The sequence below is a fragment of the Dendropsophus ebraccatus genome, chromosome 6 (genome assembly GCF_027789765.1).
Source record: "Dendropsophus ebraccatus isolate aDenEbr1 chromosome 6, aDenEbr1.pat, whole genome shotgun sequence".
NCBI classification, from domain to species: Eukaryota; Metazoa; Chordata; class Amphibia; order Anura; family Hylidae; genus Dendropsophus; species Dendropsophus ebraccatus.
Genome location: NC_091459.1, coordinates 131,289,755 through 131,433,933, shown reverse-complemented (window position 1 = coordinate 131,433,933; position 144,179 = coordinate 131,289,755). Strand labels below are relative to the sequence as shown.

Genomic DNA, 144,179 nt, shown 5'->3' with positions numbered 1-144,179 from the left:
ATAACTTTTGGGGGGGCAATACAATACTTAAATAAAAATATTCTCCGGACTTCTCTTTTAAGGTGGACCCAACCCTAACCACCATTCTATCTAGTTCCCTATGTAACAAAATTATATTTCCCTTCATCTCTTGTATTCACACAATCACCACACATCACGATGTCCCTTTCAAGTAGATCTCAGATACATATCGGAGATACGACAACATAGTGCTACCATTGATATCCCGCACAATGCATAAGACTGAGAAATAAGTGGCATATGCCAACCCACCCCCCCAAACCACTCGCAAGTCTGAAATACCACCAATTAATGGCGGCCATGCGGAGACGACTATTCTAGGATAAATAATGGGGCCTTTAACTGGAAGTGGTGGCCGACCAATTATACTTATTTATACCCGAGGAATGCTGCTCCATTTACACGGCATAAGCCGCACATTAATAATGGTGGAGAATTTCCGAATGTAGCTATTTCTGTCATTCCACGGAACGCACATGGGGGGGGGGGATACTAGTACAGAGGGAAGAAAGGAGAAGCAAGAAACAAACAGATCAAAAAGTTCTTTTTATTTTTGTGTTGAGGAATAATAATAACTAAACATCTGTTGTGCCCGCTCCCATCTGTTGCTGTATGGACGCCTTCTTTTCACATGCGCTGGAAGCTATTAGAAAATACCAGGATGAAGGGCTGATTAAAGCTCCGGAGAACAAGGACTGTGTGTCTTAAAGGCCCATTGAACTGGCAGCCCCGCTAATAAAAGGCATTTTGTGGTTAGAAGCGGTTACGCAATGAAAGTTAAGCATCTTCTATACTGTCGGAAACAAACAAAAAAAAAAAAAAAGTTTGAATGTATGAATAGAAAGATGATGGATGGGAAGTGGCGAGGTTATCTGCAGATTAGATTATCAGTCCTCCACAACTAACGTCTTCAAACGGTTGACAAAAGACCCTTATCGACTAACGGTTAAGAATGACAGCAGACCCTTATTGTCTATAGCAGGGGGTAGGGAACCTTGGCTCTCCAGCTGTTGCAAAACTCCAATCCCATCATGCCTGGACAGCCGAAGGCTGATGGGAGTTGTAGTTTTGCAACAGCTGGAGAGCCAAGGTTCCCTACCCCTGGTCTATAATCATCCACACTTGTGGTTCAATAGATATAAGAAATTGCAAAGACCCCAATGTAGTATTCGGAGAGAGAGGGATCGGTTCTTGGATTTAGGGTCCTATTCCACGGGCTCGAAAAATGTAAACAAGCGCTGATCTGCTAGATTAGCGCTTGTTTACTGGGCCTATTACACGGCCCGATAATTGTTTAGCGAGGGCTGCAGGGACATTGTTACCGATGTCCTTGCAGCCCTTGTTTAAACACCATACTTTACCTAACCATGTTGCAGGTCTTCTCCTGCGCTCCTTCTTCCTCCCGGTCTCGCGCACAGCAGCAGCTTCGGAGCGGCCTGTCTGAGCCAAGAGACCGCTCAGCCAATCACTGGCCACGGCGGTCCTAGCCAGTGATTGGCTGAGCGGTCTGTCTGCTAAGACAGGCCGCTCCGAAGCTGCTGCTGCTGCGCGCGAGACCGGGAGGAAGAAGGAGCGCAGGAGAAGCCCTGCAACATGGTTAGGTAAAGCATGGTGCTTGTGACATTGTCAGTCGCCCATCACACATCACTATTCCACGCAGCAATGTGCGGTCGGTGCCCGATGATTTTAGGTTTGAACCTAAATAAACGATCAGCCAATGACACGATCATTAACAGATCGTTGTCTCTATTCCACGGAGCGGTAATCGGGCAAATCGGGCGATTATCACTCCGTGGAATAGGCCCCTATTACACGGAACGATTTTCGTGCGAAAAATCGCCACATCGTTCAAATTTAAACGATGATCATTCTGTGTAATTGCAGGCACCGATTGAAAAATTGTTTGTATGTCGTTGATCGTTGATTTAGATCTGAACCTAAAATTATCGTTAGTCGTTCGCTGTATTTCCATGTTCGTTCGCTCAAGTTCCGCATTTGTTCACTAATCGTTCAGTGTAATTGCACATTGTTCATTGTTTTGCTGGGATCAGAAGGAATAAACGATCATAGTAACGATCATAACTAACAATTATTGTTCTGTGTAATATGGTGAACGATTTCAGGTTAACGATAAACAATCTTGTTTGCGATCGTTTATCGTTAGTCGTTAATCATTAAAAATCGCTCAGTGGATGGGGTGGCATTATCAATCACTGTTGAAGTTCTGTGCACATGCCATCACCAACATACCTGTACATATACATGTATGTCCATTTGTAGGAAGGGGTTAAAGGGGTACTCCAGTGTGTGTGTGTGGGGGGGGGTTAATTCTTTCAAATCAACTGGTGTCAGAAAGTGTCAGAGATTTCTAATTTACTTCGATTAAATCTACAGTCATCCAGTACTTATCAGCTGCTGTATGTCCTGCAGAAAGTGATGTATTCTCTCCAGTCTGACACAGTGCTCTCTGCTGCCACCTCTGTCCATGTCAGGAACTGTCAAGAGCAGGAGAGGTTTTCTATGGGGATTTGCTACTGCTTTGGATAGTTCCTGCAGTGGACACAGGTGGCAGCAGAGAGCACTGTGTCAGACTGGAGAGAATACACCACTTCCTGCAGGACATACAGCAGCTGATAAAGACTGGAAGACTGACTGCAGATTTTTTAATAGAAGCAAATTACATATATCTGACAAGTGAAAGACTTTTTTTTCCCACTGGAGTACCCCTTTAAAAGAATTATTTGGGCTCATAGCGTTCCATGTGTAGACAGTTAACACCATGAATTATTGTGCTGAACAAATAATAAATAAATGTACAATTTAGGTTTTTCCTGTAAAGCTGGTCACAAAAGTGTCATCTGAATACTGGTACAAACAACAGCTTTCTCTTCTGATCCTCTATGCCAGACGTGTCAAACTCAGGCCCTCCAGCTGTTTTAAAACTACAATTCCCATCATGCCTGGACAGCCAAAGCTAAAGCTTTGGCTGTCCAGGCATGATGGGACTTGTAGTTTTGCAACAGCTGGAGGGCCTGAGTTTGACATCCCTGCTCTATGTACATGCATGCCCTACTCAGCTAAGTGTGCATAGAGTGTCCTGAACAGAGAGAGGGGAGATTCCATCCCATGCCAGATTTTTTCCCTATTTATGATGACCTCCCCTGATATCAGATGTTGGAGAGAGGATCATAAGACATGTTGGGTTTTAACAACCTAATTCTTCTCTGCACAACGTACATTAGATGGTCAGTCGGTTCCACCAAAATTATTGGTTTTGGCTGAAACATCTGTAATGTGCATGGCCAGCCTTAGTATAGTACAATGGCTTTCCTGCTGCCACTGCCTCTCCCTATGAAGTGCCATTGTATGCAAATGGAGGAACCTGATGAAGACCCAGTGTGGAGTAGAAACACGTCGGGCATCATTACTATAGAATAAAGAAGATACCATTTACCAGTAGTCTTCAGTTTGTCATTCTGGGCGCTAAGGAGCAGCATTAATGATAGTTTATTTTAATTTTTTTTTCTCACAGTCGTATGTCAGTTCTTTTTCATTACCATTAAAAGAGCACTCCGACATCAAGTAAGAAAAAATAAAAATATAGCGTTGCCTAGTGTTGTGATTTTTGGTCTACGTCATATTTGCACTAAATCTTTTTGTTCTTTTGCTTCCGACCACTTTTTTTAAAAATTGGGCTAAAATTGGACAGCGCCACCAATGGTCATTTTAAATATTACATCAGAAACTTCATCAGCTTCATATCTAATCTATTTTCGCCCTTAGAATGGAGATATATTTAGCTGTTCTTGCGGATCCCGAGGTACGCGGTGCGTTTCTTTTCACACGTCTTTTGGTTGATGCTTTTACTTTGACATCATTTTCCAGGCAGACAGCTTTCCGATGTTTTCTCCATCTTCTATCTTCTTCTCGGTATTTTGCTAGCAGATGCCCACACGGCGATACAATCATTTTAACTTCTCTGAAAATTGCCATTTCCATGCACAATTTCACAGGACACGGGTTTTTCAGCATACATTTTCCAGGATGATGGTGATTTTGTTCTGTTTCGGAGCTTTTCATTGTCGAGAGACTTTTGCTCGCTATCCATTGCACATACATTAACAAAATCCCTTGTTGAGAACATTTTACTCGTGCTCTTATCAGGCAGCAAAACATCTCTATATATACTGTATAAATCTATGTGCATGTTAGACAGTTGGACTAATAGGATACAGTGCAGCCGATAGTAATGATACAGTATAATACCATTCACTATTATCAGAACGTTTCCATATGAATTCAAATGGGATCAGGACAGTAATTTAGTATATTATGTAACGCTTCTTTCTTCAAACATCAGGTCTGCTCCCTCTATTTCTAAACTAATCATTCCCTCTAAAATGCAGCTTATTGGTGGCTTTACACGGAACGATTTATCGTTCGAATTTGCACGATAACGATCGAATTGGAACGATAATCGTACGTGTAAACGCAGCGAACGATCAAGCGACGAGCGAGAAATCGTTCATTTTGATCTTTAAACATGTTCTCCGATCATCGTTGATCGTTCGCAAAAACTTCGCAGATCGTTCAGTGTAAACAGTCTTTCAACGATTTCACCAATGTAGGAGATAGGCTCAAACGATCGCAAAACGATTTTTCCGTACTATGTATCGTTCCGTCTAAACACTGATCGTTATAAAAAATACATTGTTCATTCAAAATCGTTAATCGTGCGATCGGGCGAATTATCGCTCCGTGTAAAACCACCATAAGTCTGTCTCAAAATCAGATCACTGAGGGATCAGGTTACAGCTGCCCAACAAAAATTTATGGAGAGGGAAGGTAGAAGAGAAAGCTGGATAGAGACGTAGATCTGACAGGAGTTTGTGGTGAATGTTATATCTTACCCCAGGGCTTAAAGAGGACCTGTCACCCCCTGTGCCGGGGTGACAGGCTCCCGTCCCCCTGTTAGATCCCCCTATACTTACGTGATCCCGCTGGGTCCCGCTTCCTGATGCGGTCGGGTCCCGGGGATATCAGCGCCCGAAGCCCGGCGCACGCTGAGAGATGAGTCCGATGCCCATAGAGAATGACGGAGCATCGGACTCCCCATTCATTCTCTATGGGCGTCTGACTCTGCTGTCAGCGCGCGCGCCGGGCTTCGGGAGCTGATATCTCCGGGACCCGACCGCATCAGGAAGCGGGACCCGGCGGGATCACGTAAGTATAAGGGGATCTAACAGGGGGTCGGGAGCCTGTCACCCCGGCACGGGGGGTGACAGGTGTCCTTTAAGACACAGCTTATACTGCTAACTACTGCTCTATAATGTCCATCATGTTGCTGCTGCTGCTTCCTAAATGGCAGGCCCCATTTAAATTAGCTACATTCTTTACGGGATTGTGGAGATATGACCCCCAACAAATACTACAATGTCTCCCCCCGCATGTAGTTCAGTGCATGGACCATTGGCCAGTGTGGGGGCTGCCCCGGCATGAAGCACCGGGGGCAGGCCTATCGCTCGCCCCCCCATTGTGACAGTCTCCCCTCCCCTCTGTGCTCCATTACAATCAAGCCGTGTCATAGAAGGGTGGTTTGGGTTTTTTTTTGTCACAACCTGCCCCCAGTGTTTCATGCCAGTTCGGTGCTCGGTAATAGACTGGCGCCATGCGTGGGAACTGGGTGGGGGTTCACAAAAGCACTGCGACACCGGCATCCCCGAACTGGTGCCGATGCATATATGTAAAAAACTAAAGCAATCTATCTGGTGCTACATTCGCTTTAAAAACTATTTTCCAAAATATATTCATACATTTGCAGTACTGCTGTAAGGTCAATGCCAACATGGCAGCCAGGTGGCATTCCATGATTATGAGCTGTCTGTAATTGATGGGAGTTGCAGTTTTGCAGCAGCTGGAAAGCAGCATGATGGGGATCTGAGATCTAACAGGTTATATAGCTGAGCCCAGATCTACAACACCCAGCCATTATGATCAATGTCAGCTATATGTAACTGATACTGAGTGACTGAAACCAGTGCAGCACTGCAGAGTATGTTGTCGCTATGTTTTATAAAAAAAAAAAATTCGGGAAAAAAAAACCTTCTGAAATAGCAAACTACAAAGTACCGTCAAATTAATTTCCCCGCAGAACTTTAAAAGCCTTGTATTTTGGTGCCAGATTCTGTCAGATGCCGGCACTCAAGGAAACATGAAAACAGAACGCAGGCGGGGATGGAGAGATGTACAAATCAGATTCCTTTTGATTCCCTTCTTTTTTTTTTTTAACTCAGCGGAACTTATCTGATAAACCGCTGCTAACGCCGCAGAGAGATAAGAGAGAAACCCGTCGGCAGATAAAACTCAATCTCTCGGCTTCTGGGCTTAATCTTGTTTGAATCTATAACGGAATGTAAACGGCTTTTATGAGGATTAATTGAAATATCGCTCTTATTTTTACCTCAATTATAGGACACATGACCCGGGAGTATATCCGTTCTGTTAGCCTACGCTTAGTGAGAGAAAAATCAGTAAGTGACCTCTGCAAATTGATCACGATAGTTATTGATCACGCGTGGAAACGTGACTTTGTTTCTCGATTTACTAATGCCTGTAAGCCCGGACACAGACCTAGAGACATGCCCCCTGTCCATCCTGCACTGACCTGTGGTTATGAATACGATGAACCTTGTCCAATGGGTCATACACCGTGCATACAGTATATGTGACCTCACCAATTATTCTGCACAATAATAATAGGGCTATTATAATGCACTTGATCGGTAAGCTTCTCATCACCATAGAACGTGCTACCCCCACAGGTCGTATTTTAATGGGGGTCACCTCACAATGACAACCTCTATCTATATGCCGTAATATGGAAGTTATATTAAAAGAAATGGACGGCTTACATGGTACATTTTCTGCAGCTAATCACCAGGGGTTAGAGAAGCCGTGCCGGCTTATAAGACAGCTACTTTGAGGGTGTCTTCTAGGGATGGATACATGGCAGTAGCAGGGAAATGTAAAGTTCCTTTTAAATGGGCAGATACTTTACCCAATACGAAAACCAACCTAGCAGATCGGCGCTCAGGATAGGGGAAAAGTAGGAGATCGCAGGGGTCCGACCTCTGTCCCTCCATAGATCATCATATCGGGCCCCGCCGGCTCTATAAATTCTTATGGAGCAGATAGAAAACGCCAACTACAGCGCTCTTCCGGTGTACTTGGCTCTTTCCACCAGCTCCGTAGGAATAAATAGAGCTGGCAGGGCCCGATATAGAGATCGGCAGGGGGTTTAGAGGTCGGACCCCCGCAATCTCCTAGTGATTTTTCCTGAACAACCTCTTTAAAGGGGTTATCCAGTGCTACAAAAACATGGCCACTTTCTTCCAGAGACAGCCCCACTCTTGTCTCCAGTTCATGTGCGGTTTGCAGTTAAGCACAATTCACTTCAATGGAACTGAGCAGCAAAACCCCGCCCAAGTTGGAGACAAGAGTGGGGTTGTCTCTGGAAGAAAGTGGCCATGTTTTTGTAGTGCAGAATAACCCCTTAAAGGAGCTTTTTTCAGGGCTCAATGACTGTGCGGCCATAAAAGATCACTGGATCATTTGGGTGGGTCATCACTTGCATAAGATGTTCGATTGAGCAATGATTTTTTTCAGTTATTGCTCGTTGATCAGCTGATCGCTGGGTCCTTTACATGCTCTGTCGGCCAATAATGTAAGAGGCCCTCTACACTGTATAAGAGCGAGCCCTTTGTAGTTTATCACTCATGGAAGTTAGGCCAAATGGGAACAAAGTGTAAAGTGGAAGATGGAAGATCCATGGAAGATGTATGGAGACCTTAATAGTGTCAGCAGTTTGGAACATAAATTGCAGCTGACAGATTCCTTTTAAGTGACAAAGACATGGAGAGAGGAATGCTACAGAAGATGGCAAACCAAAAGGTCCTTGTACTTTTAATCCAGGGTTTTGTGGGCCCTCAGGCAACAGAGCCTCAGCGGGCCCCTCATCCATCCACTATGCACAATCACTCAAGACACCACTAACATACACAAACACACATTACTGACACTGACTGACACACAGCACTTAGGGCCCTATTCCACTGGACGATTATCGTTCGCATAATCGTTAACGATTAACTATCTCAAACGACCACTATTGCGAAAGACCTGAAAACGTTCACTCATTTCCATGGAACGGTAATCGTTACTTATGATCGTAATTGCGATCGTTTTTTCTTCAATATTTATTCGCTATTGCGTTCGTATCTATTGCGAACGACCGAACGATGTCTTATTCAATGCGAACGTTTTGCGAACGAGCAACGATAAAAATAGGTTCAGGTGTTATAAAGCGATCAACGATTTCTCGTTCGGTTGTTAATCGTTAACTGCATTTCAACCAAACGATTATCGTTTAGATTCGAACGATTTAACGATAATCTGAACGATAATCGTCTGGTGGAATAGGGCCCTTACAGCTCAGCCTTCTCCCTTTTCCTCTCTGTTGGGCTGCTTTCCACACTGCAAGGTTGAGGACCTTTGGGTCATGTGATTAGGTCCTTCACTCTTTTCTCTCTCTCTGTGCAGGTCCTGCTCCATCTCCTGTGTCTTCTGAACTTAAGCCCCCTCACCCTGCACCACAGCGAGCGGGCTGAATATTAGAACACCGGGCCCCTCTCCCTCTCTGGGCCCCGGCACCTGCCCGGGATGACAGCCCTGCTTTTAATCAAAAGAAGGTCATGGGCCGAGTGGTGTGTGTTTGGGGTGGTGGTGGTGAGGGGGGGGGGGTACTTGAAGCCCAGAAGCATAAACCCCAGTAGGGTAGATCCCATCTGCCCCTCCAGCTTCCTCTTTCTCCTCCTATTGTTTCCTCTGCATTGCATCAGGCCTCTATAGTCAGAAACAAGCTGCAAACAATACAATCTATTTGCTGCAATACTCGCAGCTTTCTTGTCTCTTAATTAAATGACACGGCCATCTTGCCCGGATTTGCGCATTGTTCCCGTAGATGGCCGGGAGCCGTGCGGCCCGCGTAGCGCTGATTAATAGACTGTGTCATTCTGTTACCGGTCGCCTCGTGCACCGTCCTCTCATGCAATCGTCACATAGCTGAGCGCTCCGCTTATCTGAGAGGAACAAGGACGACATACACCCAGGCCGCATGCTGCCAACTTAATAAATTATTGATGACCCTGGTGACAAAGGGCTACAGGAGGCTGACATTTGCAGTTCCGGCTGTCACTTCTCGCTGATATCAGAGATAATTCTGCAATATAGCATGACCTTTTACTTTGACAGGCCGGATCCTTACAACAGACCTCTTTGATTTTATTAAAGAACAACAAGCTATAGAAGGGGGAGCATGGGCGGTGATGTCACCTGTGGTTATTACAGGAGACGGTTCAGGAGTCCTTAGATGTGGATAATATTCACCCTCTATATTAACAATAGGAGATTCATGTTGATTTGCGTATATGTAATAGCCTGTTTTGTATATACAGGTATATAGCAGGGATGGGGAACCTTCGTCCCTTCAGCTACGATTCCCATCATGCCTGGACAGCCTTTAGCTTAAAGGGGTATTCCACTCGAACATCCTTCCATACTTATTATTATCTATTCAGTTTCCTTCCCCCAGTTCTGAGCTGCTGCTTTCTGCTGAAGACACAAAAAACTGTATGTTAGTTTTTTTCTCCATCTCCCCTCCTCCTCCCTCTCCCTTCCAAGACGGCTGATGTAAACAATTCATCTGCTGTATCTGCAACATTGTAGCTACTTTGTAATGCTGGGAGGGTTAATCTGAGGTCATGTTGCTGATGAACTCTCTGTGATTATCCCTTCTTACATTGAAAAGTTACAGATAGGGAATTGTTTACATGAGCCAACTTGGAAGGGGTGGGGGATGGGGGGAGAAAAGCTCACTCACAGATTTTTATATCTTCAGCAGAAAGCGGCAGCTCAGAACTGGGGGATATAGACCGAACAGATAATAACGGAAGGAATTGTTAGTCTCAGCATGAGTACAACATATCAAAGGTAATGTTTGAGTGGAATACCCCTTTAAATTCCTATTATGGTCTTGGTCACATGGTATAAAGTTTAAATAGAAGGCACTTAGCCGGCACTTCTCCTGGGCCTACTGTATCTAGCTGTTGGTTCGGGTCTGCATATCCAGACTGAGAGTGATTAAAACTTTTTATGTTTCTACGAGATATCGAAAGATTTTTTTTTATCTATTTCTAATGGAAATGCCCATGTAACTTATAAAACTTTAAACAATAGATAATTTTCTGGTAACATTTTTACTAAATAAATAAATAATTTTATTTCGACAAACACCTGATGAAAAACCTCATACTTCGGTCCAGTGGCACTTTTCTCTTTAAGGTGACACTGGCAGAGCCAAATGGGGGCTATAGTGGGGCAATTGGGAGAGATAGATGTGGAGGCGACAGCTGCCCTATGTCCATGATGAGGAATGTATGTCTGCCGCATTGGAATGTCTCCTCCGATACAAGAGAGAGCGGTAATAACGGCCATTGAGATGGATCGCTGTGACATGTGCTCTCTGGCAGCCGTCCTATGAATTTATCACCACTGCAATGATTTGTGTCTAGAAGAACAGATGTTTTTCGTCCATCCCTAAAGACTTCTATCACAATATGTGCAGTATGCTACAGATAAAGATAAAGCAGGGACCCAGAGAGAATCTCCCTTAAAGGGGTTATCCGGGTAACAAAAACAATATTCTAAACAGTCCCCCTCCCCAATACCACCCTGTGTCTAATATACGTGTATAACATCTTGCATCCTCTTCCTGTTTTTTTTTTCTCATTTTTATCCGCTCTGGATGTCTAAACTCCTCTACTCTGGGTCCACTCTGACAATGCTCAGCTTCTCCCCCCCCCCCTCCCTTTGTAGTCACAGGTGATGCGATCTCCTCTCTGGGGGCCGGGTTAGCTGTCTATTGATTTGGTAATCCGACCCCCAGGAGACATTATCTGCTTCATCTCCATGCACCTGTGCTGCTTCCATAGAATTACATGTGTCCCTGAGCCTTGGTTTCTGTTATATGAAGCGTTATAGTTCTATCTCTGCTTGCTGTCAGTGAATGCAGGCAAATGCACGTGTCTTTGTGTCACAGCTCTGGATATTGTGTTATAGATGTTCTTAGAGTCTGGATAACTAGAATGGTTCATTCACAGTCAGCAAGCAGAGATCTAAACCTACACTACACCCCCCGGTAAACAGATGCCTGTTATGTAGCACATAGCTACACCATGCGCACGTCAGCTCTGCTACACAATGCGCACGTCAGCTCTGCTACACCATGCGCACGTCAGCTCTGCTACACCATGCATGCTTCAGCTCTGCTACGCCATCAGCTAGTATGGAATACATATTGGGGTAAAGTGATACCAAATCATTGAAAATAACAGTTCTGTGTTTAGCGTGCAATAGTAATGACAGCAGTGGGCAGGAAAGAAAGCTAAGAGGGAGAGTACGCAAACAGACCAATTAGGGAGATGCATGATGGGAAATGGCCAGCGCCATCTTGGATATAGATCAGCTTTTAGAAAAACTTGTAACTCAGGAACTGCAGCAGCTACAAAGACAGGAGATGGCTCAAAATACTCGGGGGGGCTTAGTGAGTAAGACCAGCTAGCATTTAATTTTTGTGCTCTTAGATGGGTAACCCCTTATGGGGCTTCCCATTATTGGATCATGTAGGGTATATATTACATAAGACCACTGGTTGACATATTCCCTGCAGTCTATATCATTTCGCTGCTCCGGTTCAGATCCAGTCTTCTGGAGATTGGCAAAAGGAAGAAAGTAACAAAACCTGTACTGGAGCCTGATCTATTCTCCTTCACCAGGAAAAGCTCATCATTTCTTTGGTCTCCCCATCATATAGAGACAAAATGATGTCATAGTATAGAGTTAATAAAGGCAGTAAGGTCACAGTACAGGTATAATGCACTAAAACATAGTAATATGTTTAGTGATGTCACAGCACAGAAATAACAGCGATATTATAATACAAGGGTTACTGAACAGTGATGTCACAGCACAGAAATAACAGCGATATTATAATACAAGGGTTACTGAACAGTGATATCACAGCACAGAAATAACAGCGATATTATAATACAAGGGTTACTGAACAGTGATGTCACAGCACAGAAATAACAGCGATATTATAATACAAGGGTTACTGAACAGTGATGTCACAGTACAGGAATAGCAGTGATGTCACAGTACAGGAATAGCAGTGAATTTTTTCACTCTATACACTGTGACAAAATAGCATAGAAAATATAATGCTCTCTGCTTCCTCTTCGTTACTTGCCAGGCCATAAGGAAGCAGGGAGCAGCATAGACTGGGAGTGGTGGGGGATCAGGGCAGGTGAGTATGCCCTGTATGTACCCTGACTCATTTGTTCAAAAATGTCAATGCTGGAATATCCCTTTAAGAAATGAGTCAGTACACAATTTTGGACCTAAAACGATATGATTATAAAAGATGAGCATTAAGGGAACCTTATAGCGGCCTGTTGTTAGAGACCTGGGGGGAGATTTATCAAATATGGTGTAAAGTGAGTTGCCCCTAGCAACCAATCAGATTCCACCTTTCATTCCTCACAGACTCTTTGGAAAATGAAAGGTGGAATCTGATTGGTTGCTAGGGGCAACTGAGCCAGTTTCACTTTACATCATGTTCGATAAATCTCCCCCCTGCTGTCTTATAACTGTGCAGATCAGCTCCATTTATCAGTGAAATATGATGGAAATGCAGAGTCTCGTCCTTCATTTTACAGCTATATTAACCAGGGCCGCTCGTCCACCATCATACGCCTCATCCTGATGAGTGTAAAATTACTCTGTCAGACATTGGCAGCTGTATGTAAATCTGGGTCCTCGTCAACAAAAGATGGGGGCTGCAATGTGCTGCGGAGAGGCGGCGCCGCCATTAATTATCATGGAGCAGTTTGTCTCTTTCATAGATTGACTTAATTGTACTTGATAAATTACGTGACGAGGACCGGGCCGCACTCCGTGTCACCGCCTCAGTGGCGCTTATTTTTATAACTGTAGTTAATGGGACTTTCTTGTGTTCTTCTGCACCTGTCACTCGTACAGTACATGCAAAACACCATTAAATCCTATTCAGATGGGATGAGTAATACGTCGCTGCACAGCCCTATATTAGAGCTACTATGTAAGTGCTGGAAAATATATTCCACCTGCTAAGACTTTACTGTAATATTCTTATACACACACCTGTTCGGGGGTAGTTTGATGGACGTGGCACAATTTCTTCCAGTCTCTTCTTATTTCTCATTTGTCTTAAATCTTCCTTGGAAATAAAAAACAACTAAGACTTCTTAAAGTGGTACTCCAGCGAAAATCTTTTTCTTTTAAATCAACTGGTGTCAAAAAGTTATATAGATTTGTAATTTACTTGTATTAAAAAATCTTAAGTCTTCTAGTACTTATCAGCTGCTGTATGTCCTGCAGGAAGTGGTGTATTCTTTCTAGTCTGACACAGTGCTCTCTGCTGACACCTTTTTCCATGTCAGGAACTGTGCAGAGCAGGAGAAGTTTTCTATGGGGATTTGCTCCTGCTCTGGACAGTTCCTGACATGGACAGAGATAACAGCAGAGAGCACTGTGTTAGACAAGAAAGAATACACCACTTCCTGCAGGACATACAGCAGCTAATAAGTATGGAAAGACTTGAGATTTGTAAATAGAAGTAAATTACAAATCTATATAACTTTCTGAAACCAGTTGATTTGAAAGAAAAAGATTTTCGCTAGCGTACCCCTTTGAATAGTGTGTGCCAGCCACAGATGCAGTGTCCTACTGCGTGTTAAAAGGCTATTATATTGGCTGTAGGGTATCGTATTATGGTTTTATTGCACATGATGGTATTGTGTTTCCGTGTTTTTTATAGCTATGCACATTGTTGTATTATGCTGTGTTGTATTATGTTGTGTTATGCTTGGTACTGGTGTTGTATTGTGCTGGTTTAGAGTATTAGTATACATTGCCCCATAGAGTAACATGGATCCAACACCGAATGGGCAGGATCATCCAGAGCGCAGGAAAAACACATACGTTAAAAAGATTAATTCCATGATCTGCAATGTGTTTCAGGGTTGGTGTGACCCCTTCTTTGATGCCGGGAGAAGGGGTCAGACCGACCCTGCAGTTTGCTTTTATGTACAGATATAACTGACAACCAATGAGAGGATAGTGGAGAGATACTTTTCAGACTTTTTAAGAGACTAGAGTAGACAACACAATTTATCCTTTAGTTCTACACATTCATTTAAGGCTTCATTGTGACAATATACAGACAACTCTTGGTTTGTATAATGCCAAGATACTTCCTTACTGTAAAGAGAATTGTCATTAAGCCAGAGGAAGGGACAAAAAAAATAAAAAAAAATAACGCATACTCATCTGCCCCATTCCCCTGCCACTGCAGTTCTGCCAAATCCCAGTCCCAGCTTCTTGCCTTCTGTGATGTCGAGACCCTGCGGGAAGACCCCACTGTAACAATCACTGACTGAGGCCGGTCAATGTTACAGGGATTGTCTACATTTCCTACATGGCTCCCCCCTCACAGGAAGCAAGAAGAGACTGAGAGCACCAGGGACTGCAGTGGTGGGGGAATGGGGCAGATGAGTATGCTTTATTTTTAATTTTGTCAGTACTCCACAGATTCAGATACTTTTCAAACCATTCACTAGATATCAGTGCTATGTCAGTTCAGGTCAGGTGGGGACGATTGAGGCCATAATATAGACATAAAATATTTAAATTTAGGCTATGTTCACACTACGTAAAAGTACGGCCGTTGTTGCCATCGGCAACAACAGCCGTACTTTATGCAGCGTGAAACATTGCCTATTCCTCTATGGGATCCCGGCCAGAGCGTATACACATCGTATACGCTGCGGACGGGATCCCATGCCGGGCCGTAAGGAACTGACATGTCAGTTTTCTGAGTTCTGATGCGGGCGCGCGCTGATGCGCCCGCATCAGAACACTACGGCCATAAAGATATTAGCAGAGACCGGCCGTTCCGTGACCCAGCCGGGTCACGGAACGGCCGGTCTCTTACAAAGTGTGAACATAGCCTTAAAGTGAAACTGGCTCAGTTGCCCCTAGCAACCAATCAGATTCCATCTTTCATTTTCCAAAGAGTCTGTGAGGAATGAAAAGTGGAATCTGATTGGTTGCTAGGGGCAACTGAGCCAGTTTCACTTTACACCATGTTTAATTAATCTCCCCCTGTGTGAATTCAGCCTTATAGCCAATATTTCGTCCCTTATCGAGGTTGTCACCCAGCTGCTACAGACCCGGAATGGAATAGGCATTACTGTATACAATGGAATGTATACAATGTGCTCTTTGCTGCCTCTCCGTTCGGTTTGTATAAGTGTCAGTCTTCTTTGTAGTTGCGGTATTCTAGTCAGGAGGCTTGGCAACTGTTTTCAGTAAAGCATGTGGTTACCATCAGTGAGGAATGCCGCGTCCACCGCCGCCGTAATCTAGGAGGATTAGCTTTTTATGTCTGCCACTTTTACCTTGCCATCCTTACCTTAGCTAGCAGCATGTTTGATGATCCTTCCTTTGTTTCTAGGGGCCCGGAAAACAGCTATGAATAAAGGGATTAAGCTTCAAAATATTAAAGTCTTTCTATTCTTTTTTTTTATTTTTTTTTTATTTTGAAAAGCTGAAAATCTGTTAATTTCATGCAGCATTTGTACCGGTCTGTTGTATATTGGGTTGTGTTTAGAAATTAGCACTTTGAAGGAGCCGGATCTACAGTCAGACATCTAAAAATGTTTGATCCACTTTCCCTATGAAGAGAAAGTGTGAAATTGTGTTCTGAGGCGAAAAATAAAAAAAACATAACTTCTTGTGCGTGTTATAAAAAAAAGTATAAAATGTAAGAAATAAGTTGCTTGAAAATTGCAACATATTCATGCAAACTGTTATAAATTATATAGCTTAAAGTGTTCTTGTCTTTTAAAGCGGAACTGCAGCAGATTTTTGGGTGGATAAACTAAGTGCATGGTTGTCTAGGGCTTCTCAGTCTGATTTTACACATATTTCACTTTTATAGATTGAGCTTTCTAGTGCTGAGATAGTTCTTTTTAGTCTTAGAGCTAGCTCCAAAAGCCCGGGGGGGTGTTCCCTCAAAATGCTAAAGCCCAGTTATTTACATCTTACCGCTTGCCAGCAATCAGTGGTGTAGCTACCATAGAGGCAGGGTAGGCAGTTGCTATGGGGCCCGTACAGGAGGGGGGCCCAGGGGAGAAGGTAAGACCGTGTGTCCTTCTGCTTAACCCTTTTTGTATTGCAGTGTGTAAGTGACCCAATGTTTACTTACATGCTGCAACACAAGAAAAGGGTTAACAAGCAGAAGGCAGAGATCTCTGCTTCACTGCACTGGTAACCTCTGACCTCTGTTCTCCAGCTGTGCAATCAAGTAGGAAAATGTGCAGGGGTCAGGGGTTATCAGTGCACCAGCAGTAAAGCATATATATATATATATATATATATATATATATATATATATATACGATACTTGATGGACATGTGTCTTTTTTCAACCGTATTAACTATATATATATATATATATATATATATATATATATATATATATATATGCGCAGGGCTTTGTGTTGTGCGTAGGGGAGGGGGCCCCTGTGCACTAGTCTCACTTCTATCAACCTGTCCACTAGATTTTACTTCATCTTAGAGCTGAGCCTCTCCCAGCAGCCTCAATAACTGGGCTTTTAACAATTCAGAAAAGCCTTAGAGGCAGCCAGGAGAAGCCCAGAGAACCAGGTCATGTAGTTGAAAATGAAGCCTAGTTGATGTCAGTGAAGCAGCTGTGCTGGGATTTACATAGCTGGGCTTTTGCATCCAGAGTGAGCACCCCCTAAGCTTTTGGAGCTCATTTCCATAATAAAAATAGATGGCTACCTCAGCACTGGAGGGCTCAATCTGTAAAAGTAAGGTAAGCATGAAATCAGAATGAGAAGCCCTATACATCCATAACTCTGATTTTTGATAGAAAGGGAAATAATTCTTCTCATTTCCTGGGAAAAACTACTATCCTTCCCCAGTACATCATATGTTATAAGACATCAGTAAGAACCACTAAATATAGTGTAAGAACAACAACATCATTTATGTCCAGGAAATCTCAATACCTTTGAGCAGACTGTAGAAAGCAGTTAAGGACATCCTGATAAATGCTGCACATATCTGGATTCTGCCTGTCTGGATTCCATCCTCTGGACGCCACTTGGCAATATAAAAAGGAAATCCCTGTATTGATATTTTCTGCTTCACACATTGTGTTCAGTGAACTAAAAATACTGGATCTCCAGATGGTATCTGAACTCTGCCCCGGGTCTGATAGCAGAACATCTATCAAAGCAAGGCCTCTTTGTGAAGGTGTTTTCCCATCAGCAATCTAAGTTAATGGGTGCCCCATCAATCACGAGATGAGGGGATTCCTGTGTCCTCTGTCTGAACAGAGCAGTGGTCAGGTATGGATGCTGCCGCTTCATTTAAAATGTCCCTGTTACTTTAAAAAATAACTTTTGACATGACTTAGAGTCAAAAGTTTTTGATCTGGATGTTTAAACACCCGTAAAAAGTAAATTACAAATCTACATAACTCTATATATATATATATATATATATATATATATATATATTTTCCTGGAGTACCCCTTTAAAAGGTATTCCACTCTTTCATATTTGGCTGCCCATTGTGAGACTAACAATTTCTTCTATACTTGTTATTATCTATTCAGTCTCCTTCCCCCAATGCTTTCTGCTACAGACACAAAAATCTGTGAGTGAGCCTATCTCTTTGTCTCCCCCTCCTCCCCCCTCCCTTCTGAGACGGCTGATGTAAACAAGTTCCTGGCAGGCTTTATCTGCAACATTTTAGCTTCTTTGTAATGCTGGGAGGATTAATATTAGTGAGTTCATCAGAAACTTGACCTCAGGTTAACCCTCCCAGCATTACAAAGAAGCTACAATGTAGAAACATAGAAGATTGTCGGCAGAGAAAGACCACTGGGTCCATCTAGTCTGCCCTTTTAGTATTTCCCTTCCTATTATCCTATTACAGATATATATGTATACACCAGGCAGGTTTAGGTTCTGTTATTGTAGATTTACCAACCACATCTGCTGGATTTTTGTGCCAAGCATCTACTACTCTTTTAGTAATGTCATATTTTCTCACATTGCTTCTGTTCTTTCCCCCAACTGACGTCTCACTGTGTCCTCTTGTTCTTGAGTTCAGTTTTTTACTAAAAACACTTCCCTCCTGAACCTTATTTAGTCCTTTAACATACTTAAAGGTTTCAATCATGTCCTCCCTTTCCCTTCTTTCCTCCGGAAGAGATGTTGCAGATAAAGCCAGCCAGAGACTTGTTTATATCAGGAGGAGGAGACAGAGAGATAAGCTCACAGGCAGATTTTTGTGTCTTCAGTAGAAAGCAGCAGAACTGGGGGAAGGAGACTGATTAGATAATAACAAGTATGGAAGGAATTGTTAGTCTCACTATGGGCAGCAACATATCAAAAGTTATGTTTGAGTGGAATACCCCTTTAAGAACAAATCCGGGTGAAAAGGAAGAGCAATAGATGATGTAACAACTCAATAACATAAAAACACCACGTCAGACCAATTGGAATGATACAAAGTTTGTAGACTATCCTGTCTATAATAACCCATTTGGCAGCAGATAATCCGCCATCTGTTGCTTTTTCCGTATTATAAGGTACATTACAGTTTTTTCCCCTGTACATCTGCAATGTAACCTTCTGCAGCTGGATGCTGCAAATCTGTTATCTGTGTCTATGATTTCCCGCAGACGTCTGATGGTCAGGAAGCGTATACTGTATCGGGTTAACTGTCTCTGCACCCAAAAAGAAGTTCTTATCCATGAAGAAAGATATAACGAAAGGCCACATGATATTGTGCTTCAAATATTTTAGCATATCTGAATATTCGGGATAAACTGCTGTGTAGGTGTTTGAGGAATAGCAGGATTTCTGATCATTGTATAAGATGCATATGGCATTTTTCATCAGTTTTCTCCTCCTCTAAGTTTTAGTTGTCCCTAATCTAGTGGGTGTAGACTAATTTCTATCCTGCTCTTCTGTGTCTGTATCCACACCCTAAGAAAGTTCAGCATTATGAAGAACATTATAGAGCAGTACTGAGTAGTGTAGACTGTAAATCCTGTTCTGTGCTGAGATATAACACTCACTATAGGCTGCTGGAGCCATTTTTATACATCTCTCTCCAGCCTCTCTTCTTTCTCCCCTTCTCCTCTTATACTGACAGAAGTAACAGATCATCATAGCTAGGGCTGCCACTAGGGGGAGCTCACTGCATACAGATTTCTTACAGCTGCCACAAAAGGGGTCTTCCTATCTGTATGCTCTCACCAAACCAAATATGTGACTTCTCACTTGTAGGAACACCCATGAAACCACCCCTCCTCCTATACCTCACCCCTCATTCATTACAATGATGAAGCAATGCAGTAGTAAGTGCAGGGAAAAAAATATAGTAAAAGTATTTAAAAGTGTATATTGGTAATTTGTATAACTTTTGGGGGGCAATACAATACTTTAATAAAAATATTTACCGGACTTCTCCTTTAACATACAACAAGAACAAAGTAACATAGACATAAAGTAAATAGGTGACAGACTGGCGAAGAGAGAGAGGGGAGGACCCTGCAAAGGGTATACAAGGGAAGGGGGAAAAGAGGCGGCAGGGAAAGCAGCCATGGCGGAAGGTTATATGGTGACTTCGCCAAAGAATAATGTCATGAGATGGATGTCATTTCTATTTCGATGCCGTCCTGCTGGGGGAAATCTCTAACAACTAACTGTATTGTATAATAAAAGACGACATCATCCCTGATACCATTCCATGTATTCTGTTTCATCCACTGGTGAACAATCCGAATCCTCCATCTACCTGCAGCTACTCAGTCATAAGACACATAGCACAGGCTGCCCATAGGAAGCATAGCACAGGCTGCCCATACGAAGCATAGCACAGGCTGCCCATAGGAAACATATCACAGACTACCCATAGGAAGCATAGCACAGGCTGCCCATAGGAAGCATAGCACAGGCTGCCCATAGGAAGCATAGCACAGACCGCCCATAGGAAGCATAGCACAGGCTGCCCATAAGAAAACATATCACAGACTACCCATAGGAAGCATAGCACAGGCTGCCCATAGGAAGCATAGCACAGGCTGCCCATAGGGAGCATAGTACCTGCTGCCCATAGGAAGCATAGCACATGCTGCCCATAGGAAGCATAGCACAGGCTGCCCATAGGAAACAGCACAGACTGCCCATAGGAAGCATAGCATAGCCTGCCCATTGGAAACATAGCACAGGCTGCCCATTGGAAACATAGCACATGCTGCCCATTAGAAACATAGCACAGGCTGCCCAAAGGAAACATAGCACAGACCGCCCATAGGATGCATAGCACAGACTGCCCATAGGAAGCATAGCACAGGCTGCCCATAGGGAGCATAGTACCTGCTGCCCATAGGAAGCATAGCACAGGCTGCCCATAGGAAGCAGAGCACAGGCTGCCCATAGGAAGCATAGCACAGACTGCCCATAGGAAGCATAGCATAGCATAGCATAGCCTGCCCATTGGAAACATAGCACAGGCTGCCCATAGGAAACATAGCACAGACTGCCCATAGGAAGCATAGCACATGCTGCCCATAGGAAGCATTGCACAGGCTGATCACAGGAAGCATAGTGCAGGCTGCCCATAGGAAACATAGCACAGACTGCCCATAGGAAGCATAGCACAGACTGCCCATAGGAAGCATAGTACAGGCTGCCCATAGGAAGCATAGCACAGACTGCCCATAGGAAGCATAGCACAGGCTGCCCATAGGAAACATAGCACAGACTGCCCATAGGAAGCATAGCACAGACTGCCCATAGGAAGCATAGCACAGGCTGCCCATAGGAAGCATAGCACAGGCTGCCCATAGGGAGCATAGCACCTGCTGCATATAGGGAGCATAGCACCTGCTGCCCATAGGAAACATAGCACAGGCTGCCCATAGGAAACATAGCACAGGCCGCCCATAGGAAGCATAGCACCTGCTGCCCATAGGAAGCATAGCACAGGCTGCCCATAGGAAACATAGCACAGGCTGCCCATAGGATGCATAGCACAGGCTGCCCATAGGAAGCATAGCACAGGCTGCCTATAGGAAACATAGCACAGACTGCCCATAGGAAGCATAGCATAGCCTGCCCATTGGAAACATAGCACAGGCTGCCCATAGGAAGCATAGCACAGGCTGCCCATAGGAAGCATAGCACAGGCTGCCCATAGGAAGCAGGGCCGGATTAAAGGGAGGGCACCCAGGGCATGTGCCCCAGGGCCTCCACCACTTGGGGGCCCCCACCAGCCTGAACCTGGAAGTAGGGTTCTGGGTTCAGGCTGGTTGATCTATAACAACCCCCAGCAGAACGCAAACGGTGGGGCCATGGTGCTGGTGGTCAGGTAGGGGCCGGGAGGGGGCAGAATTAACAATCGTGGCGCCCCGCATCCATGCTGTGCCACACAGGAAAGCCCCAGAGATTATAGCTCCCTCACCTGCTTCTCCAGGATATTGCTGAACTTGTCCCTCCAAAAGAAACTTGCTCTAATGCTTTTAGAGGGACAAGTTCAGCCACATCCAGGAGAAGCACATGCAGGAGCTCTGATCTCTGGGGCTCTCCTGTGTGGCAAAGCAGCGCTTATCTTCTGCAGGCTCCGCAATGAAATCATTTCGATGAGGGGTATGTGCTCAACAGGTTGGTGGAGGGAAAAAATGGAGGACCCCCAACAAAATTGTCGCCCAGGGCCTCCACCAACCTTAATCCGGCCCTGATAGGAAGCATAGCACAGGCTGCCCATAGGAAGCATAGCACATGCTGCCCATAGGAAACATAGCACAGGCTGCCCATAGGAAGCATAGCACAGGCTGCCCATAGGAAGCATAGCACAGGCTGCCCATAGGAAGCATAGCACAGGCTGCCCATAGGAAGCATAGCACAGGCTGCCCATAGGAAACATATCACAGACTACCCATAGGAAACATAGTACAGGCTGCCCATAGGAAGCATAGCACAGACTGCCCATAGGAAGCATAGCATAGCCTGCCCATTGGAAACATAGCACAGGCTGCCCATAGGAAGCATAGCACAGGCTGCCCATAGGAAGCATAGCACAGGCTGCCCATAGGAAGCATAGCACAGGCTACCCATAGGAAGCATAGCACAGACCGCCCATAGGAAGCATAGCATAGCCTGCCCATTGGAAACATAGCACAGGCTGCCCATAGGAAGCATAGCACAGGCTGCCCATACGAAGCATAGCACAGGCTGCCCATAGGAAGCATAGCACAGGCTGCCCATAGGAAGCATAGCACAGGCTGCCCATTGGAAACATAGCACAGGCTGCCCATAGGAAGCATAGTACAGGCTGCCCATTGCTGTGGGGGTGCAGTACTTTCTTGTCAGTCAATGGGTTGTTAGGGAGCTCCGCCATTGTCTGACAGAGCAGGAATTGTATGAGTTATGGTGTAGTATAGGACTACATTATGAAGACCTGTCAGCAGAACCTCTATAGGGTTAATAGTGAGATCTGTAAGTTGGAGTTTTATATGAAGCAGCAGCTGACAATGCTCAGAGATGAGAGAGACGAATGTGGGAAGCTACAGCCTGTATTCTGAGGCCTGCCATTGTGTGATATATAATAATATATGTGTGATATACCATGTACAGTATGGCGGGAAGGGATGCTGGAGAGTGGCTAAAGCTGCAAAAGTCTATAGAAGTCCAATGCATTGGTTATATGGGACCACAGAGTACCATAGAGCTGAGGGGAGTATATACTCAGTATATACACAATGCATTCATAAGTGACGGACTAAGGGATTCCTCACTATTAGAGCAGTAATGGAGTATAAAGAGATTATAGGATAAGTATCTGAGAAGCTCGTGACTGTAAAACTGCAAAGAAGCGGGTACAAGAGATAATGTACAGAGAGTTATAATATTCAAGAGATAATATACAGAGACAATGGACAGAGATATTATCAGGGGATATGATAGACTCTACAGAACACCTGGAGGTATTAATATACATGTGATGTAATGATGATATGTGTGATGTAATGATATGTGTGATGTAATACTATATGTGTGATGTAATAATATGTGTAATGTAATGATGATATGTGTGATGTAATAATATATGTGTGATGTAATGATGATGTGTGATGTAATAATATATGTGTGATGTAATAATATATGTGTGTGTGATGTAATGATATGTGTGATGCAATGATGATATGTGTGTGATGTAATGATGATATGTGTGATGTAATGATGATATGTGTGTGATGTAATGATGATATGTGTGATGTAATGATGATATTTGTATAATGTAATGATATGTGTGATGTAATAATATGTGTGATGTAATGATGATATGTGTAATGATATAATATATGTGTGATTATTGTATAATAGAGAAGTTAAGTTTATTGGGAAAAAAACTGTACAAGGGTGTCGGGGCTCTAGGACCATGTTGGGCGCCTCTAGCCTGTATACAAGATGTGGTTAGGGATGGAGGATACAGGTTCTGCATGGCTTCCTGCACCACATTCACCCACGGACGTTGTAGCCAATCTGTAGATCCTGTACACTTGTAGGTTGTTGAAGCTAAATGATGGGCATGAAAGCTGGATTGATGATAAATCTGGTGACCATCCAAGTAATTGTTACAATATCACTACTAGGGGTGACTAACTGTCCTATGTGATTGCCTCCCAACATCATCACACCAGCAGGGGGCAGTGTGTCCTCCAGATCATCACAACAGCAGAAGGCAGTCTGTCTGTGTACTCCTGATCATCCCACCAGCAGGGGGCAGTGTGTCCTCCACATCATCACACCAGCAGGGGGCAGTGTGTCCTCCACATCATCACACCAGCAGGGGGCAGTGTGTCCTCCACATCATCACACCAGCAGGGGGCAGTGTGCCCTCCACATCATCACACCAGCAGGGGGCTCAGCACAGGCAGGACTGAAGTATCTACTATAGCTCAATATTTTAAGGGCCCTATTAAATCGTTAATCTTACCGCTTAATGCTGGCTACTATGAAATGACAAACGTGAATCTGTTTGTGTGTCGCTGATCGCACCTGGTTTCTCGTTCATGACACCAGTGAAACCTAGGAGCCAGGATGTCAATGGCTGGACACGTAATGGGCTCCAAGACATCAAAGTGCCCTCTGCCAAGTGCCTGGAATGGTCCGAGCAGAGATAGGGGGGTAATGAAGGGGCCGCCTGGGCCTGGATGATGGACAAGGAAATTGTGGGAGCTGCTGGTACTTGTCACAGACCAAACAACCTCTTTACTGGTGGTGTGTTCGGGCCTCCTCAGGCTCCTCTAACTTATCAGCCCAAGAACAGGTGACATTCAGCACGGCCGCCACATCAGACAGGGACCGACCCTCTCTATGTCACCAGTTCACAGCTGTCATCTAATCTGTGAGACATGTCGGCATATTAATAAAGAAAAAAAATTACGTAATATTAGAAGCGTCATTGACTTACAATGAAACGTTGTACATTCACAATGACTAATATTATGGTTGTTTACAGGCAAAGTTTCTCTCAATGAAGGAAATTTACGGTAATGATAAGGAAATCTGATGCCATTAGATTACTCATCTCTGCCCTAACACGACAGTTCTTCTCAGATTTACAAAATTGCACAATAAAAAATATTGATGACTAATCTGTAATAGTACAGGTAGATTCTTGTCCTTAGCCGGACTTCTCTGGCTGTAATTCCTCAACCCACCAGCTGGTGTCCCCATGAACATCTATATTATTCTCTTCTTCACACGCTAGGTTGTATGTGTTGCATCTTCTTTGTATGAAACACATGAAATATTGCAGTTGCAGAGGCATTCACATTGCGTTCTTAGGGGTGTAGAACGAACAAAACTTTTGACCCCCGTCAATAATAAAGGTTTTAATATTGGTTGATATCTATGGAGGGATAGATAGATAGATAGATAGGAGATAGATAGATAGATAGATAGATAGATAGATAGATAATAGGAGATAGATAGATAGATAGATAGATAGATAGATAGATAGATAGATAGATAGATAGATAGGAGATAGATAGATAATAGATAGATAGGTAGGAGATAGATAGATAGATAGATAGATAGATAGATAGATAGATAGATAGATAGGAGATAGATAGACAGACAGACAGACAGACAGACAGACAGATAGATAGATAGATAGATAGGAGATAGATAGATAGATAGGAGATAGATAGACAGACAGACAGACAGACAGACAGACAGACAGACAGACAGATAGATAGATAGATAGATAGATAGATAGATAGATAGGAGATAGATAGGAGATAGATAGATAGATAGATAGATAGATAGATAGATAGGAGATAGATAGATAGATAGATAGATAGGAGATAGATAGAATATGAAGGATAAGCTGGGAATATGATAAGATGGAAAACTACATGTTACCGTGCTCATGTTTGCATTCCATATCTTCTATCTGCTGCTCTATATCCATGATGTACGTATAGATGTATATGAAGGTATACACTATCTTGCCTTCCCTGCTTTCCCTGGCACTGCCTCCTGCCCCCTAATCCTGAGAGTAATCCTAATATTTTTCCTGTTTCCCCCGTCCTGTTCTTATTATATTCCAATGTTATCCCCATTCCTAAACAATGACTCGCAGACATTATAAGTATCTGAGCGGTGCCTGGAGATCCACTTTACAGAGCGCTGCATTGGTTTCCCCTATACGTGTTTTATAGCGGCAGTTTAGTGTTCTGTCAATAACCACTGACAGCTGAGCGTCTAGACTACTGCGGCTGAATTATTACACTCAGCCCATTGGGTAGAGAAAAGGACAAAATTGCCGTCAACTGCAGATCTGCAGATGGTGTAGAGTGTGGGATAAATATAGTACTTAGAGTAGGATGACTACTGTTAGCAATCACTACTTGAATATATGGATTTTTGTCAACGTAGGTGCCAAGGATGAGCTGACTATTTGGGGGTTAGTGCAGCGCCTGAGCGCCAGCAGCAATTCAATCAGTTACAGCAATCAGGGAAATTCAGCATGTGACGGTGCACAGACCCCCTTACTATGTAATATGTGAAGTATGTATGTATGCTCTTTTTCACCTCCCATTTTCTATTTCCAATATATCATAGCTGAAAAGGGGCAATAAAAAGTTCTGCAAAGTACTTGTCGCACAAAAAACAAGCCCCCATATGTCTCTGTTAACTTATCCAACAAAGAACGAGCCCTCACATGGGTCTTGTGCATGTGGTGCTGAAGATGAAGGTAAGTCTCTTACCTTCATCTTTGACATTGTTTCCATGTATTTGGTTGGTTATCCTCAGACTTATTAAGCAGTGTAGCGCACTGGGGGTGGGGCTACTGCCCCCAGAGTTCCTTTCTGCCCTCCCCACTCTCTTAGGGCACACACGTTCATTCTTTGAATGGACGACGGAGTCTATGGAGTCTATGACGTGGGCAGAGACGTGCGCGCTCTCATCAGTCCGCTGGCAGGTGCGAGCTGCGAAATGCGTGATGGGCTATCCGTTGCCATTCCGTGTGCACGTACCCTTACTATTTAGCCCCACCCCCAGTGCTCTAAACTGCCCAATTAGCCTAAGAATAAACCTGCTAAATACATAGACACTGTGCTGAGGATGAAGGTAAGAAAAAGTTTAGCAACAAATGAACCCTCATACAGTTATGGAGGAAAAGTTCAACTTCTCTGAAAAAAAAAAAAAAAACCTTCATATGGCCCTCATAAAAAACAAACAAAAAAAAAAACTTGTCTATCAAAAAACAAGCCTTAAAGCGAATGTACCATCAGGTACATTCGCTTTAAGCAGCGCACATGAATAGAACAGCACCGACACGGGGAAAACGGTGCTGCGGTCCTTTTGTCTGTTACACCACCACCCGGGCTGGTTTGCAATTTCTCTGCCCAAGCCTCCAGCTTCTCCAAATCCCTCCAAAAATGGGGATTCTACTCTCTATCCCCTCTACAAGGTCATTAATAAGCATATTAAAAAGAAGTGGACCCAACACTGACCCCTGCAGTACCCCACAAATAACTGTTACCCAATCTAAGTATATTCCATCAATAACCATGCTCTGTTTCTTATCACTCAGCCAGTTACCCATTTACACATTCTTTCCCCTAGCCCCAGCATCCTCATTTTATAGACCAGCCTTTCATGTGGCACAGTACTGGGGACTACAACCTTCAGCATTCCCGCCAGCTCTTCCTCCATTTGTGCTCACCTGGACTGGGTTGCAGGATTTGTGGCCGGCCCATCATGTATACTGTAGTATTGGGAGACACACCTGTCATCCAAACAGGCATTCAGTCGACAGCTGTCTCGTCTATACGTATGCGTATACTCTGTAAGTTGTGATTTTTGCCCCATTTTGCATAAAGTCATAGTAATAACAGTCATTTTGCATAGTCTCTGATGTGGAAAAAAAAAAGAAGAAAGGGCGGAGGCGAAACCTCCTGAAACTGAGCCACCTATGACACGTCCGGTAAACTCGGCTAGAACAAAGCAGATAACACAATACACGTATTATTCCTATAGACGAGATGTATGCACTTTGACAAATTTCTTCTATAAACACAGCGGCCGTCACTCGGCACCGATACGAAGACCGACGGCGATGAGAAAGCCGCGCTTTGTTCTCCAGCGGTTAAAGGCCCTGGCAGATCAAGGGTTCTAAGGGGATTAGTATCGCCAAATGAACTGAAGGAAACTCCGCTCTCTCCTCTGTGTGCTCCTGGGCATTAAATTGGATTTCTCTCCATCTTCAGTGTCTGTACGGCCTCGGCCTGGCTCTCTGCAGGACCAGCATCCCGCTCCGCTCCCCAGTGCATGTCATGGAAAACAATATGCAAACAACACTATAGGTTATACCAGCTTTTCTATCAGGGTTATGGAAAATGTAGTCCCCCGGGCCTGTAATATGTTTGGGAAGCTGCTTAGCAGTGGAAGCTTAGGGGGGCGCAATATATATCCAGGTGGGTGACATGTAACAGTGTCAGTGTCTGGCTCCACCGTTTTTTTGCAGGTTATACCACCCTCTTGTGCTCCTTTTAAGGGTGGGTTCACACGTACCGGAATCGCAACGAATTTCACATTCCGTTGTGAGTATGTAAACCCCCGTCCCCCTTAATCCACCGCGGTCCGGTGAATACTTTACCCATCGGCACCCCGGCCTGCTTCTGTGGCTCCTGGCGTCTTCTTCAGCCAATCTGTGGTTGCGGTGGGACAGCGCACTGAGTGGGACGTCAGGGAGCCACAAAAGCAGGCCGGAGCGTGGAGCGGTAAAGTATTCACCCGGGCGCGGTGGGTTAAGGGGGATGGCGCTTTGCATACCCCCAATAGAGTTCTGCTGCGAGCCTGTATAATTAAACTGACAGTACTGAGATGCACAGTGAAACCCGTTGTGTTTCCGGTACATGTGAACCCAACCTGAAGGAGAAGTCCGGACATTTTTAAATTCCAGCAGCCGACAAGGTCAGGGGGGAATTTGATAACCAGTATGTACTTACCTCTCCCCGTGCCCGAGGTGAGCAGGACCGGCCTCGGGATCCCTACCAGAAGGCATATTCCCTAAGTTGTGAAGACGTCATGACGCGGGGGAAAATGCCTATGCCGGCTGATGGACTGGCTGCTCAGCCAATCAGTGAGTGGAGCAGCGTCCCACCCCAGTCATTGACACAGTCCATCAGCTGGATCGTGATGTGTGCAGTGCCAGAGCCCGGAACAGGTCCCAAAGCTGGTTCCATCGCTCACCGCATGCACGGGGACAGGTAGGTTCATACCCCTGATCAAATTCCCCCCTGCCGGCTGCCGGATTTTTAAAATGGCTGGACTTCTCCTTTAACTGTATCAGTATCCTAAGGATGTTGATACAATTGAATATAATGGAGGCAACCTGAAACGTGTATGACCTATGAGACACAACACAGTGATGTCATTGTGCATGACAACCTGAACTGCTTCATTTATTGTGGGAATAAGTTTAGGTGAGTATTCATTTTATTCTCGTATGCATGCAGAAATATATATATATATATATATATATATATATATATATATATATATGTGTGTGTATATATATATATATATATATATATATATGTATATATATATATATATATAGATATATAGATATAGATATACAGTGGTGCCTTGGATTATGAGCATGATTCGTTCCGGGACCGTGCTTGTAATCCAAATCCACTCTTAAACCAAAGCAAATTTTCCTATAAGAAATCATTGATATTCAAACAATTGGTTCCACACCCCAAAAAGAATGATTTATTATTCTGAATAACATGTAAAATAGATGAAACAAACATTCAGAAACATCAGAATTATGATATTATAAGTTACTGTACAGTAATGGAGAGGAAGGGAAACACAAGGGATGACAGAGACTGCAGGGAGCATGAAGGAATGAGCAGGGCAGATGTGGGCACATACATGCAGCGCTCTCTGTCCAGGGAGAGAGGGGTGACAGCTATGGAGAGATTACCTCCACAGTCCTGTCCCCTGATGCAAGCCCCAGCCTGATGTGGATCTGCTATGATTTGGAAGGTGAGGGAGTCTTTCTGGGTCACAGTACAGTGCTGTAGATCCCGCCATGCAGACCATGCCCCTCCTCCACTCGCGCTCCCACCCAGCACAGGGAGCTCTTAAACCAAAGCAATGCTCTTAAACCAAGTCATAATTTTGAAAAACTGTGAGCTCTTCAACCAAAACGCTCTTAAACCAAGTTACTCTTAAACCAAGGTACCACTGTATAGATATATATGTACTGTGCACCTATATCACTGCATAACTAAAGAGCTATACTATTCAGGTCAATGGGAGACCACAGGGTCTACATTTAGAAGGAGAAGCTTTGTACAATCCTTACACAGAGGACACAGACTGAACCTTCAGCCCATTAGGAAGTGTTTAACATTGTGTATTGAAGGAAGAAAATCCCAGCGTCACCACAATTTCTGCAAATCGCCCAGCGCAGGTATTTACCCTATTTCCTAGCAGCAATCACGGGGACATTCAAGTAAGAAGGCGACATTTATTCTGCCGGCGACATCACAGGACGGAGTGCACTGCGCTAAATCAGGACAAAGAGAAAACCTACAATTACATATAATGACACAGTCACCTGGTGGAGCAGGATTACACAGCACCTCACACCCTGCTAGTTGAAAGAAAAAAAATAAATAAATAAAAAAAAAAATATATATATATATATATATATACATAACTTATTTTTTAATAAACAATAATTTTTGTTTTACAGATAAATCTGCATAAATTGGGGCATACTTCTTGCAGAACAGCGTGCCAGACAACAGATGACATAAGGCCGCCATTACCAGCTTTTTTCACAGTTTTTTTTAATCCTTTTTGGCGTTTTTGTTCTCTATAGAGCTACACTGGAAAGCAATAAAAAAAATATATATATATTAATGTAATAAAACACCATAAAAACTGCTTGACCTTTGTGTTATGGAAAGCAACAGAGTCAGTGACGGACGCCTCGGGGTATGTTCACACAGGATTTCTTGCAGAAATTTCTGTATCTGAAAATCAGTTCCGTACATGTGATGGGGAACAAGTCTGTAGCAGCACGAAAGTCACAAGTATTTCTGCAACTTAATCTGCTGTGTCTGGGTATTCACTACGAATCACACAGTACGGTTATGTTCACACATAGGATTTCCATCAATCCATATTCTCCATTAATCTCTATGGGACTGACAAACAGCAGTCCCCTAGACTTGACTGAGCAACAGCATGCATGCCTGACTTGGGCTCCTCTGATAAGTAAGTGACAGCCTGATGATTGTCAATTGAAGCTCTTTTTTTTTTCTTTCAAATCCACTGTTATGCTGCGTTTACACGGTGCGATATCGTGTAAATCGTGTATAATCGTTCGTATAAACGCAGCAAACGATCAAGCGGCGAGCGAGAAATCGTTCATTTGATCTTTAAACATGTTCTCAAATCGTCGTTGGTTGTTCGCAAAAAATTTGCATATCGTTCCGTGTAAACAGTCGTTCACCGATTTAACCAATGTGTGAGATAGGCTTAAGCAATCACAAAACGATTTTTGTGTACGATATATCTTTCCGTTGATCGTTATAAAAAAAAATCGTTACTTCAAAATCGTTAATCGTACGATCGGGCGAATTATGGCTCCGTGTAAACCCAGCATTATATAGATTTATAATTGACTTCTATTTAAAATCTCTAGTACTTAGCAGCTGCTGTATGTCCTGCAGGAAGTGGTGTATTCTTCTCAGTCTGACACAGTGCTTTTTGATGCCGCTACTGTCCGTGTCAGGAACTGTAAATCCCCATAGAGTTACAGTTCCTGACATGGACAGAGGCGGCAGCAGAGAGCACTTTGTCAGACTGAAAAGAATACACCACTTCCTGCAGGACATACAGCAGCTGATACGTACTGGGAGACTGGAGACTTTTATATAGAAGTCAATTACAAATCTATATAAACTTTCTGTCACCGGTTGATTTGAAAGAAGAAGAGCTTTACTGGATAAACCCTAAGTTAAAAGAAAATTGTATATGGGGTGTCCCTTTAAACTGGGGCTAAAATCAGTTATTTATCTATGTATTTATTTATTTGTTGTTTTATTTATGTTTATCTTGTTGGAAGTCACAGCACAACAATAACAAGAAATAACAACAATGAAAGAAGAATAGATGACTTCCCTGTGTGTTGCTGCAGGGTACAGGGCTCTATAGGGTTAATAGAAATCAGTGCCGTAAAGTGGCGCGGGCGGCTGACGCCAAGCATAGAATCAGCGCGCGGCCGGAGAGTGTATGTAAATGAGGCGAGTAGTAGGAGCAGGCGCGGTGCATGCTGGGCTGTGATCATGGTGGTGTACGGACAGGAAGGAGGCTGGGAAGCAGCCGGGAGCAGACACAGATCCCCGTAGATCTGCGTGAGGACACCAGCGGGGATGGCTGCTCGGCGGTGAGCGGGAGAAGGAGGACGGGCTGACCGGGGAGGAGACGCCACTAGCCGGGCTCTCCCTACCGCACTTTGTAAGCAGAGTGCGCTCCAGGTGCGGATCGCACAGGTCCCCGGTCCAGCGTCTCCCCGCGGTGGGCTCAGCGACCTGGCCGCCCTGGGAGATGGTGACATATGACGTGGGGTGGAAGGACCATGGTTGAGAGGACCAGCAAGTTCTTGCTGATCTTGGTGGGCTCTGTGTTCTTCATGGTGATCCTCTACCAGTATGTGGGGCCAGGGCTGAGTCTGGGACCCCCGAGCAGATACTACCAGGAGGACCTGGACCTCTTCCCCACCCCGGACCCCCACTACATTAAGAAGTACTTCTTCCCTGTCCGGGATCTGGATCGCTCCTTGACCTTCGATATGAAAGGGGACGATGTCATTGTCTTTCTGCACATCCAGAAGACTGGGGGCACCACCTTTGGCCGTCACTTGGTGCAGAACGTGAGGCTGGAGGTGCCCTGCGACTGCAGACCCGGCCAGAAGAAGTGTACCTGCTACCGGCCCAACAGGAAGGAGACCTGGTTGTTTTCCCGATTCTCCACTGGTTGGAGCTGTGGACTTCACGCCGACTGGACGGAGCTCACCAACTGCGTGCCGGGGGTGCTGGACAAGAGGGAGACCTCCATGAAGAACAGGAGGTGGGTGACCGCACTGGCCGCTGTAGTCCTATGGGCGACTTATTTGGAGGGTTCACGATATCCTTAATATTTAGTAGAAGGTCTCGTTTCGTAACCGTTCCGTCATCTCGCCGTGGGTTGTCAGATTCACGCCTGTAAATTGAGATGACTAAATTGATTCGGCGTGAATCAGAACGCGTGAATTTCACAAAAAAAAGTGAACTTTCCGTGATTCATTTCGGATTCTCTACGCCCCCGCCCTGATACACTAAGTAGCCTGGAGGTAAGGGGTGATGCTGTGTGCGTTGTAGCAAACAATTACTACCTTAGTGTTCTGTACAGGAGCAGGGACTTCTGCCTAGGTGACCCTGCTCCTGTATGCTATGCAGCCAGAAGGTAAGTGATGATGCTAGGATGTATACAGCATCACCACTTATCTCCTTATTTATAGGATCAGGGACATTTTTTAAGTCAGAAGTCCCTGCTCCTGTACAGTACACTGAGCAACCTACCCATGTAGTCAGTGGAAGCTACAGTGCATACAGCATCACCACTTAGGGATGACCAAATCTAAGCTATTCGTCTCCAGTCCGATCTGGAACATCTTATCCAGATTGACTCAGATTCTAAATTGGAAGTGTCCCCAATTACCTGCACAAAGTATGTACAGGAGCAGGGACACCTATCATAGGCAGGAGTGCCTGCTCCTGTACTGTACACTGAGCAACCTAGTGAGTGGAAGCTACGATGCATATAGCATCACCCCTTACCTTTTACGTTTCTTAGTGTACAGGAGCAGGGACACCTATCATCATCAGAAGTCCCTTCTCCTGTACAGTACACTAGACACCCTGCTTGGCTAATGTCCTGATTGTTAGCTGTGATGTATACAGGAGCCATGCAGGGTGCTTAGTGTAGCATACAGGAACAGGGACTTATGACTTTGATAGGTGACCCTGCTCCTGTATACTAAGTAACCTAAAAGTGGTGATGCTGTATGTATTGCAGTTTCCACTTGCTACATGCGCTAGGTTGCTTAGTGTTTTTGTACAGGAGCGGGCACACCTGCCTTTAATAGGTGTCCTTGCTCCTGTATGCTAAGTAACCTAAAAATAAGGGGTGATTCTGTATACAGGAACGGGGACTTATGACTTTGATAGGTGACCCTGCTCCTGTATACTAAGTAACCTAAAAATAAGGGGTGATTCTGTATACAGGAACGGGGACTTATGACTTTGATAGGTGACCCTGCTCCTGTATACTAAGTAACCTAAAAATAAGGGTGATTCTGTATACAGGAACAGGGACTTATGACTTTGATGGTGACCCTGCTCCTGTATACTAAGTAACCTAAAAATAAGGGGTGATTCTGTATACAGGAACGGGGACTTATGACTTTGATAGGTGACCCTGCTCCTGTATACTAAGTAACCTAAAAATAAGGGGTGATTCTGTATACAGGGACTTATGACTTTAATAGGTGACCCTGCTCCTGTATACTAAGTAACCTAAAAATGGTGATGCTGTATGTATTGCAGCTTTCACTCACTACATGGGCTAGATTGCTTAGTGTACCGCACAGGAGCGGGCACACCTGCCTTCGATAGGTGTCCCTGCTCCTGTACACACTTTGTGAAGGTAATTGGGGACATTTCCAGTTCAGGATTTGCCGGATCGGACCCGAAAGTAATAGCTTAGATTGTCAGGAATGTTTGTTCACATAGCGCCAACATATTCCGCGGCGCTGTAGCGCGATCATCAGCTCCTGCATGTAAATGACCTTTTGGTTCGTTCCCTCATTCATCATTATAGATCCAGTCTGAGACTTGTAGTTCTGCGGCTGTTGTGTAGCTTTTACGTTTTCCATATACGTTATGGGGGGATTGTGGTGTGGTCATGCATTGCACTGTAGACAGGAAACAAACACTAAACACAGCGGGAAGCCAACCTAACCCTGCGCTTCTTACTATGTCCCAGTCCTATAGTTACTGTTTATTAGTATACATATGGCCGCCATACACGTTTTTACGCTTTTTAACCATGTGTGCGCTGGGGAACTGTTTCGGAATATTGTTGACAGGGGGGGGGCTAGAGGTTACACAAGAGGCGTAGTTGAGACGTCTTGTCTTGTTCTGTATGTGATCTTTGATTACTTATGTGCAATAATCCCCCCCCCCCCCCAACCATTGCAAAACTACAACTCCCAGCATGCCCGGACAGCCGTTGGCTGTCCGGGCATGCTGGGAATTGTAGTTTTGCGCCGGATCAGAGACCACTGAAGAGTTGGCCATATTTTCCGCTTTCTTGATCTCCCTACTATGTGCACATTCCTTACCTAGAAATATTTGTGTATCGGGCTCGGGCTGAGGTATTCCTATGCCCCCCTCCGGAGGTCACAAGAAAAATGACCCTTCCTTCCTCGCATGCTCCTGGCTTTGAACGTGCTGAAGGAAAATAGGCTGGACCCCATGTGCTGAAATCTATCCGAGCCATGAGCTCACTTCTCCCCTCTAGCAGGGTAAACTGTTAATTCCTGGCCGCTTCTCTCTAGGGTTAGGCTGTCCATTAGCTTATACTGCAGCAGGAGATGATAGGAGGGGTATGCTATAGAGTAGAAGCAGCAATTCATCAGTCTACTCATTGCTGCTTTCTTATGTTCGAGCCCGTGATGGTGCCATAACTCTATGCGTCAACCTCCTGCAGTGTATAGGATCAGCTTGCTTGGACCATAATAATAGTTATTATTGCTTTTATTTTATTTTATTTTTTTTAACCCTGATTCCGCAGCACTCTACATAGTTTGTCAGATTTTGGTCCCTGTCCCTATGAGGGTTACTATGGACCTATCTGTATGTTTTGAGTGTGGGAGGAAGTCGGAGGAAACTCATACAAACACGGAGAGAACATACAAACTCTTTGCAGATGTTGCCCTTGGTGGGATTTGAACCCAGGACCCCAGCTAGCTTGTTATGGGCTGCCCTATACCTGCCATTGTTTCAAAGTCTAAGGGTCCTATTCCACAGGTTGATGGGGGGGGGGGGGGGGACTGATCAATAATCTAAATGAGCTCTGATCTGCTAGATCGGCGTTCGTTTACTGGGCCTATTCCACGGCCCGATTATCGTTTATTGAGGACTGCAGGGACATTGTTACCTATGCCCTTCTTTTAAAAACCATACTTACCTAAACATGTTGCAGGTCTTCTGTGCTCCTTCTTCCTCCCGGTCTCGCGCACAGCAACAGCTTCGGTGCGGCCTGTCTGAGCTGTCAGACCACTCAGCCAATCACTGGCCATGGCGGTCCTGGCCAGTGATTGGCTGAGCAGTCTGTCAGCTAAGACAGGCTGCACCGAAGCTGCTGCGCTTGGGACCGGGAGGAAGAAGGAGCACAGGAGAAGACCTGCAACATGCGTAGGTAAGCATGGTGCTTGTGAGATGGTGCCGTGCTGCTCCAGAACGACCGACTAAGTTCAAAGGACAAACCGACCACCGAGCCTAGCAAAGAGCTTCACTTCTACTGTAACCCCACCTAGATCCTACTACAACCCTGCTGCCTCTACCATCCCATGTAACCCTGTCCCCACCATATGGGCAGCTTCTGCCCTCGCCTTCCTTCCTTTGTAGATGGTAACCCTCACGGGCAGGGTCTCCACTCTACCAGTCTATCCTCTTCTTGTAACCTCTTCTTCCTCTCGCCCTGGAACTAATGGAGCTTAGAGATAAATAATAAGAATTTCGGATTATCTGGGACAAATTGTCTTCCACGAAATGAAACCTTCATTGATTTCCATAGAAAGTTCTCCGCTGATGAGAGGGGAAAAAAAAAAATCTTATTAAAGGAAAAGCTTTTAAAGTAAGAGCCCATAAATAATGACTGTAATGCTTCACCTCTAATGAGAGCCGGACAGAGCGGCCGGGGGAGGGGAGGTCGCGTGTGATCGGCGCTTGGACAGACACTCGGCGTAGTTTTAATATTGTGCAAAACTTGTAACTAGAGATGAGCGAACCGGGTTCGGGTTCGAGTTCATCCAAACCCGAACGATCGGCATTTGATTAGCGGTGGCTGCTGAACTTGGATAAAGCTCTAAGGTTGTCTGGAAAACATGGATACAGCCAATGACTATATCCATGATTTCCACATAGCCTTAGGGCTTTATCCAACTTCAGCAGCCACCGCTAATCAAATACCGAAAGTTCGAGTTCGGATAGACTCGAGCATGCTCCAGGTTCGCTCATCTCTGCTTGTGACCAATTTAGGTTAAAATTGGGGTGTATAAAATGTTTTGCACTATATAGGGGGAATAAGTGGCCTGTAGTTCGGGGACCGCAGCTTTGGACTTTATCATTTGGAAAGTTGCCTACCTCCAAGTACATTAACACCTTCATTGACATAAATGGAGTACTGTTTCTTGGTATAAAGTCACGTTTTTTTTTTAATCCTGCATAACCCCTTTAAATGGGTACTGTCCCTTTAAAAATGTTTATACATGTGTACCCTAAAACTTTATCTGTAAGGTGCAGGTTTATCAAACATGGAGTAAAGAGAAACTGGCTCAGTTGCCCCTAGCAACCAATCAGATTCCACCTTTCATTCCTCACAGATTCTATGGAAAATGAAAGGTGGAATCTGATTGGTTGCTAGGGGCAACTGAGCCAGTTTCACTTTACACCATGTTTGAAAAGTCTCCCCCTAAATGTTCAGGCCCCACCAATCGCCCCCTATTGTCAGGACAATGAGTGTTCCTAGCCAAGTGCTGATGGTTGCACGTTTGCGGTCGGGTCATGTTGGCTTCACTTGCTGCATTTTCCGTCTCCATGCAGGAGAAAGCTTTGGCTGCCCAGGCATGATGGGAGTTGTAGTGTCATAATGGCTGGTGGGGCGCTGTTACCTCATGCTCTAAGACAGGGATGGGGAACCTTCGGCCCTCCAGCTGTTGCAAAACTACAACTCCCATCATGCCTGGACAGCCTTTGGCTGTCCAGGCATGATGGGATTTGTAGTTTTGCAACAGCTGGAGGGCCGAAGGTTCCCTGCCCCTGTACTGACATATCTTAAAGTGACAGGAACACCTTTTTTTTTTTTTTTTTTTTTCCCTTCCTCCTTTAAAGCATACAATCCTGTGCTATTCTTTCCAGCATAAAAAGGTATACAGTCATAAACCTGTCAAGCGGACGTGCTATGGGCTTGTTACAGGATACGGCTGTATACATTCTCCTTGTTTTTCTTCTAGCATATGGGCGGGTCAGATGTCACATTTAGGAAGCCATACCTGTATCATCACGCTCTCATCTGTTTTGGTGAATTAGCTGCAGTAAGAAGCGTATCCATTTGTTGTATCTTATATGGTGGGTGGCTGGATGTAGTCCTCTCCTTAAAGGGGTATTCTCATGATGGCAATGTTTATCAGATCTGGTCCCGCTCTTTTTAAAAGTGTTCCTGTCACTTTAAAAGAGGTAATTGAGGCTTGTTACTCTTGTCTGAACAATTCTCCAACATAAGTGGTGTCTGCGTCTAGCTGTAAACATGGCAAATGGGTTAAAGGGGTGCTCCAGCTTAAAGAAAAAAACATTCGAATTAACTGGTGTCAGTAAGTTATATATAATTTTTGTAATTTACTTCTATTTAAAAATCTTAAGTCTTCCCATACTCATCAGCTGCTGTATGTTCTGCAGGAAGTGGTGTATTCTCTCCAGTCTGACACAGTGCTCTCTGCTGCCACCTCTGTCCATGTCAGGAACTGTCCAGAGCAGTAGGGGTTTTCTATGAGGATTTGCTGCTGTTCTGGACAGTTCCTGACATGGACAGAGGTGGCAGCAGAGAGCACTGTGTCAGACTGGAAAGAATACACCACTTCATGCAGGACATACAGCAGCTGATGAGTATGGGAAGACTTGAGATTTTTAAATAGAATTAAATTACAAAATTATATAACCCATTTAAGGGCTGATGAGGGTGTACCAGATGATACTGATGTCAGAAGACGCCACATGCCTGATAGGTGTAATGGTGTTTACCTATAAATAAGGCTTCTGCATTTGGGGTCTGGGGGGTTGCTTGTGTTCCCATTGTGATAGGAGGCCCTGGAGCTGGTGGTGGGGAGGTGTCGGCCTCCGCTATTCACTTGTAAACTTTCTAATTAATTAGAATGTGAACTTCTCCTAATTAAAATGTAACAATAAACAAACATCTGTTCAAGGTGACGGATCCCTAAGAACGGCCTCATGTTTACATAGCAAGGAGACAAATGCAAAGTCTACACAATGGGGCGGGAACTTATAGGACAATAAAGATGCCCAGATACCTTCAACAGTGGAAGGTCAAACCCTCATCTTGCTGCCAGTCATTCCCTGTACACCTCCTTCTCATATATAAATGATGTAGTGAATAGGGAGAGGAGGGGGATGCTGCTGCCAGACTCCTCTCTCTGAGAACAAAAGGATCAAGCAGGTGAAATCCAATTTGCCCAATTCTTCTCTTCCCAAAAACTCAACCTGTCAGGATAGTCTGGATGCCCCAATACGTGTTAGACAGTTGACTACTCCTGACGAAGTTGAGGGGCTGCTCTGACTTTTATTTTAATGTATATAGGGGCCTTAAAGGGGTACTCCACCAACATATTTTTTCTTTCAAATCAACTGGTGTCAGTTATAGAAATTTATAATATACTTCTATTTAAAAATCTCAAGCCTTTCAGTACTTATCAGCTGCTGTATGTCCTGCAGGAAGTGGTGTATTCTTTCCAGTCTTACACAGTGCTCTCTACTGCCACCACTGTCCATGTCAGGAACTGCCCAGAGCAGGAGAGGTTTCCTGAGGGGATTTGCTGCTGCTCTGGACAGTTCCTGACATGGACAGAGGTGGCAGCAGAGAGCACTGTGCCAGACTGGAAAGAATAGACCACTTCCTGCAGGGCATACAGCAGCTGATAAGTACCGGAAGACATGAGATTTTTAAATAGAAGTTAATTATAAACCTTTTTTTAACTTTCTGATACCAAAAATTTGTTGGAGTTCCCCTTTAAGCCACTTTAAAACACTTCTGGTGTTTCTCATCAGTCAAGAATCCTTTGTATATATTAAATTGGCTGGGCCCTCAAAAACCGGTGAGCTCTGTCAGCTTTTTTGTGTGCTGAAGTCAGGATCTGAATGTGGAAAACCCTTTAAGGATAGTCTATACTCACAGAGGTCATATACCACCTGGACACGTTTTAACAATTTTTTTTTTTTTCCACTCTTTTATGTGAAAACTGAACGACGTCCTAGTAATATAAAGCACTTAAAAAAATTGCATGATTGCCAGGTCAGTGTCAGATGGCTGCAATACGGCCACGTCATCAGCTGCTCAGCTGTGATTGGCTGAGCACGGTTATGCTGAGCAGCTGATGACGCGGCAGAGGGGGTCGGCATGAGGAACGTCTGGAGCTGGTCGGCCGGCCTTCCGAAGATGACGTCTTTGACAGAAGATTACAGACTGGGTCGGTCGACACGGATCAGGTATAGTAAACCACACTTCCGGGTCCACGGGCGGGGGTCGGGCAACACTGGGAAGGGGGCCATTCACTAACATAACATACATTACAAAGTTGTAAAACTTTTTGTAATGTGTGTTATTTTGTGAATAATTGCTTAGCGCCGCACTACCCCTTTAAAGGGAACCCATCACCATAAAAATGCTACGTAAGCTATCGCCATCATGTTATAGAGCAGAAGGAGCGGAGCAGATTGATATATATCTTCATAGGAAAAGATTCAGTATAACTTGATTGAAATCTGTTTTCATGCTAAAGAGTCCAGTCCATTGAGTGACCCCGCCCACTGGACTCCTTACCACAGAATGAGCAGTGATTTTACTTAACATTTTACAAGTTACATTGAATCTTTTCCTACCATGATATATATCAATCTTCTCAGCTCTTTCTGCTCTATAACATGAGGGTGATAGATTAGATAGCATTGTCTTGGTGACAGGTTCCCTTTAAGTAGCACTCTGAGCAATCCAAATTTATTTTTTATTTTTTTTTTTCAATTTAATTACTAATTCAATGTCTTGTAGTCTCGGTGCACATAGCAGTAGTAGCTGTGAGATTTGGCCAGTCACCAGTATAGACAGATGCGGCATGTTGTCTATTGTTTGTCGTGCTGTCCCTATGCACAGCAGGTCTTGGGGCACCGGCGTGAAGGAAATCTGCTGCGAGCCCCGCGGTCAGGCCGTAAGAGCCGCCGTCCCCAGTGCTGATTCATTAGACGGGCTGTAATAACAGAATAAGCATCTCTCCCAGGAGGATGCAGGCATGAAATAGCAGCAAAGCGGGGACGGCTAAATATATTACTGGGAAAGGGATCAGCGAGGTGTCTGCGAGCGGCAGATAAACTTCCTGACTACCACCATTACTACTGACAAAAGGCCCCATTTATCCAGGGCCATTATCGGTGCAGTGGAGGCGACAATGAGCGTCGCTTATGGTAATCGGCCCCCGTGAACGAGATAAGGACGCAGTTTTTATTCTGGAAACGCGTTTGTTACAATTACAATCAGTGCAGTCACTGGAACCATTGTCACTGTATAGTGATCTCATATAGGAATATTGACTGTCTAATGTGTATGGCGGCCTCCCAGCTCACCACTGGCCCGTGTTGCATGGGAAGAAGAGGATGAGAGAGGCTGTATTTTAGTTGCTCAACCCGTTTGTTTTCTGGGAAGTAAGCCACCGCCAAGCTTTTTGTTAGCGGCTTACCTCTCCTTTCACAACACTCCTTTTTAAATCAACTACTTTTATAAAGTTATTCAGACTTGTAATTTACTTCTAGTTAGGAATCTCAAGGCTTCCAGTACTTTTCAGCTGCTGTATGTCCTGTAGGAAATGGTGTATTCTTTCCAGTCTGACACAGTGCTCTCTGCTGCCACCTCTGTCCAGAGCAGGAGAGGTTTTCTATGGGGATTTGCTCCTGATCTGGACCGTTCCTGACATGGACAGAGGTGGCAGCAGAGAGCACTGTGTCAGACTGGAAAGAATACACCACTTCCTGCAGGACATAAAGCAGTTGGTAAGTACTGGAAGATTTGAGATTTTTAAAGTAAATCACAAATCTTTATAACTTTCTGTCACCAGTTGATTCAAAAGAAAAAAACATTCCACCGGAGTACCCCTTTAACTTTGCAGTATAGGCTAAAACTGGCACAATGAAACTACGCCCCTTTCAGAGAAGCCTCTGATTTTTATTTTATTATTTTCTTGCAAACCCCCTCCCCCTTGTCAAAAGACACATTAAAGTCCTGTAAACCAGTTTTTTTTGTTTTTTTTTTTTTTTTTTTTTTTGGCAGGTACTTTTACTTATCTCCCCAATTATCTGTGAGTGAGTGAACTGTACACTCAGTCACTGGGGGAGATGTATCAAACATGGTGTAAAGTGAAGCTGGCTCAGTTGCCCCTAGCAACCAATCAGATTCCACCTTTCATTCCTCACAGACTCTTTGGAAAATGAAAGGTGGAATCTGATTGGTTGCCAGGGGCAACTGGGCCAGTTTCACTTTACACCATGTTTGATCTCCCCCCAGTGTTTTCCCATTCAAATCATTCAATGTAAAGGTAAAATAATGGATGTAAACAAACTGTATGTGGTGCAGTTTTTTGGAATTAAATAAAAAAAAAAAAAAAAAATATTTTTTTTTTTTTTTTTTTTTTATTTCATTTCAGTCCCTTCTAACATGGTAACCTATATTGTGCGGTTGATGTGATTCTCAGATGTGGTTGGAATTTCTCTTTAAGCATTTCCTTAATTCTGATTAGTACCTGTCAGATCTCCGGCAATTTGGAAAACTTTGCTAGAAACTTCCTGTGTTTCCTCTTGCACTGCAGCCTCTTACCTATGCCGAGCTGCGGGCACAGGGCCGTGCATGTAAATGGGATGGGGGGGGGCATTGTTTTCAGTTCATTCATCATCTGTAGGTTGCTGGCATGGGTCCCAGTAAGCTACTATGCGAGTGCCACGTAAATTCCTTATACAGCGACCATAAACTGGCAGCTTTTGTACAGACGGCCGTGACTTTCCAGCATCGAGTAATATATACTGGGACCAGCTCTGACAGGAATCAGGAGGCCGGGAGACATAACTTACCAGCATTAATGGCTTCTGAAGAAATTCACTATAGATATGGAAGTGTATGGCATTCATGTGACAAGGTCAGAAGTCGTGTGTCTGAAGTGGGCATAACCAGGCCGATATCTCCCTGACATTAAAGGGGTTATCCGGCGCTACAAAAACATGGCCACTTTCTTCCAGAGACAGCACCACTCTTGTCTCCAGTTCAGGTGTGGTTTCTAAATAAGCTCTATTCACTTCAATAGAACTGAGTTAGGCTGGGTTTACACGAAGCGATAATTCGCTCAATTGTTTAACAATTTTGAAGCAACGATTTTGGTTTTTATAACGATCAGTGTTTAGACGAATAAATCGTTAGAAAAATCGCTTAAGCCCATCTTCCACATTGGGTGAATCTTTGTAAGACTTTACACGAAGCGATCTGTTGTGCATAGGGTAGAAGATCCTATTTATCGTGTGGGGGTCTACCCATCACGTTGTGCTTGCCAAAAATCAGATCTCGACCCTAATTGTAAACCGATCATCAGATCAAGGTAGAAGGTCCTGCCGGTTTCTTGGGTCTAGTGCTGAAGATCTTCCCCCTTTCCCCAAAGATTTGTTAGCTATTCAGGTCCTGATTTGGTGTCCTGCTTGCCCCCATAAAGTATCTGTACCGGAGCAGGGACTCCTGTCGAAGACACGCGTCCCTGCTCCTGAACAGTACACAGTGTTGGGCCAATGTAGTTAGTGGAGACTATAATGCATACAGCAAAACTACTTACCTCTTTAACATGAAGGGTATTTTCACAGAAGACGATCGGTGGAGAGCCTTTACCGAGATTCAATCATTGGTGCAGCCAGGCTGCACCAATCATCACACTCAGTTATTGGGCCAGGGGACTGTGGGCCCCCTTAATGGACGGGCCCTATAGTAGTGGCCTATGCCTTTTTGTAGTTGTGCTACTCTGAGAAGGGATGAAATAAAACTGAAAAGTGATCAGATTCCAACAATTCTAAATTATTTGGAAAAAATCCAGACCAAATGCAATTTATGCCCTCAATCAATGTCCTCATCTCTACTCCCATCTAAAAACTAATCAAATTGTATTTATTTTTTTATTTTTCCAATCCTATTTATGATGATCATTGCTCGAGAAATCTTCCGACCAAGACAAATGATCACGTGAAGGACTTGGATAGATTATCTGTCAGGCGATGGCTCGTGGAGACAATACTGTGGGCGGTTTAATGCAAATTGAATATGACTGGATTGAAAGATGTTTAGTCTTCGGTGGGAGGCGTGCTGTGCAAGCAAATCAGGGGGAATTAGGTTTCATCAAAATTTGGGAATAGCAAAGTTTTTTTCAGGTTCTGGAAATTTATTTTTAGAAATTGTATAAACTTTCGTCTTGCAATATTAATTACCATTATGTGTATGTAGGGGTGAGCGGACCTGTCAAAATGTTCTGGTTAAACAATGTCAAATGATCGTCATTTGGATGCCACCCTAGGGAGTCCTAGAAAACTTATAGCCATGTTTTTCTGGCGGGCCTTTGGCTGCATCCAGCTGAGTCGGCCACCAGTATTTAAAGTTTCACTGTTTACATTTTTTTTTTTTTGCAGAAATCAATAGTACAGGTGATTTTAGAAAACTTTGTAATTGGGCTTATTAGCCAAAAAAAAAATGCATTTTTATCATGAAAAAGCAGTTTGAAGCCCTTTCCCCCTGTCTCCATGATTTTCTATGGAGAGGGGAGGGGTGGAGGGAGATGAGACACCAAAACAGTACAACAAACGGTTAATTTACAACTACGTCCACCGGGCTATCTCCTCTGAAATAAGCACTGACCTCTCTGACCCCTGAATACTGGTTTTCACACAGTTCCCGCTGTGTAATCCCTTGTTCTCTGCTGGCGACTAATCTCCCTCCTCGCTCCTCCCCTCTACATTAGTCGAGCCCTATGTAACCTATGGAAAGAGTCGAGATTTCCTGATAATGAGCAGTGAATGAGGGGGGGGGGCCTGGGGAAAGTCTTTTTGAATACAGATAATGGTATATTTGCCTAATAAACCCAATTACAAAGTTTCTTAATCTAGTTGCTAGCTTTTCCTAAATTAGTCTGACCGTGGTTATGCATGCCTCAAATCTTTCATTTAAAACTTAATTTAAAATTTAACAAATTAAAGGGAATGTAATATTCCGGCGCCGTACGCAAGAAACGGGCCGCAGCTCAGAAGAAAAAAAAAAAAGACTGCGGCATCTTCATGCCGGCACTGGTCTATCAATGTAAAAAATCACAAAAGTGATGTACTGGTGGTACATTCGCTTTAAATAAAATTTTAAGTTTTTTTTTTTTTTTTGTTTTTATTATTATTTGGTTTGGGGAAGGAGGGGTGTTGGACACTGCCTATAGAACATAAGGTGCACATTTAAGCTCGAGCCTCTATATGTACAGAGAATGACACTCGGCGACAGCTGGAACACACACGTTACCGTCCTGCTAATAAAGTGACGTTCTGCGCCGTCTGCAACATTACCATTTCAAAGAGAAAAAAACAGAAATGCGAAAACTTTCAGGGGAGCGTCTGGTGATTTTATTCTGGTCTGGTGAAGACGGCTGACAAACTAGCGGAAGCTTTATGATTAGACATCGCCATTTATTCACTTTAGCGGAGAAGCCGCATTACGTCCCATTAAGTGATGTAATCATCATTTGCCGCCGCTCGTATTCTGGCGGCGACGCGTTGGGATTACAGCCGTACGCTTCATCCCCCCCCCCGGTCTGTTGATTCGACCTCCCCGTAGTGCCGCCTTCATTATGTGAAGAATTGTTCTTTGTCTGTGATTACGGGGATACGAGCTCACCGCCTGCGAGTGGTTCACAGCTCATCTATTGTAAATTCCTAATGGTCTCCGGTTATGTACAAGAGCCACCTAGCGTGTGCGTCTCTCTCCGAGATGGCGCGCTCTCTCTCTCCTCCTTCTCTCTCTTTCTCTAGTACACCGCTACAATACAATACAATTCCATTTAATTTGTTTCCACTTGTCGGCTCGCCTGCCTATATATGCGTCATGTAAATGTCAAGACTCGTAAGAATTGTTTAATCTCCATTCAGTCGTTGACACTTTAATGTCAGGATACGCCTACCACGCGCCTTTCTGTCCCCCCCTTCCTCTTCCACTGACTTTATTATTCCTTATTATGATTGATTTTCATACGTTGTCTTTTCGTACAAGAAGTGCAGCCTCAAAGTTTTTTTTTTCCCCTTTGTTTGCCTTGCTCCTTTGCAAGACATAACTTTTTGATATATATATATATATATATATATATATATATATATATATATATATATATATATATATATATATATATATATATATATATTATAATATAATATAATATAATTTTATATTTTATTATTTTATTTTATTTTTTTTAGAACTTTGTATCATCATAGAATTATTATAATATCCCACAGGCTGTGTCTTTATAATGCTAGTCCCATGTGACACCAACTGAGGTCCATGATCACTACCTACACCAGAAGAGGGGTCTCTGGGGATCCCAATTGCGTGCGAAAAGCTCCAAAAACAAATGTTATTTCCTTTGGAAGGAACACCTGGGTACATCGCATCCCTGTAATTGAGTTGATAATGTTGCATAATGAGTCCTTACTCCATTGGGGTACGTAATCCCATAATGTGGTGATGTGGAGAGCACAATGGGAACAGATCAATCCATAGTGTATAGCAGGGATGGGGAACCTTGGGCTCTCCAGCTGTTGCAAAACTGCTATTCCCATCACGCCTGGACAGCCAAAGCTTTAACTTCCCCATCCCTGTTGTATACTTTGGGCTTCAGGATATCTAGTAGACTTACATTTGCCCAACACCTTTTCGTAGGTTAAAAGTTACTGTTTCAAAAATACAATTTAAAATTTTTTAAATAGAATTTTTGCAATAATGTCTTGTATTCTTTTCATAGAAACATAAGAGATGAAAGAAAAGACCCCTGGCCCATCTAACTTTCTCATTCTATCACCTTAGGGCCATATTACACGGAGTTGAATTTTAGCAGATACCGCTCCATGTAAAAAAGAAAATGATCATCAACTCATTGTTGCCTTTTAACGTGTAAAAATCCCCAGCCGTGCATCGCTACGTATCGAGAAATGTGTAAAATAATACTATATACTTACCTCTCTGTGCTACCTGTTGTCCTTTTTAAGCTTCTTCCCGCTCAATGCAGCCACCACTGGAACTGCAGAGGCTTTCTGAAGTGACAGGCTGCCCAGCCAATCACTGGGCGAGACTGTACAGTGCCACGGTCAGTGATTGGCTGAGCAGCCTGTTACTTCGGAGACTGCTTCAGTGGTGGCTACGGGGAGAAGCTAGAAGAGGAGCGTGGAGAGGTAAATTGTATATACTGTTTCCACTGTTTCCATGCAGTCCTTGCTTTTTGATTGTCGAGGCGCCTAATAGGGCTCAGTAAGCAAGTGCCGATCTAGCAGATTGCCACTCGATTACATTAGATGTCGGACTGTGTAATACAGCCCCTAGGATGGATATATGCTTATACCAGGCAGGGACTTATTGTAGATGTACCAACCACATCCTTGCAGTTGTTGGCCTTGGTGGAATTTGAACCCAGGACACCAGTGCTGCAAGGTGTGAGTGCCAACCACTGAGCCTTTATATCCACCATAGAGAACATTGTAACTGTAATTCCATCCTGAACACCATGCCATTCATGGGTTCAAGAAACGATTGTGATTGGGGGGGGGGGGGTAGCTGGTGCTAGACTACTTTGGCAGTGGCTAATCTCCCCAGAAACTCTGTTCCATTAAAGTAAATGGACCTTAATTGCAAACCACACCTGAACTGTAGACAACAGTAGGGGGAGAAGGCCCCCCCCCCCCCCAACTATCCACCGACATCTGTTGGGTTTGGTGAGATGAGTTTTCACTGTCTGTTTTCTTCTTGAAGGGGTAAGCCGGTGCTGGAGCTGTCTGGCTGTGGCTTACCCCACCCCATAGAGAACACATGATCGTTGAACACTTCTATGGGGATGCCTGCTGTCGTTCGCTTAGCCGACAGTAATTAAAGGTGAATAGGCACCTTAATGTGTATGGGAGGTCTTAAAGTGGCTATTCAAAATTAGAAAAACATGTCCGACTTTTCCAGAAACTGCACCACTCTTGGGTGTTTTTGCTATTACGTTCCATTCATTTTAATGGAACAGTGTTGCAAAGCCCCACCCAATCTAGACACTGCACTACTCTTGTCCACAAAGCCTGGATACCCTTTAAAGGTTGGGCATGTCTGAGGTAAAGGTGCGTTTACGCGTAGCGATTATCGTGCAAATTTGCACAATAACGATCGGATTCGAACGATAATCGTACGTGTAAACGTAGCGAACGATCAAACGAGAAATCGTTCATTTTGATCTTTAAACATGTTCTCAAATCGTCGTTCACAAAAAATTCGCAGATCGTTCCGTGTAAACAGTCGTTCACCGATTTAACCAATGTGCGAGATAGGCTTAAGTGATCGCAAAACGAACTTTCTGTTTCGATATCGTACCGTCTAAACGCTGATCGTTATGAAAAAAATATTGTTACTCTGACATCGTTAATCGTACAATCGGGCCAATTATTGTTCCGTGTAAACGCACTTTAAGTGTAGGATCTACAGTTAATAATTGCCATAATCCTTCTCTTAGATGATGAGGGAATCGGGAAGCCCCTTCTACATATCATCTGGTTGGCCGGTCCTAAAATTCAGTGGGTTCAGCCAATGTATGGGAGACTTAAAGGGGTTGTCCACTTCTATGGTACAATTGTACGCTGAGCAATTTTACTATACAGTGGCCAACCCCTTTAAGTCTTCCTCTATATGGGATTATTGGTATTATCAAGTTAGGACCCATTTAGATTAATATGGCGGTTTAAGGTGGTCATCGACTGTGAGCAATAAGCCGATCTGTTTTCGTAGGTCACAGCTGGTACTTCACTGATAAAACCCGTTTTAGAAGCCTTATCCATTGTAGCAGGTTGTACTATGTTTTCCCTAAATAACTTATTGTTATCCAGTGATTGTTACTGGCCGTAACCTTGATATATTTGTGAATGTGACCGACTCCCACGCTGAGCTGTAGAGCTGCCTATTATAACCTGAATGGGAGCTTAGATATACATGCAAATGAGTAATCTGCTGCCGGATCTGGGATTTTTTTTTAAAGTGCACGGTGGGATATTTATTGCCGGTTGTAACCGTGATCCTTGATTATTTATATCCGTATGATGCGGAGGTGCGTCATTCAGCACGTAAGCTGGATTGTCGCCATGTGACATGTAATTTGGTGCAGTTTACATAAAATTGCATTGTTTTGTGTTTCTGCTTTGGATAGTTAAGGGGGCGTTCAGGCTGTGTACCCTGCGTTACTTAGGTGGCCTTTGCTATATAGAGTATACCACAGACCTTCAGCATCATAGCTGTCAATGTAATGCGCTACACTAAAGTTTACCAAGAGTGTTCCTTCATCTGTGCCTATTCCCGTCCCTTGGTTGAACATGATGAACTCAGTCTTTTTTTTTTTTTTTTTTTTTTTTATATAATTTTTTATAATTGTAACCAAGTTACAATTAAAGGGGTTATCCAGCGCTACAAAAACATGGCCACTTTCCCCCTACTGTTGTCTCCAGTTTGGGTGGGGTTTTGAAACTCTGTTCCATTGAAGTAAATGGAGCTTAATTGCAAACTGCAATTGTAAACTGGAGACAACAGTATGGGGAAAAGTGGCCATGTTTTTGTAGCACTGGATAATCCCCGAATCTCCACCGCCTGATGATGGAGAGAAGGGTTGTGCATGTTGGATTTCCACCGCCCAACCCTATAGTATTGTTTTGAGTAAGGATAGGAGGAGTAAGATACTACCAGACTCTTTGGCGGCAGTTTATGAAAAGGATCAGGCAGTGGGAATCCGATGGGCCTGATTCTTCTCCTTCCCAAATGTAGTTTAATTGGGGAGGAGGGGTTGTCTGGAGTCTTCCCTTCCATATGGACACTTTCTGCCAAAATTAGCAGGTTTGGTAGAAAAGTCTATAGTGTATGGTGCCTTAAAGGGTTTATCCAGCGCTACAAAAACATGGCCACTTTTCCCCCTCTCGTCTCCAGATGGGGTGGGGTTTGGAACTCCGTTCCATTGAAGTAAATGAAGCTCAGTTGCAAACCACACCTGAATTGGAGACAAGAGGGGGAAAAAGGGCCAAGTTTTTGTAGCGCTGGATAACCCCTTTAAATGTTCACGGTATGCTGGAAGAAGCTGGATCCAGTCCTGGGAAAACTTCCCTCAGTTTCCCAGAACTGGATCCAGCTTTTTTGTTTAGACTGGTGATTCGCTTATCTCTACGCCTTGCCAAAACGCCGTGTAAAGTGTGCGCCAAGCTTGTTCTCCCCCCAGCTCTTGGCTTTGTGACCCAAAGCGACTATAGGAGTCTACAGGACTGTTTCGCACGTCTATTTCTCAAAGTTTTTGGTACGAGTCTAAACAACCAGATCCCGACTATCGAAACTTTTAACATATGGGACTTCTCCTCCAAACTATTTTTTTTTTTAAGTAACTGGTACACTTTTGTTCTTTGTCCTACCGGACCCAATGCACCTGATGTTAAAATCCCCAAAACCCTTTTAATATAGTCCTAATATTCAGCTGATCCCTTCTGCCAAGATTCCTTAATGGGCTCTTAGATCTATAGACTCTATAGACTAGAGTGATATGCAATGTTTAGCGTCTGGCACCTTCGATTTTCCATTATTGATGATTATATTAATCCTCTGTATGATCAGGACAATGATCAGCGTGTTCTCATTCATTTACCTCCAGCTCACACCATAACCCTCTTCAAGGATATCTGATTTAATTTCATGCCTGGCTATCACCATGTATTGTTTGACATGCAATAGATTATCAGTGACTCTATTAATCTTGTAGCAGCCGGGCCGGATTGGGCTCTTTGGTAATGGTGGATTTCCTTGGCATATATTAGCTCTCTGATAGCGCGTGCATTTCCTAAACACTCACTTGTCCTTGTTTGTTCCATCAAGGTTATCAGATTAGTTAATATGAAGCCGGCATGGAATGTTCTGGATAATGTTACTGTTTAGCCGTGTGTGGCTGTCAATTTAAAAACTGAGAATTTATTGTTCTTGTGAATTGCTTAGTCTTATTATAAACTGTAATGGGGACCCCTGTTCATTGCTGTATTGGGGAATGGGGACTTTTTTTTGGTGGTGGGGGGTGTTTGTGTGTTTTTTTTTTTAAAAAATTTTATCGGTCCTAACTTGCTGCAAACAGTGGCTAACCGTATGGAGGACATATTTCTTCTTCGCTTTACATGGTCTCTGTTTATTGCATGCAATATGTTTATTGAAGGCCTTGATGGATACCATACAGTAGTATCTGTTAAAGGGAAAGTCCGACAGGAAGGAGGTAGCTGAACCTAACTACATGCACCTATCTCCACCACTTGAGCCCTGGGGTCTGCTTTCCTCTGCTCTGGTTCCCAATCCCCCACCACTTCTTGGTCTGAGCCCGGGTCGTGACGTGTCAGCTTTGCTTAGCCATTCCCTGCTCAGAACATGTAGTTAGGTTCAGCCACCTCCTTCCTGGCTTTTTTGAGAAAAATGTCAGATGCTGGACATCTCCTTTTAACTTTTTGAGTTACATGTAGTATGCAAGATTTACAGCATTTTGGGATGAAATAATCGGATATATATATATATATATATAGCCAGAAAAAGGCCAAAAGGACAAATTTCTGCCGATTATGGCTCCATGGAATAGAGACAGCGATCAGCCAATTGTGTCATCGGCTGATCGTTCATTTAGGTGCGAACCTATAATCTTCGGTCACAGACTGCGCATCGCTACGTGGAATAGCGGTGTGCAGCGACCGACTATGACAAACCATACAATACCTCACCAGGCTGCAAGTCTTCTCCTGCGCTTCTTCTCCTCGGGTCTTGCACGCAGCAGCCAGTGATTGGCTGAGCGGCCTGTCAGCTCAGACAGGCCGCTCCAAAGCTGCTGCTGCGCGCGGGGCTCTGGAAGAAGCCCTGCAGCCTGGTGAGGTAATGTATGGTGTTTAACAACAAGGGCTGCGAGCACATCGGTAACAATGTCCTTGCAGCCCTTAATAAACGATAATTGGGCCGTGGAATAGTTTACATTATTGATCTGGCCATGGAATAGGACCCTAAGGGCCCTATTTCACCGGACGATTATTGTTAAATTGTTCGAATCTAAACGATAATCGTTCGGTTGAAATGCAGTTAACGATTAACGACCGAACGAGAAATCGTTGATCGCTTTATAAGACCTGGACCTATTTTTATCGTTGCTCGTTCGCAAAACGTTCGCAAATCGTTTGCATTGAATAAGACTTCGTTCGGTCGTTCGCAGTAGATACGAACGCAATAGCGAATAAATAGCAAAGAAAAAACTATTGCAATTACGATCATAAGTAACGATTATCGTTCCATGGAAAAGAGTGAACGTTTTCAGGTCTTTCGCAATAGCGGCCGTTTGAGATCGTTAATCGCAAACAATAATCGTCCGGTGGAATAGGGCCCTAAGCGTTCTTTTGCTGTAAATCATAAATGGTGCCCATCCATATTAATGAAGAGTAATTCAGACTCTACAGCTGACTGATATGTATTGTGGCCTTCCGAAAAGGGTCAAGTATGTTGGATTTTGACTGCCCAACCCTATTGGGGAGAGTGTCTGTCTGGCAGTGACCTACCAATTTTCTGTATCAAACACGTGAACATTCAGTTCATCAAACATTATTTAACTACGCGGAAGGATCAGGAGTGATGGCTGTTGGTCGAACAACTTCTCGATTTTCATAGGTACTGAAGGTGTTCTGCTCCTCCTGGCTATGGAGAGATACGGATTCCCAGAAATGTTGCTTCCTCTGATGATTTTTTTTTTTTTTTTTTCCATATAAAGAACCAAAAACACTATAAAATGTATATAGGTTATATTGGGTATTTAACCCCAAAATTACTACAGTAAGTTAGGAAAGAATTTTTTTTTTTTTTAAGTTTGACAAACATCTTAGTAGTTTCTTGTCCTTGAGTTTAGAAGAGTCTCGTAGAAGACTACATTGGGTGCCCACCATCCCCATCCTTTAGGTCTCCAGTAACAATCGAGGATCAGCAATCTCCCCCCGCCCCACCACCACCTCTCGTTTTCTAAACATTAACCTTGTCTGAGATCTGAGGCCAATTATGTACATATAGGTCTTTAAATAATTCATCTTTTACTGTTCTGGTCTATGATCCCCCTCGTAGAAGACATATGGTTTACCTTTTCATCTTTATATAATTGCCTATGAATTATTCACAATGTTCCTGTCAATGTTCCTTGCGGGAGATTGTCATCTTGTCATCTGAGGCTCTTGGGATAGTCGCGAGAAGGTCCCAAGTCTTAACCTCTCTTGACTTGTGGTCTATTGGTGTCATGAAGTCAAAAGACAAATTTGATGTCATCTCTTTGGACCTCTGTAGCACTTGACCTGAAATTTTTATTTTTCTCCGGAAATTTTCTTTAGAATTGTCCTCATTGACTCGTCTCGAAACTGGTCGAAGAACATGCTATTTCCGAACACCACCAGTCATTGCCTTTTTGTTTCGGCAGTCGGGAGGGGGTTCCTTTAAGATCTCATTGCTTGTTTTAATAATTTGTAACATGTAACCAGCAGCATGGTTAATTCCATTTTTGCAATACAATTTCCTTCACTCATTCGAGGCTCTTGAGGTTGGACAGATGCAGCTCTACCAGCTGTGCAAGGAAACGTCAATTAGTATCATCTTGTTACGGGGTGTTTCTGGATCTCTATGCCATGGAAACTGGTTTATCACAGTGCTTACCAGATGGCTCCCGGTCTGCAGGGACAGCTCAGGAAGAGCCGCTAAGATTTCAACTCCCTTTGGCGTTACATTTCTCCTTCCTTAAGGGGAATTTAAAGCACAGGACCTAACATGTCCTAAGACAAAGCCGTCTTGCCTATTTCTCATTGAGCTCCAGTGTGATAGCTCTTCAGGAAAAAAAAAAAAAGACATAGTGACAACAAAGGAACCTGTTCAGATTTCACCCACCGGGCTATGGGAGCGTTGCCTGCTCTGTTCATTGTACTGTGCACTGCTCAGGTTCCAGATATTAAATATTAGTTCTGGCTTCCATAATAGGAACACTGCGTCTTGTATATTGTGATGGAGCAGCCGTGTTACCCAATTCCTTCATTCCTATCATCCATAGCAAGTTTAAAGAGAGCTCACTGCATTTCGCAGTGTAAGGCATCATTCACATGACTGTTTATGGACGAAATCTGCTGCCGACCTATGTGTGCTGTGTGTGTCACGGGCTGTGGTCAATTCGGTGACGTAGTTACTTAGTGACTATGTTCAGGTCGTCTTCCAGGCATATAAGAGCTTTGGCTCATACTGAAGGTATTTTGTGATTTAGTCCGAGCCAGAACTGCTACGCGCTCGGGAAATGATCCAAATGTAGTCACTAACTGACTGTTTGGTCGTTGAATTGAAAAGCTTGTGCCAGTCCGAGCACATACATGTTGGCCTCCTTTCCCATATTCCATACCATACAGGTGCTGATTCTGCATACAGACCGTACTCCCTTTTGGGTGATAGGAGCTGCAGAGGCTGCAATTGCACTAGCGGCCTGGTGCCTTAAAGAAGCCGTTCACAATAAATTATTGAAGAATCTAGCCTGCTTATATGTCCCTATTGCTGAGGAGAAAGATATGTCTCTTACCTTCATCCCTGGCTCTGTTACGGTTAATTTAATAGGTTCTCCACAGTCCAGTAAGACCATTAGGAGCACTGCTCTCCCCCATAGCGCTGATCTGGCTGGCCAGCTCCATTGATAATTATTAAAGGGGTTATCCAGCGCTACAAAAACATGGCCACTTTTCCCCCTACTGTTGTCTCCAGTTCAGGTGCGGTTTGCAGTTAAGCTCCATTTACTTCAATAGAACTGAGTTTCAAAACCCCACCCAAACTGGAGACAACAGTAGAGGGAAAGTGGCCATGTTTTTGTAGCGCTGGATAACCCCTTTAAAAAGGAATGGGCCGGCTAGGGGTGGATTGATACTATGGGGGGTGGGCAGTGCTCCTAACAGTCTTATCAGACCATGGAGCATATTACTAATTACCCCAGAATGGCTCTAAGGATGAAGGTAAGACACATACCTTCCTCCTCGGCGTCTCCTGTGCAATAGGGATATATCAGCAGGTTAGATTTACTTAACCTGCTCCTAGTTCCCCTTTAAATAAAGTCTCCTCTATACATAGAGAAAAGTTGGCCAAACCTTTGGATTCAAGTTGGACAGTCCAACCACGTTAATGGGCGGGGAGCCTTTAAACTCCTGCCTGACAGATGATGTTGGAGAAGAGGACTAATCAATCTTCTCAGCGATAACGTCCTCTCTTCATTTGGAAGCCGGACTAAGCATGGAGATAACGGGAGAGATGACTCTATTGCCAATGTGTATGGCCAAATAAAAACAAGCTTCCGACCAACCTCAAAGCTTCCGACCAACTTCATCTGCTTTTTTTTTCATCTTTAGAGGATGGAGATGAATGATTTAGATGATAAAAATAATATTTTGGTTGGATGTTCATGGCTGCACTTTACAAATTGTTCCTTTTTAAAAGGAACAGGATGTTGCACACCAGTACACAGATGACCAGGGTCAGGGCCAGTTTGTTCGGTTCACCTTGCTCTTTCTGGTCTGTTTATGTACCCAATTGGGGGGGGGGGGGGGCGGGGTTTAGCATTAAAATGTGAATGTGCGAAACATTTAACGACATTAGAGCTGCATTTATGACTCGCAGTTGATGCAGAGTTAATTGGTGACAATGACTATTAAGAGTTCACATGTTGTTGGCAAATGCCCCACACCGACTTTGTCGTTCCTATCTACCCTGGTGGGGGGGTTTGTATGTTTTGGCAGGTCAGTGTTTGTTTGTGTTAGTTGTGTTTTTTTTTTTTTTTGTTTTTTTTTTTAGGTTTGTGATAAGCCACTTTATTTTTCTAGTGTTTTATCTGTTGTCCCACTGATAAGCAAACACTCACTGACCTGACCTAGGAGCTGAACGCCTGGACACTTCATTGTACGCTTCAACAACTACTTCACCTTTCACTTCACTTCTTCTTTTTAGTTTTTAGTTTTTGTTTTTTTTTGTCTGTCCATCCTTATCCTTGTAGGTTCCTATAAATTATTTAGGGAATAAGATCCAAAGCTAAACCTTTCTGTGAGCTTGTGGTAGCCCCCTCATCGTGCGTTTTCCCGTTACCAAGGACTGCTTGTGTATTAGTTGCTTATCTTATCCCATGCACCACAGTCCCCCCCCCCCCCCCCCCCCCCCCCTCCAATTTGATTAATGGTCTTTAGCTTTATTCCCATAATGTTGGACATGTTTGTAGAAGGCTTTTTTTGATCTCTTTGTATCCCTCCACCATTGTTCGCCATTCCTTTTAGATACTGTTAACATTATCTTCGGGGCTTGATACGGCAGGCTTTGAGATCTTGTATTTCTGTGAGCCCGGAGCATTTTGCCACTATGACCCCTATGTTTTAGATAAGCTGTCTGTAATGATAGGTTACACAAACAACTATGTCTGCCCAGAAGCCATCGACCTGCCAAAAAAAAATATCTTTTCAGATTTATTAAAGGAAAAATGCTACTAATTTTATAAAAATGTTTTAAAGAAAGGTGTCGGATCATTGTCTACCCTGCCTATCCGTTCTCTGCATTCTCAGTGGAATTACCTGGAGGCTGATGCCATTGTTTTCCTTTTAAAATGCAGAGTGTTAGTAGCTCAGTATTAGGTCTTTGGGCCTAATACTAAATGATAATGCCCTCCTAAGCTATTTGGTGCTAGCACTGGTTACATGTTATGGGGGCTTGGATGAAGTTCTCCACTGACCCAATGTCGTCAGATATTAAAGAGGTTATCCAGCGCTACAAAAACATGGCCACTTTTCCCCCTACTGTTGTCTCCAGTTGAGGTGCGGTTTGCAATTAAGCTTCATTTACTTCAATGGAACTGAGTTTCAAAACCCCACCCAAACTGGAGACAACAGTAGAGGGAAAGTGGCCATGTTCTTGTAGTGCTGGATAACCCCTTTATGATCGTTATTTACGGTCGTTCTTGCACTCGTCCTTTCCTGACCAGGGAATGACGTGTTATCACACCGATCGATGTTTGAATGATCAACAACAAAATAGGTCCAGATTCTATCAAACGATCAATGATTTTACGTTGGTCGCTTAATCGTTGCCTGCTAGTACACAAAGAACAGTCTTTTTTTGAACGATAATCGGCCCGTGTATTACGGCCCTTAAGGTCCCCATATACACTTTTTATACTAAAGTTGGCCAAAACCACTTATGGCATGTGTGGTGACCTCCCAAATCTCCAATTTGGCCGACGGTTATTGAAGGTGTTTGGGCACCTAAACTACAACCTCTAGTGGACGGCACGGGGCCCATATGCTGCTTTTGCACAGGGGTCCTCCGCTCTAACTTTCTCGTGGCTGCAATACAGCTAAATGTTAGCGTCTGTACGATGGGTGTAGTGCTATAGACCCCTCTGGCAACTAACAATGGAGCGTCTTGAAGTCCAAGATTATTTTGCTGTCTGGAGATCCCCGTATACGTTATAATATTGACTGATCCCATTGAAGCCAAAAGGCTTGGAGGTCATTGACCAAACGAATATGGCCGAGTTTCGTTGGAAGCCTCATACCATGCTACTCCAACTTTATCAGAACTTAAGTTCCTTTCGGGTGAGTAAACTTTTGATTGTGAGAAATTGAAGAGAACGTTAACCAGCTGGTGTTGGGTTGTAAGAGACCTTTTGGTATAAGATGAAAAGCAGCTGGGAAAAAGAGAGAAGAAAAAAAAAAAAAAAGTATGGTAAAAGGCCTGAATTGGTGCCCACATAGAAAGTAAGCCGTCCTGGTTGTGAACAGATGCCTGTACTACTGACCCAGCTGTTCCTGCTACAAATGTATGGAAAATTTTCTCAGTTTGACACCTTGATAACAAATTGATGCAGCTGTCAAGTGGCGTTACGACGATGATGATGATGCAGCATGGTATAAATCAGCTGCCACCAGACAATATAAAACCGCTGTCAAATTGTGCCAAGTTTTTTTTTTTTTGTTTTTTTTCTCCCACCAGATACTTTGATTGTCAAACACGAGAAAATAGTTTTTACCATTTGTCATAATATTCTAAACACCACTTCTAAATGTCCTAAGAAAGACATGGCTTACATCCTGCGATCACAGAGTAATGGGGATAAAGTTGTTAGAACTTAAAGGGGACAAGTCGGAGGAAAATGTAAAAAATTAAAACGTTTTACTTCTGACTAAATTCTATATGATGAATATAAAAACGACAAAAACATCATAAAATTTTTATGCATCTTTTTTTGCTTTTGATCCCTTTTTTTCATATTTAATTTAGAAATCTATAAGGAAGTCTTTTTGGTGTGTCCCAGGCCGGTCAGCCATGTCTTCTCTGACCTGTGGCTCACTGGCTGCAGCAGGAGCCTCCCCCCTCATCCATAGAGGAGACTGTAGCTCTTTCCCTTGGCTGATTTTTCAGTATGATCCTTGTGAATTTCCTGCAGACTGACAGTGTGGGCAAGATTATTTCTGGTTTCCTTCTATCGTTCAGCGTTCCGTGAACAGATTCTTCTGACATGTCCCCTTTCGGCAGGTGCACTGTTGTCATGGAGACTTTGTAGGAAACCATATTGCTAAATATTATCTACTTTTTACCAGGCTGTGGATGTGTAATGTTTTTAGTGTACATTTTTGTCTTCTGGTTAGTCTTTATCTCCTCAGATGAGCCCTCTTTAAGAAGCAGATAGACCCAGCGCTGCTCCTTATACCCTTCCACGAAAAGCCGATCTTCTCTGTGGAGGTCTTAGTTATGAGACAACCCCTTTAAGGCGTACGCTATATGAGTAACTCCAGTGTTCCAAAAAAAAAAAATCGATCATACTTTCTAGGAATTTAAAGGGGAATTACGAGAACAGTGTATACCTTGGAGGGGATCAAAATTTGAAAAGATTACATACTTTACTTCCTTGCTGTACTGCACAAACTGTATCCATTCCCCTGCCAGCATTTATTAAACGATGCCACCCTGACCCGTCCTGGATCTATGGCTGGGGCAGCCACCAGTTGTTGGCTTTTTTTTTTTTTTTTGTGGCCTTTTTTGTTTGGCTTGACCAAGGTCATATCTGACCAATATGTTGCGTGAATATTTTTCTACGACTCCTTGGACTTCTCCACGGGGGAGGAGACGCCATCTGCGCCCACATTCTTTTGTAGATCCAGATTATCCACAGTTATGGCAAAGACTCTGAACACCTGTATTCTGGACAGTATGTTCCTCTTTTTGGCCTTTTTTGATGTCTTTTATTCTCTCCAGCTGTCTATACATCTGTGGTCAACAGGAGTTAAGACCATTGGCAAGGATCTGACTGTTCCACTTGAACACACAGAGTATTGCTGCCTAGCATGGACCTTTTACCAGTCGCTCCTCTTCTGTAATGTTAGTTCTTATTATTTTACTACTCATTTTTAATAAAAAATAAAATAAAATATTTAAATATTTTTCACTGCTTGTTTCTATGTTTATGCTATCCAGTTACTCTTGTTAAGAAGATGGGGAGCTTTTTTATGCTGTTAAACTGCATTTTTAAAAAAAAGAAAATTACATATATTATAGTTGATGGGACAGATACTTTCCCTTCTGCTTCTTTTCCAGATAAGATAAATCGTAGTCATAATGTGTCCCGGCAGGTCTTGATAATGCGGTTTCATCAAGGGTATAAATTGTAGAGGAATAAATCCACTGCAGCCATTGAGGCGACTCTGTCCTGACAGCTCTCGCGCTAAGGCTATATCCTAGTTTGTCTCAAGGCCATTTGCATTTCTAAATTCTCTGCATTGTACAGTATGTCAGACAATAGGCTGCAAGTCTCCAGCCTGACTAGGTGGGAGGCTTCAGTGTTTTTTTTTTGCGGTTATTAAAATATGACAAAGAGGCAAAATATGCTTTCCTTCCCATTTTGTGCATTTCATGAATTTGCAAAACAACCTTGAAACTTGCCAAAAATAAAGAGATGTGTATTCCTATTGCATAGCAACTACTATTTACCAAGAGGGGAGTGTAACAGGTACCGATCTGACAAGTAGGAAATATGTTAACTGCAGAAGACTTGCAAATAGTTTCCTTGTGTACTTTATTTTTTATTTTTTTGCTTTACGACCCTTTGAGGGATTCCTTGAAAAATCGCTAACTCTTTATTCCATGGTGTTTTTAGGGTAGGCCTGTATTTTATCCATGTGACTCTCTCCATCTAAATAGTTGGACTAAACTAGTTCATAAAATGACAAGTTTACTGTATTATAGAGAACCAAACTTTTTCAAACTCCAAATATAGAGAGTCAAACTTTTTTATTTTCTATCCAGATGTATTGGTAGAAGCAGATCCTAGCATATATATGCGTGCCATTCCCATTCAATAAAACCCTAACAGACCATGTACTTACCACCTACCCCTCGCTCCGCTGCTGCTCCCGCTGTCAGATCCTCCGGCCCATTTCCCATACTGGCAGCTTCCTTTGCCAATGCACTCATTCAGCTCTGTGATTGGATGAGTAGGAAGCAGGAATTTATCAGAAGCTGACAGAATAGGATCACAGCTGGGAGCAGAAGATCTGACAGCTGAGCAAAGAAGGTAAGTATGGGCTCTGTTTTCTTAAAGGGTTACTCCATAGAAAAAAAACCCAATGGAGATTTATCAAGCATGGTGTAAAGTGAAACTGGCTCAGTTGCCCCTAGCAACCAATCAGATTCCACATTTCATTTTCTAAAGAGCCTGTGAGGAATGAAAGGAGGAATCTGATTGGTTGCTAGGGGCAACTGAGCCAGTTTCACTTTACACCATGTTTGATTAAATCTCCTACAATGTTTTCAAATCAGCTGGTGTTAAAAAGGTACTGTATATAGATTTGTAAATTCTATTGAAAAATCAGTTTTTTTATATTTATGAGCTGCTGTATGTCCTGCAGTATGTGGCGTAGTCTAAAACTGGGCTCTCTGCTGCCACCTCTGTCCGTGACAGGAACTGCCCAGAGCAGGATGGGTTTTCTAAAGGGGTTAGGAACTGTCCAGAGTAGTTACAAATCCCCACAGAAAACCTCTACTACTCTGAACAGTTCCTGTCACTGACAGAGGTGGCACCAGAGAGCAACCTTTTAGACTAGAAAGACTACACCACTTCCTGCAGGACATACAGCAGCTGAGAGACTGGAAAACATAAGATTTTTAAATAGCATTAAAAAAAATCTGTATAACTTTGACTTTAATTTCAGGAGTACCCCTTTAAAAGAGAGTCAATACACAAAGTTTTATATTACCCCCCCCCCCCCCCCCCCCCCCAGAAAACACCTTTTTAACCCTACAAAGTAAAATGGCCCAAAGCACCTACTGGGTGATTTAGATTTTTTTTATTCTACAGAACTTTATTTGTACATGTTTCTACTTATTTATGTATAATGTAGCATTGTAGATTGTACCTTGATCTGGTAATATATTCACAACTATTGCAGAAAGTGTTTGTTTTTTTTTTCTTCTAATTTATTTTACCCTTTGGAATCTACCAAGATTTATGTTTTCTGCGCTTTCTTCTCATTTGGAGATAAGCTTATCTGATCAGCGCTCTCACGTAACATTCCCAAGGTGCCTTTAGTGTGTAACATCACCTAGAGACAAGACATTTAGTGCTCACTCCCAGAATCCCGCATTCCTTGGCAGTTTCTCCCCGTCGGCCGCGCTCGAAGCCTTCCAGATATATAATGCCGCTTCCAGTGCTTCATACTTAGGAAATTGGTGCTGGATGTGACACGCAGAACACAGTCGCAGATTACCGCTTAATTGCCCATTGAGCGGACTCTTTAAGTGGTAATAATGTGCTGCGTACACTTGTCAATCTCCCCATTGTCTCATTGTCACCACTCGTGAGCCCTTGAGACGGTTACTTTCCTTTTCCACATAATCTTCTATTGTCTTTGTGCTACAGGTCACGAGCGGAGGATGGGTAACCATGTCCGCCGGACAGCTCGGGTGATAGCGCCAGCACCCTCTTACTCCTCTAGATGAAACATTAAAGACTCTTGGAGAATTTTTTTTTTTTTACTTTTTTGAACTTTGCCCATCGAGACGGATATTATATATAATATATATATATAATTATATGTATATATATATATATATATATATATATATATATATATATATATATATATATATATATATATATATTATGTATATATGTATGTAGAAAGGGGGTCAACGTTTGGGTGGTTGAGGTCTACAAGATGTGATTTATTTTTTTTCCTCCTTCTGTGTTGCTAAACGTTTTCACGTACGAAAAAAGTCATACTTTCCCTTTCAAATCTGATTATCCTCCGACCTCTCAAGTCTATTGATTGATATGCGGCTGTGAACCATTAAGGCAGGGGAAGAAGAGATCATTGTAATGCATTGGCCAGTATCTGCGTAACCTCCCCATGTGAATTGGCTTTGATAATTGCATGGCTACATTTAATATCTACAGTAAGTGCCCAGAGAAGCTGGGGAAGGATTCGTCTATGGGCATGGCGGATGATTTGTGATACCTTTATTGTATTATTACAAGCCATTACAGATGGGTTATGTCTCTCCAGTGGCCATTTTCCCCATACCTGTATATAGACTTTGACTCTGTGGACCAAAAAAATGTCATGTTGAATGTGGTGTGATAAGGATAATACAGGCATAGAAGGATGGCGATGATGCTGTTGTGTAACCCCATTTACACGGGAAGACGGACCGCTGATCATTTATGATTTAAATGGCCACACAAAAGATGTGATCACTTCCTGTTCGTTGGTAGATCGCTGGCCCTTTTACATAGGCATAGTCTGGTTGCTAAGCATGCTTATAGTCTGTCCCTAGCAACCAGTCTGTCTCAGATTTTGGCACTAGGCCAGTCATGGAATACCCTGGCTAATTCTGTTACATGTCAAAGCAAATCTGTCATCACGTTCATGCTGCCCAAACCAATGATCGTAAAAGGGAGCGGGGCAACTTCTCCTCTTCCCATTAGCCTTAATAGGGATTTCCAGAATTCAGCAATTTTTATTGTGTTGCTGCTGGTATATAGAAAACAAAGAGCCTATACTTTCCTCACTATGCTTCTGCTGCAGTGTAGCCGGTGTCCCCCATTGACTGCAGCTCTTCCACTTAGTAGATGAACTTGTCTCGGGAATGACTGCCTGCTCAGCCAATCCCTGGCTGTGGTGCAGTCCCACCTGTCAGTGATTGGTTGAGCAGGCTGTCGCTCCTGAGAGGAGTTTGTCTTTGAGGTGGAAGCGCTGCAGTCAGTGGGGAACAGTGGCGACATCGTAACAGGACAGGTGGAAATGCTGCAGTCAGTGGGGGACACTGGCGACATCGTAACATGACTCCGGACATCCCCTTTAACTAATAGATCACTCCCTGTATGGTTATAGTTGGGTATTGATGGAACAAGGTTGGTGGAACAAGTAGAAGCCATCAGGGAGTGCCCTGATGATGGTTCAGGCAGCATGAAAGTGATGACTGGTTCCCTTTAGGTGGCCACCATATCAAGCTCCTAAATCATAGTGCAGTTTTCTTCTGTATTGAATAAAGGCAAAATTGTTCACATTGCTTATCGAGAACGCCCACTCTTTGTATTATATCTGACTAATCCCTAGTATGTCAGGCATTTTGGTAGCAGCCATTGTATGGTAGGTGAGGCGTTATCTACCCTAAAGGCAAACAGGTTCTCGGAACTGGAGGCGTGTGTGGTAAAAAACTTAATTTTCTGTAGAATATAGTTATCAAGCTGAGTGACAATCACAATTTTGCTTGAAAATTTTTCCACTCTAAGCCAAGATAGTATTGGAGAAGCCGTGCTTTAGTGGTCTCCTCAGTCCCCCCACATATGCGTAAATATCTGACTTTGCTAAATGTTCATGTGTAGAGATGAGAACAACCTGGGCCTGCTAGAGTCCCATCATTCGGCATTTGATTACTGGTGGCTTAAGAAGTTGGATGCAGCCCTAGGAAATCCTGGAAAACATGGACACAGGCTATGGCCTACGGTTGTATCCATTTTCTCCAGGACTTCCTAGGGCTGCATCCAACTTCAGCCACGCTATTCAAATGGATGTAGGGGTAAGTTGCTGCCGGACACCACCTGAGAACGAAATTGTTGTACTGTTTCCTGAAAATAAGACCTTCTTCCCCCCCCCCGAAAGTAAGGCTGATCTGCCGCCATCCCTCTGCCCATTGCGACTCGCCTAATATCTTTGTGGACCTTTTACAGCCGCTGTTGCAGGAATAACGGTCCATGGCCCCCACATGGCATGCTGGAGGTCACCGGACATATGGTCCTGCTCCTGCCGAGTATGGCGAGGAGAGAAATAAGACATAGAGATGAGCGAACCGGGTTTGGGTTCAAGTCGATCCGAACCCGAACGTTCAGTATTTGATTAGCGGGGGCTGCTGAACTTGGATAAAGCTCTAAGGTTGTCTGGAAAACATGGATACAGCCAATGACTATATCCATGTTTTCCACATAGCCTTAGGGCTTTATCCAAGTTCAGCAGCCACCGCTAATCAAATGCCGAATCGACTCGAGCATGCTCCAGGTTCGCTCATCTCTAGACGTAGTACCTCTTTGGGAGCAAAAATTAATATAAGGCACGGTCTTATCTTTGGGGAAACGCAGTATGGTTGATATCTACTACACCGAATCAGGAGGACGCCTTGGGCAGTCCGTCAATCCCACCAAGGTTGGCAGCTTCAGACTAACGTTTAAGGGGACCTATGGCTAGAATATCACATACGACCCCTAATCAGGTGTGTCGGTGTTTGAGACAAGAAGTAACATGTTTATTTTACAAGCCCCTGTAACAGAAAAGGATGACGCAAGGGCTTTTCATTAGTGGCCGTTTGTTATTTTAAGTGGCCGTGCTCTTAAATCTGTGTATTAGCACAGTCCATAAATATCGCCCTGAACCTAGCTAAATCCGGCTGTAAATGTTTATACCCTTGATTATTTTGATAGATGTCGGGGCCACGTTACATTAGTAAGGAAGCGTAACACGTTCACAGATTAATGTGAAGTCCCGACGATAAATCTTGTTTGCCCAATGTAATTCTACCAACGACCGAACCTCTCTCCTCGCTGAATGGCAGGAAGATCAATGGGGCCGTTACGGCAGAGAATTAATTAGTCATTTACATTTTTTTTTTTTTCCCATCCCTTGTTGCCCTGAATTGAATTTTCGCTCTGTGTAATTTTGACTTTACACAGTTTATTGGAAAGAGAATTTAGTCTGACTTCCTAATCTGTCAATCGCTAATAGGCTGAGCTCTCCCGATCCCCTTTAGTAATTGATTGTCATTTTTTATTTATTTTTTTTTTTTCCTGTTTCTTAATCAGGTTTTGTGTCTTTTCCAATAATGAGGAAAATAATCGGACTACATCTCTTTTTTTTTTTTTTAACGCTGTATGAAGACTTCTTCCAGGCGGATGTATTGTACTTGTGTTTAATGGCTGCCATATATTTTCGGCTGAACAATTCTCCCACGTTCTCCCCATACACATGAATGCTTGGTATGGCAGAACATTAATGTGTTCTCAGTGGGAAGGGGAGGGCTAAGCTGCAGTCAGACAACTCCGGTGCCAACTTATCCCACAGAGAACAAAAGGGCCAGGCTGCAGAAATCTATAACGTGCACACCCAACCATCTGTCGGTGGAGAGTCAGAATGCCCCCCCATATGTATCTCATATTATTGGCAGTGTAAGGGCCTTAACATGTTGAAATGTTGGGGAACACTCAGATATCCCACAGGTCTACTAAATAGTTGTATAGCACCATAGATCCCTATACCGTAGTTGACGTACCGTACCCGCAGCTCTATTCAAAACGAAGCTGCAGACCAATACGTAGGTCGGACCCCCCATGATCTCTTACTTGTCCCCTATCCTGTGGATAGGGGACCCGTTATTTTATCTTGGAATACAACTTAAACCACTAAACCATGTTCATGCATCTCCTTATCTAGATTTGTTGATTGATTACAATCATTGACCAACTATAGTCCATATCCATGTTTTCCAGGACTCCCTAGTTATTCAAATGCAGAGTGATCAGACTTTAGCATGCTCGAGTGGTGCTCATCTCTAACAGGGAGACAAAAAAAACGTAGCAATTTAGTATATTCTAGTGGCTTGCCTCGCTCAGCTTTAGAGATTTTACTGTTCAATTTATGGTCACTGGCTGGCAGGGATCTCCTTCCCCTAATTTCCCTGTAGACAGTCACCCGACACGTTTAGCAAAACGGGGTTTCAACGGGAAGAGTGTGCTTGGCCTTCCTAAGATGAAACTCCCCCTTATTTATCACTTACCATATCTGGACAGTCTATAAATGGTAACTGGCCATATATGGACCGTTACGTCATCACTGCTTCCCCAGGTCTCCCTCTTGGGAGCCGGCAATATATGCCATACAGTTCAGCCTTCCAAGGCGTTCCTCCTATTGTTGGGTCAACCATGATGTGAAAAAGTTTTTTTTTTTTGTTTTTTTTAACATATATCATCATAATTGTTCCATATAAAATCAATAAACATTCATAACTCTAGGAATTAAAGTTTTTTTTAAACTCTGGAGACAAAGCTTAGGATTAGGCGTCTGTCACTCTTCGTTGGATCACCCATGTGATTAGATTTAATTACTGTTATAATAAGCTTGTGTAGGTGAACACGTCTCAGTGGGCCGGCATGGCTGCTTACTGATTCATAGACAACGGAGAGGCTTCAGTTTTCGGGGACCTCAGTCTTTTTAGTCTTTTATTTCACGAAATTCAATTAGCTAAATATTTAATGTATATGACCCTGCGTAGGACGGGAGGATTTGATATCCCTTTAAGGGGAAACAAAATATCAAAGAGTTTGATGTTTTCTCGCAGGTAGCAGACGGCACATTCACTGGATCAAATGCTTTTTATCTGTTGTCAGAATCGTTTTCTCCAGTACATATCCTTGGGATGAGGTCCCTGTGGTACTTGCTCAGTGATCCGTGCATCAGATTTTTTTTTTTCCCCATTTCCGTCTGCATTAATAAGACCCCCGAGGTGACGGTGACTGTCTTGGGAACATCTAAGACGTGTTGACACCTGTATGCCCTTAAGATGCCTCATGGGTGTCAGTCTCTTGCCAATACTCTCATTACCCAAATGTTGCCGACTGTTTTAAGGAAGTCGGAAAGGACAAACCGTTGAAAGCACTTTTTTTTTTTTTTTTTTTTTAGTTCTGTTTTTCCACGTAAATAAAAATATTACATTGGAAGTAAACTACTTTATAGCATTAAGGAAAACTGAACTGCTCCAACAAAAATGGCTGCTTGTTGTTTTTTTCAACATTTCATATTCTACCAAGCGGTCCTCTCTAACCCTTGGCAGTAGGGATGGTCTGAACAGAGTTCGGTTCGGGTTCATACGAACCCGAACTCTCTGTAATGATTCCCGCTGTCTGCCCGCTCCGTGCAGCGGGCGGATCCAGCGGGAGGACCGCCTGGAAAACTGGGATATAGCCATAGGTCCTCCCGCTGTATCCATCCGCTCCACGGAGCCGGCAGAGAGGGGGAATCTGATGCCAAGCATTCGGGTTCATACGACCATCCCTACTTGGCAGTATATTGCCATTGTCTTGCAAAGAGTCATCTGTTTAGATTCCGTTGAACATTCGTCAAAATATTGCATGGATGGGCCGAGTCGAACAGAGATGAAGCTGCTCCTTGATAGTCTGTCTCGTAGAGTGTAGTCCTGAGCGGAGGATCCCTATGTCCTAGAGCAGTTTCTGCGACCTGCAGCTCTATCGCAGAACTACAACTCCCGAGGCTTGATGAGTTGTAGTTTTGCAACACCTAAAAAGATTGGGCATGGGTTGTCTTTAGGAGTCAACACCATACCAGAATTGCTCCACCACCTATAATGGGTTAAGGGGTTATGCAGGATTAGAAAGAGCACAGCTACCTTCTTGCAAAAACTGCACCATCCATGTTCTCAGGTTGTGTGTGGTATTGCAATCCAGCTCCATTCACTTTAATGAAACTGGGCTGCAAAACCGCACCCAAACTGAGGATTGGGTTACCTACACAGCCTCTTAATATTGTTATTAATTGTGTTGGCTCAATACCCTGTACTCCCTACTATTGGCTGTGATGGTTTTTCCAGCTGTACACAGTATTCTCAATATACTATTCACACGTTCTTGCTGTAATTGTGTCGCTTGTCTGACACTTCTCCAGCTTATTATATAGCGGCATCTGTCGTGGTGAATGAGTCACATAGACAGAAGGAAAGGGTCTATCGTCACAGGCTACTGCCTTATGTCTAATCCTGCATCAGGTCATATACCTAACAATAGTCTGACATGTTTTATTGCCGTGACTGAAGGAATGCTCGCTGATCAGATTTGGCGATCAATGGATCGCTTACTGCCATCTTTGTCAAAGTAAAGCTCTAGTTTGCAGCCACTCTAATAATTGTACATATTCAGAACTAGTGGTCCCCTGATATAATATTGCTGCCGTTCTCTTGTACATGTTGGTGGCGATCTGATGATCACCCTGTTGGTACTGGATCAGTCAATGCAAACCATGGTAGCACAGTATTAGATGATAATTCTTATGTAATTACTTTGTCATGTCATAAATACCTAAAATCTTGGAAGAGTATAAATAATTGAATAATAATAATCATAGAAGCATTCCATCTATATTTTGTTTGAAATTTGTTAATTTATACAAATTTATCCTAGTTGGAGATGAGCATTGGAATACTGATGGCTGATGCAGCCCTATAGAGTCCTGGTAAACATGGATACAGCCTATGGCCTTTTCCAGGATTCCCCTACGGCTGCTTCCAATTTCTAATACCACCGGTATTCAAATTCCGAACGATTGGACTAGAGTTGCCCTCATCTCTAAGTGTGTATAGGTCCCTCTGTCCATGTAGTCACATTTTCTGAAGGAATAATCGAGGGACCTATCCAGATGTGTATTGAATGCCATAACTTGCAAACCAGGAATGGGGAACCTTCGGCCCTCCAGTTGTTGCAAAACCTTAATTCCCATTGGCTGTCCAGGCTCGATGGATATCGTAGTTTTGAAACGGCCAGAAGACCGAAGGTTCCCTATTAGGGATGGTCCGAACCTGCCGAGGTTCGGGTTCGTATGAACCCGAACGCTTGGCAGCAGATTCCCGCTGTCCGCCCGCTCCGTGGAATCAGCGGGAATCATTACCAAGGGTTCGGGTTCGGACCATCCCTACTTCCTATCCCTACTGCAAACTGTGTCCTATTTGCAGGAGGGGTGCTATGTACAGCAGCGTTGCTTCTTCCAGCAGATGGGCCCCATTTATGTAATATTGATGGCTTATCCTCCGGATAGGTCATCAATTTTTAAAGGCTGTATAATCCCTTTTAAGTATCCAATCAGAATATCGACTTGTATTGACCATGTTCTCTGAATACATTTGACAGATCAGTGTTTTTTTAACCAGTTTGTGACCATTTTTCTTTACGCTTATTGAATTTCACATTTGTAGCTGACTCTCTTTAATTAGATATAAATCACCGTAATATACATTATCCTTCCTACCTATAGGGAAGGGGGATGACAGACTTTTTATATTACAGCTTTTTATTTAGTCCTATTTTATTTCTGTTTATACACTTTTTTTTTTTTTTTTTAAAGCTCTTTACATGTACTTTAAGCTTTATGGCAAATGCTTTGTCCTTGGGTGTCAGTTCATATAAAATCAGTTGGCACTTCATGTGGATAAAATCAGGAATGCTTTTGAGATGCATTGAAATGAACTGGCCCTTCATTCTTCTAGTATTATAAGATTTAGCATGGAGACCTGAGAGAGTATTGTTCCTATAGCGGACAAATGGTATTGTCACATGTTATTTATAACCTAGGTTTTATATGCCGTGAAGTCTCCACAGGGGAGTATGGGGGAGCTATTGTTTTCATATAAAAAAAATAAAGCTTTGGAGCCCACTATTCATTGTAAAGTCTTAAAGTTTTGACCAAGACATGGTGGCGTATTCAAGAAGGAAATATGGTGCCTGGGTTTCTAAGATGCAATGAGTGTCTACGTATCTATACAGCTTGTATAGCTATATGTATGCAGAGCGTTACACTTTTAGGCTGTGGCTACACTGCAACTTTTTGTAGCACTGCTATATTGATTTTAACGATCAATCTGTAGCCGTAGCAATACATTGAGCTGTATGCAATCATATTGGCAGCAGCTGTCACTCGACAATCAAAGTCAATCAAGTAGAGCAGTGTACCACTCTTTAACAAGACCTCTCCAATAAATGACTTGGATCAGTGACCTTTTACCTGATTTTAACATTAAGTTTGGTAAAATTTTCCGCTAAAATTTTTAAATTTTTATGCAGAGTTGTTTCAGAGTTTTAGATCTTGCACCTGCTAAATATCCCCAGGCTAACAGGTATTAAGCACTTGTTGTGTTTCTACATTATTTCTTCACCTTGTTGACACTTGAGATCTTGGGCTTTCCCAAGTTTTTTTTCCCCCATTACTCACAAACTATTGTTTTGCTCAGTTTCCTGTATGGTTTACCTGCGGCAAGTACACTACGGCGATGCTTATAAATCTAGTCCAGTACCACACTGAGTGTCTGCAAATCTCTTGTCCGTGCAGCCGGCTTGGTAAACTAGTTTACTTAACCGGTCGAGCCGTGTAATACATCCCTAAGAGATGGCCCATACACCTTCAGTAGCTATTGGCTGAACAACTCGAAAATTAGTTTGGTTGACTGCAGTCTCTTCCATTTACCCCATCGGAAACCAAGTTCTTATCTTCTGAATAAAAAGTCAGGGTAAACTTCAAGATATCTCTGAACTAAGTTTATCTTTTGGGAAAACAAAAGCGTTAGACAGTTGAAATTCACTGTGCCTGGTCACCCCCTTTCCCTAAGATCATCTGTCCGTGTTGGTGGGTCCTCCTAAAACTGGTAGGATTGGGTGACTTTTTACATAATACTGGGGAAAATACTGTGGTCCAGGTCATGGTAGAAAAATTTAAGAGACTGATCTAGCTTGTTCCACGAAAACTTTTTTTTTTTTTTTTTTTTGGGGGGGGAGGGGGAGGGGGTTCGGACATTTGTATAAGGTGTTTGGGCCTCTCCCTACTGACTGTTAATGGTGGAGTGAGAGGTCGGGTGATGAAAAATCTCTCCCCGAATCCTTTGTTCTGGGAGAGAAGCCCTTATCCCTATCTCTAGACTTTACAGGAACGCTCGGCTGTTCCAGACGTTCCTCCGTATAGGAAAGACAAGGGCTGGACGGGAGAGATAAATGACGGCTGGACGATCATTTGGCCATCAGTTTTTGAAGATGTATGGGCCACCTTTAGGTGTATAGTGGCTTCCTGAATCCTACTTGACTGGTGGATTGGTGTTGGATTTACCCCGCTCAATCCTTTAGTTCTTGGAGGGATAACTTGGTGCCAGAGCTGTCTGGCTGTGGATTAAAGGGATTATCCAGCGCTACAAAAACATGTCCACTTTCTTCCAGAGACAGCACCGCTCTTGTCTCCAGGTCAGGTGTGGTTTGCAATAAAGCTCCATTCGCTTCAATGGAACTAAGTTGCAAAACCTGCACCCAATCTGGAGACAAGAGTGGGGCTGTCTTTGGAACAAAGTGGCCATGTTTTTGTAGCGCTGGATATCTTTTTAAGGCCCTTTTTACATGGGGCGAATGAGCATTTGTAGGAACTGGCCTCTATAAGTACTAGGATCTGCTAATGAATGAGAAAACAATGGTTTTAAATAGACAGTATAATCAAACAATAGCAATGTAGTAGTGTTGTGCTACAATAGGTTTCGGCCAATGACTATCTTTGTGTGGCTACCTTTTTTTTTAAAATATCACCGCGACCTTGAGGCTGTGTTCACACTACGAATATTTCAGTCAGTATATGTATATTTCAGTCAGTATTGTGGTCCTCATATTGCAACCAAAACCAGGAGTGGATTAAAAACACAGAAAGGATCTGTTCACACAATGTTGAAATTGAGTGGATGGCCGCCATTTAATGGCAAATATTTGCTGTGATTTTAGAACAACGGCTGTTATATTGTAATAATGGGAAGTTATTTACTGTTATATGGCGGCCATCCACTCAATTTCAATATTGTGTGAACAGATCTTTTCTGTGTTTTTAATCCACTCCTGGTTTTGGTTGCAATACTGACTGAAATATACTGACTGAAATATACGTAGTGTGAACGCAGCCTGAAAGTAAAAAAAAAAACTCCCTTTTTTTTGTTTTCCCTCCCCTAATTTTGCCGACACCAGCGTATCCCAAGGACGGTCGGTTAAGCCATTTTCTAAACGGCCAGCGCCATCCTCTTCCATCCTTCTCATTAATATCATTTGACTTTAATAAAGTGCTGTGTACACTGCCTGCACCGCTCTGCAGATAAATATATTCATCCATTATACCATCCCGCGTGATTGTTCAATAGGCTGCGGGATAAGTACCGGCCTCTTATCTCCAGAAATGAGTTTCCACTTAAGCGCATGGGTCGGGGCTGAGTGCTGAACACTACTCACAAAGTAATCTGTGAAGCACTCTCACACCGATAAGAGGATGAGCCCAGGCCGGGATGTGTAGTCACTTGGCACCAAAATACACTCCAAATAAAAAAGGAAGGATGTGGCGAGGAGGGTGCGAGGAGTGCCTGGCAGGTGCGATGTTACTTTAAGATAAGGGATTGCAGGATGTGAGGGGGATCAGAGGCAACTTATCCAGAGAAGCACTTGAGACGCCACTTTGTGCTGATGACGAACATGGAAGTTTTTCAACTCCTTGTAACAAGTGATACTACTAAAAATTTATTTGGGTGTTTTTTTTTTTTTGTTTTTTTTTTTAAAGCCAGTTTGGTCAAGACTTAACTTTTAATCTAAGAGCAATGAACCTGCACGTTTTTATGTTGTGCAGCAGTACTTTTTGGCATACTGTTATGTTTTGGATAGAGGAGACAATTGATAAAGCTCGCAGCTCAGCCTCCCCCTTCTCCTGTGGATTGACCTCTGTGGCATGCACAGTAATGTTTCTCCCATTCATGTTGATGAAACGGGTTCTGTCTATTGTACGTGGGAATTGCTGTAAAGTGTGTCTTTAAATGTTGTTAAAAGCCAGAGCATATAAATTACCTGACCCCCCCCCTGGAACCCCCGAAGCAAGCCGGATCACAAAGCAGGTAATGTATATGCTCCGGCCGGCGGGAGTTAACAGGGCGGTCTCCTAACATATACATCATGCTGCGAGTATGTCTTCCTATACACATTACAGGCCAGGCATCCGCAGCGGATTTTGCTGCAAATTCGCAGCAAGAATCCCGCTGCGGATCCGCCCTGTGCGTTTGCAGCCTGAAAGGGGTTATCCAAAATTAGAAAAAGCACAGCTACTTTCTTGCAAAAACCGCACCGCTCCTGTCCTCAGGTTGTGTGTGGTATTACAATCCTGCTTTGTTCACTTTAATGGAACGGAGCTTCAAAACCCCCACACCAAAACTAAGGACGAGGGTGGTGCTGTTTCTAGAAGAAAGTGGCCATGTTTTTCTAAGCCTGGAAAATCCCTTTAAGTCTGCGCCCGTTATTTGTCTAAGTGGCGGGTTGACTTCTTACTGTAGATGCAGGCGTACTTCCTTCTAGATTTGTTTGCTCAGCATACTTGTAGGCTTTGTATGCCAGGGACGGGGTGGTTTACACAGAGACGTGTATGTACAGTATGTCTTTTCATATGTCCCAGACAATTGAGATGTTTGTTGTTTTCACGCTGCTGAGTGCCTGAACTTTTTACCCTTTTTTCTTTTTTGTGTGTTTATTCATTTATGAGCTTTGACAACTCCTCCGTCTTTTCCTTCATTTTCTGTGCTGATATTAACCCTCCCGTTGCCTTTTGTGGTTTTGCATATGGGTCACAGTTCATAGGTTAGTCATGTGGTTGGGGGCTGAATACTTCTAGGTAATTGAGAGCATGACTAATATGGACTTGACCATTGGAGTTAAGCAGCTGCGATTGTCTAAGAATTATATGCTCAGCACCCTGGAGATAGATGCTAGGTGCCGAGTTTATTATATGGGGCTCAGATCATAGTGGAGGATGCCGAATGTAAAGAGACATCAAGGTGACTAGAAGAAACCACATAATGGACCCCCCCTTCCTAATCGTGATTGCAACCATTACAGTTGCCTCCCAATGATTGTTTGATATTCATGGAGGAGTCTGGCCTGGGGTCTGAAATTTAAGGCCCTATTACACAAAGCGATTATCAGCAATTACGGCCAATAATCACTGTGTAATAAAAGGCAACAATTGGCCAACATGCACAATGTCGACTGATTGTTGTCTTTCAACATGTTAAAAGACCAACGATCCAAATAGCAACGTTTTGCTGCCATCGCACCATATAAAAGGAGCAGCAGACCGCCGCTAACTCCTCCTACGGGCTCCCTAGACGATTTAATAATCGCCCCTGGGCTGTACAACCAAACCAATGGACGGCACCACCGGTATCTATGCACTGGCACAGACAATGTCATTTAAAAAAATACATTTTTAAGAAAAATCTTCGCAAGTGGTACATTCGCTTGGAGTCTGGAGTTTGGTGTGGAGCCTTAAATGGTTCCTTAAATGTTTAGCCATGTCTTTTTAACCATACCACACACAATATAAGGGTGGTGGCCGCCAGATGCAGGAGGTTGCTGTCTGTGCCACGATTGTCCGGTGAGCTCTGCACTCAATGTTATGTATTTAATTCTTCGAGATTCCTGCGCATGTGGCATTTTATTTTCCGGAGGATGCAGCCCTACAGCTGCCTGGAAAGCATTGATACGGCCATAGGCTGTGTCCATGTTCTCCACTTTTCCTTAGGGCTACATCCAACTACTTCAGCCTCCATTAATCAATGACACACGCTTTGGTTCGAATAAAAAAAAAAAAAAAATCTCAACTCTGGATAGCGGTGTCATATGTTGGTACCCCAGAGGGCTCCATCATGGTGATATTTTTGTTTGACCCTCAAATGCCCAATGGCCCTCGACAGGAAAAAAGTTCCCCACCCCTTCTTTATAGGTGTGGTAAGACTTAGTTTGAATTTAAACGATAATCGTTCTGTGTAATTGCAGGCAACGATGGAAAAATCGTTCATATGTGATTGATCAATGATTTAGGTCTAAACTTAAAATTATTGCTAATCGTTTGCTGTAATTCCACATTCATTCGCTCAAGTTCCGCATTTGTTCACTACTCGTTCGGTGTAATTGCACATTGTTCGTTGTTTGGCTGAGATCAGAAGGAATAAACAATCGTACCTAACGACTATCGTTCTGTGTAATATGAACGAATTCAGGTTAACGATAAACAATCTCATTTCCTATCGTTAGTCGTTAAAAATCGCTCCGTGTAATAGGACCCTTAGTATAGGACTTCTGTAACTTTGTCGCTCATCCTATACGATGTGCTTTGCGGTTTATTTACAATATAATGATGGTTATCGGCCATAATTCAGGTGTTTTTACACTTCAGTTCTGGATGCCTCGGATACTGTTCTCACTTGGGAACCTTCTCTTTTCTTCTGGACTGTTTTGTAAATTCACTCTAGGCAAAAAAACGTAATCAAGAGGAAGAAATTCCCGAGTCCTACAATGGGAGATGACACCTTGATAGTACATAGCGCTCTGCCATTGCCGAGCCGGATAGTTGGCTGCTGAATAGTTGTTGTCTCGCTCCAGGCAGATGCTGGAAAGTACATTTCCAATATAAAGCTCCTTCCTATTGCCTTGTTTTCTTTAGTTCGGAGACCCTGCGCTTATCTCTCCTCCGTCCTCTGAACACGGCGCTGCCAGATTCCAGATTAACTAGGCGGCGGTGCGCTATAAACAGGCTCGGCTATGGGGATTTCTAGACTACTGGATGACAGATTAAAGGACTTCTATTGCATTATGAAGCTGATCTCGCTGCCCCCCTCCCTCCCCTCATTTGTGATCGTTTTTATTTTTGGATAATGACTTCAGACCTTTTACAGTATTTTGGCTGCCAAGTGTCTCGCTTGCTGATATTAGACGACTTCAAAGACCCTTCCCAGAAGAGCTCAAAATAAGACCCTGGGCTCATTCGGAGGGGTAGAGTCCTGTCCTAAATTTCAGGATTATTCCTCTTGGCTTGCTGTTTGGTGAACCATAAATATATTCCTTTCTCCCTCCAAAATTCACAGCCAGCGGGTTAAGTGATATAATGAATCACCCGTCTCAGCTCTCAGCCTCCAGGGCTTGTAAATGCAGATTAGGAACCTCTGTAGGGGAATCGCCGCTAAGACCGAGCAGGAGAGCGGGAAGAGAATAGGCCCGGTCTCCGCCATTCACAGCACACTGGCTACAGTTCTTTAGAATGCAGATGAGCTCGCTCTGAATAATGCAGTATGCTACAGATGTCAGTTTTCCTGATGGCCTCTTTCGAGATACTTCATTACACACCGCTCGCCGCAAAAAGAGGGGCTTTTTTTCTTTTTCTTCTAAATACGCCACTCGTAATCGACTAATTTCACCTTTAGCATATATCGTTTTAATTTCTGTAACTGGAGACAAATCTTTAGACCATATTGATCCTAATAATGGGATTTCTCTGTGCTGCATACGGTAGCCAAGCGACCTATTTATTATTTATTAATTATTATTATATTTTTTTTTTTTTATTGCTTTGAGAAATCTGAAAAGTTTAGATGTATAAAGAAGATATTCACACACTTATTTTACCTCGCCCCCCCCCACCCTAAATCTATAAGTAATTAAAAATTAATGGTTACTACTTTTATGGCCACATGTCTGGTCAATAATTTATATCCTGTAGCTGATATGGCACCTCTTAGGCAATGTGCACACTCAGTTTCTTTTCCCAGAAAAAAAAAAAGATTTTCATTGAAAGAAAAAGGGGGGGGGGGGAAGCTTCAACAGCCATTTTTTTCCCTTCAACTATTTGGTAGAAATATATTTTTTGCAAATGTGTTAACAAAAAAAATTCACGGCCGTAAGTGGGTAAAAAAAAGAACCTTGCACTTGATTTTATAGACTTCTTAAAATGTTGCTGAATGTGAAATACCGGCTGATCCGCTCTTTAGTAATCAAAAAACGGTAGGTTTTCGGAGGCGTAAAAAAAACATTATCATTGTACGTAGCATGGCTGGATGTTTTCGCATCCTCTATGGGGAGGAGTAAGCCGCTGCCAGATCTGGTGCTGGCTTAAGGCCCTAATACACGGGCCAGTGATCTGGAGCAAGCAAGCGCCGACCTGTCAGGTCAGCTCTCGCTTGCTCTTCCCCGCTCACTGCTGGCGCTGTTAGACGCACAGACAGCGAGCAGGTAAGTGTGTGGGCGGGGCATGGGGAGTTGTGCGAGGGGCTCCCCGGACAATTTAAAATTTAAAAGACCATAGGAGATAGCAGCAGTCTGCTGGCGCTCTCCTTTTGCACAGAGCGACGGCAGCAGATTGTTGCTATCCTAGATGTTTGAAGGACAACGATTAGCCAACATCGTGCATGTTGGCAGATCGTTACCTTTTATTACGCAAAGATATACGGCCAAATACACCCGGTAATGGCTTTGTGTAATAGGGCCTTTTATACTTAAGAATTAAAGGGTTGGCCACTGAATTAAAGGGTTGGCCACTGAAAATCCATCATGCCCGACCCGTCTCTTCACCAACATCTGTCTGTGGAGAGTTGAGAGCTGCCTTATTCTGTTGGCTAAACCCACCACCGGCTTTAGTTTAATGCGTATGGACATCATTTAGTTTTATACTAGTTACAGTTTATAACCCGTAAATCTGTCTTGCTACCTTTCTATGAAGTTTTAGTATAAATAAAAAGTTACGTGCTAAGAACATAGACCCATTGGTTGTCCAAGGTTGCCCTTGGGGGAAGGCAGGGATGGGGAAACCTTTTCTTCCTTAAGTTGTTGCAAAACTACAATTCCCATCATGCCTGGACCGCTAAGGGTACTATTACGCGTAACGATAATCGGCTGAATTGGCCCTATCCAGACAATTATCGTTCCGTGTAATAAAGACAACAATCAGCTGGTTGTTGTCATCAGCTGATCGTTGATATAGGTTCTGACCTATAATTGTCGGGTGCCGACCATGCACCGCTACGTGTAATAGCGAAGCACGGCCGGCGCTGACGATCTGCAAAGAAGAATACATTACCTATCCAGGGATCCTCACAGGATTGGCTGAGCGGCCTGTCAGCTGAGACAAGCCGCTGTAAACTGGAGCACGCGGGACCCGGGGAGGAGCACAGAGGAAGAGGAGCCCTGCAGCCTGGATAGGTATGTATACAGTTTAAACAAGGGCTGCAAGGACATCGGTAACTATGTCCCTGCAGCCCTTGTTAAACGATTATCGGGCCTTGTAATAGGCCCAGTAAACGAGCGCCGATCTGCCGATTTTCCCCCCCCCCCCCCCCCCCCCCCCCATCGGCCCATGTAATACCACCCTAAAGCTTTGGCTGTCCAGGCATGAGGGTAATTGTAGTTTTGCCACAGCGGGGGGACCTAAGGTTTGCCATTCCAGGGGTAAGGCAACTGTGTTGATCCAATGGGAAGAAAAAGAAGGGTAGAGGGGTGAAAAAGTCAGCAGTACATTTTAAAGTGTAAAAAAACCAGTTTGCCATAATCTTTTTGACTGTTTGGGGTTTGCTTTCAGACAGTTTAGACTCTGGTATGTAATGGTTATCCGGTCAATGGGTTTGCATAATAGTCTTGCATCTTGGCTACGTAATATACTAGGGGCTATGAGGTCATAACTGAGATGCATTATTGCCATCACCTGTACGAATAGGAGCCACCTATGGCGCATCCACAAGATGTCTGAGGGATTTCAGTCTCCACTATTTGGAGACTGTCGCTGTTCTTATAACCTCCGAGGAGAGAGCCGCACACTTATGTTGCCACTTCTGTACCTATAATACAAATAACACAATACCCGTATCTATACAGGCTCGGTCTATTCCTATCTAATTATTGGCGGTTAGCAGGGTAACGTAACCTAATTTGTCTTACAGAGCCGTTGTATATACAATTAGTTACCTGAGCAGGAGAAGGTGTCACGTCGCTGGGGCTGTTGTGTTTGGAGCCGGTGTGATACGGGATTATTAATTCAGCAGGACCATCTGGCTCTATTCAGCACAGTCAGCACATGCAGTTTATTAATGTAGATTGCAAAAGATGAACAATAGCACTAAATCGAATCACTTTAATAGGGAGAACATAACTGTTAGTAAGGTTAGGACCCGCGGGGCGCCATTTCCATGTACCCCTGAGAGCCCTTTAATTCAATTTGTGCTCTGGCTATAACTGGTGTTCAGCTGCTAGATAGTACGCACGATAAGAGTAGGAACGATTCTTTTTGGTATGTAGGGGTCACATTTCATAGAGGGTGACATCGAAGGTCTGAGATGGTATTTTCTTTTATTATTAATTTAAGATGACATAGAATAGCTGTAGTCCACATGTGGGGTTCTTGCGTGAGGTCTAAAATTTTGTTGGGCCCTGATTTTATCAGTTGTTCGACTCTGTAATCCATAGAGGGGTCAAGTTTACCAGAGCAGGAGCGGCTCTTAAAGGAAACCTCAGGTGTCCTCCTTAAAGCCCCTGTGAAAACATGGCTGAACTTGGTATCGTTGGTGGGATTGACTGAACATCTAATGAGTATGGAGACCTCCCGATAGATGATGAGGAAGGGAAGGATTGTCATGTTGCATTTCCATTGGCCTTACCTTTTTGTTTTTAGAGAGGTTAGCCGCTGCCTGGTAGCTTCCACAGTCCCCCACCCCCCTTCCTGGACTTTATTAACTTTGTGGTATGGGAAGAATCTGGTGAGATAACGGTCAGCCAAACATTTGTACTTTTTTAAAATACCCTTACACTTCCAAAAACTGTTGGCCGAATAAACGTTTAACATATGTCCTCTATGGGATGGGGACCACAGCTTCTCGACGCCCAGCTTATCTCTCCAAGAACAAAAAGGTCATGTAGGGAAAATCCAAGTGCCCAAACCTTGTCTCCATATACACCTGAAGCCCCCAATACACTTTATACTGCAAGCTGTTTGGCTGACTTTAGTATTGAGAGTGTGGTTTCCATTGTTGGCAGTCACCTATGGGACCACTTATTCTGGGGAAGCAAAAATCTGCTGATAACAACCCAATCTATCTTTTGTTCCACCATTGGGAAATGTTAAAGGGCATTGAGGATGTTTCTATGGACATAGGATTGTTGGCATTTCTTGCAATGAAATCTCATGTTTACGGCTGACATTCTACGAAATCCAATTTGTTACTGGTGGTAGTATCCAGCGGTGTATACATACAACCCCCCTTCTGCTAAAATGAGTAAGACATATACTCCTTTACCCATTTCGAAAACTATTTGGGATTTTGAAGGCTGGTACGTCTAACACTGCAATTGCATGTTCATGTTTCCCAGGGGGCAATGCACCTAGGACTTCACTGCATTGAGCGCTTTCACTAGCAGCCGGCGGTATTGACGTTTGGCTGGTCTCCCTGAGATCAGTGATCTGTTTCTCTTGTGGCTCTACTAGGCATTGCTCCCACCTAGCCAGAATCCTGCTCCACACTGATGAGGGGCAACACCCCGAAACAGCTGTATGTGGATGGTTACCTGGCCTTGGTTTTTCCCTTGTCATTACATTGACTTATAGGGTCACTTGGTATGGTGGTTTTGGTGGTTTCCTAACAGGAGCTGCCCCTTAGCTGGGTCCTTCCTGGAGGGATATCTGGCTAGTCCTGTGTTTCGAGACTCTTTGATAAGGCTCCACGGGCTCTTTTGCATAGCATTGCAATATGAAAGATGCCCCCTCCCCACACCTTCCCCATCCCATCTGTACTTCTTGTTCTTCCACTCATGACTATAACTAATGTATGTGTAGGGAGGGGAAAGTGAAAGAACACTGGTAACACTTAAATTATGCAAGGAAAAGGTGCGCAGAGCTAAAATATAAATGGATTTAGTGGTGATGATTATGCTGCGATACATCTCTCCTCTCTTTTCTATTATACAAGGCCGAGTGTTATCCCGGAAAGTGGTCAGAATTAAAACAAGATGGGTTCATATCTTGGTCATGACCCACTTAGCTGGGAGGCGTGATACCGTCCTGGGAGCAATTAGTGGAGTGAACCACAGGCCAGCGTCAAGATGTGCCGGAGCAGCACTCTGTATTATACCGCAGATGAATCTCTCCTGTCATCGGCTCTACTTCGGCAAAGGCGTATATTTGTATTTAAGGTCTGTTATGGTGAAGTTACACTGCGGCAAGTTAGGCTACTTGGTAGTGGTGGGACGGTCACAGATGTCTCAGCAGGGTTTCTTGAGACGTCTAGATCAAGGAGGGCTTGATTGTATATCTTCTTCCAGAAGAAAAGAGTAGTAGTAGTAGTAGAAGACTTATCTGTGGAAAGTCTCCAGTTCAGACTTGGGGTCCTATTAGACGAAACGATTTTTAACGATAAATGATTGCAAACGAGATTGTTTATCGTTAACCTAAAATCGTTCACCATATTACACAGAACGATAGTTGTTAGTTACGATCGTTACTATGATGGTTACTGCAATCGTTTGTTCATTGTTCTGCTGGGATCAGATGAAGCAATGTGCAATTACACTAAACGATTAGTGAACAAATGCGGAACTTGAACGAATGTGGAATTACAGCGAATGATTAAAAATTATTTTAAGGCCCTATTACACGAAACTATTGTCGGCCGTATTTGGCCAATAATCGTCTTGTATAATAGAAGGCAACGATCAGCCGATGTAAACGATGTTGGCTGATCGTTGCAGTCATTTTGTCTTCCAACATGTTGAAAGACAAGTGACTAATATAGCAATCTGCTGCCCCCGGCCCCCCCCCCCTCCGGATCTCATCTGCTCGCTGCCGACGTGTGTAAGCATTGCTCAATATCGCCCCATGTAACAGAGCCTTTAGGTTCAGATCTAGATCAACGACACACAAACAACTTTTCAATCTTTGCCTTCAATTACACAGACCGATTATCGTTTAAATTCGTACGATATAACGCTTTTTCACACAATAATCGTCTCGTGTAATAGGGCCCTTAGCATGAGGCACATTTAGTCCTAGTCTCCAAATTTTAGAAGTTTTTGAGAGTATACCTTGCTATAAGATATGACACATAGGGTATTATATCGAAGGGAGATGGAAATTGGGTCCAGTCAGTATTTTGGCTACACTTTTTTTGAGATTGTGGAAATTTTGGCAGGACAAATGTGCCCAACTGAACGTGCCTATATCCCATGGTGTATTTATGGTGTGCATATAAGGCAAAATTATAGGTATACACAGACTTCTGTTGAACATGTCCTTCTATGCCATCCCGTTCGTTCTTCGTTACGTAAGCTTATGTTCACACACTGTTTTTTTTCCAAGGGGTATAGCCTTGGTTTGTAGATCCAGCAGAGTTTTTGGATGCAGGCTAGCCCTGTGTAATTATTTGCAAGCAACAAAAATGGTCGTGTGTAGGATTATTGAAGTTTTTGCTTCATTCCCCTGTGGTCTACATTACATGTGTGGTTATAAAGGTCTTTGTGCACCACAGAACCCGTTCCTGGGCACCTGACCGACACGAGTGGCATCCGGTGCTACTTTTGTAGTTTCATCTCTCTGAATCTTTGAACAATGTAATTGAATGTTCATGTAAATCCAGGTTGGTGCTTGTCTATTCTGAATGTGCTGCCAGGCTGTGTTTTATGCAAATCGTGAAGGACTTTATCTGGGAAAGCATCTTATCGTCATCCTCGGTTGTTTGTGTTCTTCCTGTCACAGCGGGGTTTGATGGGGACGGTCTGGCTTCTGCCAGTTTGTAATGCAAAGCTCTCCACAAAGCGTCTCCGTTTACTGAAATAAAAAAAATAAAGTCACCGTACACTTAATATACATTGAGCTTCATGCATGAGCAGTGGTGTGTTCTTAGGATCTGATGAGAGTGATGACTTTTCTGTGCATCTGGTTGCTGTCCTTGTTTGTGCTCGCAGTGTAAACTTCAGATTAAAGGGATTTTCCATTAAAAATGTTTTTTGTAGTATGTCTTGTCATAGGAAAAAAAAACTGTCATACTCTCCTCCACTGATTTCCACCACAATTGCTTCTCTCAAGTCTTCCAGTCCCCACCGCAGTCCCCTTCATTCTAATGACAGCGGCCGTCTACAGAAAATGTACAGTGGGGACTGGATGATTTATACGCCAGGGTAGATGGGGGAGGTGAGTATGCAGATTTTTTTTTTAATTATTTTCAGTGCCCAGGGAGGTAAACAGCGAAAATATATTTTGCCCCGGAAAGCTATTTCAACCTTTTTTTTTTTTTTTTTTTTTTTTTTTTTTTGTAGTAGGTTTTTGGAATAAAAAATCCGAACAGAATAAGCCCAGATTCTGTTCTGATCACTGAGCGACCGGAATATATTGTATATTGTGATAGAAGTAATTGAAAATGCTTTTGTATATGGGTTTTATGACAGTCGTACAGCACTAATCGAAATCATTGGTCACGTTCTGTACCTCCTTATGCCTTAGGTTTCATTTAGAATGTAATTTTGTGTAGGATTTACTAGAGCAAAAAAGTCACTTCTATGCAAGGCCTTAAAGCGACTCTGTACCTACAATTTGACCCCCCCCGTCCAAAAAAACCCCCAAACCGCTTGTACCTTCAGATAGCTGCTTCTAATCCAAGATCTGTCCTGCGGTCAGTTCGGCAGGTGATGCAGTTATTGTCCTAAAAAACAACTTTTAAACTGGCTGTCCCATGCCCTACGGGAGAGGCCTAGGTTGTGTATGCATTAGGCTGGCACAACCTCTCTGTCCACTAACTGGGAAGAAACGCTCTTTACATGTAGATTGGTTGGCTTAATCAGACCACCTTTGGCCAGAGGAAGCCTTGGAGCCCTCTATCTCAAGATTTGCCCCCCAGCGATCTCGCTTGATGATCGCCAGACCATAGAATGGAGCCTATGGGACCGGCGGGATTCTATGGTCCGCCCAAAGAAGTGACATGTCAATTCTTTGGGCGGAGGGTGGAATCCTCCCGACCATAGAATAGAGTCTATGGGACGGCCAGATGTTTAAGCGAGAGCACGCACTGAACCCACCGGAGTTTATCCGTGTGTGTGCAAGGGCCCTTAAGGGGTTCTCCCAAGTAAGATCGGTTCTAGTCTGGCTTACTAGTAGTGGAGCCCATTGTCACCCATCTGGATACCTCGGATGTTCAGCCTGTACCCTGTTGGCTCTCTTTAGGTTTGCTAACAATAGTTTAGTACAGAGTTCAAATTCTTTTGAACTTTTTATGTAAAAAAAAAAAAAAAGTCCCTAAATTCTTATTTCTATAGGTTGAGGAAGAGCTTGTCGTCAGTGCCTGTATTATATTATTTTTCATTGTTTTCTAATCACTTTCCTGCTCCCGCTACACATTGCCCTTGGCTTTCTCTTTAGGGGTCGTATCACCCGTGATCATTTTTAATTACAACATCCTGCAGACAACCCGGCTCTCTTTTAACCCTTTTGTGCTGCCTCTTGCGTTTCACGTCTTCATCCCGTGTTTATTGATGGAAGCCATTGATCCATGTCAGACAGGAAAGCCCGGGCCTGTGATAATTCTTCCTCCTCCTGGTGTAATAAGGCCGGGGGAATGTTTTTCTCCTCCCCCACTGTATTGTGAAGGCCGCTCTACTTTACATGTTCTCCATTTCGCTGCCCATAACTATGCCATCTATCTATTCGATAACCATATTGATTTTGTTAATGACTTCATTACTGTATGAATGATGTAGATCAGATTTATCTCATTTTTCTTTTCTCTCTTTTTCTTTATGGTCCGTCTGGGGGTCGTATTCTGTTGATTTGATGAATTTCTACACCGATAGGTAAGTGATCCATGTATACCATCTTCCAAAAATATGACTATTGTCAGATTCAAGTAGCTCTTGTTCTATTAGTCCAGTCAGAAAATCTATATTGTGGTAAATGATCCTTTCCATGACTTAAAGGGTTTTTTCTGTGACAACACATTGATGACTTCTCTTTCGGAGAGGCCATCGGTGTGTGACCGGTGGGGGTCTGACCTCTGCCACCGCTACTGATCAGTAGAATGAGAGGGCTGTGGCACTTCAGAGCTTTTTCATTTCCATGGTGCAGAGCTGCATGTACGGACATACCACTGTGCCAGGAGAGGTGATGAGATGGCGCAACACCGTCCCTTTTATATTGCTGAAGGGGATTTCACTTGTTACATACACTGCTGGAGTATCTTTTAAAGAGGTATTCTGGCATCAGGAAACTGTTCAGACATAACTTACTATATAGTTTTATAACTAATAGGGCTGGCTTCAGCGTGTTTTTGTTGGATTAACCCATGACAGGAAGTTTAAGAGTTGAACTACACAACATGTATTGTCTCCAGCTACCCAACTCTTCTTTTCCATTCTAAAACAACTCATGATGGAGAGGAGATCAGCTGGAGCATGCTCAAGTTAAATTTGTCATTTGATTTCTGGTAGCTAAATAAGTTGGAGGCAGCCCTAGTGAGTCTATGAAAACATGGATAGAGCATATGCCTGTATCCACATTTTCCAGGACTCCCTAGGCCTTCATCCAACTACAGCCACCAGTTTTCAAATGCCAAATAGTCAGACTGGAGTCTTAGCTCTGCCCCATGAGTGATATAATCATCTCTGCCCAATCCCTACAACCTACATTACCATCTTCCAGTCATATATACAGACCATATATATCTTTATTGGGGTGCTCAGCAAGAACGAGATATGTTTACAGCATGCTGCCTTATGCTGAACAATGCCACAGGCAGAAGAGTAGACAGGGAATGACATCCTCCTATCCTGTGTGCATAGAGGCTTAAAGCGGTTATCCAGTGCTACAAAAACATGGCCACTCCCCCCCCCCCCCCCCCCCCCTCTTGTCTCCAGATTGGGTGGGGTTTGAAACTCCGTTCCATTGAAGTAAATGGAGCTTAATTGCAAACCGCACCTGAACTGGAGACAAGAGGGGGGAAAAGTGGCCATGTTTTTGTAGCACTGGATAACCCCTTTAATAATATAAACCTCTTTTGAACTTTATCTCATTATCGGTGTGGGTCCTGGCATCTGCATTTATCAGACATGAAAGGAGAAAATACCCCTTTAATAATTTCACATATTTATATTTCATGTGTTTACACCGTTTTTATCCACGTTTCTTACTTTTCATCACCTGCCTAAACATGACATGAATTGATCTTGTAACGTCCATTCCTTCCTTTCTGTGCCAATGTGCTCTCCTTAACTTGACAAAGAGTGATCACCAGGAATTATCGCTTACAGAACAGCTGCGGCGGTTTGTTGTGGCTCTCGGCGTTATGACGTATATGCTCGCTGTACTTTTTTTTTTTTTTTTTTGTATAGTTTCCAAGAGGATCCAAAGTTTTATTACTTTATGTAACTTTTTCATTTCCTTCTGGCCACACAACTATCACTACGGATCTCCTGTGGTCTGGGTGGCATGCGTACTCTCTATGGCCCATTCATAGTTGCGGATAGTTAGGGCTGGAAGGTTTTGGTTTGCTGTGTATGGAGTTTGTATCCGTTCTACTTTTAACCGCAGAAAAATTGGGCAACGGCAGCAAATGTTTAGGAACATTGCCTTCTCGGTTCCTGGGATTTGTCCAGCCTATCTGTCCCATAATTCCATTGAGCAAACTCTATTTTCAGATTAATGACTCTGTGGGAAGTCCCCATGATATTCTGGCACCGCAAAGCCAATAAAACTCAAGATTATATAGTGTTTGTGCCCAGGGATTTCCTTGAGTATTTCTGGGAAATCCTCACATTTCTTCTTGCACATGTGGAAAATATTCTCGGAATTCGAGCTTCTTCATCCAGGGATTTAGTGTTTTTGATGCTCTCTCTAATGCTCTCATCTATCCGTGGTCTTTGATCTCGGAAGGGGTCAGGTGCATAAATAGCGGCTGCTAAATGAACGTTCTATATTTGTATCTGAGAGAAGCCGTCTAATACCAGAACCGGCTTCTTTAGTCGACAGGAAACTCTAATCACATTTCCAAACCGAGAAACTCATCCGAACGCTGTAACGTTGATCAGGCCACATTCTTCTGTAACGCATTGATATCGAGTAACCGGGTGCATCCAAAGGACATTAAACCCTTCCCAAATGGTGTCCGTCAACTTTAGCGAGTGCGGACCTTCATATGTGAACTTCTATTCTTTTTCCACTTCCTTTACGTACGGGTGGTCTTCTTTTGTAGCATCACCCTGTTTTTTTGGTTACGGCATCCTGGTCACTTTCCCATGGCTAGAACGTGAACTAAGCAGAGAATGCTAAGAGTAACAGTATAATAGAGCGTAGAATTAACCTACAATGCACAGCAGGCGTCCCCGTCCTTCCCTTGACAAGTTAAATGGACGAAGGACCAGAACCAAAATAAGGAGGTCGCCTGAAAGATGTGTTACCCTCGTGATGAAGATTGCAGCTTCTTCTATCAATAAATTGCTTTGTTTAAAAAAAAAAAAAAAATTATATTTTTTTTGAAGAATTAAATTATGAATTTGAAGAGACATCTTGCAAGTTCAACAGAGAAATCTAAACCAGATCTGTCATGCACGCGGTGGCCAAATCCATGGATTGATCAGTCCATCGGTTTATTGTAAATGGATATGAGCGCAACTTGAGCATGCTTAAAGGGGTAGTTCACAAAAGAAAATCTTTCAAATCAACTGATGTCAGAGATTTCTAATTTACTACTGTTTAAAAACAAAAAACACTAGTCTTCCATGTCCTGCAGGAAGTGGTGTATTCTTTTCAGGCTGAAGAGCAGGAAAGGTTTTCAATGGGGATTTGCTACTGCTCTGGACAGTTCCTGACATGGACAGAGGTGGCAGCAGAGAGCACTGTCAGAGTGGAGAGAATACACAATTTCCTGCAGGACATACAGCAGCTGATAAGTATGGGAAGACTTGAGATTTTTAAATAGAAATAAATTACAAATTTCTGGCACTTTCTAGCACCAGTTGAAATTTTTTGGGTGAACAACCCTTTTTAAATCTGATTTGTTCGGTATTTGAATACTGGTGGCTAAAGAAAAGTGGGTTCAGCCCTAGGGTTTCCAGAAAAACTTGGAAGCAGCCAGAAGCACTGTTGCTTGGGGTTCAGCGTTTAAATCCCACCTCTGCACTTCAAAGAGTTTGCATGTTCTTTTCATGTTTGTGTGTTTTCTTCCAGCACTCCCAACTACAGATAGGGGAATTTATATTGTAACCCTAATTGCTATGGGACTGTTTGAGTGTTGCCCAGCTTTGTGGAACATGTTGGCGCTATATAAATAAAGGAATAAAACTTGCCCTTTAAGGAGAAGTCCGGTGAAAATTTTTATTAGAGAGGATGTACCACCCGGTACATCCTCTTTAACCTGAACCCACCTATCGATCGGCGCCGGCCCGGTTCCCGAGCACGGCGCCGTTCGATCCGGCGGTACCGGCCGGTGCTAAAGCACTGGAGGTCGGCCGGCCCGCCCCCAGTGGGCGGGAATTCCCTCCCCTGTATGACGCGGCTCGCTTAGAATGAATGGAGCCGTGTCATACAGGGGAGAAATTCCCTCCCACTGGGGGCAGGCCGGCCGACCTCCTGTGCTTCAGCACCGTCCGATACCGCTGGATCGAACGGCACCGTGCACGAGAACCGGGCGGCGGTCCGAAAAACGGACCGCAGCACCGGCTTCCCCGTTTCGACGCCTATCGGTAGGTGGTTTCAGGTTAAAGGGGATGTACCGGGTGGTACATCCTCTTTTAAGTATTTTATTGCCTACCCCCCCAAAGTTGTACAAATCCCTAATATACACTTATTACAGAAAATGCTTATAAAGTGCTTTTTCCCTGCACTTACTACTGCATCAAGGCTTCACTTCCTGGATAACATGGTGATGTCACTTCCTGGATAACATGGTGATATCACGACTCGACTCCCAGAGCTGTGCAGGCTGTGGCTGCTGGAGAGGATGATGGCAGAGGGATGCTCAGTGTCCCCCTGCCATCCTCTCCAGCAGCCACAGCCCGCACAGCTCTGGGAGTCAGGGTGTGACATCACCATGTTATCCAGGAAGTGACATCACCATGTTATCCAGGAACTGAAGCCTTGATGCAGTAGTAAGTGCAGGGAAAAAGCACTTTATAAGCATTTTCTGTAATAAGTGTATATTGGGGACTTGTATAACTTTTGGGGGGCAATATAATAATAAATAAAAAAACATTTTTGCCAGACTTCTCCTTTTTAAAAATTGCAGAATTCCAGGCAAAATTGTACAGCCATTGACCACAACCACTTTTTGCATGCAGAAAAAGCTACGCTCTGAAGTGATCCGCCAACTCCTTCAGTCATGCCAGTATAGCTGTAATATTATGAGCAAAACCATGTCTCCATTGGCCACAATTTTTTTTTTTTTTTTTAATTAGTCATGTCTGCATGCATGAGCCGCAACTATGGGATCATCATGGTCTCTTATAGCATTTGTGCAGTCTAGACAAACCTACATGGGTTGGGAAGCTCTAGCCCCGGCTTATGTTAATCCTAAATTGACAAGCAGTCATCAGTTTACAATTATTGGTTTGACCCCTTTGAGTTTTAGTCATGTGGTTTTGTGACATCCGTCATCACTAGTCTATCTCCGAACAAGTGGAAATTAGATATCAGCCATTGTATGCCGGGAGATGTCTCATTGACTTTGACTTCACTTGTGTTCATCACTAGTAGTGTTGGCAATGTTATCTGAGCCCAAATGCTCGGGTTTGATTCCCTACAGCTGAAGAAGTTGGATGCCACCCTAGGGAGTCCTGGGAAACATGAATACAAACATGCAGGATTCTCACAAATAACATCCTGCGGATTCCATAGCATGCTCCCGCTTGAGACTCCACTCGTCCCATAGACATTCTATGCTCAGGCAGATTCTGCCGTGCGCCCAAACAATTAAAATGTCAATTCTTTAGGTAGACAGCAGAATCCACGTGAGCTTAGAGTGGAGTCTATAGGACAGGCGCGAGCGAGTGCAGAATTCCGTAGTGTGAACACCTATAGGCTGTATCCTTTTTCCTGGCAGCCCTAGGATGGCACCCAACTTCTGCAACCGCGGGGAATTAAACCCTGAGCGTTTGGGTTCGGATAGTGTTGCTGTACCCGATTCTTTTTACAGGTCCTCTCTAGTGCACCCATGTAGGTTATTTGGCCCAGTTGTGTATCTGGTCTATATATTCTGCCCAGCTAGGGGAAGTAAAATGGCTTCCTTTGTGCATAGGTGACACATCCACTTTTAATAGACTTTTGGCTACTGGGATCCCACTTGAAAGATCCCATTGCTTTTCACGTTAAGCTTCCTGTTTGTAAAACCTCTTTCACCATGTTTATTAGGTAGTTAGAACCTACTACAGGTATGTTATACTGACCCGTCCAACGTCTCAAGGAGCGCTTTGAGAAGGAACTAGTGGTCTGTTCCACTGAGACGACTCCCCAGGGGGATCCTTGCCGTTGCTGATTGCATTTGTTTATAGTTGGACTGACTGCAAATTTGAAGTGCTTGGAGCCAGACAGGTATAAAATGCTCCTGGCTCCGGCACAGGGACAAACAGCATTCTGTTATATTGCAAAAAAAAACCTTAAAGGGGGCCTTTCATTAAAATAGCACAAAATAGGAATATATAGATGTTTTTCCCATTTCCTGTTTTGCCGTGGAATGTTTTGTAAACTTTGCGTTTTTTTGTTGTTTTTTTAAAGCAAAATATTTGTTTTGTGGGATGATCGCACAGGACAACACAGCTGCCCGGGATTTTCTCCTGACTCTTCTAAATCACTCACTTTGTGGAACGTGTTATTGGAGGAGGAAATCTGCAAGGCTATTTTTTATTTTTTTTTATATATATATATTTTTTTTTTAATAAGGTATGATGAGTTGGGGCCCTATTACATGGGCCGATTATTGTGCAAAAAATCGTAATCATTCTGGCAGGCAACGACCAAAAAGTCGTTCGTGTGTCATTGATTGCTGGTTTAGATCTGACCCTTAAATCATTGTTAATCGTTCAGTGTAATTGCACATCGTTCGTTCATTTGCGATGGAGTAAACAATCGTAGTAACTATCATAGAAACGATCGGAACTAGCGACTATACTTTGTTTATCGTTAACCTGAAATCGTTCACTATATTACAATCTCATTTGCGATCGTTTATCGTTGGTAGTTTAAAAATCACTTTGTCTTATAGGACCCTTGGACGAATGGCCCTGCTTAGTGTAGATACAGAAGGGCCTCGGCAATGTTTGTCTGGTCACTAATGGAGCTCCTTTTGTTGCATAGGCCCCATTCGTGTTTCGAGGACACATTGCTAGTATACCCAAGGGCTGTTCATAGATGTTTGCGGAACATATCCTCAATGTCTTTGTATTGTTGGGTGGTGTCCTACTTAGTTGGCTTAGATTCCAGATTATTATTTTTGTAATCCTATGCCGGAAAGGTTTGGGTTAGCAAATGCTTCATTTCAAGTTTTACTCCATCTAATCATCCTAAATTTAATTATTATTCTTTATTTATTTTTTTTGCAACCAGCAGAAGATGAAGAAAATGGTTTTTAATATTTTATCCAATGCTGACAGGATGCACTTTTTTTACTGACACTAAATAATAGATGACTGGCAGAGTCTCTACACTATTGGTTTTATGTAGGGGAAAAAGTTTTTATTTAGTTTAATTTTTTTCTTCCATTAGTCACTTTTTTTTTTTTCAAGTTTGCCCTTAAAGGGAACCAATCACCGGAAAAACGCATATAGAGCTTTTGAAATGTGCTGTTAGAGCACACAGCACACTTGCCACACGTGTTTCCATAGCCTCCGTGCCTTCCCCGTGTAAGCCGCAAAGTAACTTTATAAAACTGGCGCCCTGTATGCTAATTACCTGAGGTAGTCACCTGGGCGGTGTTCGGCTAGCAGGTAGTCACGGTCCCCTGGGCGTTCTTCCGCTGTAATCACGCCCCTCTCTCTTCCCTTGTAAATCACATGCATGCTCAGCCAAATCAAGTGTGCATGTATATGTGGAAGTCAGGAGGAATAGTTGACATCTGAAAAGGCTCACAGCTATTGAAGGTATATGGCCACCTTTTTGTATTTTCTACAATTGCAAGTTGTGATCAAATTATTTAAGGGGGTGGTTCCCAACCAGTGCTTTAAAAAAATTTTTTTTTAAAAACGACTTTTCTGTGAAAAAAGTTAAATATAATGGAATTGCTTATACTTTCCTTCCAGCTGAAATTATTTCTGGTTATTTTCCCAAAAAATTGCAAAGGTGTTGTGTGGTCAATAAAAAAAAAAATCATGTTAGCACTTTAGGTGTCCGACTTGCACCATTTCATGTTTTTACTTACTTGCTATGTTCCCCCTCCTAGAATATAGGTTTTTCTATCTGGCTGACTTTCTATCTGTACTTTTTCACTGTATAGACAAGTGGGCGGGAACTTTTATTGCACAGTGTGATGTTAATACAAGGGTCTGGGTGTGGTTAAAGGGAGTCTGGGTGTGGTTAAAGGGAACCAATCAGCCCAATCAAGACTATAAAACAGGCATGGGGAACCTTCTGCTCTTCAGCTGTTGCAAAACTACAATTCCCATCATGCCTGGACAGCCAAAGCGAAGCTTTGGCTGTCCAGGCATGATGGGAATTGTAGTTTTGCAACAGCTGAAGGGCCGAAGGGTTCTTATCACTTCTATAAAATGATTTTAAAACAAAATTTTTTTTTGACTGACCACAGGTTCCTTTCCGACTTTAGTACTTTTTAATAAATGTATCTGTTCCAACGCCTCAAAGCCGGCCTGACATACTTTAAGATCTGCCGGCTGAGATGTGTCCTTTGAGAGAAGAATAATTCATCTCTTGCCATAAAACGTTAGACCTTGTGGCCTCGGGATTTACATGATTTCCTATGTATGTATACGGCGTTGTATATCAGACGAGCTGTATATGACGTTACTAGTTTACCATCCACTCATCTGTTGTCGTGACTTAGTCTCCAAGTTGCCGTCTCGAGTCCCCTGCTGGGACTGCAGCAGTAAATGGGTACAGCTCTGAGAATAAAGATCACTGGCGGCTCTGTGCGCGGCTTAGCGGAGCTTTTGAATGAATGAATGTGCGAATTAAAGAGAGTTTGTCACCGATAGCACACGACCTTCAGTCTGCCCTTCACAGCGTGAGGCAGAGCTATGAAAGGAGCAACCGTGAGTAAGTTTCTCTGGCATTCTTTTCCATAGCTTTAGTGCTTTCTCCTGACATTGTTTTCCCTCTTCCCTCCTGTACGGTTTGATGGGGGGGGGGGGGGGAGGGCTGAAAAGACGGCGTTCCTGAAAAATCTCTGCTGCGTGACCATATTGTTAACGCTGCAATCGGGATGTTATGTAATACACAACTGATGGTGGTAGAAGGGGGGTAGCACATACAATGGGGGAGATTTATCAAACATGGTGTAAAGTGAAACTGGCTCAGTTGCCCCTAGCAACCAATCAGATTCCACCTTTCATTTTCCAAAGAGTCTGTGAGGAATGAAAGGTGGAGTCTGATTGGTTGCTAGGGGCAACTGAGCCAGTTTCACTTTACACCATGTTTGATAAATCTCACCCAAAGTGTCTGCTCCGGAAAATGGACATTCATTGTGACATATGAACAATACCACGGGAGTGAGATCAAGTTTTCCTATTTTCTATATTTTTTTTTTATTGCTTCTTAATCTCCTTGAAATGTAAAATGCGCAAAGTATTGGACTTTTTTTTTTTTTTCCTGCTGTATTGGAAAAATATTTTTATTATTTTTATTTATTTTTTATTTAATTATTATTTTTAATTTATTATTTTTAAATTATTATTATTATTAGTAGTATTATTAATATTATTATTAATAGTATAAGTATTATTATTAATCGTATTAGTGTTAGTAGTATTAGTGTTGTTAGTAGTATTAGTATTGTTAGTAGTATTAGTATTGTTAGTAGTATTAGTATTGTTAGTAGTATTATTAGTATTAGTATTTTTTTTTCTTTACACTACGTTAAATTTAAGCACAACCTGCCAATGTTTGCAGAATCGGGTGACCATCTAATTTATAGATTGGGAATAGAGATGATCGAGCCGAATTGTATGAACTGAGATTTGTTACAAACTTTGCAAAAATTTCGTTCGGCACCGAACTTTTTGCAAAGTTTGTAACCAGTGTCGTTCTACTGGTCTGTGGTGTTTCCAGCCACCTCCAGCCAGTTCAGCCAGCCAATCGTTGACTGATACGGGACAGTGCCATGGCCAGTAACTGACTGAGCGGGCTGGAGATGGCTGTGGGGGAGGACTTTCATAAACAGCAGCTCTACTGTCCTTCATTTGGGATGTGGGTTTTGCAGCTGTGTTCAATTTGAAGTGAGTGGAGCTGAATTGTAATACCACGTAGTACCTGAGGACAGTGGTGGCGCTGTTTTTGCAAAAAAGTAGCTGTACTTTTTCTAATTTTGGATAACCCCTTTTAATGGAGTCGTGGAAAATTGGTGATAAGCTGAACTGCCTTTGAGCCATTGTGGTGTGTGTGTGTGTTGGCCAGGAATATACTAATAGTGTACATACCATTTCTGTACTGATCTATAGAGAAGAGGTAGGGGGTCCCAGTACACACTCCAATCCTCCATTCCAGATATATCGGAAGGCTGGGTGTGTAATAAGCCTCCAAATTAGGTCAGAGCCGGATATAATCTGCAGTAAGGGACAGGCAAGAATTTAGCTATTTATCACTCTCTGATGGTATCGGTGGGCTACGCTAGTGGGGGCCGCTGTAAATATGTCTGCTGTTTTGCCTCCGAATCCCTAAGCCTGAATTCCAGACTCTGTATACAGCTGTCATATAAAGCCGGGAGCCCTGGGAGGCTGACTCTTTTATTAAACCTTCGGCTGCGGCGTTCCCATTGTAGATTAAGCTGCTTTTATTTTTAGGAGGGTGTGTCCTGGAATTCTCTGCTAATAAAAAGTGACATGCACTGCAATGGATGATTACCCAGAATCCCTGGCGTCAGATGTGGCATGTGGAGGCTTCTAGGACAGGTGCAGTAAGGCTCAAACTGACAAAAACATAAGGTTCTGGTGATTTATCGGAGGATGGGGTTTACATTCAGTCTCTATGGTGTTTGGGTAGGACATAGTTCTGGTATGCGGAAGAATACGAGTCATGTGAGTAGTTATAATCTTGGGACAACCCCTTAAATAGTCATCTATTCTGATAGTATTCAATGACGACTGGAACCCCCACGCATCACAAAAAAATGGACATCCTTTGCCCCTGAAGTGAATGCTTGACCACCATTTCATGGAGTTTCTATGCGACTACTAAACATGGCAAAGTACAGCGCCAGGTATTTTTAGCGGTCACATTTCACGTGAATGGAGTAGCATGTATGCTACTGCCCCATTCATTTAGATGACAAGGGCCCCCTGTGCCTGTGATCGGTGGGGCCACCATCATTCATAACCATATCACCTGTGGGGTGGTTGTTAAATATTTTTTTTATACTGTCCCAACATGTTTCTCAGAGGTGACAGAGATTGTCACTCACATCTCGTGTCCTAAATGGAGCTCCTAAGTAGTGCTTTTTGGTTGAGCGATGGTCTTCAAACCTACAATTTCGGCATTTGACTCCCAATGGCTAAAACATGGTTACAGCCATAAGCTGTAGCCATGTTTTCCTGGCAGCCCTAGGCCGGCCAACATCTCCAGTCAATGGGTCAAATGCAGAGCGTTCAGGTTTGGAGAATGTCTCCGAACCCAAACGGTTCAAGTCCACTCAAAGCTACGGGTGGCCGTTAGATGTCAAAAGCTGTCAGACGAACAAACTCTTCCAATCTCTTCCAGTCTTCTCATACACATCTTCATTTGGCACAGATGGTGGTTAATGTGTTGCGAATGGAGAGAGGAGAGGAAGTCACAGGCAGAATCTTAAATTTTTAACTAACTGGTTGGTTGGCTGAAGTCCAATGTGCTAAACCCAAAGGAGTCCTTGGGTTTGGGTGACTTTTAATTAAAGTTTATGTGCACCTTTAATTCCAAATTAGTCCTGTGTGTACTGTGTGTTTGTTAGTACCTGGACAAAACCTATGCCAACATGAGGGGGAACGTACAAACGCCGTACAGATATTCTCCCTGGTCAGTGGTCATTTGGGAAACAGTTAATATTGGGGGCCCACCGTACGGCTTTGACATCTCCCTGGTCTGTTTTGTTTTGACTCTTCTTCGTAAAGAAGAGATTTTTTTTTTTTTTTTTTTTTTTTTTTTTGTGGAGAAGCAGCAAAGCAAGGAAATTAGCGTCAGGTTAATGGTGGCGGCTGTGTTTAGAGGAAACCATCTGTTTGGTCATTAGTCCCGATCAGCAGTCATTAATTGAGTCATGTCTCATTAAGGATTCTCTATTATCTTGTCTCGGGCCATGAAGGAAGATTATTCCTCCACCACAGTTGTCTTATTTCCGCATGAGATCTGCAGATGTTGGGTAAACACGTTGCCGTCCAAATAGTTTTCAGCATTTCCTGCTGTGTACTGCAGGATACAATATATGGCGGTAATAAACGGTCTGTCATCCCACCGCCGCCTATCCTCTGACCTCCAGAAACAGACACAAGTAATCGTATGGCATTAGAAGCCTTCAGTACTAGTAATACGATGGAGAAAGGTCTGAAAATACTCATATGCACTGTATAAGGTTTCACTGATATGGGTGTTCATTCATCCATCTAGATCTATCCATATTAAAGGGAATCTCACATTATGAATGTTGTCCAATCTGCAGCCATCATGTTATAGCACTGGAGGAGGAGCTAAGCAGATTGATATATATTATTAATGAGCAAAGTTCCAACATAACTCATGTCTATGTAACTCTCTGGGCACTCTGGACCAAGTGGGTAGTCCTCAATGATTGACAGCTCACTGTGTATAGGTATGTATAGAGGTAGCTGTCAGTCAATGCCCTCTTGACTCCTTAGCCCATAATAAATGGAGATTTCAAGGTATCCTGGAATAAAGAGGGGCATGATTCAAGCCATAAGCTGTATCCATGCTTTCCTGGACTCTCAGGGCTGCATCCAACCTTCAGTAGCCACAAATGCTGAGTGAGCGGACCCCAACATGCTTGACCTATGCTCATCTCTATCCTGGAATTTTTCCATAAGGCTATATATCATTCTGCTCCGCTTCTTCTGATGGCTTTTCAGTGTCACCATTTGCCTTTAATACAGCATACGGCTTCGAACAGTACTGCGATACAGTATGGACCAATGGCGGTACCATATTATATATTCTAGCCACCTCCATGAGGTCTAAAGGGCAGACATTGCCTTCATACAGTACAGAAAAGCCATCCAAATCTGCCGATTGTGGCTGGACTTGGCTGCCTGTTTAGTCGAGTATGGAGGCCTACCGACCACAAATGTCCGGACAAAGAATTGGAAACATTAAATTTCAATGCCCAATTTATTTTTTTTTTTTGTTCACCACCACTGGAGGTCTAGCTTCAGCTTTTTATCCTCCTATTGACCCAGTTGAATGACCTTTTGGTGCCTATTTATAAATTTTTAGCCAAAGCCAATAGTGGACACTAAGGGGAAGGGGAAAGTAAACTGTAATGGGCTTCTTCTCTTTTAGGGTATAAACCCATACACCGTATACGCAGCGTATTTACTGCTGCGATACGCAGCAAATACGCAACAAATGCGCAACAAATACGCAGCAGATTAGATCTAAACTGAACACAGCATCAAATCTAAACCATCAAATCTGCTGCGTATACGGTGTGTGGGTTTATACCCTAAGGATCTTTTTCTTTTGTATTATCTATATATTACACCTAGTAACTGGATAGTGCAGACCTGGCTTTATACTTTTTCCTATGTAAAACATGAACAAAAACTGCTTAAATAAAAAAGTAAGGAATGTTGTGACCTTAACAACAAATGCAGAATAGCGTGTACGTATGTGTTGTGTGTGAAAACGAAATACAAGTGTGTTGGGTAAATCCAATGTTTTAGGCTGTAAATAATAAATATCTTGCGTTGCGATGGTTATCCACATGCCCAGCGCTCCCGGTATATGGTTAACAAGTGTTTGTGGTGCCGCATGTGATGAACACGCAGGAATGTAGGTCTCTCCCTCTGACCTTTGCACCAGCCTTATTAAAGAAATGAATGGATGACTTCTCTCCAGGGTCACCAGTGAAGGTCACCAGTTCAGCAATGGTAATGACTCGGAATCCAGCCTATGATCTGCAATTCATTAGTCCCCCGGCTTAATTGCATAGGAAATAAGAAGACATAAAGCAGAGCCAGAGTCCTGATCCTGTACAGGACCAGGATATAATCTGCAATCATCTGAGTTCTTATGTGTTTCGTGAAGCGTCTGCCTTCCAGTTTCCATCACCATTGCCCCAGCACGTCCTGGCAGTTCCCGATGACTAGAAGGCAGAGCGTGCAGGTACAGGCGGTAATAGGTTATAATAATGTTATAAATGCACAGTCGCTGGATTGCACAATAGATGAGACCTCAGTCACGTGATGGTATTGAGTCAGTTTTTTAACAAAACATTGTGCAAGGTTTCATTTCCAAATGGAAGTTTCCAAGTGTCGTACAGACTTTCCCAATAAACAAGTTTCTATAACACTGATGCATTGATATCAATGCTACAGGATTGCAATTGTGCAAGTGCCCACCATACTGGGGAAGGGGGCATCAAAATATGTAATGGGTTTTGTGTCGTTGACTTTAGAGCTGGCCAAACCAGATTGGAGAGGCATATAGGGTGTATGGGCAGTTTTTCAGGATTGTATGGCAATAATTTTTGATGTTGAAGCTATAGACATGGCTATTCCAGATGTACAGCTATATATAGGTTCTCCCAATTTTGATAAATACTCCTTTCTTGTTGTATCTGTTATAGGAGTCCTCATCCACCTTTCCAGGACGTCTAAACCTGCATATTTATATTATACATCCCCTATTTCTTATTGCTTCTTAAAGGGGACCGTTCATGTTAAAAATTCATTCCAATATAAAGGTATTTTGTTATAGAGGAGGAGTTACTGAGCTGATTGCTGTATAGTTTTATGGGGAAAATTGCAGGATAGCATGTAACTTATTACTTATTCATGGCTAAGCAGTCAAGTGGGTGTTCCTACTAGAAGTTGTCTGGCGGACTATCAAAGCCGGCACAGGGAAATTGACTTCAAGTAGGAACTTACCTCTCCCCATGCCTGTGGTGAGCAGTGGGACACCGCCGGGATCTCTGGTGCTGACACATCACGACCCTGCTGATGGACTGGCTGCTCTGTCAGTCAGTGACCGGGGCAGGACGCCACTCCAGTCACTGATTGGCTGAGCGGCCAGTCCATCAGGCGGGACAGGCCTTTTTTTTCCTCGAGTTGTGACATCACAACTTGGGTGGATATGCCTTCCGGCCTTAACTTTAGAACTGCCTATACATAGGACCACCCACTTTGGCAACGAATGAGCAGAGATTTACATGGATAAATGACAAGTCATTCTGGAACTTTTCCTACAAGACCGTATAGGTCTGCTCAGCGACTCTTCTAAAATGTTATGACTTTCCTTGCACTTTCCTTTTTAAATGTTTTTTATTTTTTGTCGTTTTGGATTGATGCTGTGTATTTGCTATACTTTAGTGCTGCCTACTCTGTTTTGTATTGTTGGATCACTTCCTTGTGTATTGAGTAACTTTAGCTGCTAACATCCTCATTTACTGTGTGGGTTGTAATTGAGCAGGTTTCGCAATGTTATGCGGTTTCCAAGTTCCGTATCTCAGGAACGTGAATGAGGAGAAAGTTTAGTTACACAGTAATAAGGCTTGGTAGTTTGACCCCCGGACCGGCCCTCTTCCCCGTCACGCTCTTTGCTCTGATCATCTTGTCGCTTTGTTCCTTGCCTAATGCATGGAGTTCTACTGAAAAGACTACAGTCCATTAACCATTCGACGAGCCTGTCACACCTCAGACCCGGGAAGAATGCACAATGGAGAGCTCCGCATTCACCGGCTTCTGCCATTATCCGTCCCTGCGTACAGATTGAATAGTCCTGGAACGCTCGGGCTCAGATTAAAATGCCATTGGTTTTAATAAATGGGCAGAAACCTATTTAGTCGTGATTAGTTCTCGGAGTCATTGAGGCTTCTGCCAAAGCTTAGTCGGGGTTTGTAACATATATTCAGGTTATTAAGGTGAGGATATTTCATTACTGGGTGCTGTGGGATGGCGATAACCCTCTGAGGATGCAGCCGTCATTCTAGGTGAAAGCTGTTGTGACAAATTTCCTATATCCATTGATACTTAATTATTTCTATTAGTTGACGACTACTTGGATTACTCGTTACTTCTGTTCCTGTTCAGGACTGCTAAGTTGCAGCAAAGCAATCCTTTCAATGATGGAAAACCTGAGCTTTTAGCAATGTAGGTCGAAGAGATTCCAGCAGATCTGGAGAATCGGAGTATGGTAATGCAGTCATCCATTCAGATGGTGTCATTACGAAAGCTAGGTCTAAACTGATGCATTATGCGAAATTAAACATATGTCACACGTACAAGAATTTCTGATGTCCTGTATAAGGCACATACTCACTAATCCCCCCCCCCCCCCCCCCCCCCCATGGGTCTGCTTTGTTATTGTCATATCTAGAGATAAGTGAACCTTGAGCATGCTCGAGTCGATCCGAACCCGAACTTCCGGCATTTGATTAGCGGTGGCTGCTGAACTTGGATAAAGCCCTAAGGCTAAGTGGAAAACATGGATATAGTCATTGGCTGTATCCATGTTTTCCAGACAACCTTAGAGCTTTATCCAAGTTCAGCAGCCCCCGCTAATCAAATACTGAACGTTCGAGTTCAGATTGACCCGAACCCGGTTCGCTTATCTCTAGTCATAACCTGCTGCCCTTGGTTGTGACAAAGATGAGCCAGACATGCTCAGTTCTCCTGAAATGTCCAGAAAGTACTGGCAGTTGGTCTTCACCGAGCCTGCAAGTGGGTTGGGGTTGTGGGAAAGTGTCTGCATTGTTGCATTGCAACAGCAGGGTCATAGGTCATTGAGGAAATCAGGAAGCTATTAAAGGGAACCTGTCACCCCCCGTACCGGGGTGACAGGCTCCCGACCCCCCGTTAGAGACCCCTATACTTACATCATCCCGCCGGGTCCCGCTTCTGGATTCGGTCGGGTCCCGGAGATCTCAGCCGCTGCAGCCCGGCGCGCGCGCTGAGAGATGAGTCCAACACCCATAGAGAATGACAGGAGAGTCCAGCGCTCCGTCATTCTCTATGAGCGTTGGACTCATCTGTCAGCGCGCGCGCCGGGCTGCAGCGGCTGAGATCTCCGGGACCCGACCGAATCCAGAAGCGGGACCCGGCGGGATGAGGTAAGTATAGGGGTCTCTAACGGGGGGTCGGGAGCCTGTCACCCCGGCACGGGGGGTGACAGGTTCCCTTTAAATCTATGGGGGAGGTAAATATTACAGGGATTTAAGTTAGTTTACTAAATACCACACATTTTTACTCCCCTATTTGTAGTACACAACTGATTTTACCAACATTGACTTTCTGACCTATTGCAGAGGTGTTTTGTGTGTCTCAGAGGCAGCTGTCCATCACTGTTTTAATAACAATGCCCACATCCTTAGACTAGTCCTGGAGGGGGCCATGCCATTGCCATGCCCATGTCATTAGACTAGTTATGAAGGGACCGTGCGGTAACCATGCCCATGTCATTAGGGTGCCTTTACACAGACAGATTTATCTAACAGATTTTGGAAGCTAAAGCCAGGAACAGACTATAAGCAGAGAACAGGTCATAAAGGAAAGACAGAGATTTCTCTGGTTTTCAAATCCATTTTTTGCGTTGGCTTCCAAAATCTGTCAGATAAATCTCTATCTAAAGGTACCCTTAGACTAGTCCTGAATGGGGCCATGCCGTAACCATGCCCATTTCATGAGACTAGTCCTGGAGGCGGCTGTGCCATGCCCATGTCCGTGTCATTAGACCAGTCCTGGAGGGGGCTGTGCCATAACCATGCCCATGTCATTAGACTAGTCCTGGAGGGGGCCGTGTGATAGCCATGCCCATGTCATTAGACTAGCCCTGGAGGGGGCTGTGCCATAACCATGCCCATGTCATTAGACTAGTCCTGGAGGGGGCCGTGTGATGCCATGCCCATATCATTAGACTAGTCCTGGAGGGGGCCGTGTGATAACCAGGCCCATGTCATTAGACTAGACTAGTCCTGGAGGGGGCTGTACCATAACCATGCCCATGTCATTAGACTAGTCCTGGAGGGGGCTGTACCATAACCATGCCCATGTCATTAGACTAGCCCTGGAGGGGGCTGTGCCATAACCATGCCCATGTCATTAGACTAGTCCTGGAGGGGGCCGTGTGATGCCATGCCCATATCATTAGACTAGTCCTGGAGGGGGCCGTATGGTAACCATGCCCATATCATTAGACTAGTCCTGGAGGGGGCCGTATGGTAACCATGCCCATATCATTAGACTAGTCCTGGAGGGGGCCGTGCGATAGCCATGCCAATGTCATTAGACTAGTCCTGGAGGGGCCTGTGCCATAACCATGCCCATGTCATTAGACTAGTCCTGGAGGGGGCAGTGTGATAGCAATGCCCATATCGTTAGACTAGTCCTGGAGGGGGCTGGGCCATAACCATGCCCATGTCATTAGACTAGTCCTGAAGGGGGCTGTGCCATAACCATGCCCATGTCATTAGACTAGTCCTGGAGGGGGCAGTGTGATAGCAATGCCCATATCGTTAGACTAGTCCTGGAGGGGGCTGTGCCATAACCATGCCCATGTCATTAGACTAGTCCTGAAGGGGGCTGTGCCATAACCATGCCCATGTCATTAGACTAGTCCTGGAGGGGGCCGTGTGATAGCCATGCCCATATCATTAGACTAGTCCTGGAGGGGGCTGTGCCATAACCATGCCCATGTCATTAGACTAGTCCTGGAGGGGGCCGTGTGATATCCATGCCCATATCATTAGACTAGTCCTGGAGGGGGCTGTGCCATAACCATGCCCATGTCATTAGACTAGTCCTGGAGGGGGCTGTGCCATAACCATGCCCATGTCATTAGACTAGTCCTGGAGGGGGCTGTGCCATAACCATGCCCATGTCATTAGACTAGTCCTGGAGGGGGCTGTGCCATAACCATGCCCATGTCATTAGACTAGTCCTGGAGGGGGCTGTGCCATAACCATGCCCATGTCATTAGACTAGTCCTGGAGGGGGCTGTGCCATAACCATGCCCATGTCATTAGACTAGTCCTGGAGGGGGCTGTGCCATAACCATGCCCATGTCATTAGACTAGTCCAGGAGGGGGCCGTGTGATAGCCATACCCATATAATTAGACTAGTCCTGGAGGGGGCTGTGCCATAACCATGCCCATATCATTAGACTAGTCCTGGAGGGGGCTGTGCCATAACCATGCCCATATCATTAGACTAGTCCTGGAGGGGGCTGTGCCATAACCATGACCATATCATTAGACTAGTCCTGGAGGGGGCCGTGTTCCTCATAAAACATTTTCTGCACTTAATGGAATATTAGAGCATAATGGCTTTAACACTCACAATAAAACCCTCTCAGGAAGGTCTTTTATGACTTGTCCTATTGTTTATTGCAGAATAATTGATTGTTTATAGAAGCAAGTGCTCCTGGATAGCTTGTACTGTACGTGTAAAGCCGTCTCCGAGAGGCCGCCATTCTCACATGTATCAGTGTGCCACTGGAGCCTGTAACACAGAACACCATTGGGCTCTTGTATCAGCCAGAAAATGATGGTGTGTGTGTGTGTGTGTGCGCTCGGAGAGGCCCACATGGCAATCCTGCCTTATAGATTGTAAGCTCTTTTGAGCAAGGTCCTTGCTTCCATTGTGTGACATGTTGAATGGTTTCTCAGACCCTGTCTAACAAACGCAATGCCACATTCTCTCTATCAGGGATTGGGAACCTTCAGCCCACCAGCTGCTGCAAAACTACAATTTCCTTTGAACTTGGACAGCCAAAGCTCCAGGCATGATGGGAATTGTAGTTTTGCAACAACTGGAGGGCTGAAGATTCCCCACCACTGACATAGAGAAACTTTTTTTTTATTTTTATTTTATTCCCAAATACCAGTAGATGATTCTCCCCTCTAAGCCGGGCTAGCTTTCCTAGTATATACCAGCTATACAAGACACAGCCCCCACCCATCAGGCCACAGTCATATATGCATTAAAAAAGTTTTCTCTTGCAAAATCCCACAGAACGTAGTCAGGCTCCTACAACATCTAGCGTGTTCTCTGCAGCTTCCTCTTATCCCCTCCCCAGGGTTTCCGCTCTCCCCTACAGCAATGAGAGTATCTAGTTACCATATAAACACCCGTAAATGACATACCAATACATACATACATATACAATTAACTCTGGGCCCTGTTACACAAGCCCCCAGGCTGCAGATGGTGACGCTGATCTTGGTGATCTGCACTTGTGATGGAATGTGCCATGCTTTACGTTTATCACAGTCGGGCGATGTGTGGGTGATATTAACAATAATGTAAATGGCCGTGATCAGATGATATCCTTGAACACTCATTTGCCTAAAAAAATAATAATAAATAACACTAGATGAAGCGCTTTTTTTTTATTTTCTCTGATAAACGATCGCCAATATTGCCAACGACCTTAAATCGTTCACCGTTAAACGCGAAACAATAGTTCTTAGTTACTTTGATATGCAAATGATTGTAATAATAAACACACTATGGGGGAGATTTATCAAACATGGTGTAAAGTGAAACAGGCCCAGTTGCCCCTAGCAACCAATCAGATTCCACCTTTCATTCCTCAGACTCTTTGGAAAATGAAAGGTGGAATCTGATTGGTTGCTAGGGACAACTGAGCCAGTTTCACTTTACACCGTGTTTGATAAACCTGCCCCTATGTGTACATAAACTGAAAAACTTACGACCGATTAACAAATGATGAAAGGGGCCACTTTCTTCCAGAGACAGCACAGCTCTTGTCTCCAGTTGAGGTGTAATTTGTAATTAAGCTCCATTCATTTGAATGGGACTGAGTAGTAAAACTTGCACCCAAACCAGAGACAAAAGTAGTGCTGTCTCTGGGAGAAAGTGGCCATGTTTTTGTAGCACTGGACTCGCACAGAATTTTTTAAATCCTTTTTTTTTTCATCTGTTTTATGCAAAGAAAGGATGCATTCGTTTTTCTCATTGACTTCAATCATAAAAAAGATAAAAGGATCAAAACACATTTATTTAATTTTTTATATAATGAAAGTCAATGGAAAAAAAACACGCCCACAAGTTCATCCATTTTTTTTATTTTTTTTTTACATCAGTTTTTTTTTTTTTTACCTGCTTCTTTTAAAGCAGGTGGGGGGGAACTGATTGTGAAAACGCAATGTGAACCCAGCCTTACAATGATTTTATGGTCCGCTCGAAAGATACGATCAGCGGCGCATAAATGAAATGTTGTTGTTTGATCATTGCCTGCATACGCACGGAAAGATGCTCTTAAATTTGAACGATAAAAGATGTTTCGCACAATAATCTTTCTATGTAATGGCCCTTAGGGAAGATTGAACATTGTCTGATTTGTCTAGACCGGATGTGATAGGGAACATGTCGCCAACATTGTCCATTTCGGAGTATAGCCATGATACTGTAGGGAGTTTACATAGCATTGCTGTTATTCTAGCCCCATGTGCTGTAAATACAGTTGAGTTGTGGTGCACGCTTTCTGCTAATAGTATCTGGAGTCACCTGGGTTGATCACGAGAGGTTCTGAGTCTGCTGTAGTGTTGATGTACAGCTATACACACCATGGATGATGGGAATTTCCCTCTGCCTGTGACATCTGTGATAGGAATCTCCATCATCTCGGTATGTTCGGAGCAGCATTCATACTTGCATAGCATCCCCTTTTAAAGTGATACTGTCACCCCCCCTACGTGCAGTTCTCTGCACTATCCACAAGCTTAGAGGCTGCACATGTTATATATACCTGTATAACACTTGTCTCTGTCTTTTTTCTGCTTTAAAGTCTCCATTTCATCAGTGGACCCTTTAAATGAAGTATGAGTAATGGGGGTTACTGTATCACTTTAAGCTGTTCATACACATTAGGGCTATGTTTTCACTCCGTAAGTTTCATAATAATCACGACCATTGTAACAACAGCCGTGATTACTCCAGAACTTATGTAGTGCTGCCTTCTATGGAATCCCTAGCGCCGCCACAAAAAACTGAGATGTCCGTTTTCTGCAGCGGCTATTCATAGAATAGCGGCCGGCTAAAACCTGTCGGTGCACACAATGGAGTGCAGCTCTGGCCACACGCTCCATTGTGAGCAGGGGGGAATTCAGATGCGGGCGCACACTAATGCGCCCGCATCAGAATTCAGTGGCAGTAAATGATCTTCTCACGGAACGGCCAGTGTCTTACGCAGTGAGAACATGACTTAGAAGTAAACGACCATCTATATGTATGGGGGTCTCCCTACTCCCAGTGGTGATGGGACAGTACCTTTTACGCAGCTGCGGTCTCCTAAGTGGCGCCCAGACGCAGCTGCTGTGGTATGATCGAGTTGCCTAGGGTATTTTTCACGCCACGTTACAACCGACCTTTTGGGTCGTAGCTGCCTCTGCATTTGGGAGAGTTCAGCTTCGATATCCTTAAAGGGAGATAATCCACTCATTCTCCCTCCCCATTCGGAGAGACTCTGTCCTCACTTTCATACTGCCTGAATCATAAAGGAGACCTGTCAGAGGAGTCCGATGCCCATAGAGAATGACTGGAGCAGTCATTCTCTTTGGGCGTCGGACTCCTCTCTGGTGAGCGCACGCACGGCTTCCGACGGGCATTTCACGGCGGCGGGACGGGTCCAGGACTTTGTGGAAGGGGTAAGTATACGGACTCCTGTGGGGGGTCGGGCGGCCTTCACCCCGGTAGCCGGGGTGACAGGTCTCCTTTAAGTCATGGGGGCGGTCCCTGGCCATTACTCCCCAACCAGCCCCGATGGCTATATCTTTTACTGTATAAGTATAGGGAGGGCTCTATCAATCATGGCAGGTGGGGCAGGGCGAAGCCACCAGGGACCGCCCCTGTGACTCTTGCTTCCCATAACATTAACATCTGACAGGTTCCCTTTTATATTTTCAGAGCTTTTATACCAAAGTTGTACTTATGGTTCTGAATAAGCAAAACAGCATATAAAAGCTGCAGGAACCTTAACATGTTTTCGACTCCCACGATTCTTAGTCATTGTGTAAGAATCAGTTCTGTACAGCTCTTATTTTGCTTTTTATTTGGACCATCAATAAATGACTAATCTTATTGATGGGTAAGGAGTGCCAGGTTTTCTAGTGTAGTAGATAATTATCCCAAATTTTGCTACATGAAAGAGTTAATGCCCCCCCCCCCAAGAAAAATGAAATAAAAATAGATGTTATATAGGTGTGTTACAGTGCTGGAATGATGCTGCGGACTGTCTGTAATGGGTTGGGGTCTCTGTTGCGGACTGTCTGTAATGGGTGAGGGTCTCGCACATAGCCAGGGCAGTGGCGCGTTAGTGAGTGGGCTGCAGGAATGCTGTTAAATAAAACCAGCAGGTTACTTAGAGAAGAGTTATGTCGGCTTTCAAAATGAAACGTCTGAACAAACTCATTGCGTACCCCGTGGATTTCTGAAGCGCTCGCCTTGTTGTTTTTCTTTGTCCAGAAAATGTTCCATTGAAAATACGGCCATAATTCATTTTTATGGGGCAAGCAGAATGACCAGGTTTTCCATTGAAGTCTGAAAAACACATCGCCGGCCCCCCTCCAGGTTTAAGAGCGACTGCAGCTTTTATAGAGATTACCATAGGGTGAACATTGCCATGTAAATATGGTCCTCATCTGCCAATTGCCACCACTAGAGGTCGCCTCTGTCTACAGCCGCGTACAGCTTCTATTGATTGACCTAATAGGGTTTTATGTGTGCAAAAAAGGATGTGTACAAACCCCAGAACCTATTCTCATCTGCCAATTGCCACCACTAGAGGTCGCCTCTGTCTACAGCCATGTACAGCTTCTATTGATTGACCTAATAGGGTTTTATGTGTGCAAAAAAAGTTCTGTACAAACCCCAGAACCTCCCATTGAATTTTGTGGAAGCTTCAGCACTGAACAGCATGGAAAAGAAGGGACTGTCTTTACTCTTTTAACGCAAAACAGAAGCATGGACACAGTGCTGCTTGTGCATGAAAAACTCCATGTCTTTTGCCTGTGTGTTTGGATAAATGTCCTACATTGTAAATTGCACCGCAACAATATTCTAGTAAAGCTCACGTTTCAAATAACAGGTTATAATGTGCTGGCAATAAAGGGAAGTGGAGTGGAAAAGCCGCGAGGGGGAGAGGAAACACTGGGTTTAAAGGGGGTTGTTCACAAAAAAAAATATTTTTATTTTTTCAAATGAACTGGTGCCAGAGATTGTAGTTTACTTCTATTAAAAAGATCTTAAGTCTTCCAGTACTTATCAGCTGCTGTATGTCCGGCAGGTAGAGGTATATTCTTTTGAGTCTGACACCGTACTCTCTGCTGACACCTCTGTCCATGTCGGGTACTGTCCCGAGCAGTAGCAAATCCCCATTGAAAACTTCTGCTCTTCAGAATGGAAAGAATACCTCTTCCTGCAGGACATTCATCAGTTCATAAGTACTAAAAGACTTAAGATTATTAATTAATTTTTTTTTTTTTTTAATTGAAGTAAATTACAAATCTCTGGCACCAGTTAACTTAAAAGACAGTATTTTGGGGTGAACTACCCCTTTTAACAGACTGACAAATGAGGGGGGTAAGGAGAAGATGGGTTAATCCTCTTCTTTTCTGACATCAATTACCACAGAGGCCAGTGAAATTTAATTGGCTGCAGAATCATGTGAACTGAGGTGGCGCCATTGCAGCGCTTCCAGTGGGGGACACAAGAACCACAGAAATTTTAGGTGTGATTAGTTGTCTCCAGCTGACTTGCATATTGGTTAAAGGGGTTATCCAGAATTAGAAAAAAATATGGCTGGTTTCTTTCAGAAACTGCACCGCTCTGGTCAGTCTGGGTTTTTCAACTCCATTGGAGTGAATTGTAATACCACACACAACCTGAGGAAAGAGGTGGCGCTGTTCCTACAAGAAAGTATCTGTATGCTATTAGAGATGAGCGAACCCGAACGTTCAGCGTTTGATTAGTGGCGGCTGCTGAACTTGGATAAAGCTCTAAGGTTGTCTGGAAAACATGGATACAGCCAATGACTATATCCATGATTTCCACATAGCCTTAGGGCTTTATCCAAGTTCAGCAGCCGCCGCTAATCAAATGCCGAAAGTTCGGGTTCGGATGGACTCGAGCATGCTCTAGGTTCGCTCATCTCTATATGCTATATTTTCTCATTTTGGATAACCCCTTTCAATTGTGCAGGATCTCGCTTTGGGTGTCTCTATTGTGACCTATTAGCCTATAGTAATGTTACGGCCTTATTACTTCATAAATAGAAACTAATGGAGACAAGCATACATAATGGACAATGCAGAAGACTATTAAGCATGTTGTGTTGACTTTGATGTGAAGCAGAAATCCCCGTATCCTTCGCAGGTACTATGGCCTTCTGCCAGTAAACGATACACGCTCAGAGTTGGTTAGACTGGTTTTTGCCTCACTTGTAATGGTTTCATGTTTTTGTGCAAGTTCAGATGGGGATAAAGTTCTGGGATTGCTGTGATTATGGAACTTTTTAACCAGTTCCTTCTGGGAAATACTTGTATTGTAGTGGAGACGGCACTTCTGTAGTGGTGATGCTCGTGGTGGACGTCCCAGACGTTGTAGATAAGAAAATACCGGCACTCACCTAGTGAAGTATTGCTGGTTTTATTATGTGCAAAACATCATAAGGTACAGGACGCGTTTCGACATATAGCCATCAGCTCGAAGGCTATATGCGGAAACTCATCCTCCTGTACCTTATGATGTTTTGCACATAATAAAACTAGCAATACTTCACTAGGTGAGTGCCGAGGTTTTCTTATCCCCTTCTGGGAAATAATCACTGTCTATGAAATGGACACGGAATAAAACCATAGACTTAGACTATGATAAGTCCAACTATGTAGAACTGTCCATACAACAGACATATGTGAATCTACAGAACACCTAGGGAGGGGGATTACAATAACGGAACGGAATTCATTCAATTACAGTAATCGAAAGTTCTAAAAGTATCTTCCTCTTTTCAGACTTATGTTTTTTACAAAAACCAGTGTCATATTTATTTCCTATTCTCTCACTCACTCTCTCTAATTAATATATATATATATATATATATATATATATATATATATATATATATATATATAAAATTATACACTGCCGTTCATAAGATTGGGGTCACCCAAACAATTTTGTGTTTTCCATGAAAAGTCACACTTCTTCACCACCATACGTTGTGAAATGAATAGAAAATAGAGTCAAGACATTGACAAGGTTAGAAAGAATGATTTGTATGTGAAATAACATTGATCTTACATCACACTTTGCTTTCGTCAAAGAATCCTCCTTTTGCTGCAATTCCAGCATTGCACACCTTTGGCATTCTATCTATTAATCTGTTGAGGTAAGCTGGAGAGATTGCACCCCACGCTTCTAGAAGCAGCTCCCACAAGTTGGATTGGTTGGATGGGCACTTCTGGCGTACCATACGGTCAAGCTGCTCCCACAACAGCTCAATGGGGTTCAGATCTGGTGACTGCGCTGGCCACTCCATTACCTATGATAGAATACCAGCTGCTGCTTCTGCTGTAAATAGTTCTTGCACAATTTGGAGATGTGTTTAGGGTCATTGTCCTGTTGTAGGATTAAATTGGCTCCAATCAATCGCTGTCCACTGGGTATGGCATGGCGTTGAACGCCCAAAATCCCGCAGCCGCCTCTTCACTGTAGATGTTGACACTGGTGTTTTGCGGGTACTATTTAATGAAGATGCCAGTTGGGGACCTGTGAGGCGTCTGTTTCTCAAACTAAAGACTCTAATGTGCTTATCTTCTTGCTTAGTTTTGCAACGCGGCCTCCCACTTCTTTTTCTACTCTGGTTAGAGCCTGTTTGTGCTGTCCTCTGAAGGGAGCAGTACACACCGTTGTAGGAAATCTTCAATTTCTTAGCAATTTCTCGCATGGAATAGCCTTCATTTCTAAGAACAAGAATAGACTGTCGAGTTTGAAAGTTCTCTTTTTCTGGCCATTTTGAGCGTTTAATTGACCCCACAAATGTGATGCTCCAGAAACACAATCTGCTCAAAGGAAGGTCAGTTTTGTAGCTTCTGTAACGGGCTAGACTGTTTCCAGATGTGTGAACATGATTGCACAAGGGTTTTGTAATCATCAATTAGCCTTCTGAGCCAATGAGCAAACACATTGTACCATTAGAACACTGGAGTGATAGTTGCTGGAAATGGGCCTCTATACACCTATGTAGATATTGCACCAAAAACCAGACATTTGCAGCTAGAATAGTCATTTACCACATTAGCAATGTATAGAGTGTATTTCTTTAAAGTTAGGACTAGTTTAAAGTTATCTTCATTGAAAAGTACAGTGCTTTTCCTTAAAAAAAGGACATTTCAATGTGACCCCAAACTTTTGAACGGTAGTGTATGTCATATGTCCCTAAGAGGTTAAAGTGTCACTGTCTTTTTAAAAAATTTTTTTGCAGAAATCGATAGTACAGGCGATTTTAAGAAACTTTGTAATTGGGTTTATTAGCCGAAAAATAGATTTTTATCATGAAAAAGCAGTTTAAAGCTCTCCCCCCTGTCTTTATGATTTTCTATGGAGAGGGGAGGGGTGGAGGGAGATGAGGCACCAAAACGGCACAACAAAGAGTTAATTTACAGCTATCTCCTCTGAAGTCAGCACTGACCTCTCTGACCTGAATACTGGCTTTTAAACAGGTCCCACTGTGGAATCCTTTGTTCTCTGCTGGCGACTAATCTCCCTCCTCCCCCCTCTCCATAGAACAGACAGGGTCCGACTGATGTAAAGGGTCGAGATTTCCTGATAATGAGCAGTGGATGAGAAAGAGGAGGGAGGGGGGACCTGGGGAAAGTCTTTTTGAATGTAGATAATGATATATTTGCCTAATAAACCCAATTACAAAGTTTCTTAAAATCGCCTGGCCTAGACCACTTTTAAAGAGAATCTATGGCATGCACATTTTTTTATTTTTTTATTTTTTATTGTAGGACCACTATAGGGGGGAATAAATGGTCTTTCAGAGGGTTCGTTATAGGACACTGTAAGAAAAATCTGTGATTCTTTACATTGCACCTGGAGGAACCGTATTTCTATACTATAAATTTGCACTTTCTTTTGAAGTCTGAGTTATTTCCATCCTGCTAGTGATCTCTAAAGAAAAGAATGACATCCTCTCCATATAACTTTTTTTTAAAGGGTTTCGGCTTTTTTATGTAAATAAGCTAAGAGCCGAGCGTGCGGCACCTCACTGAACAGAGAAATACATTATCCCTTTGAATGTGCCCAAGTACTTGTATTTAAATCACTATAATTTGGTCTTTTTTATTTTTTTTTGTATTTCTAATGGCACAGCTTGCCTAATGTCATGCCAGTCATGGGAGAGGTGGAGTTGGCATTAAGGTTTAGTACCATAGCACAATGTGTTATACTTAAATAGGAACAGTTTGGCATAATGAATGTAATAGGGCTGTTATGCACAATTTAAAGGGATGGTTCAATTTTTTTAATTTTTTTTTAAATTCTTTTGTAAAAGTGTCCAGGCCAGGAGTAAAGTAAAAAGCTGTACTCATCTGCCCCTTCTCCCCTACTTACCACTTCTTGGTCCCGTTTCTTGCCAAAGGAAATGTCCATAGAGCCAGTCCACTGGCCTCAAAGTGGTGGTCGGTGGGGGCTGAGCATCGCTGGAGCAATAGCAGTGGGGACCGGATCGTTGGAGCGGTAGCAATGGGTCCCAGGAATCGTCAGATTGAAATACAATGGGGACTGGGCATCGTCTGTGCGGTAGCAGTGGGGACTGGGCATCATCCGTGCGGTAGCAGTGGGGACCAGGCATTGTTGGAGCAGTAGCAGTGGGGACAGGGCATCGTTGGAGCGGTAGCAATGGGGACCGGGCATAGTTGGAGCGGTAGCAGTGGGGACTGGGCATTGTTGGAGCGGTAGCAGTGGGGACCGGGCATTGTTGGAGCGGTAGCAGTGGGGACTGGGCATTGTTGGAGCAGTTGCAGTGGGGACTGGGCATTGTTGGAGCGGTAGCAGTGGGGACTGGGCATCGTTGGAGCGGTAGCAATGGGGACCGGGCATAGTTGGAGCGGTAGCAGTGGGGACTGGGCATTGTTGGAGCGGTAGCAGTGGGGACCGGGCATTGTTGGAGCGGTAGCAGTGGGGACTGGGCATTGTTGGAGCGGTTGCAGTGGGGACTGGGCATTGTTGGAGCGGTAGCAGTGGGGACTGGGCATTGTTGGAGCGGTAGCAGTGGGGACTGGGCATTGTTGGAGCGGTAGCAGTGGGGACTGGGCATTGTTGGAGCGGTAGCAGTGGGGACTGGGCATTGTTGGAGCGGTAGCAGTGGGGACTGGGCATTGTTGGAGCGGTAGCAGTGGGGACTGGGCATTGTTGGAGCGGTAGCAGTGGGGACTGGGCATTGTTGGAGCGGTAGCAGTGGGGACTGGGCATTGTTGGAGCGGTAGCAGTGGGGACTGGGCATTGTTGGAGCGGTAGCAGTGGGGACTGGGCATTGTTGGAGCGGTAGCAGTGGGGACTGGGCATTGTTGGAGCGGTAGCAGTGGGGACTGGGCATTGTTGGAGCGGTAGCAGTGGGGACTGGGCATTGTTGGAGCGGTAGCAGTGGGGACTGGGCATTGTTGGAGCGGTAGCAGTGGGGACTGGGCATTGTTGGAGCGGTAGCAGTGGGGACTGGGCATTGTTGGAGCGGTAGCAGTGGGGACTGGGCATTGTTGGAGCGGTAGCAGTGGGGACTGGGCATTGTTGGAGCGGTAGCAGTGGGGACCGGGCATCGTTGGAACAATGTACTTTATCTCCTACAGCTGCTTTAGCGAATGGATGGAGCTGCTCTTGTGACCTGTAGCTTCATTCCATCAGGACACTCGGGTCCCCTTTCTTGAGAGGGACCTAGCGGTTTGACCCTCTACTCTGTAGATAAAGAATATCTTTGCAAGAAGGGAAAACCCCCCTAAAGGGGGAAGTTAACCCCCAAAAAAATTTCCAAGTTAGCTGGTGCCAGAGGTTTGTAGGTTGTTGTGGTAGCGGGGGTTGTTGTGGTGGTAAAAAATGAGAAAAAGTACATTTGATTCTTTTGCAGAGACTGCGCCACTTTTGTCTTCTGTGCTTGTGTGGTACTGCAGCTCGGTTCAATTAAAGTTTAATGGAGCGTGTGGTGGTGGTGGTTGTGGTGGTGGTAGTAGTTTTCTCTTGAACCTTTATCCCAGTGCACTTTTATACCGTGCCTCTTTTATACAGATATGGAATGTAGCATTTAATGTTAATCGTGTTTACGGAATATAGATGCATCCGCCATTCTATATTTAGAGGGTTCAGTGTCGTTAGCACCTAAGTGTTGGTAATTAGTCAAAATATTTTTAATTAGCAGCAAATCTTATCGTAAGGACTTTAATCTTTTAGGAGCCAGAGTCGGGCCGGTCTGGATGCTCCTGTAAACACAGCTGTATGCGGTATACTGAGCCGCAGGGGATACAGGATGCTAATTACAGCCGCTAATTTTATCTCTCATACTCAGAAACCCTTCGCCTTCCAGCAGGGCGGCATGGGGAGCGTTTGCCATAGGGCGTTTGTTCTTTTTTTTTTTTTTTTTTTTTTCCTGACAGCACAGTTATATCACGGTTATATCAGAGGTGTAGCCATAACTGAAAGGTAATACAGCAAATTCAGTTTTGTATGGCATTGCTTTGTCTAGATTTGGTGCCCCCCATTTTTTAAAAGTCGATGAAAATTGATGCTTTTAAAACAATTTTGCGTCAGTTGAAATTTTAAATTTGAACAATTATTTTATTCGACCAATGGCTGACTGTTAAAAATTTTTTCGTTTAATAGTCAGTTAAGAGATCTTTAATTCATAGACAGTCTGGCAAGGATATCCTCGGAGCACATTGACTAGAAGTGGATGGATCTGCTGAACACTCAAACACAAAAATTCTGAGATTTTGCCGTTTTTAGCCACTCAGGCTGGGGTCACACCTATTGGTAGTCGTAATTTTTATGCATGGCATCCATGGTCCGTGTCCCATGTCAGGTATACAGACCGCTTCTGCCCCTTCCTTTTTAGCTATTGGAGGGACACGTGCGGCCACAGGTCAAAACTTCTGACGTTAATTTTTTCAAAAATGGATAACCTTTTATCATTGATTATGAGGAGTTCCCATTGCCCTGACCCACTATTGCCCTTCACGTCAAGCTGTGCAAACATAATCTCTGATCAATCCCTCGGACTGATTTATCGCTGGACAGTTTGCAGGTAATGTCCTTCGTGGAAAAGGCCTGATCTATATTTTGTGATCCGACTGCTGAAGTATTTGGCCTTGACTTGTAAAACCCATCAACACTTTATCAATCATCTCCTGACTGGGTCCTCGGCAGAATATTTCATTGCTAGATAATGATATTAGCAGATCGCAGGGCTTGGTTTATTCTTTTACCTGTTTGCCCTACGTTGATAGAGATGTAGAATGCGTATAGATATTTACCATTGCTGGTAGATATGTCCCTTGTTCTCTTCTGTCAAATTGATTATTATATATATCTATATATAATCTCTATTTGTATTGTTACATAATGAGAATACATGGCTTCGTTTTTTATATATATATATTATATATAAATATTAATAATTTTAATTTTATATATTCATTTCAGGCAGGGAGTTTGAAACTGTGGTCTTAAAGGAGAACTCCGGTGGGGGGGGGGGGAGTAGTGCATACAGGGGATGGGGGGGAACATAATAAAGTTTATATACGTGGGGAACTAGTAAGTCTATATCTATCAAGCAGGACTTATTCACAATGCTTCTCAACTCCACACATCTCTGACCGAACAGCCCTGCTAAAACTCCCCGCTATAAGTGACAGTACAAATGGAGTTAACCAGCGTTGTAGGGTAATCTCTTTTGACTTGCCGCAGACAATATGGATGGGGGCTCAGCCCGTGTATGCGGGTCACGTGGGGAAGGTGCTTCCATACAATCTGATTACAGTGCTGGAGATTCTATGATGGATGACTTGCTCATACTTGGAATTCCAGAGACGGCTAATTGATGGTCTGCATGCTGGGACAGATTTAGACAGCTACCTCCGCTCTTGGCCGTGCCAGGAATTATGGCAGAGTGCTTTCCCTTTTTTGTCTTTTTTTTTTTTTTTTTTTTTGCAAGATGACATGATATGTTTGTTTAGTCTTATGATGCCCATTTCTCCGGAGACTTTTTAAATATTTAAGACGAGGACCACATTGTGAGCATTAGTGGAGACTGGCTGTCTTGCTTGGGCGTCTGATTATAAATACTTCCCTGATCCAGCGCTATGAGCGTCTCGCCTTCATGGAAGATCCATAGTTTATCTGTATGTCGTATACGTCTCCTGTCTAGTCAGCTGCCCTAAATATCTATACATTAACATTATACGGCAGGAGCACCTCCTGAGTGGTTTGGCGTACTTACTGAGCGGAGATGGTGCATACATTATACAAGTCTTTAAGTTGTCCTCTGAAGTTCTAGTCGATCATCAATGTTGAGTTTATCTTTTCCGGTTATTTACAATTCTCATATGAAATAGCCACAGGAGAGCGAGTGTGTAAGTGGACCAGCGTTGTTCTGAATATTTCAGGAGAATAGGTTTCTTGGCAAAATAGTAAAATGCTTATACGTTGGAGTGTTGTCTGCCAATCTGCTTATAAAATGGTGGCTGTGAGGCTTTAGGAAACACTACTGTATTTTCCGGCTTAAAGACTACATTTTGACCCCGAAAAATCATCATAGAAGTCGGGGGTCATCTTATGTTGGCTTTGGTCGCCCCATACAGTGGGGGAGCTCAAAAAGGGCCTTATCCCCACTATATGGGGCGACCACTATATAAAAAAAAAAGTTTAACTCGCCTGTGACCCGTTCCCAGCAGCCACGCGTCTCCTGTCCCATTCCTGGCACAGGGAGTGTGACGTACACTGCCTGCGCCAGAGATCCCTGAGGCTCTTTCGGGCAGCCGAGAGTCTTATCGGAGACGCTCTGAGGCGTTCGGCTGCCGGGAGAGCTTTGGGTGAATGACCAAGGCGCCGGAAGTTCCTGAAGCCTCGGTCAGGCAGGGGTTATAATTTCCGGCGTATAAGGCGAACCCCTGACTATGTACACTGGAAAATACTGTAATCCATCAGAATAAATTTCCCTATCCATTTCCTTTTGGGAATGGGTGGCATCAAAAATATCAGGCAGCTACAAATATTTATTAAAAATAAAACTCCACCAGCTACGGGAAATTTATTAAATCAACATTAACATCTGTCCAACACATTTAAGACATTTCCGCTTTATTCATGGGTTGTGTATAGTGATGAGCGAACCGGGTTTGAGTCTATCCGAACCCGAACGATCAGCATTTGATTAGCGGGGGCTGCTGAACTTGGATAAAGCTCTAAGGTTGTCTGGAAAACATGGATACAGCCAATGACTATATCCATGATTTCCACATAGCCTTAGGGCTTTATCCAACTTCAGCAGCCATCACTAATCAAATGCCAAAAGTTCGTGTTCAGATCGACTCGAGCATGCTCCAGGTTCACTCATCTCTAGTTGCGTACTATTGATATATATGCACATTGGGGCAAAGAAAAGCTCCTCAATGTCATTAATGAATGTGACCTTAAAGGGGTACTCCAGCGCTGATAAAAAAAAAAAAAAAACACATTCAATCATAAATAGTTTTTACATTTACCATCTCTCCTGAGTCTGATTCTGTTTAAATTTCCTGCTGTTTGCAGGCCCCTGAAGCTCCAGTTGGTGGCTTCATTTTTTTCTTTACTTCCTGGTTTGGGGTTTCCCATGATGCACTTTGTCTCCTGTGATGTCTAACTGACTCTGTAAAACTGTTAGATGGCTTACATCTTGTTCAGCCAATCAGAGCTGAGCAACCTGTGTCATGACAAAGGGAGGCTGGCTTAACAGGGCTTAGACCCGCCTCCCTCTTGATGTCATTGTCACAAAATGGCTGCCACAGAGCAGCCTGGGGTCAACAGTCATTAGGTAAGAATGAGTTTACTTCAATTCCTGGTGGGGGAATGAGGGGGGAAAAGATAGGGAAGGAGGGCAGATAGGTGATTGAAGCATATTACAAAATTATATAACTTTGTAATGTGTTTCAATTACTGGGAAAAAGCTTTTTGCTGGAGTACCCCTTTAAAGTCAGAAGATGCCAGTGCAAAAAAATACAAAAGGACAAAATAGGCTTGAAATGCGTCGGTGGGGAGGAATATTTTTAATCTAATGGATTTAATAAAGCTATGAGCCAGGCAGTTCTGGTGATATCACTGAGGGTGCGTTCAGACTACGGGACCCGCACCGAGAACATCGCAGAGAACATGGTCAAGAAAAATTCCACCGTCCACCCAAAGAATTGACACGTAATTTCTTTGGGCGGATGGCGGAATCCGCCTGACCATAGAACGGAGTCTATGGGTAAGTCGGAGATGCGAATAAGAGCAGGCGGCGAAATCTGCAGGAACTTCTCTGCACGGATTCCCCAGTTGGAACGCACAGGTCCCTGTAGGGTAGTTACATATCTTTGTATGATATTTACAGAAAGACAAGAAAGGGGTCTATGGAGCCTCAGTTGTGAGTCTCAAAACACTGGAATAGCCAGATATCCCTCCAGGGAAGGAAACCTTGTGCCTAGGGGTGCCTCCCAGTGGGGAGATTACCAAACCACCCTAACACACAGCCCCTCAAGTCCCACTCGGTTGAACCCATTTGCGTCAAAGTCCAACTCCGTTGCGAGTATTGTGACGTAACAAGGGATTACCAGAGCCAGGCATCCATCCACAGACATCTGTTTTGGGGTATTGCCCCTAGTCAGCGTGGAGCAGGATTCTGGCTAACGGGGGCAATGAAAAGTAGACCAACAAAACACAGGGAGATCGGCAAAAAAAATAGACTCAAGAGTCTCCATTGATACATTGCCCCCTATAAAATTTGAATATACAAGAAAGGGGTCTGTTGCAAGTCTCAAAACACAGAAATAGCCAGATTACAGAAAGACGAACAAAAATCATTGATAGTCACTCCCCACCCCGACCCATTTCCTTGCTGTATTAGAATGGGGCATTCGTAACAATCACACTAGAGAAGAATGCCATCGTAAGACGTCTTCGCGTGCGCACAGTTACATATGCAAATACTAGGTCTGTGAAGACGTGCATTGTTTATCTCTCTGCTCTCTTGGATACGTCTGGCTGTGGTTTCTGGTACATAGCAGTATACAGATTAGACAAGAGTGATTAGTGTTTATCAGCGGCTGACGGAGCCTCTTGGCCGCGCTATTTTGTCATTCTGCATGTTCTATCCCTATTGTCTAGCTCGTAGCCTAGGCAATAAGTTTAGTTTTTCCCCGCTTGGCTTTGTGTATCTCGCCAATTTCCGTCGCGTCCTGAACCATTTGGTTTTTAATCTGTATTATCGCTGCTCCGTTCCATGGAGGATCTTCTCCGCTCTGCCATCTCAAATCTGCACTGTGCCTGTGTATTGTCATGTCCCACACTCGGCTCATCTCCTCCCCGGCCAACTGGCGTTCAATTCCCTTGTTTTTTGGACACACTTTCTTCCCAGAAATAATCTAATCTCACAACTATGTTTGACATCTGGCTTTCGCTAAATCCATAATTAGGACTCCGGGTGTGAACGTCTCTATGGGATTTTTTTTCCCCCCTCTAAATCCCTGAAAACACTTCTTGCTGATTGACCTTTGTGAGTTGGAATTTCTCTTGGTTTATTATATAGGCTGTGAATTATTATATATTTTTATTTTTTTGCTAGTCTCCGGTAGCATGACAGGCATTAAACGATTAATGAAAGGTTGGCTTTGTCTGCTAACACATCAAATCGTAACTCTACTTGTGGAATAGAGAGGTCCATATCCAGGTATTTGGATTTGAGAGTACGAAACTCAAGGAACTTCAGCTTTATAGTGGACTGTTCTTTTTATGGCAAGTCCCATAACTTGAATACTGGTGGCTAAAAAATTGGATTTAAACTTAGAGAGTCTGGGAAAACATGGATACAGCCATAGGCCATAGTCTGTATCCACATTTCCAGGACTTCCTAGGGCTACATCCAACTTTTTCAGCCACCAGTATTCAAATCCTGAACTATCGACTGGAGCATGCACTTTACTGGACCATTTCTTTACTAGAGGCCATCCATACGAAGACCACCTGTTGGTTGCCCATGGATGGACCCTAAACACCATTAAGAGGGTGGATTTTTGTCCCAGCACAGACCTATATTGAAGTTAATGAGCTCCATGGGCCCCGCTCTCAACAGTCCCATTAAAACCAGCAGCTGCCTTAGGTGTCTGGAACAAGACCTACAACCGCCCAGTTATTTCTTCTTCAAAGTACCAGTATACAGCAGCTGTCGTGGCTGAGACACATGGTACTCCCTTCTATGGCTTCCTAATAGGTTACAAGGACAGGGGATGTCCTTATGAGACAAGTTCGTTATCATCTTAAAGGGATATTTCTGGGAAATATCAGGTCATAAATCATTCAGGCATCCATAGGACATGGTGAACAGAGCTGGAAGCAGTTGACTTGATTCACTACATAGTGGTCGGACCTGGTTACTGCAGCTCATTTCATGTTACCGAGTGATCGTCTTATGGTCCTGATCCTTGTGTTGTGTGGGTCCTAAGGATAGTCATGTGGGTTTTTTTTTTTTTTTTTTTAAAGGAACCCCATTTTCCCTATTCTTTAGTTTTTGTAGTTTCTACTGACTACAGCATCAAGGGAGAAATATCCAGGATCAGCGATATCTCACTCCGGCCACTGATGGCGGCTGTCCGCTACAGTTAAAGGTGGTTTTTGTGTTATTTTCTGCCTCCCTGTTAACGTAAAATATAGAAGGCCCAAATACTCTCCTTCCTGACTCCCCCACTGCTGTCAAGTCTTCAGTCCCCACTGTGGCCCTCTTCTTCTTCCTCTTTCCGATAATGTGCCTTGCTGCAAAAACTAGGCCGAGTTGACACAAAAGATGATTGCACTGGGGGGACTTGAAGACATGACTGTGGCAGCAGCGGAGCACCGGGCACATACAATATTAAAGGGGGTTTCCTGTGGAAAAATTTACACCGGGCACCTGTCATGTATGAAACAGATTGTTCTCTAGAGTAGAGATGAGAGCAATGCAAGCATGCTTGGCTCAGTCTGAACCCAAACCTATAAGCTGTATCCTTGTTTTCCAGGCAGCTTTAGGGCTGCATCCAACATCTTCAGCCGCCGGTAATCAAATGGCGCATGCTCAGTTTTTGGACTGACCCAAGCGTGCTCAAGTTGCGCTGATCTCTACTCTAGATATACTACTGGCATGATATACTGGAGCAATGCCATAATATGATGTACTGTAATGTTATAACTAATGCCGAGTGAATCTCCACTATGTGACTAATCCAGAACATGACCGCTTGCTCGTTGATGGCTTTAGTCTGCATAAATGAAGATGTAAGGCATTACTTCTGTTTGGTTTTTAAAGGGGTTATCCAGCGCTACAAAAACATGGCCACTTTCCCCCTACTGTTTTCTCCAGTTTGGGTGGGGTTTTGAAACTCCGTTCCATTAAAGTAAATGGAGCTTAATTGCAAACCGCACCTCAACTGGAGACAACAGTAGGAGGAAAAGTGGCCATGTTTTTGTAGTGCTGGATAACTCCTCTAACTATTGGTCTATAGCTGCAGTCCACACAAGTTGTATACATGTAATCTGCATGGACTGCAGCAGTCACTAAGTACTTAATATCCGTAGTACTTCAAGTCTTTGTAACCTCGGTTTTAACTAAAATTAACTCAATGTAATGAATCAGGAGTCTATTATGATTAATAATAATATTCTGACATTTCATTTCTCAAGCGCCTACTATTCAGATTATCCTGGACACTGCCATGCTGGGTACATTTACACATAACACTTAACGGCATGCAGGGTCTGCGTTTCATGGAAATGCCTGTCAGTGTGGAGTCTTCATACCTAGCTGATTGGCTGAGCTGAAAATGGCTGAGCTGAAAATGCAGGAGTCTCTGCTCAGCCAATCAGTGTCTCCGGCAGGGTCCCGCCTCAGCCGCTGATTGACTGAAGATGATGCTGGACACCGGGAGGGTAAGGCTGGGTTTACATTGATCAGCTGAATCCTTTTTCAGTTTCTTCTCTCAGAAACCGACCACAACTGATGGCAAAAAGGTATCGGTTGTCATTGAGCTTCTCATGCTTTTTTTTGCAATATGTGCTCCCCTGTACCGGCTGTCACTCAATCCGCCGGCACAGTTACATTGCCAAATTATTTAAACTGTCCCATTCAAATGAAAACTTGCATACAGTGATAGTCTATATCCATGCTTTCGCGAACACCCTAGGGTTGCATCCAACTTTAGCCACCAGTCCGAACAATTGGACTTGCTCTAGTTGAGTTAATGTCTAATTTTCTCTATTGTTGGTCAGCCCTCAATCTTTTTTTAATGCTGCATTCACAGTTTTATGATGGGAGATCTTTCCATGTTCTCAATGTCCATTCCACTCCTGGTTTTGGTATAAACTACTGCCCAAAATACTATGTGTGAATCCAGCCTAAGAACTGGAGGAATTTGAAGATCCCCCCACACAAGCTTGTATAATCCCACACTTGAGGGGTCATTAACTTTTAGAGGACTGACCTCTACCCTTCCATTTGTTTATTTCTAAAGATGGCTCCACACATTGTAGGCTTGGAGGTTTTTCCCCTCTTCCATCTGTTCTTGCTTACTGGTGGAAGGGAATGAGGTCTGCCGAGTCGCAAAAGATAATTATCACCTACTGTGATTGCAACTTCTGAACTATTCGCCTCTTCTGGTTTATCACACTGTTAGACACAGGAGGCCTAATGCTGCTGTAGCTCAAGTGTGAATGAAGCAAAATGTGATGTTTGCACCAAATTAGCTGAATTTTTTTATTTTTTATTTTACCATAGGCTTTCTGGTTATGTGCATTGGTTACATGTCTTTGGATGATCTCGTGAGACCTATATGATATCACCTATACAATGACCTGAATGACAAATGGCTGTGATTCCACCCGTATTAGTTTTTTCTGTGAACATGCATGGCCTTTCCATCCAAAGATAGAGGAACTGTGCTTAAACAACATCAGCCGTCAATCATCGGCATCTATTTTCCTGATTTCCCCCATACACGTCCATGCTCGGACCAGCCAAGCTTGCATGTGTTTTTGATAAACAGTAGAAACCCACTGGTGGCATCTTGTCTCCAGAGACTACAAAAGGATTGGATGTTGAAATTTAGAATGACTGATACTACCTTCCCCTGACATCAGGAAGAATTTCAGAGGCCCCAATTCACACTAAGTTTTTGCAATGCGGTTATTTTTTTTCCATCTGTTTTTGCAAAATACTGATGGAAAAACAGATGCATTTGTGTGCATCCTTTTTGATCAGTTTTTCTATTGACTTCCATTTAAAAAATGATCAAAACACATCAGTTTCAGGGATTACACTGTATACGACTTGCCGCTCTACATTTTTATGGACCCTTATCTTTGGTAGAATTGAAACCACTAGTATAGCTTTAATAGTATCATTTAGATGCCCTAAACCTATAATAATAATAATTTTTATTTATATAGCGCCAACTGATTATGCAGCACTTTACAATTCTAAGATCTTGTTTATAATTGTCGGGTTCTCTATAAGGTCCGGCATAAACACAGATGAGGAATAACGTTAATATCCAACTGCTAAAAAAAGTATATTGATACCAATTAGAAACTTGTAATGCACTATTTCTCCTGTGGGGGAGCTGCTGGAAAATGGAAAACAACCATAGATTAAATTATGTGATCAGTTTATGGAGATCAGAAGATTAAAAAGCCCTTCTAATAAAGTTAATTGATTGGAATCTAGTTACCACAGACGGGTGTGGAATATGGTGACCATAGTTGTTTGTGTGTCTGCTGGGCATAGCGCACCCTTGTGGTTTTTAGTTTTTAAAGGACGTCCAAACAAAGGAGGTTTGATAGTTACATCTTCGTCTTTGCCAGCTGAGTGGATTGATTCAGTCTCATTTCAGATAGAACAGTCTCTGCCAAGTTCAGAATCTCAGCAGGAGTCCCTGTCATTACCCTGACCCTGAATCCCTCGCAGGTCACCTTGCAGCTGTTGTCTGGCATGTGCAGAACAGTTTGCGGTTTTTCTTTATCAGTCGAGGTGGACAGGTGTTCTCTAGGAGTAGCTCCAACTAGCCTCAAAAATCCTGGGAAAATGTTGCACAGCTTAATTGGCTGTACCAGGGTCAGACTGACTCCGCTAGAGAAACCAGCACGGGGAGGCTAGACGGCCAGCACTTGGCTACATAGCCTTCAAATAACCGCGAGAGGTACCCAGTTCCGAAATGTGCAGGTTTTATGAAATAAATGATTTTAGGCTTAGAAACTATAAATTAATCTTCTGTTTGCTGCAAAAATTATTATTATTATTATTATTATTATTATTATTATTATTATTATTATTATTATTATTATTATTATTATTATTTATTATTTATATATTTTTTTGTATTCTAATGTTGCACATTTTTTGCTGCAGTATTCACATTGAAAATCCACATTAATTTTTGTCAAGCCCTGTAGAGAAAAGTAGAGGGCAGGATATGTGAATAATTTGGTGCATTTTGTGGATTTGATTTTAGAGAACATTTATATTTTATTCTAGCCATGAAATATCTGTCATCTGTTTTGAAGGGCAATCTGCATTCCCACCCATTGGGATGCAGCCAGACTGATATGGCCAAGCTTGAAAATTCATAGTGTGAGCAAAGCCCTAAAGGGGTGTTTCTATCTCTTAGCTTGTTATCCCCTATTCTTGGGTGTCCAATCACCAGGACCTCCTTCCATCCCAAGAATATGGATGCAGTTGTCCTTGAAATGAACATGTCACCTTCTCTATGGGGCCTCCTAACACTTCTAAAGGGTAAAAGTGAGAAAGTGGCATAAAGGTGGTTATATGCATTAACTGAATGTTGACTGGTCCCACCAATTTCAGTGGGACTAGCTAGCCATCTAACCTGTATGAGGCCTCCAACTCTATCCTAGTGGCTGTTTTTATTTCGATGCACTCGGTAGTAGAGATGTCTGGCAGCGGCTTACTCCCCTCTCTTGGCACTCTTGGCCAGTGTATGAGGGGTCAGGTAAGACAGCTTATGGCCGATACTTCCAGCGTTAAGACGTTGAAGTTTTTTATGTAGACTTTTACATATTCTTAGTTTTTGTATGTGTTTCTGGGAAGGCTGACTGATGCGACTGCCATTGTACATCCCGCATGGGTTAATTATATATGCATGCCATTAAGAGTCTTGGCTATAATGGTGGACACAGAATTTCTGGAAACAGATGTATCGGAGAAACTGGCAGCCAACTTGATATAAGAGCATAGCGTGGAGGGGACGGAGACTTCAGCTGCTAAAATATGAATCAAGATTAGTTACCACAGCAGATGAGATCCGGCTCTATCGGCCTCCTGAAGCTGGCGACCAAAGCCACCGGCATCAATAATGAATGCCTGCTAAGCTGATCTTTGGGAGACGACGAGCGGTGACTGGATGAAACTGAACGCCGACCAAGCACATACTTGTGGTGGAGGTCGGAGACTGATAACAAGACTGAAACCTGGAGCTCACGAGGTACACAACCTCATTGCGGTGTCGGCTAATTGCCCGAGTACTGGTTGGGTTACCTTCCTGCTAGGCCTTGTGGATATGCTAGTAATATTACCGACCACTAAACAAACTGGTGGAGCGTACACTCCCTGTGGAAAACCGTAAAGAAGGATGGGCATCACTCACCGAATCTTGTGAGATCTATTTTATTGCAGGTTGACAGATGCCCTGGCCGTATGACCTTGAGAAAGCTGTGAATTGTGAAATGGACGTTGTTCTGTGCATCTGTTAACCTGCAATAAATAGATCTCACAAGGTTCGTAAGTGCTGCCGATCCTTCTTCACGGTTCTGTGAAGCCGTTATCTTTGTATTCCATCCAGAAGGACTATCTGAGGCTGGAAGTGCCGGCTCGCTTTGAACTTTTTGTTTTCCTCCATGTGGACGTTACGGATTGTGGAAACTGTTGACTGGGTTATTTTGGTGTGTGTTAGTGCGGATAGATTTAAACTGCCTGACTCTTATTGTTACTTTCTTTTACTGTAATACTTCAATACTCCTTTGTGGGCGCTACAGAGCACTTAGCTGTAATCTGTGGATCAAGACGGTTGAGTATACAGTTTTGGGATATTAATGGATAACTCCTTTAAAGGGGTACTCCGGGCAGGAGGGCTTCTTTCACTATGGCCGGGGAGGGGGTGGATGAAAGCAACGACGTCCACACACCTCCCCAGTTCCAGTGCTGGGTCCCGAATGCTCCCATCTCCGGCCGCTTCCTGGTGTATGACGTGTGGTGGGACGTGACTTTTCAAGCCCGCTCAGCCATTCATGGGCTATAGCGGGGTCTCGTGTCTGCCGCTGAATGACTTGAGTGAGTGGGCTTGAAATGTCACGTCTCGAGTCGCGTCACGGACCAGGAAGTGGCTGGGGACTGGAGCAGCGATACGCAGAACCCAGGGGCAACTGAGCCAGTTTCACTTTACACCATGTTTGATAAATCTCCCCCATAGTGCTTAGTTTTTTTGTTTTTTTTTACCAAGTAGGTAAAATCACACCACCTAGCCTTATCAGTCCCCCATTTGACATCCGTGAAGCCTGGACTGGGATCACTGGAGTTGGTGAATAGCCAGATGGTTCCTCAGATGCTCTCCCAAGCAGGCGAGTGTTGCTTTAGGGGCCACATGTTCTCCAAGGGGTGGACCCATCCTCCAAGTCCTAGGGCGGCGCTCTGTATTTCTATTGTACACCTACAGATTTGGCCCCATAGAGGTGCCAACATACGTGCTGTATGGGATATCTGTTCTGCTACTGCCGTATCCTTATTCCGTATGTAAGGAGCGCTCTGACCTATTTATGCCGCCAGTTTCTAAGAAATGAGGATGGATAGCTGCACTTTATGAGAGCGTTTCCCACAAATAACCATTTGCTGAAAGCCGCTCACCGTCAGTAATGTGTCTTTTATGAGGTCAGCAGGTCCCGGATCTCTTCCTATGTGTCCGTGCACTATTTCCAGGCTGCTATGGTCGAGCAGAGAGAAAAATGGGATTGACCGAACCCCGAGAGAAGTGACATTTTCACCGTAAAGTCCTCGCCTTTCGGCTTTAGCTGACATGTAGAGGCCTCTCTGTTGCGGAATGGTGCAATGACTGATCTAGGCCTATTATACGGATGGGAACAGTCCCAGCTAATGCTATAGAATGGATACCGGAACCAAAAGCGTCAGATCACTGGTTGGGGGGAGGGGGGGGGGTACTTAGAAACCTGATAATGTAAAAAGTCAATGTATGACCTTTATTTATTTTTTTCCTGTGAATCTAATTTCCACGGTCCCAGAGACATTTCAGGCATGGTGAATTGTGGAGCGGCTGAATAGTAACATATGGGATATGAATGGTGGTGATCTAATCAGCAGTGGCGTAATGCGGTTATGTCTGATGGGATTCATGTATGAAACATGGGATGTCGGGAAAACGGTGAACGAAATGTGTCCCGTATCTATTTACTATCGAGCCGCACCGAGTACGGACAGCTGCGGGTGCCCAGCAGGAAAATAATAGTGTTCATGTATGAGCAGGTGCAGGGAGCAGGCATGTTGATCATGGGGTTCCTTAAAGCATTTTATCCACTTTGTGGATCTCCAGCTGCCGCAAAACTACAACTCACATCATGCCCTGACAGCTGTTGGCTGTCTGTGTATGATGGGAGTTGTAGTTTTGCATCGGTTGGAGAACACTGCTTTAAATAAACACTGGACAAGATTGATATCATCTTCCGGTACATATCAGCTGCTGTATGTTCTGTATGTTCTCTCTGTCTGACACAGTGCTCTCTGCTGCCACCTCTGTCCATGTCAGGAACTGTCCAGAGCAGCAGCAAATCACCATAGAAAGCCTCGCCTGCTCTGGACAGTTCCTGACATAGACAGAGATCCATTGCCCCAAACACACACCCCCACCCCTCCACCTGAAAATAAGGGGGAAAAAAAACGGCACCGTTCTTATCCTCGGGTTATGTATGTTACTGTAGCTTAGTTTCATTGTAGTGTATTAGGCAGCGTTGTAGTACCTCACACAACCTGAGGATTAGGGTGGCACAAAAAAAAGCTGTTTTCCCAATCCTGGATGAGTATGCCATAAATCATATGTGGCCATTTTCACCCGTTTCACTAGTCGACTCATTTTTGCAAACCACAAAGTGTGAATAATCCTCAGGGATTATAATTCTGGAAGATTTCCAGATTTCCTTCAAAAGCAAAAAAAAAAAAAAAACTGAACAGAGTGAGCGCTGGTTGCATCGTGAGCATCATTTTGGCTGAAAATATGGAATCCGTTGTATTATATATTTGCTTTGCAGTTGTCTTATAGACTTGTAGACAGGAGGACTCTAGACTTTCTGTATGTGGCAGCTAGAACGCCTGATACTGAAGCATTCCTGTTGTTTTCCTTCGGGTCTCCTCTGTAACACCCCCCCACCCCCCCTTAAACCACCACCTCCTCTTACTTCCTCTGCTGGATGCTGATAAATAATCTGCTTCCGCCGCCCGGGTTCTGCTCACCTTCCCGCATTCATCAAGCTGAGTGGATGCACAATAAACCGCACTCCGCTACTTACAATATTGTATAACTGTGTTAGTTCTGCAAAATCCAGTGTAAAATGCGCCTCCTCACCTTTCCACTTCAAAGGCGGAGGAGTATCATGGCTCATTTAATCACAGCTACACACCAGCCCGAGAAACTGGGAGACGAACCAAGATTTAATTGTGGGTTGGAAACGAATAGCGCCAGCGAAAGAGACAATGGCTCAGAGCGGCATATGGGGGGTGTCGTGTGTGTGCACACAAAGGATCCTGGGAGCGGGCACAACTTTACCTCTCTATACTGCAAAGGGGAGGACACTAAGAAATTGGAGCAAAATTCTCATTAGCGAGATGCAATCTGCCTGCTGTTACCACATAGTCCGGCTTATGAGTTCAGATTTTTAGGAAAATGGATTGCTATAGACATTGATATTATGTATGGTGTTTAGTAGCAGTTGTAAGTAGACAGGAGTAAATCTGCAGGAATTTCCATTCAAATTTAGCAAATCTGTTTGTTTAATTTTGCAAGACTGGTTCAGCTGTAAGGTCCCGAGATTGCATAGAAAAATCCGGTATGACATCCTGGGGTCGTTGAGATCTCAATGGATTTGGATACTTGGCTTAGAAGTCCCCAGGGTGTAGTATCCTTGAAAATACATAATGCCCAACCCTTTTCTCCACCAACACCATCAGGCGTTGGAGAGTCGTAAGGTCCTCATGGACCTTATACTGTCGCCTCAACCTGCTGCCATCAGTGGGTTGTACCAGCTTTAGTATAAAGTGTATGGGCACCTTTTGAAGCCTTCTAGGATTTTAGATACTGGCCAATATAAGACCTAGAGTGTCATACCTGACGTTTCCATGCAGTCGTGGCACTTTGCCCAAGTCTGGATAATTCCAATTTGCTAGATTCATTTGAGTGTCATAAAATAAGTTTTATGTATAGTATTTTTAGGAGTTTATGCAACTCTATGTACTATAGACTAAAACAGTCTCTCTTTCTCTTTACTTTTTTAGGAAATTTTACTACATTACCTTGTTGAGAGATCCCGTCTCGAGGTACCTCAGTGAGTGGAGACATGTGCAACGAGGAGCCACCTGGAAGACTTCTCTTCACATGTGTGATGGAAGGACACCGACGCCAGAGGAGCTGCCATCCTGCTATGAAGGCACAGACTGGTCAGGGTGTACATTGCAGGAATTTATGGATTGTCCCTATAATTTGGCCAACAATCGCCAGGTTAGGATGTTGGCGGACCTCAGTCTTGTAGGATGCTATAACATGTCCTTTATAACTGAAAAGAAGAGAGCTCAGCTTCTTCTGGAAAGCGCCAAAAAGAACTTGAAGGATATGGCCTTTTTTGGCCTTACGGAGTTCCAGAGAAAGACTCAGTATCTCTTTGAGAGAACTTTTAATCTGAAGTTCATCAGACCTTTCATGCAATACAACAACACTCGGGCAGGTGGGGTTGACTTGGACAATGGCACTATCCAAAGGATCGAAGAGCTGAATGATCTAGACATGAAGCTGTACGACTATGCAAAGGACCTCTTCCAGCAGCGCTATCAATTCAAGAGGCAGGTGGAGCGAATGGAACAACGAAGGAAAAATCGGGAAGAAAGACTTCTCCAGCGGTCCAACGAGGCTTTTGCCAAGGATGAGGCAGAAGACCAGGTTCGCTGGCCTACAGAAGACTACATGAGCCATATAATTGAGAAGTGGTAGCAGGGCATGGACTTTTATACTACTGGAGAAACTAGTTTCACATTTGTTATTCTGTATTGTATAAAATTCTGAACGTTACGATTTAAGAACACTTTTTATTTAATGTTTGTAGCACACAGCTCGAAGCTCCGGTAAGCGTTCATCCTTCGGTAGGAGAAGCCTCTCTTTATTTTAATATAGTCAGAACGTGACCGCACAATGTCAACAATGCTATACGTTTTTATTCACACTAGGGAGTCATTAAAGCATTGTTAACTGTGTGTTTTTTTTATCTTGCTTCTCAAATTCTCAAGGGCAACTAATGAACTAATAACAGTGGTATGTTTAATAGCCAAATACACATTCTTGCTTTTATAGCCCTTAAGGAAACCCACATGTTGGCCAAAGACAACAATTAGCAGTAAGATTTTTTTTTTTTCTTATTGAAAAGTTTCTGAAGACAGATGTCCCATCGTATAGTAGATCAGTAGATGAATCCTGGTCTATTATTACAGTTTGATATCTTTCGCTTCACTGTTCCTAAAAGACCATGAGATGGGGTTCTCCATTGTGTTTCCCTTCATTTTCTAGATTATATCTATGCAAAATACCAATTTTCACCTAAACAGTCACTCTTTGCAGTCAGTATGGACTACTTTTCAACAGTCTTTGGTGTGACCCAAGGAATATACTTATGATTGGTCCTACAGACCTTGACTTGACATACACCAGGGACGGGGAACCCTTGGGCCCTCCAGCTGTTGCCAGGTTCCCCATCCTTGACATACACCATGCCGTAGCTTCGGGCTAAATCGGTGATCCCCAACCTTGAGTTTCTCTTTGGCTGTCAGGGCACATTAAGAGTTGTAGCTTTGCAACAACTAGAGAACCTTAGGTTGAGGGATCATTGGCCTACACAATGGTTGGGGAAACGGACACTTTTAGATATTTTGTACATAGAAGAAGGAAGGCCTTGTACCCCTATTGAGTGAGAACAAGGATTCCAATGATGACAAATAAAGTTGCATATGGTTTATAACAAATAATGTAACCTGCTGTAAGGGTATTCTCATAAGGGCAAGACAAACAGGATCTATAACAGATATTTAACATTGATGTAATCTAGCTTGTGTATGGAGTCTTACAGACTAATGTGATTAACCATCTCAGGCAGGGATGAGGACCCTTTTGCCTTCCAGCTGTTGCAAAACTACAACTCCCCTCATGCAAAGCTTCGGCTGTTCAGGCATGATGGTAATTGTAGTTTTGCAACAGCTGGTGGGCCAAAGGTTCCCCTTCCCTGATCTAAGGCATATAATCTTGCCAACCAGCACCCTGCTCTGTAAGGATAAGGGGCAAACAAAATGCCAAAACCACACTACAGGTAGTTACCTTGATGCCCAAAGAGTGCATATTGGCTTTCCACCAGAATAAACTGATAATGTATCTTTGGCTGTCTGTATTCTTCATTTATGAAGATCAAGGGTCCATGTCTCCAGGCTCTACTGGGAAAAAAAAAATTTCTTCTGTGCCTTTAAGCCAAATTTATAATTACTCAACCTGCTTGACCAGGTCCTATGTGTGTAAGGACTGCTGCATGAACTACAACTTCCAGCCGGGAATTGTAGTTTTGCGACAGCAGGTTGGCTCTCTGACGTTAAATGGAGTCTTCTAGCTAGATCCATGACCTGAGCGTAACTTTTAGATAAAATCTTCATATAACTGGTTCCAGTCAGTCTGAGACATGGATTCTACAGGATTAACAAAATTGTCGAAACTTGGAAAACCTTAAGCCCGGGCTAGACTTGCGGTGTATGATGCCTGGGTCACACCACAAGACTATATCAACCGTCTAAGTCAAGGATGGTGAACCTGTGGCCTTCCAGCTGTTGCAAAACTACAATTCTCATCATGCCTGGACAGCCTTTGGCTAGTTTTGCAACAGCTTAAGGCCTGGAGGTTCCCTATCCCTGGTTTAAGTCGTTGTGTAGACTCTCCCAGTCTACTTCTACCACATCATGTTGTACAAAAGTTCCTAAAGTCTCCCCGTGACCAGAGTCTGAAGCACTGCCGTGTTTTTTTAGCCACTTGAATCCTTATTAAACATATCACTGTTCCTAGTATGTGAAGACTCAATAAGCTGATCTCAAAGCTGTCTGATCCTGATGAAGGACACAGCACCACTTAGTGGTGTAGGTTGGAAGGAAGTAAAGCACTTAATGTGGATTGTAACTGTGTGTATAGTGTTTTTCAGCAGCAAGTGTCTAGAATCTCACAGGATTAAGATGGACTTGCGCTAACGTAACCTTTTTGTAATGAACAATGGCATTTGTTTTATTTTCTGTTTTACGCCTAAGCAATGTGAGAGGGTCGCTCATTGTAATAAATTATAATTTATATGGATGAGCATGTCTATTTAATTTCCCACAACGCCACAACTCCCGAAAGCCTTCGTCCTGTTCTATGAAGGTTCCGATAGGAGGGGGATCTACGTGCGGCAGATTTGTTGCAGAAATCCTTGTACTTGCTGTTAGAACAATCTTACTGTAGATGAATGGAGGGGATTAATCCTAAAAGGGGTTGTCCAGACTTAGAACAACATGGCTGCCTTCTTCCATACCATGTGCAGTAAAAGGACTGGATGCCGTACCCAAGATATAATTGTCCCAATGGTCCAAAAGTCTACTGACCAAACAAAAGTCTGACCATCATAGGACCAACAGATAAGCTAAACCATTGGAGCAACAACCAATGTGCCAAAGTGCAAACCACTATAGAGAACGGTACAATATAAATATATAATAGTGTTTTGTTTTTTCTTGTTTGTATCTGGAAAGGGACCCCCCTTTTCCAAATATCACTTATATGGGGGTGTCCGTGTAGTGCTGGTAACGTATATGGTTACTTTGTGTTTTAGGTCTTGTCTATGTTTGTTTGGTTTTTATCCTAAGCACCTAGTGGAAAATAGGGACTTTTACCGGGGGTTGGGGCCAAACTGTTATAGATGTGGTCACCCCCAAAAGGCAGTGTGAGGCACTATCAATTAGTATAGAGTGTGCTAGCCCTACCCCTGTGCCACGTCCTCTATAGTTGTTGCACTTTTGTATGTAGGTTGTTGGTCCAGCACTAATTTGCTTTGGAGGTATCTTTTTTTTTTTTTTTTTTTTTTTTTTTGAACCTAAGGGTCAGTTTTATATGAACAGCTAATGGAGGTTATGTTTTAGCTTATCTGTTGGTCCTACGATGGGTGGTCAGTCTTTTATTTATTTATTTGCTTTCTTCCATAATCGGCACCACTCCTGTCCTCATTTTTGGTGTGGAGGGGTTTTTGTAGCTCAGTTCCATTGAAGTGAATGGAGACGAATTGTAATATCTCGCACAACCTGAAGACAGGGGTGGTGCGGTTTTTGAAAGAAAGTATCATTTTTATTTTTCTATTTCCTCAATCCTGGATAACCACGTAAATGATCAGACACCATTTTGTGACTTTTGTGCTTGCAGTTGTTTTTAATGATTCTAAAATCTTTTTTTATTTTGCATTTTTCCACTATAACTGCACCATACACTGGAGCCAGTGGTTAAACAACTCCTTGTAGAAACATAAATGAATGGTAGAGCTTATCTTGGGCAACTAGGAGCCGCTGCTCTCCCATGGGTCACCTGTGGTTACTCCAATGCCGCTCATTGAACTCAATGCAGATTGTAGTGAAGAAGACAGACTGTTATAAATCACGTGGACTGTAATACCTGGTACAGCCACTGCCCAGTATATGGCAGTAGTATGAGAAGTGAAGAGATGCAGTGGCTACTTCATTCTAATGAAGGACAGAGATTCTGGGATTTCTACCACTCAACGATTTGGGTACTGGCCAACATCCTAGTAATATTACACACACACAGTCATTGGGTATAGACAATGAATTGTGAGGACACCCCCCCCCCCCCCCGTTCTGGTATTTCTGCAACCAATCTGCCATATGTGAATATACCCTGAACCTTCTGCTGTGTCACTGTATCCCCCTCCCCACTGCCGCCGTTTCGAATGTTGCATCCAGTACATTTTTAATCCATTTATATCACTGTGAATCACACTTGTCATGTTCCTTTAATAAAGATTTATGCATAATTATGTTTATGTGCAAAGATTTCACAGTTGTCTCTTACGTTACAGACCGGGTTTCAGATTTTCATTGCTCTTGTTGGTTGTGTAGCTGGAATTATCATAATTACCTTAGTTCTAAATGGCTTGTGCAAGAAAATTGAGGGATTTATGAGTAAAACAAGCGCCACGTTACCTAGAAACAATTAGAGGGTATAATGGCAGGCGCCATATACAGCGTTCACTATGCAGAGCCGATCACCCTGCACACTGCTGACCGGCCTCCGGAGATCTGCACACATAGGGCTGGAGGGCCGTGATTGATTGAGCCTTGTAAAGACCCTGCAAATGAGTGACGATATTACTGATTGGTGTAAAAGGGCCCAAGACCAGAGCCCGATTTATGACTGGAACAAGATTTAAAGGGGTACTCCACTTTTTATATCTTGCTGCCCATGGTAAGACTAAAAATTCCTTCCATACTTGTTATCTATTCAGTCTCCTTCCCCCAGTTCTCCGCTGAAGACCCCAAAATTCTGAGACAAAAGTCACCCCTCCCTTCTGAGACAGCTGATGTAAACAAGTCCATGAGAGGCTTTATCTGCAACATTGTAGCATCTTTGCTAATGAACTGACTGATTAATCCTTCCAGCATTACAAAGTGATCTCTGAATAACTCTCCTAGCATTAAAAAGAAGCCACAATGTTGCAGGTAAAGCCTGCCAGGGACTTGTTTACGTCAGCCGTCTCAGAAGGGAGAAGGGGGGACAGAGAGAAAAACAGATGTTTGTGTTTTCAGCTGAAAGCAGCAGCTGAGAACTGGGAGAAGGAGACTGAATAGATAATAGATAGATATAAGTATGGAAGAAATTTTTAGTCTCACCATAGGCAGCAACATATCAAATGTACAATCAGCAATTATCAGCTGATCGCTTTGTGTAATGCTGCGTTTACACGAAACGATAATTGGCCGATTAACGATGTCGGAGTAACTATTTTTTTTTCATAATGATCAGCGTTTAGACTGTACGATATATTGTACGGAAAATTCGTTTTGCGATTGCTTAAGCTTATCTCGCACATAGAAAAAAATCGTTGAACGACTGTTTGCACGGAATGATATGCCAATTTTTTTGCGAACGACAAACGGCGATTTTAGAACATGTAAGATCAAAATTGAACGATTTTTCGTTCGTTGCTTGATTGTTCGCAGCGTTTACACGTACGATTATCGTTCGAATTCGATCGTTATCGTGCAAATTCGCACGATAATCGTTCCGTGTAAACGCAGCATTATAGAAGACAATGATAGGCTGACGTCCACGATGTCGGCTGATCGTTGTCTTTCAACAGGTTGAAACGCCAACAATCAGCCTAACAAACGCCACTGTCTCCTATGCGCTGCCCTGACGGCCCCCTGGTTCTTACCCGCTCCTCACGGGGGGACAAGGAGCAAGCAAGCACTGACCTCTCCACATTGCCCCATGTAATAGGGGCTTTACTCCGCCCTCCCATACCTGATCCTACTTGGGATCCTACTCAGCCTCCAGGTGTCAATCAAGTATGAAGAAGGAGAGAGAAGGCCTTCCAGCTTGCAGCATATCAGGAGCTTCTTTGACTCTTTTTACTATATAATTAAAGCATTTTCCTACATCCTGGAAGCACAGCTGGATATATTCCCTTTAAACTTGTCTTAAACATTTGTCGGCCCAAACCTATAATCTTGATGGGACCATTCCCAACTGCTTAGAGAAGGGGCAGGCTCAGATGAGGGGCACGTGTTAGGGGAACCAGTCATCACTGACTGAACCATAGGTGATTGGGGTGGTCCCTGGTGGCATCTGCCCATCCCACTGGCCTTGATTATGAGGGATGGCTGGAGAGAAGATGATGACTTCCTGTGAGGGGTAAATGGAAGAAAAGTCCACCAAAGCCAGAACCATTAGACATAAGACTATATTAGTAAGTTAAATGCAGAATATTCCTTTAAGGGCTCTGTCTAGGGCCAGCTTTATAGCCTAACCATATAAATAACACTTGGAAGCTATGTCTTCCCCATGCAGGGAGGTCATACTCATAAACCTTTCCACATTAAAGCTCCATTAACTGAGAAACAATAAAAATAGGATTGTAAGAAAAACAAAGTGAGTGGGGAAGGGGCCGTGTTCAGTAACCTCGTAGCTGGGATGGATACGGTGTACCACAAGCCTCTCCCAAGCTGAAGGGCCCAGAATATCGTTTTGTAATGGGCATCATCTTATCCCGCAGTGATGGGGGTGAACAGAACACTTGTTGCTGAGTACAGACTACATCTGGCCGGCTTATCATCTTGGAGCAAAAAAATCACCGGCTGCGGGGCTGTCCTGTCTCAGTGATTGGCTGAGCAGGCTGTCACTGCCGAGATGAGGAAGGGCCCTATTACACGGGACTATTATCGTGCAAAAATCGTTATATCGTTTGAATTTAAACGATAATCGTTTTGTGTAATTGCAGGCAACGATTGAAAAATCGTTTGTAAGTCGTTGACCGTTGATTTAGATCTGAACCTAAAATTATTGTTAATCGTTCGCTCAAGTTCCGCATTTTTTCACTACTCGTTCAGTGTAATTGCACATTGTTCATTGTTTTGCTGCGATCAGAAGGAATAAACTATCATAGTAACGATCGTATCTAACGATTATCATTCTGCGTAGTATGGTGAACGATTTCAGGTTAACGATAAACAATCTCGTTTGCAATAGTTTATTGTTAGTCGTTAAAGGGGTAGTGCGGCGCTAAACAATTGTTCACAAAATAACACACATTACAAAGTTATACAACTTTGTAATGTATGTTATGTATGTGAATGGCCCCCTTCCCGTGTTCCCCCCCCCCCACGCCAGACTCGGAAGTGTGGTGCATTATACTCACCTGATTCGTGTTGACCCCGTCCGCCATCTTGGGACAATGATGTCATCTTCGGGAGGCCGGCCGAACCGCTCCGTCCGTCCCTCGTGCCGGCCCCCCTCTGCCGCATCATAACTGTGCTCAGCCGCGATTGGCTGACCACAGCTATGCTCAGCCAATCGCGGCAGAGGGGGGCCGGCACGAGTGACTGATGAAGTAGTTCGGCCGGCCGCCCGAAGATGACATCATTGTCCCAAGATGGGGACAGGGGTCGACCGCTTTAATCGTTACAAATCACTGCGTGTAATAGGACCCTAATGCGTTTACACGGAACGATTATCGTTCGAATCTTTCCAATAACGATCGCATTTGAGCGATAATCGTTCCGTGTAAACACAGCAAACGATCAAGCGATGAGCGAAAAATCGTTCCATTTTAATCTTTCAACATGTTTTCAAGTTGTCGTTCATCGTTCACTAAAAATTTGCAGATCGTTTCGTGTAAACAATCTTTCAAAGATTCACCCTATGTAAAAGATGAGCTTCAGCGATCTTAAAAACGATCGCATTAAGGATTTTTCTTACGATTTTTCTAACAATTTATTCGTCTAAATGCTGATCATTATAAAAACCAAATAGTTGCTTCAAAATCGTTAAACAATCGATTTTATCGCTTTGTGTAAACGCAGCATAAGTCTTGGAAGCGGAGGCGGGATTGTTTAGCCAGGCAACTGAAGATGCCATTGGAGGACACCAGGGGAACATAGAGAGGTAAGAATAGGCTGTTTGTTAGGTTCCTCACAAGGGTAGTAACATTTTGTAAGGTTAATTTGAGCGGAATACCCCTTTAAATGTTACCGACCATCCACAACATAGATGATAATTGGAGTGGCACTGATGACGTAATCATGTTTGGCCTTTGGTGTGGCAGCCAATCGATCAGCTGGTTATCCCCTCTAAAAAATCTGATGTACTCCATTAAAGGGGTACTGCAGCTATTTTTTTTTCTTTCAAATCAACTGGTTTCAGAAAGTCTCTTCAACACAGGAACTGTCCAGAGCACTATCAAATCCCCATAGAAAACTTCTTCTCTGAACAGTTCCCGTGCTGGACAGAGGAGGCAGCAGAGAGCACTGTGTCAGACTGGAAACAATACACTACTTCCTGCAGGACATACAACAGCTTATAAGTATGGGAAGATTTGAGAGTTTTAAATAGAAGTAAATTACAAATAAATTTATAACTTTTTGACACCAGTTGATTAGAAAGATTTACCCCTTTAAAGTCAATGGCATCCATCACATAAGGAATCTAGCACAGCGGTTATTATGGGTTTTCTGTTCCTAGGAGTCTAACAAAAATTCTGAAATGTCAATGCCAGCTGATCACGGTGATCAGGATCATTCACTCTGGTTACTCTCTACCACTACTGGATGACTTTTCTAGAAAACACTATGCTGTACGCTGTATTTCTCACGTGTTTGACGTCTCACTGTTGACCTGGTTACACTAACATCTATGGCCCTGCCCAGTAATATTGTGACCAGCAAGTACAGGAGTTACCACATCCCATGGTAATGTAGTAGACTTTGGCCCGGCACACGGATCCTCCCTCACCGCTCGCACCATTTATAGTGTGGGTGGATGAGACCTATGGAAAGAAGTAGCTGCTCCTCACTTTACAGCGTGTATTAAGACAGGGATAGGCTGATCTGATCCTTACACAATCTACTTATATATCAGTTATTATATCTGATTATAAGTGTATGGGGAATAAGAGTGATGCATTGTGTAAGAGTTATAGCACCAAGTTCAGGGACTCTTCAGTGTCAACATCTCCTGCGAGAGACACTGAATAAATCTCCACCAAATATTTCAGGGGTTATATGGGGTTAGAAAAACAGCAGCAGAAAATCCCCATAGAAAGCAGAGAGCACTGTGTCACCCTGGGAAGAATACACCACTTCCTGCAGGACATACAGCAGATGGTAAGTATGGGGAGATTTGACATTTTAAAGGGGTTGTCCGGCGAAAAAAAATTATTCACAGAATAACACACATTACAAAGTTATACAACTTTGTAATGTATGTTATGTCTGTGAATGGCCCCCTTCCCCGTGTTTCCCCCCACCCACGCTAGACCCGGAAGTGTGGTGCATTATACTCACCGCATGTCGTGTCGTCCACGGTCTCCGATCGTCAGCAGTGACGTCTTCTTCGGGAGCTTGGCGGATCTTCCCGAGTGCCGGCCACCCTCTGCAGCGTCATCCGAAGCTCAGCCGCGATTGGCTGAGCATAACTGTGCTCAGCCAATCGCGGCTGAGCGGCTGATGACGCGGCCACGTCATCAGCTGCTCAGCCGCGATTGGCTGAGCACAGTTATGCTCAGCCAATCGCGGCTGAGCTTCGGATGACGCTGCAGAGGGCGGCCGGCACTCGGGAAGATCCGCCAAGCTCCCGAAGAAGACGTCACTGCTGACGATCGGAGACCGTGGTCGGCACGCGACAGGTAATGTATAGCGCACCACACTTCCGGGTACACGGGTGGGGGTGGTGGGACACGGGGAAGGGGGCCATTCACAGACATAACATACATTACAAAGTTGTATAACTTTGTAATGTGTGTTATTCTGTGAATAATTTTTTTTCGCCGGACAACCCCTTTAAATAGAAGTAAATTACATCTATACTGTATAACTGACACTAGTTGATTTGAAAGAGAAAGATTTTTGCTGGAGTACCCCTTTTAATGGAATTGAACTGCAAAACCCGCACCCAGACTGAGGACAAGAAGGGCGCTGTTACTGGAAAAAATTTGCCATGTTTTCCTAACCCTGGATGACTTTTTTTTAAAGCGAATCTATACCCACTGACAACCCCCCCAAACTACTGGAACCGTTCCTTAGACGAGGTGAAGTCCTTCCTGGATGTGTTTTCCAAAAGTAACAGCAATTATTTGCCATTAAATGACGGCCATCCCCTCAATTTCAACAGTGTGTGAGCAGAGCCTTTCTGGGGTTCAATCCACTCCTGGTTTTGGTTGCAAAATACTGAGCAAAAATACTGTGTGGGAACATAGTCTTAGGCTATGTTCACACAACATATTTTTTATGGCAAGAACGGCCATTGTTTTCAATTAAAACAACTGCCGTTCTTGTCATAAAGAAATGTGTTACATTGAAGTCAATGTAAACAATGGCCATTGTTCACACAATGTATTGAACAGCGGCTGTTGTTTGCTACGTCCGTGGAAACAATTGACATGTCAATTATTTCCAGCCCTTCTGCATTTCAATGCAATTTTAAGTGCAACAACGGCCGTTTTTCATGTAGTGTGTGAACATAGCCTTAGGGTTAGGGGACCATACTCTATAACAAATCCCCCCATTTTCCAAATTTGACCACCAGCTCTGAGGACTTGAGATACGACCTATGACCCATGAGATACCTCAAATCCATAACTATTATACCCTACCCTATACAGTTCTACAACCCTAAAACTTGACGCCTCTCCTCCCCTGTCACTACCCTCCTAAAAGCCACCACTTTCTCCCTATCGAAAAACCCAAACCTAATGAGGGCAGGCGAGACAGCTACACCCCCCAAACGCCAGCTAGCACCACCCCTAATCCCTCCCTACATCCCCTATCATACAGGCCTTTGCCTATCCTCTGGCTCAGTTCTGTCCCTCCTTTACAGTGTGATTAACTAAAGTCCACAAGAATCTTATGTCACCACCCGGACGTCCCATTGTGGCAGGACTAGGTAGCCTCACTGAAAAATACTGTGTTTATGTGGACTTTTTTCTCCAACCAGTGGTCCTTGAACTAGACTCCTACTTACGAGACTCCATACATGTAATACAGACGCTCTGCTCGTCACGTGTGACGTCGAAGCGCTGTACACCAATATTTCACATGAAGATGGGGTCCAGGCTGTAACCTACTTCCTGGACAAGAAGGTGGACCATGACCAGATGCATGACTCTTTTCTCATTGACTTGCTGTAATTTATCTTAAAACATAATTAATTCACCTTTGATGGTAGGTAGTACAGACAGGTGTTGGGTACGGCCATGGGTGCACTGTGCGCCCCCTCCTACGCAAACCTCTTTTAGGTTGGTGGGAGGAGGCTCACATGTACCCATGTCCTGCTTTTCGGGAAAAGGTCACTACATGGCATCAGTTTATTGATGACATAATCTTTTGGTCAGGTACACGTGAGGAGGTGGAACTGTTTATTGGAGATCTCAATAACAACCAGCAAAACATCCATCTAACACAGGGGTGGGGAACCTTTTCCATGTCGAGGGCCGGTCGGGCATTAATAAAATCATTCGAGGGCCACATACCGTGTGCGGCAGTTAGTAGCGTGGGTTTGCAGCACCCAGGGCAAGGCAAAGTATTGTTCCCCTAGTTCCCCTGCTATTGTAGTTAACCCCCAGTGATGCCCCTTGTAGTGTAGTTAACCCCCAAGTCATGTCCCTGGTAGCCTAGTTAACCCCCCCAGTGATGCCTCTGGTAGGCCTAGTTAACCCCCATCAGTCATGTCCCTGGTAGCCTAGTTAACCCCCATCAGTCATGTCCCAGGTGGCCTAGTTAACCCCCATCAGGCATGTCCCTGGTGGCCTAGTTAACCCCCATCAGGCATGTCCCTGGTGGCCTAGTTAACCCCCATCAGGCATGTCCCAGGTGGCCTAGTTAACCCCCATCAGTCATGTCCCTGGTGGCCTAGTTAACCCCCATCAGTCATGTCCCTGGTGGCCTAGTTAACCCCCATCAGTCATGTCCCAGGTGGCCTAGTTAACCCCCATCAGTCATGTCCCAGGTGGCCTAGTTAACCCCCATCAGGCATGTCCCTGGTGGCCTAGTTAACCCCCATCAGTCATGTCCCTGGTGGCCTAGTTAACCCCCATCAGGCATGTCCCTGGTGGCCTAGTTAACCCCCATCAGGCATGTCCCTGGTGGCCTAGTTAACCCCCATCAGGCATGTCCCTGGTGGCCTAGTTAACCCCGATCAGGCATGTCCCTGGTGGCCTAGTTAACCCCCATCAGGCATGTCCCTGGTGGCCTAGTTAACCCTCATCAGGCATGTCCCAGGTGGCCTAGTTAACCCCCATCAGGCATGTCCCTGGTGGCCTAGTAAACCCCCATCAGGCATGTCCCTGGTGGCCTAGTTAACCCCCATCAGGCATATCCCTGGTGGCCTAGTTAACCCCCATCAAGCATGTCCCTGGTGGCCTAGTTAACCCCCATCAGGCATGTCCCTGGTGGCCTATTTAACCCTCCATCAGGCATGTCCCTGGTGGCCTAGTTAACCCCCATCAGGCATGTCCCTGGTGGCCTAGTTAACCCCCATCAGGCATGTCCCTGGTGGCCTAGTTAACCCCCATCAGGCATGTCCCTGGTGGCCTAGTTAACCCCCATCAGGCATGTCCCTGGTGGCCTAGTTAACCCCCATCAGGCATGTCCCTGGTGGCCTAGTTAAGCCCCAAATAAAAAAAAAAATAAACATCCCACTCACCTTACCTCCGTTCCCACGCTGCCCAGGTCCTCTTCTGTCCCAGGTCCTCAGGAGACTGAAGACACGCGCCGCTCTTCTGGGGAAGAAGCCGGCACAGACAGCATCCTTCTGTGTCCGGCAGCTGTCACAGACAACGGAGGATGCTGTGTATGCCGGCTCCTTCCTCCTCCAGAGCGGCGCGCATCACAGGGGAGCTGCGGGCCGCGGGCCGCATCGGGAGGTCTCAGGGGCCAGATGCGGCCCGCGGGCCGGAGGATCCCCACCCCTGATCTAACACATCATATTTCAGAAAACACAATACAGTTTTTGGATCTGGAGAATCGTAAAATCAAAACAACGCTGCACAGGAAGGAAACAGCTGCAAATCGCTTATTGAGCTTTGACAGTTTTCATC

General features: G+C 43.7%; 1 protein-coding gene across 1 annotated transcript; it reads left to right on the top strand.

Annotated features, from left to right (window-relative positions):
• Nucleotides 1–32,152: 32,152 nt before the first annotated feature.
• Nucleotides 32,153–135,407, top strand: HS6ST1 (heparan sulfate 6-O-sulfotransferase 1). Its single transcript, XM_069973034.1, has 2 exons — nucleotides 32,153–32,961; nucleotides 130,591–135,407. The coding sequence occupies exons 1-2, from the start codon at nucleotides 32,450–32,452 to the stop codon at nucleotides 131,297–131,299; spliced, it is 1,221 nt and encodes a 406-aa protein (XP_069829135.1). The 5' UTR covers nucleotides 32,153–32,449; the 3' UTR covers nucleotides 131,300–135,407.
• Nucleotides 135,408–144,179: the final 8,772 nt, after the last annotated feature.

What these genes read in the sequence shown, in the direction of transcription:
- HS6ST1 (XM_069973034.1), top strand. Translation starts at nt 32,450, where the DNA reads ATGACGTGGGGTGGAAGGACCATGGTTGAGAGGACCAGCAAGTTCTTG. An exon ending in ACCTCCATGAAGAACAGGAG is followed by an intron (nt 32,962 to 130,590) that starts GTGGGTGACCGC and finishes TTACTTTTTTAG; the next exon opens with GAAATTTTACTACATTACCT.